We start from the raw sequence: 137,701 nt of genomic DNA, 5'->3' as shown, positions 1-137,701 counted from the left end.
GCTAAGATTTCCCTGGTAGGAAGTGGTAGAGCCGGATTCCTAGTAAGACCCCAAAGCCCACTCTTTTTTTTTTTTTTAATCAATTTTCTCTATTTTCATTGGCTGTAGGAGAGGCAGGTGACCTGAATGTGATTCAAAAGGGAAGGAGACTCTCCGCAGACCCAAGATAGCTGGGACAGCCACTGTCATAGTAAGTTTTTAGTCCTTATAGTCTAAACTACAGTTTTCTATGTAGCACTACTTCTGCTCTCAGAGTTGAGTTCTTTTTTTTATTCCTTTCCATAGCTTCTTTCTGTAGTTGCTAATTTCTTAAACTCCTATTTTAAGAAATTCCATTTCTTAAATCAGACGGTATCTGTCAAATGCTTTGTGCATTATAGACACTTAGTAAGTGTAGGCTTTGTTCTTGTTGTTAATATCATCTGTGGTCAAGCTCACCAGTACCAGAAAGACCTACTCTGCTCTGACTTCTCCACCTCTGACTCCCCAACAGTGCCACTCCACGAAAACCAGTTCTTAAAGCAAGGAAAGCTGCCAGGCTTCCACGTCTCTCTGTGGACACTGTCTCGTAAGAAATCAACTAGAACCAAACGTGCATTTCTCCTGCTAGTCTCCACGAAGTACCTTATGATCAGTCTGTGGGAAATGGAGGTGCAGGCCGGTATACCACCATCAGCATTTGAAGACTATGATTGGGCCCACAATAGCTAGGTGTTTTCCTATGTCCATTGAAAATAAGGCAGAAAATTGAGCAACGCTAACCTGGACCCAGAAAAACCTAGTTGAGAGTGTGGTGTAGTGGAAAGATGAGCCAGAGTTCACTCCTTTACAGCACATGGCATAGCCTCTCAGGGCCCCAGTACTTTACTTTGTAAAAGGAGGATAATAATATCTTCTTTATGATGTGCATTTCTAAAATAAGGTGTATGGACCAAAGCATCATCGAAACTCCTTTCCAGCTCTAGAATGTGATGAAATGTGTTCCTGTGTGAAGGTGTTGATTTAAAGATACCCCACCAACCCAGCATAAAGGGACCTAGAGACAACCGAGTCTATCCTCTTAGCTTCATCCTAGAGATGACAATGACTTGTTCAGTGTCACACCAAAAGGCTGTGGCCGAGAAGGGAATAGAAAGCAAAGTTGTGTAACTACCAGATCTGCCATTTTCTTCCCTAGAAACTAGTACAGATTTAAGTGATACACAACCTTTCATATCACTCAGACTACACAGTTCCCACATTACTAAGTTATTAGGATAAATACGTTTTTAATAAAGATTTTATTTATTTATTTGACACAGAAAGAGAGATCACAAGTAAGCAGAGAAGCAGGCAGAGAGAGAGAGGGTGAAGCAGGCTCCCCACTGAGCAGAGAGCCCAATGCGGGGCTTGATCTCAGGACCCTGAGATCATGAGCTGAGCCGAAGGCAGACGCTTAACCCACTGAGCCACCCAGGCGTCCCTATGATAAATATCTTAATATGCATTTAAAGGTTACTCAACAAACACTGATAAACTTTTGTGACGACAATTCTAACACACTGAAAAGAAGTCCCCAACTCTGAGGCATGTTCCCAAGACGGCTTGCAAAATGTCCTGGTCCTATTTTCCAAAGAGTAGCATGGAGAGACAGATAGCCTCTCCAATCCCACACCCCAGGCAGACTTCCCATTGCCTCTCTCCCCATTTTGGAGGACCCAGGATTTGCCACACTGATTCGTGAGTGGCCTAGTGTCTACATTTTCACCTAGAGTCTAATTTTGCTTCTGAGGAGATCCCAATCATATCCCTGATAACAGGAATGACAGGGGATAGATACTGTATTCTACAGTAGCCTGTAGTGGAAATCACAGAGAAGATGGTAGATTCTGGAACCGGCCAGGAAACTAGGCAGAGCCACTTGGGAAAAATAGACAAATACTGCTCAAAGAATCAACAGAAAACAGAGGACGACAGGCTGTTTCTATGCCTGAATATATAACCACCCGTTGTCCCAGGTCACTACCTGTCCACAAGGCACCTCTGTGCAAATTAGAAGAATGCCTACCTTGGGCTTCCTTTGGCCCCCACTGACCTCTTGGGCCAGGGTCTTTATGCAGGGCTCTACCGCCACGAATGGGGGTCTTGGGGGACCCTCCGTGGTGTGTTTCCTCTGCAATGTTAGCATTTTTCGTTTTTAGCAACTGTCCAGACATGGTTGGACAAAGAGAAAGTGGCAGTCGTGGCAAGAGCATGTTCACTGGGGTCAGATTAATCTTACATTGGCTACTGAGTAATTGTGACCTTGGACCTATTAATGAATCTCTCTTAGACTCAGCTTTGTCTGCACAATGGAAATGCTAATACTTCCCTCATAGAGAACACACTTTAACCAGGTCTGTACATTGTAAGCTACTAACGTATGGCAAGTATGGCAACTAACATCGCCTTAAAGATGAAACCACGTTCAGTGACTTCTTGATTCCTTGAGTTAAGAGAAGTTAGAGCCACAATACACGTGGTGACACATATATCTCTCCCATATTTTTAGCTTGAGGTCACCTCTGCTTAGAAACCAAAATTCCCTCCTTCAAATGAAACCTACCTACCTTTCTTTCTTTCTTTCTTTCTTTTTCTTTCTTTCTTTCTTTCTTCCTTTCTTTCTTTCTTCCTTTCTTTCTTTCCTCTTTTTTTTAACAAAACCAATTTAGATCAAGTTCTTTACCAAAGACCAGTGGCTGTCCAGGGCCAGTGGTGGGAGCTATCAGTGCCCAGCATAGTCAGTAAAGGGAGGCATTGACTATAGATTTTTAGGAGAACAGTGATAAAGCTGATGGGGAGTTGGTCTGAGTTTTATTATCACTGTGGAGTGCCGACTCAAAACAATTACAAATTATTAATAAAGTGAGCAGTCCTCACTAAGATGGATGGCTCCCACCACCGACCTATCCTCAGTAACCACTGCCCAAGGGAACGTTCAGCTTCACTCCCCGGTTTAGAACTCTGAACCAGGGCACCCCAATCCTAGTCCTAGTTCTGGCCCTGCTTTACTATGAAACATTAAACAAGTCATTCCACCTTTATGCTGCTTGGTTTCCTCACGGGAAAGTTAGAGTCAGCCTGTATACTGTGTACTAAGAAGCTAAAAACTGAAGCTTGCCTTTGGGAAGTAGAAAGGCCTATCGGACTATGTTGAGATGTTTTCAAGATCAACAGAAGTAACTGCTGTCACCAATGAAATCATCCTCTCCAAACCCAGCAATTTTGCCTCGATACATAATACCAAGTAAATCAGCATGGAAACTGACTCTTTCAAAGTGCTATCCCCAGACCTTTGAGAAGCATCAAAATGGAAGGTCTATTACCCCTGTGACTTCCTGGATATCTGACCATGTGAAGCAGTTTGCATGGGCCATTTGCTCAAAGCAGAGGGAGGGCTCCAGTAGGTTTCAACCTCTCATGATGCTCACAGAAAATCCTTCAATAGATCAGTGAACTACAAAACCTGATCCCAGAGTGGTGCCTGTGTGGCTCAGTTGGTTAAGTGTCCGACTCTGGATTTCAGCTCAGGTCATGATCTCAGGGGTGTGAGATGGAGCCCTGTGTGGCTAATCCTGGAGTCTAATTAAAATGAGATCTATTCTGCTAAATCCCCACCATGTACTAAGAATTAAACCTGTCTCTTTTAATTAATTCTTCTTAATTTCCATACAACTCGGTGCAATAGAAGTTATAATCCACACTTTAAAGAAGAGGGGACCTGTGTTCAGAAAGGGACCCAGAAGACATAGCAAGAGGACAGAAAGGCAGGATAGGCACTGCCTAAGTCTGCATAAATGCCATATCCAGCCTCCTTCCACAGTATATCCTGCACCCCGGAAGCCATGTCCCCCATGCAATATAATCACTGAAAACATCTGCAAGATGCTGAGCTTGGTTCAAATCTCTCCTCCCCCAAGAAGCCTTCTCTGCCTGCCTCAGCCCTCAGAATTTCTCCCTTCTCTTATGGACGGTACATAGCTTTGACCCCATTCCTTTGACACTAATATATACTGCCTGATGTTCTGGTTCTCTCCCCACATTAGTCTGACTTGCTTTCCCAATTATGTTGCAAGTTCCTTGAAGGTATGGGTGATTATTTTGCTGGGTCTTAGTGTGGTGTGCAGAGCTAAGAAGGTGACTGTCAATTCGCCTGTCGGTTTTTATTTGGTACACATCGAGTACCAAGCACTGTGCCAGGCGCTGAGAACAGAAAGTTAAATTAAGAAGCTTTTTGTCTTCACGTTGTTTGGAGTATTGAGGGTGGAGATAGAGAAGTGAAACTCCCGGTGAAGCAATGTCTATGGGTGTGATAAATGGAACCAGAGGGCGCATGAGTGGCTGTAAGGGACAGCTCTTCGAGTCCTCTGTAACGTGTTTCCACAATATTAGCACATTAGTGCTTTGGTGGCTGTCCAAACACTGGTGGATGGATAGAAAGTGATATTAGTGTCAAGAGGAGAGCCACTAGAAGCAGACTACACCTGAGGCAAATCTTAGAAATATTTACACACCGATGAGGGGCACAGAAAAGAGTCTGGAGGACTTTCTGAAAGACATGACCTCTACAACCTTGCTTACTAAGTAATCCTCCTGTGGGGTCTAAAGAGGATGCTCCTTTAAAACCAGAGCTGTTTTAACAAGGTGAGAGGTTAGGGAGCTCCTTCTAGCTATTATTCGAAGGTTCGAGATAGCATGCATTTGCAGGAAACCATGCCTGCAAGGGGTCCAGGAGAGGTTGAGGTTGGAGAGAAAAGCCCTGTCCAGAAAGATGAAGCACTTGGACTTTACATAGTAGGTGACAAGGAGCTTCTAGTCATCACAATTAGGGGAAAGCAGAGGCGGATTGGGCCAGCACAGTCCTGGAGCCCCAGGCCAGCTGCTTGTAGAGAATAAGCCTAGAAACCAAGGCTGCTCCAGATTTTATTCAATGTACTCAATTTAGAGTAACTCAAAGCAACCCTACAAAGTAGGGCATAGTAGCAACCCTGATCCAAATTAAGTAACAGAGGGGTTCAGTCACTCGCCCAAGACCCCACACGTAATGACTGGTAGCACAGGATTTGAACCTACGTAGTCTGCCTGGGATCCCAGCTTTTAACCAATGGCTAAAACAACTGACAACATTGGAGGCATCAGCATCATGGTCCCTGTAGTGCCCTTAAAGCCAGAACTCAAGCTTGAGCTACAGCTCAGTAAATATGGGAAGACTGGTGCCATTCAATCACATAGCCAATGTATACAGAGCCCCTGAGACTGGCCCAGTGTACTAGGCACTGCAGGAGCTGAAAAGATGTAGTAGGTTTAGGCTGTCTGTCTTTGTTCCTAAATCAAGCACCCCCAGAGAGGAACCCCCCCTTTCTTTGCTATACCCAGTGATGAAAACAATAATAAATGCAGTTAGTACTAAAAGCTTTGTATGATTCATTTCATTTAAATCTTACAAAAATCCTTTAAAGGAAGTACTATTTTTGTTCCAATTTACATAAGAAAAAACTGGGGCTTTGAGAAGTTGAAAAGTTGCACAAACCCACTAGATGAAAATGTGGAGGAGACATGGCCTAGACCTAGGAGGTCTGAGTTTACACCATGAGGGAGGACATGGGGGAGGGAGGGTTTCTAAAGGGGCCCTTGTCACATGTCCTGAAGATTGTAGCCATTTTACAACTTTGGGTTCACAGTTCTAGAATAGAAGACATCTGTGTCCGTCCCCCTACCACTTTCTGGTACTTTTCCTGGCCTTAGGCCATGCAATTATCTTTCTCAAACAACAAGCAACGTTGATATTTCAGCATATTTTCCTAGAATTGAAAATTCAGAGAGAATGTCTCATGATTTTGCAGTATTAATGACCATAACAGCAGTGAGGACACCTTCCTTTCTTGCCGACTCATAGCACTGAGCCTGTGCCAGGCCACAGAGGAGATCCTCGCCGCTCCGGTGAGCTAGGCATCGTCCTCAGCTTACAAGAGAGGAGGCTAAACTCAGATGCGAAGGACCTGGCCCAGGGTCAACAGAAGCCACTCCTCTCGGCAAGGCCACACCTGCTCCCGCCAACTCTGTGGCCCACGTGGGGCCTGCTTCCCTGCCTCAAGGTCTACTCAGCATGGGACCCTCAGAGGCCCTCGTTCTAAGAGCTTCCCTTAGCCTTTGGGATTCCTGCCTGCTCAGGGCTCCACACACCACCCCAAACTCTGTATCTCCCTCAGTCCCTTGGTCCAGCCACAGCTGCCCAGAGCCCCACTGGCCAGGCCAGCCCCTGGTCTTCCTAGTAGGCAAGGGATGGAGCCCGTGTTCGAAAACCCTTCAGGACTCACCTCTTCACACAATCTCTGCACCCAACGGACACGCGACAACAACAACAAAAAAACCCAGATAATTCTTGGGGGACAAGGGGATATGGTGTGTGTGTGTGTGTGTCTGTCTGTCTGTCCCTATGCATCTCTCTGTGTGTGTTTGTCTGTTTGTGTGTCTGTGTATCTGTGTGTGGTAAAAGAAAACACCTAAGTGCTACGTGATATCTTCCTATGTCCTCCAACTAGTAAAGAGAAATAAAAGTAGCAATTTCCTACGCAGTTAGGAAGAGCGCGCCTGTGTTGTCGGGCCTGTGAGAGTTTTAGCAAAGCCAGGCTGAGGTACTTTGGAGGGTTACTTTCATGTCTGCCATTATGTTCCCTACCAACCAGGGAAGAAATAAACATTTTGGGCTCTCCTGATTTGAGTTTGAGGCTCATTGTAAAGCCAGAAACTAATATTTTGGTCTTAATCCTTTAAAAAATAAATTGTAAAGCATCATGCAATGAATGAATAGATGATTTTCACTGGCTGAATATTTGACCAGGATAAAAGAGCAGGTAAAAAAAAATGGGAATAAATAATTTGGCTTATCTCATGGGAGAGCTAAGAGACAGAAAATAGACATGCTGAACTACAGCAATCCTTGAAAAAAGAAAGACAAACCCCTCATGTATTTCTTAAGCCATTCGTGAGGAGGATTCTCTGACCCCAAATTAGGTTTATCGCCACCCTGTTGCTAAGCCATATTGTGAGGAAAGACAGCATCCTCCCGCCCATGTGTTTGTAAGGCTTCCTTTCTCCCTCAGCACTTGGACAACCTGAGCTCAAGATTCTAATTCATCAACCCACTCCATAGCCAAGAGCTGTGGGAATTTTCTTTGCAAAATGAATGTAGGTAGAAACCAAGCCGGTGTGGCCTTCCCTCAGAAAGAATTCCTTCTTGAGCAGCCATGTCCCTGCAGGGTCTCTACCTCTCTTTCTCTTTTGGAAATGTAACTAAATACGTTCATCTGGGGAAAAAGAAGATCCAGCCACCCCGTCGGCACTAAATGGACATTTAGGTGGAATTCAGGAGGGTTGGAGAGAGGGGGTTGCAACATGTGGGTGAAGAATCATCCGAAGAGGGGGAAAGGGCAGTAAACAGAGGAAGTGAAGCTAATTCTCCCTTGAGAGCGGTGGGCAGAAATAAGCGCAGGGGAACATAAGCACTTCCTCTTGGTTCAAAAATCTCATGTCAATATTTAGCCCCAAAGAGCTTGGGTTTTTCTCACAGACCAGGGAGGGGAAATAGCTTTGAGTGATTCTCCATTGTTTCTTCAGCAACCGGCTAGCAAGATTCAAAAAAAAAAAAAAAAAAAAAGAACAAGAAAAAGAAAAAGAAGAAAGAAAAAAATCTCCTGTGTTACATTTACACCTACTCCCCTTTTAAGTTGGATTCTTTATTACCAGTGGTATTTGGGGTGGCGTTTTAATACCCATGTCAAAAAAAGTTGAAAGCAATTTGCACTGAGGTTGTTCTCTAAGGATTTGTCTCTGTTCTTACCAGCCTGAAGAGCAGAAACGTGTGAAATTACTTCCTTAGTCCTCTCCAATGCCAGAAATTAAGAGGCTGGAACTGCTGGTATTAAAATGAATACTAAAAATGTTTTTAGGAGGATATCTGCATAATGACCCTGCTTATTTTCAAGAACATTGGTCTTTACTTGGGGCCATTTTTAATTCAGATTTCCTTATTTGCAATTTGATTGGCACCTAAAAAGCGGACAGGAGGCAAAGGACAAAGTTGGGAAAATATTTCTCATAAATAAGAGGGTCAAAAGGGTATTGTTCTGAAGAACTCATACAGATAAGAATAACACAGGCTTGCCATTGGGGAAATGAACAAGAGAAAGGATCAACAGTTCACAGAAGAAGTACAAGGGGCTGGTAAACACAGAAGAAAAGATCACCTCCATGGTGATCAAAGACATGGAAATGGAAACCACAAGGAAGGGCTGTTTTTCATCTCCCAAGCTGGCAAAGTTGGCAAAAGGGTAAAGAAGTGGTCTTGCCCAGACACCACTCATAGAGGAATACTCTGGCTAACTTGTTTTAACATTTTAAAATATCCAGAGTGCATTTTAGATCTAAGAGTACCTTTGGCACAGGAACTTTATCCTCTAGAATTAAACAAAGCTGCAGTCAAATATTTATAAACAAGAATATTTATCACAATATTACGAGAGTGAAAAATGAGAAACAACTGTGAAATCTAACAACCAAGGAGGGATACATAAATTATGTCCTCACCACGTGATGGAATACCACATAGTTGACAAAAATCGTGTTTGCGAGAACACATACATAAGGAAATGCAATCTAACAAGAGAGTTTTTAAGCAAGACACATAAAATTAATACTTTGATCCAACTGTATTTTTTTCCATAGAAAAATGACTAAGGGTTTACGAGTGATTGTTTCTGGTAATAGGAATTGAGGGTAATTTTTCTCCATTCACCTTACTTTCTTCTCAAGGGGCAGTCTAGTGTCATGGTTTGAAGCAAAAACTGTCAGCCAGTGTTCCTAGGTTCAAATCATGACCCTTCTCCTTTTATAGCTACACAGTCATAAGCAGGTAACTGAATCTCTCTGTGCCTCAGCTTCCCTGTTTGCAATTTGGAGGTAACGAGAGTACCCACTTCACAGGATTGTTGTGAAGGTTCCTCCATGTGGAGAGATGGCATGATGCTGGCCTTGGGTAGAGTGAGCACTCAACCATTGGTAGCTGCTGTCATTCCTTAGAGTTGTCAGTATTTTCTAAATTTAAGAAGCTATTAATTTAAAAATTGGAACTTTCAAGGCAGAGACCAGGCAAGAATGCTTGAGTGGGTCCATGTGTGAAGGAAAAAGACTCGGGAACCACGTTGCCCTCAAGTTGAATCAAGGCATCTGGGTAGTATATTTATTTAAAAATTAAGAAAAGGCAAAGAAGGAAAGAAGGATGGCAGGCAGGCAGGCAAGAAGAAGGAAGGAAGGAGGACAGGAAGGAGGGAGGGAGGGGATTGAGGGGAAGCACTCTTGCAAAGCTAATAAGACACTGACAAATAGGATGCAGTGAGGGTTGCTGAGACCTTGTTGGAGCTCCATGTTCGTGTGCATGTCATATAGTTCCCATGCGCACATTCCCACACTTGCATTGCAACAAGATCACCTAGGGAAAGAGGAAGAATTATTTTCAAAAGCAAGAGTCCCGGTCCCGTCTCCTGGAGATTCTGATGGGTCAGTCTAGGCTGGGGCCAGGTAATCTCTTTTTTTAGTAAACAGGGAAGTTGGAAACCTCTGATGTGGACAGATAAAAGGCCTCCAGGCATTCAAGTGCTCCCAAGTCTGGCACCAGGAAGCCAAGAGCATGTCCAGCACAGGTCTCTTTGTCTAGGTAGTTAACTAGACATGAACCTCAGGACACAGGGAGCAGGACAGGATGATCTCTAGGCCTTCATAGCTCCTTGAATTTTTCATGCTGTTAAAATCTCCCGATAACTTCTCTGCTGGACATTTAAGGTTATCCATGTTCTGGCCCATCCTGACTCTTTGAACTTTATGTCCCCATCTCTCCCCCTACGCCCCAATCCGGTCCTTAAGCACATTCTCTACCCCACTCCAAGATGGCTCTACACTGTCCCTAGACCACAGTTTCTTTTCTTGGCCTTTGTATGGGTTGTGTCCCTCACCCAAATGTCCCTCTCCCTCCCTTAACCTCTCCAATTCTACCAGTCCCTCTATGCCTGAGCCAAGAGTCCCCTCTCCTCCAGAAGCTCCCTGTGCCAGGCCCATGCCTCAGTCTGTATGGACAGCCCTGTTCAGAGAGTTATTGTTCTGCCCTATACTGTAACTTATTTGTCAAACTCAGGAAGAAGGCCCCTGCTCATAACTGATACAGGAGTATTACCTTACAGTACATAAAAGATTTCATATCTATTATATCTTTTCACCACCACCATAGGAAGTGGGTAATGTTATCACCTCCATTAGAGGGTTGAGGAAACTGAAGTTGAGGGAGGCTTTCTTACTCATATATGGCAAAACCACCCAAAGATGGCAGAATTAAAAGACTGGACCACTGGTAAAAGGAATGGGGGATACCACCCCCCATGAAATTTTCCAATATGGAGGGTTAATGAATGACTCTCTTTGTTGTCCAGACCGGGGTAGGGAGGAAGCCAAGCACCAAGGCTTTAAAGAACAGCTGCATCTCCAGTCAGAGCCTGTGTCCACAGACTCAAACGGTGGGCTCATAACTGCAGCTGCTGCTGGCTGTAGCAGCCCTGCAGCTGTTACTGGGAGTGGACTCAATGAGAGCAGGGAAATAGAATCCTGTGAAAATAAGTGTGCTTATGCGTACATGCGTGACACTCTCCCTTCTCGGGGCTCCCAGCATTCTAAGGACGTGATGTCATGATTCCTTACAGGAAGACGGGGTTCAGTGAGTACGAGTGAGAAAGCCAGCAGAGGGGAGGTGAGGGTCTTACTAGCCTTCCCTGGACATTCTTCAAACCGGAAGGCAGAGTGTCTGAGGGCTGCACAAGCTTTTTAATTATCAGCATTTGTGATAAATCCTGCAGCAGGATGTTCTTGGCAGAGCCAGGGAGCCTGAAGAGTGTCTAAGGAACAGACAGTGGGATTGGGGATCAACGTCTTCCTTCCCTCCCCTTTCGTGCCTTCCCCCACGAAACCAGCTGTTGCCATCTTATGGATCCTAACATTTTTTCTGATGCTGCAGTGGCTGTGCTTGCAGATGAGCTCTCCTTCTGTGATCTCTTTTGGACTCTGATTACCCATCTGACTTGTCCCTAAGGTTCCCATTCCCTCCCCCCACCTTTCCCTTTCCTCCAGTCTGGACCTGCCCTTCTCACTCTTCAGGGAAGACAGACCACTCCCCCCATTGCTATTCCTTGGTTAGTGCAGGTTTTCTGCCTAGGGTCTGTGGTGTCAGCCCACTGCCTGTCCCAATCCAAAGTGTTCTTTCTGGTCCACTCTGACTTCCAGCCAACACCTTGGTGGCCTCTGTTGCACGTACACTGAGTTCTGTGCAGGCTGACACAAGGGGTGGTGAATGGATCTGTGGCCCCCAGACGTCATCCTTTTCCTTCTTTTCTTATCTAGTTCCAGCTGCCTAGTTCCCTCTCTGGCCCATAGCACTGCTTCTCTAAGTGGGAGCCCAAAACCACCTCACTCAAAATCTGTGGGGGTAGAATCCAACCATTTGATTTTATAACAGATTCTTCAGATGAGTCCTCTTAGGAAGACTGGCTTTGGGAACCTCTGGGGTAGCACTTGGCCATCCCCAGGTTACTCACCTGGCGCCTGGTCCTGTACATGGAGGCCCACGGTGTTTCCCTTGTTGATGCTTGTCATCCGTCCCACCCTCCCTCATTTCTGCTGGAGTGCAGCCCTGGGGGCTCTCTCTGAGCTGTGCAACATCACTCAACACCATTCTTACTGGGCTGGAAGAGCAATAACATCCTTCGTGGCGTCACCAAGCTAGCTTTGCTCTCACGAAGTCGCTTCCAGACGGGTTAATGCATTCGACATACAAATACAGATTTCCCAAGTACTCTGTCTACGATGTACCAGAAACCTCACTACATTCAGGAGACATCCCGGGAACCAGACAAAGTCCCTGTCCCAGGGTGCTCACCTTCTAGGACAGACATCCACAGTGTGATGGAGGTCAGGAATAGGCTTCAGGGTGTCAAATACAGCACACAACAATGACCATGTATGTGTCCATGTATATTATACTGGTAAGGAGATCTATAGGTTTCGTAAAGGGTTAAAAGTTTTGTATAACACAAAAAAGGGCTAAGAGCTACTGGATGGATGGATAACAATGATGAGTACTTTCCAAATGAGAAAATGTCATCACTAGCAAGCTAGCAAAATGATGTCAAGTTGGGATTTGGGGGAACCCTGTCAATAGCAGGTCAATTATTTGTCCCAGAATGGGTGATATCAAGATACAGAAAAGTTTCCTTAGGTGTCAAGGTCACAGGTGTCCCTCGAGGCACAACTAAATGCCACAGTCTCTCCTCCTGATAGTTATGTGTGGGTAAAATGAGGTTAGTATGGATGATGGTCAAGAAACATGTTTTGGCAGAAATAGGTTGCAGGTTATACCTTAAGAGTAGATGGGGTTGGGCGAGGACATGCTGCGTAAGATCTGAAGCTCTTGGGCCAGCGTCACCTCCTGCCCCTGCTCTTCTGAACACTGGGACCCACAGCTACCTGGACGATGGGAAATCATTCAGAAAAGAGCTTCCTTAGGAGCAGCCTGGTCCATGCTGGAATCTGGCCTGGGAGCTCAAGGGGGGAGATTTCTGCTTCTGGACAGGAACTTTGCAAAAGCCCCTGCCATGAGGTTGGGTTCTATCTGAAAAGAGCAGAAAGGATGCCTCAGACTCCCAGTATGCCCCCCAGCTCAGCACAATCCAGAGGCTTTGACAGGGAATGACGATGGGGGAAGGGAAGAGGCGTTCCTTCTCAGATCGGAGGAGGCGAACTGGCCAAAGGAGGAGAGAAAGCTGCAGCTTGAGCGGCTTGAGCTTTGAACGTGATCTCTCAACGGCAACAGGAAGACCCAGCACCAGCAACAACTTTCTTATGGCTCCCAATTTGGCACTTCTAAGGCCCCCTCTCTGGCGGCGGGGGATGGATTTTCTAAGGAGGAAGGGGACTTGCGGAATCTTCGGACCTGTCACAGACAGCCTCAGAAAGTGTGGGGAGAGCCCGCCGTCCTTGTTTTTCAGTGTGGGGGAGCGGCTACTGGTCAAAATCCTACCCAAGTGGTTGGTGAATGCCGGATGATTGTAGATTACAGAGTTGACCTCGAAATGATTGCATCCATCACTTCGTTCCGTTGACATCTTTGCTCTTTAGCACAGGAGCGGATTTCCTAGGCCGGTCACATCAATGGGGGTATTTTTCGTGCTCTTCCTCATCCCCCCACCACCCTGTCCGCTGTAAGAAAGGAAAGGTCTGCGTTACCTGCAGTGCCCGAGCTCAGATCCTAGTTCCACCAGGAATGACTTAAGAACCTTAAGTCACTTATTTCTCTAAGCCAGGACTCATCTGTAACACGAGGATAATAATTAATTATACCTCACTGGGTTGTAGGAAAAGATTAAATAGGACAAAGCAGGCAACACACAGAGGTGTTAATGCGATTTGTTTCCCTCGCCTTTTACTTTTTTTTTTTTTTTTGAGTGTAGTTGACACACAATATTGCATTAGTTGCAGAGGTACAACTCAGTGATTTGACACATTTAGACATTAGGCTCTGTTCTCCCCAAGAAGAGCTGCCATCTGTCCACTTTTAATAGAGCAAATATGTAAGATTCTCATCAATCTGGTGCCAGCTACTCTGCGTGAGTCATTCTCCGAGCCTCTGGGTCCCAGCTGGGGTGTAGGATCAGCAAACCTGAAGGGCTGACCCGGGACTTGTGGCTGCCAGACCACAGGGATCTGTGCAAACGAGGAGTCGAAGCACAGGGAAAGCTCTGAGCCCGAGAAGAGCCGCAAAGGAAAAGGCAGCTGCAGGTTTGTCCCAAGTAAATCAAATTGTGACATTTATTGGGCTATTTCCAGAATAACACCAGCAAAACTGGAATGCAGGATAATCCTTTCCGAGAAGAAATTTAGCTAAGCAGCCTGCGAGAACCAGCCTTGTCTGCTGGCATTTGCCCGGCTTAATGAAAAGTTCAGACTGGGACACACAGACCTGGGTTTTGATTCTGTCTCTACCATTTCTCAGTGACTCCAGGCAGCTTACTGAACCCCTCCCAGGCTCATGTTCCTCCTCCCTTAACAACAACAACAAAAGGCAAATCATAAACGAACCTTGCAGGGGGATGGTGCTCGTTCGAAATTAAGAAAAGTACTTGATAGATAGTTGATACTCAACATGTTCATATTCAATACTCAGTTTGTGACCATGAGCACTCCACACCAGGGCACCAGGGTCCTCTGGACCAGGGGCCATCATTTCTTAGATTTGTACCTGGTACAATGCAGAGAACTGGGTGGGGGAGGAGGCAGGCAAGGTTGGGGGTGGGTGGTAGAGGGGAAAAAGGAGATCAAAAGGCCTATAAATATCTGTCAAACTTTAAAATGCAAATCCCTTGCCTGTGGCCCTGTTGGGACCAAATCTTCCATTATCACCTTTCTGGGAAGAGCTCCAGAGGTGGGGTGGGGGGGAAGTTAAGCATAGTTGTTCCCTTCATGGAGTAGTTTGGTTTGGCTTGGTGTGATTTTGTGGCCAAGTCGGGATATGGGATAAATGTTTCCATTCAACCCAAACCTGGAAGCATGAGTAGCAAGTTAAGACACCATTGCATATGGGTTTCTTTGTGGATAGACCACGAGTTCTCAAGGAAGTTGTCTCACCCTTACTGTAGCCCCTGAAATTTATAAGATACTTGGCATAGAGTACCTACTTGTTGGATGGATGGATGGATGGATGGATGGATGGATGGATGTTTATTCTGAGCATAGTAAGTTATCTTCACTAGTTGATGACCTAGTTCTCAAGGATCCCCTTGCTCTACACTTCACTGGGAGCCATGATTGAAGGTGGGGGAACCTCCTCTGAGGGTGAGCTATGGCTCTCTGACAAATTCTTGGATGGTATCTCCAGTGGCCAGGGCAGCCCCATGCCTGGGGGTTTATGACACTTCAGAGCAGCTTTGCCCTACAACTTGCCCCAAAGAGGTGGCTTCTTCCTATGAGTCCCCACTGTTGGTAACTTATATTTGAAGAAAGCATAGAATTCCAGGTGAAATCCACAAAAAGGAACTTCGAGGGTAAGAGAGCCAATAATTATCTGACACTCACTGTGTGCCAGGTCCATCTCCCTCACCGCACCCCATCACAAGTCAGAAGCATGGAGCATCAGTTCCTTTCTTCCCTCCTCTTTCCTTGCTAGCCTTGTTTTCTTGTGAAAATGTACTTGTATATAATGGGTGAGTGTTTTTTTTCCAAAACATCTCTTACAAATGTCCCCAATCTTGGATGACCTAAAACACTTCATCAAAAACACATCTATCCTGGATAAACTCACTGATGCTAAGTCTTATCCAAGGACCTGAGAGTCTTCCTCCCCCAACTCTAAATTGCATCCACCAGGCAAGCCTCCTACCAATCACTCACCCCTAGAAAACCCCTGAGAACTGTCTGGGTCCTCACTGACCATTCTCTTCTGTATTCTGATGCCCTCAGACACCACTACCTCTACACAGCACTCAGTGGCGTTGTTATCCCAAGAACATATGAGTTTGATATTACAACTAAATTCGAAACATCTTGAAGGGAGGGACCAGATATTATCCGTGTGTACTCTGCAACATGCCTCACCCAGTACTAAATCCATCTTAAGAATTCGAAAAATGACAGCATATTGGTGGTCAAACCATAGGCTTTGGCTTCAGGTGGATTTGGGTTCAGAGGTTAACTTCATCCATTCATTCATTCAACAAGGGTGTATTAACAGTGGCACATGTTAGACACTATTGAAAGCTCTGGGAATATAACAAAGAACAAAATGAAGTTTCTCCTCTTGAGTTGCTATTCCAGTGGTAAAAGCCAAATGAACAAAAAAATCTCATGATTTGCGAAGAAAATAATGCAGAGTAAGAGGCAAGTGTGGGGGAGTGTGTGTCTAAGCAGTGGAGGTAGCTACTTAGCTAGGATTCTTTCAAAAATACCAGGTGAAGGGTGGTAAGGAGTTTACTGTCCAGAGATCTGTGAGAAGTCCAGGCAGAGGGAACAGCAAGTTCAAGAGCCAGAGTTTGACGTGCTTAAGGGAATGAAAGAAAACCAGCACCATTAGAGCAAGGCAGGCGATAAGGGGGAAGAGGTTGGAGAGAAGGTCAGGGAGATAGACAAGGGTCAGCCATGATGGACCTTATAGGCTCTGCCTGGGACTTACGAATTTATGCAGAGCATGATGGGAAGTTTGTACACAGGTGTGCATTGGGGGGCTGTTAGGACGTGATTTGCAATTTCAGTATATTTATCTGGCTGACGTGTGTTCTGGGAAGGGCTCAGTGTTTTGAAGTAAGGAGATCAACTTGAAAGTCATTTCATGGTTCACACAAGGGCTGCCGGTACCCGCCCTTTGTAGGTACAACACCGTTGGAAGGAAGTGTATGTCCTGTGTGACCACAGGCGTGTCGCTTTACTTCCCTTGGTTGCTTTCAAGATTAGTAAACCATGCATTTAGTTGATGGTGACAAGGCCTGGCCCATTGTAGGCCCTGCCCAAACGTTATTAAGGTCAGAAACGACTGCTGAAGAGGAGAGAGTCTTAACTAATGCTTCCCTGGGAACTTGTGGGTGACTTGTCTTGAAGATGTTTGGCCCTGGTGGTTAGAGCTTGGCAGGAAGGGACAAAGCTCTGGGAGATTCAGTGTCCTGCTCTCCCTTACATCCTCCTCTTTCCTCACACACCCAAATCCCCTAATCTCCACAAGGGTTGACTTTGGTGGTTATTTTTTAATTCTGAAAATTCTAGTAATTTTCATGATCATTTCTTGAATATCCACAATACTCCTTTTCTGGGAATCTGAACCACTCTGATTTAGTGGCCGGATTTCTATACATCAAATCAGTACAGGTCATTCCATCTCACTGATGGGTGAGATTGTTTCTTGAAGAGTGCCATAGCCTTAGATAAATGCAGAGTAGATAGAAGCTTAATTTTTGCCAAAAAATCTTTGGAGATAGACCAGCTCTGGGCTCCAGTCCTCCTCCTGCCGCTTACTAGTTGTTGACCTTGGCTAAGTTCCTCAGCCTCCCTTAGCTTCGTATATACATAGGGGATACAAGTGTCTGCCTTTCAGAGTTTTTGTGGGACATATATGAGGAATTTGAAGACTTAGTAAAGTGGGTGGACATAATAGTAAACACACAATCTCTGTTATTTGTCTTCTACAGAGATCCACTAATGTTTTGCATAAGAGACTTTAAAAAAAAAAGACTTTATTTATTTGAGAGACAGAGGGAGCATGAGCAGGGAGGAGGGACAGAGAGAGAGGAAGAAGCAGACTCCTCACTGAACAGGAAGCCAGACTTGGAGATCAATCCCAGGACTCCAAGTTCATGACCTGAGGTGAAGGTAGATGCTTAATCTTGTATAAGAGACTTTTGAAATTGGAAAACAAAACAAAAACAACAACAACAAAAACAACAACAACAAAAAAACACCAAAAAATCAAAAAAACTTTTGAAACTGTATGAATCTACTCAAACTCTTTATTGCCCATTATACTCTGTCTTGTCTTCCTACATAAACTAGAGATAATTACCATTTCAAAATAACCATAGACATTATAATGGAACACATTTTAAAGGCATCCCTTGTGGTTCATCAATGGATTTAGCATACCAGAATCAGTAATGCTAATAATGTATGTCTTTCAAGAGTCTGTTCATCCCCAATATGTAAATGAGTGTGAAGAAAGGAGGAAGTATCATTCTCTCGCTGTGAGGAGAAACAGGCGAGGCCAGGAAGACAGCTAGTCTCTTCGGAACTAGGACAATTACTCAGACCACTGCCTCCGAGGCTAAAGAGGGTCCTTTGGTCTGTTTCACAGGATGTAGGCCAGGTCGTACTGAGGCCTTTGACACCTCCCATAGAACTATGCCAGCTGTGAAGTCGTGGAGGCTTCACAGGGCCTGGACTGGAGACGCCAGTGTTTGGACAACCTGTAAAATAAGTCTTCTGCAGAGAGAACACTCTCAGCTTAATAGGGATCTAAATGATTTTAGCAATAATGACCACATTGAAGCAGTTACTGCAATAGGGATTACTTGAAAACAAAACAAAACAAAAAGGGAAAAGGTGTGAACCCTACCTTCCCATGGACACGGAATAAATCACTCATTCTCATTTCCAGATTCATAGTGTAGACAGCCCTTCCCAACTTTGCTCAGAGCTGCTGAGTGGTGGAGGAAGAAGAGATCAATGTCATGATGAGGCAAACACTATAGAATTCTTCCATTAGGGCTCTGATCAAAGAACTCTAACCACGCAGGCAGTTTTTCCCATTTGAGAGGGGAGGGTCAACATTTACTTTTTCAGGTCTTGGCACAGAATAATGCTGAGGAAGCCCAGATACTTAATCTCTATTAAAGAAGTTCTTCCTCAGTGCTTACAAGAAGAACTCTTCCAAACATTAGCAAAATATTCAAAGTTGGGCTGCTCACATAAGGGTCAGCCTACTTTGCTGAGGACCTTCCCCTCCGTTGCCAAACAGGCAATTTCTTGAATTTCTCTGGATAAAGAAGCCAGCCGTTCTGACCATCATCGGAAAGGATTCCACTTTTTTGGACTCTTACTGGGGCTGACTCTGCAGCGTGTCAGTTTGAAGGCAATGTGGCAAGTCCTTGTAAGAGGCTGACTCAAGCTGTTAGCTGAGCTTGATAAAAGCTTTTCCTGGCGAAGAAGGTGATAAACATGGCGGGTTAATCTGCAGATGAAAGGAGGTTGCCTTCAGTGATATTATTTATAATGTTTGACCCCAATTGCTACCAACGCAATAGAAACAGTCAGCAGCTGGTTCAGCCTCTCCACCTTCAGAAGGCAAGTCTTCTCGCCTGGCATCTTAAAAGGACTAAGGGGTGCCAGGGATCAAGCTGATGGAGGGAGGCATCCAACCAGATTTGCTCTTTCTCTATGGAGAATGGAAGAACTAAGACCCTGAATTCACCACCAGGCAATCCGCGCCCATTCACGGAAGCTTCCTGTACCAGCTCCTCTCCCAAGTGCCTCAGATCCAGATGGACAAGACGGTCGTGGCTGGTGTCAGAGGCAAAAACACTAATGAATCAACACAAAACTATATACAGGTAATAACTTAGAAGTCTGTTGGAAATAGGAGGGAACCATAAGAAGCTAGATAAACCTTCTGAGAGAAAACAATACTCATAATGAGTCTTGATGGGTAAGCAAGAGTTGGTGAAGCAGAAAATCAAACTTTGGACAGAGTTCCGAGGGATACAAAAATATATAAGATTTGATCCCTGGAAGAGTTCTCAGTCTTGTCTTAGGAAAAGATAGATACAGTTATCAAGAAGAATATTGTGCCTTCTGACTGCAAGGCACCCAACTAGTATTTGTTGAATGAATGAATGAATGAATGAATGAATGAATGAAATGTAATAAATACTCTCATGGAGGAACCCACAATTTCTCTGGGAGCACAAATAGAGCAACTGATTCTGGTTGGAATTAGAGAGAAGTTATGACATTTGAATAGGTCCTTGATGGACGAAGAGGAGTTGTCTAGCTCACAGGGAAGGAGCAAGGTTTTGGGTTAGTGAGCAACTCATGAGTAAAGACAAGCATCTGTTCAAGGAATAACAAGTGGTCTTAGGCAGCTAGAGCCAAGGTTCATGGCTGGGAATGTCCAAGCTGAAGCTAGAGAGATGGGTTGGGGCCAGACTGCCCCAGCCTCATGAGCCATGCTGGAGTTCTGAGACGCTATTTTGCAAGGACTGTGCAGCCATGCTTGGCACAGTGGGGAGATCATTCACACAGCTAGAAGTTACTGTACGGAGCGCCGTTTCAGAATCTGTGAACGAAAAGATTCAGTCCCTGCCGTCATCAAGATTGTGTGTGCCAGTTGAAGCTCTTTCCAGCTGGGGGTTTTGGGAAAACTATATTTAACTCCATAGACTTCATCCCACTGTTAAGACACAGAAAGGCATAGGAGGTCTGCACAAAGTAGGTCCTCAGTAAATATGTTAGGTGACTGATCAATATTAATTACCAATTATATCTGAAAAAGCACATTATTCTGTTTCCAGTATTGTAACCTTAGCTCAAATGCCATACCTTTTACGATCTCTTTTCTGATGATGCTAACCTAGAGACAGCTTCCTTTTTCTCTCTCCCACCCTCACACGGCTCCCTACTAGAATGTTATGATGTCCACATTTTCTTACCCAAAGGGCTGAGCTTGGCTACATTCAGCTTAAAACCAAGTCTGAAAGTTTGCTCTCCTTCCAAATGACTGTAGCTGACACAGATACCATTAACTGGGAGCCTATAATGTCTCAGTGGTGGCAGCCACTTTACAGATATTAAAACAACCTTATCGAACACCATTTACCACTGTGTCTCCAGGACCCAGCATAGTGTTTTTCACATAATAGATGTTACATAAGTATTTGAATAAATGAGTCTCAAAAAAGTCAGAAAATATCCCCAAGTTCACATAGAAAATCTGCAGAAAAGAATTTGAAAATAAGAATGTCCAAGAACATGACCCATGTTACCTCCCACTCAGGCACAAACGTAGGGTCTTCCTTATTATGAAATCTGGAAGAAAACCCCAAACCTTAAGACTGATCATACAAAGCTCAGAGGAGTTAGGACAGAACAGGGCCTTTGTCTGAAGCCAACAGGGAGAAACCAGTTCTGGGATTCTGGTAGCTTAGAGGCAGATCTTTGAAGAGCATTTTGGAGTAAAGCAAGACAGTCAATGACGTGACAAGCATGTACATAAGCAGTATTGTAGGATAGAAGTCTGTATTACTTGTAAAGTGACATCATAGACCAAATCAGCAAGGAACAGGAACAACATAGGAGGCTTTAAAAAAAAAAAAGTGTAATCTGGACAATGAAAGAAGAGAAATCCTTCATGAGGAGAAACCGAAAATTGACATCAGAGTTCATCTATTCATGCCTATATTCGATATGGAGTAAAATGAACCCAGCTCAGTCACTCCCAACTCATTTTGTTTCCGTCTCATAAAATCCCTAGTTAAGAACACCTGTAGATGCCCAGAGTGAACAGTCAAGATAAGCAGATCCCTAGAGGAATATGAGGGTTTTGTTTGTTTTGTTTTGCTTTTCAGGAATGTTTTAATACGGATTACTTTTGCTTCTGAAGATTTAACCCACTGCAATACAGCCCTTACAGAGTTGTTGAGAGGATTAAACAGCTTGTGAAGAGCCTAGTTTGCACACAGTAGGTACTCAAGGCATGTTCCTTTCCCTTCTTGCCCAGCAATTTAAAATCCAGTATCTTCCTCCTCCTCTACGAGCAGTTTGGGTGTGTGAATTGATGAGCTCACATACGAACTATTACATGTGGCTTATTCAGTCAGAATCCTTTAGCACCCTGGTCAGGTTCTCTGCTACATTTTGTCCTATGTATTTTCTCCTTTGCCCCAAGATACCTTAGCTCGCTTTCTGCTCCGGATTTGTCATCGCCTCTCCTCCATCCTTGGCAGTTTCTTTGCCTGCAGAGGCATTTGTTCCCTGGAGACTGGTTCCAAGTAAGACTCTACGGTTGAAACTGATTGTTTACTATTCCACAGGCATGCCCAACCTCGTCCTGGGTTCCATGTCCTTCCATCAAACAATTCTGTGCTAGCCAATATAATTTATTCCTGTGTGTAAATATGCCACACTTCCCTATCTTGCTCTAGACTGTCAATTCCTTGCAAGTAGAAGTTGGGTTTTACACTACTTTGTATTTCCTGGCAGTCCTTGGCATTTGATGCATGTAATACTTACTCAGTTGACCGTCAATAAATAGCTCTGACATCAATCAATGCGTACCATCCAAATGACTTTGCTTGGAACCAGGAACCAGGTACAGCAAGGCTTGGAACAACATCAAAGGTTAAACGTGTCAGGCACCTTGGAGCCTCTACCATCTTATTGCCATACTCTTATCCTCAGGGATGTCAGGAATTGGTTAAATAAGCAAATCTATAGATTGGGAGGGACGTTTTAGCTAAAGATCTGTATCTGAGTCAGAAATGCATATAGAGTTGAAGTCATGAGAGTAGAAAATATCTAGACTGTATAGAGAGTAAGAGAAGAGAGAGAACTAGGATACCAGTATTTAAGAAGCATGAATATTTAAGCCTATGAGTTTAAAAATTATAGCCAAGGGATGCCTGAGTAGCTCAGTCATTAAGCCTCTGCCTTTGGGTCAGGTCATTATCCCAGGGTCCTGGGATCGAGTCCCGAATCAGGTTCCTTGCTCAGGGGGAGCCTACTGGGTCATTTCCCCTGCTTGTGCTGTCTCCCTCTCTGAAAAAATAAATAAATAAAATCTTTTTAAAAATAAATAAAAAATAATAAAATAAAATTATAGCCAAGAAGGGGTACATAAGCCATAAAGAGCCAGTGTTGATATGGAAAACAAGAGCAGAAACTTTCAAGAAAGAGGGAAGTTCCGTAGAAACTTTTCTGCAGATAGGTAAATTTAAGGCTAGAAGTTATTAGCTTTAGTAACATGGAGGCCAAATTGGTGACTTTGACAGGAAAATATAAACAATGAACAAAGATAAACTACCTGATTTCAAGATTTACTCTAAAGCTATAGTAATATGATATTGCAATGATAGATTAGTGGAAAGAAGAGAGCTTAACAATAGACCTACATGATTGACTTTCAACAAAGGCGCCAAGGGAATTCATGAGGGAAAAGATATATTTTTGTAACAAATTGTGGTGGCACACCTGGTTATCTGTATGGGGGAAAAATGATTCCTCAATCATTACCTCATATCATATGCAAAAGTTAACTTGAAATGAATCACAGACCAAAATATAAGAGGTAAAAAAAAAAATTAAACTTGTAGAAGAAAACAGGAAAATTATTTGGGTCACTAGGTTAGACAAAGATATCTTAAATATGCCACTGGAAACAAAAATTAATAAAATAAACATCAAAATTTAAAACATTTCACTCTTTGAAACACACAGTTCAAATGAAAAGATAAGTCAGAGTCAGGCAAAGATTTGTAGAACACATCTAACAAGGAGCTTATAGCTGGAAGAAATAAAGAACACTTATAATTTAATAACATGAAGATAAACAACCCAATTAAATTTGGCCAGAAAAAATTGGAATTTCACAAAAGAGGATATATGAATGGCCCATATGCACATAAGATTCTTCACGTTTTCAGGAAAATGCAAATAAAGCCACAAGGAGATATCACTGCATGTCTACTAGAATGGCTAAAATAAAAAAGACTGACAATAATACGTTTTGGTGATGATGTAAGGTAATTGGAACCTCCACATACTGCTGGTGGGAACACAAAATGTTTCTATGCCCTTGGAAAAGAGTGTGGCAGTATGTGAAAAAATTAAACATATGCTGACATATGAACCAGCAACCTTGGATAAACATCTATCCAAGAGAAATGAAAATGTATGTCCACCTGAAGGCCTGTGTCTAAGTATTCATGGTTATATTTTCATATAACCAAAATGTAAAAACAATCTTATTTTTCATCAACTGATCAAAAAAGAATTACAGTATATTAATACTATGTCATACTATTCTGCAATGAAAAGGAACAGAGTATTAATATACACAAGATAAATAAGTCCTAAAAACATGTGCTAGGTAGAAAGTCAACACAAAGACTCCATACTGAATGGTCCCATTTATAGAAATTCTAGAAAAGGCAAAGACATCGTGAAAGGAGGTCTGTCAGCTGTTGTCTGGGATCAAGGTAATCTGAGAGGGTTAATTACAAAGGAACATAAGGAAACTTGAGGGTGAAGGGACTTTTCTATATCTTGATTATGGTAGAGTTTATACAGCTATACACAATTACTGAAATTCACCTTTTACACTTACAAGGAGTGGATTTTATTATATGTAAACTATACTTCAATAAAGGGGAAAAAAAGTCAGAAGTTAAAACGGAATTGAGTCCTTAGCTATATTTCTGAGGACATAATCAAGATATTTAGCATAGTGTGTGGGATCAAGTGAGCAGTCCAGAATAAAACCGATTACTCCAGAGTAAAATCTTACCCTCATCTAGTGTGTAGTACCAGGTTGTGCAACTGTTAACAGAACTTAGAGCTGTACACACATTTGTGCAGTAAGGTCAAAATGTAGTTCCTTCAAAAAAAATTTGAAAGTTCATTGCATGGGCATATGGGGTGCCTGGCTGGTTCAGTCAGAGGAGCGTCTGACTCTTGATTTGGGGGTCGTGAGTTCAAGCTCCTGTGGTGCATTAAATAAATAAAACTTCAAAAAATGTACATTTTATGGGCACTTAAAATTGAGATTACTGAACTATGTGAGTGCTAGCTTAAACTTGAAACTCTTTTTTCTCCCCCCAAAGAAATGCCGTTCTTGGGGCACCTGGGTGGCTCAGTGGGTTAAAGCCTCTGCCTTTGGCTTAGGTCATGATCCCAGGGTCCTGGGATCGAGCCCCACATCAGGCTCTCTGCTCAGCAGGGAGCCTGCTTCCCCTCCTCTTTCTCTGCCTGCCTCTCTGCCTACTTGTGATCTCTGTCAAATAAATAAATAAAATCTTAAAAAAAAAAAAGAAATGCCATTCTAGGTAGACATATTGTCAAGTTTTTCTAATGTAAGATCTTCGAAGCAAATGTACTATTTTCATATGTAAATTTGTGTCATATATAATCATTCTAAGCTATTTAAGGACATTTAGGGGATTCTTAAAAGGAAGCTTACACCAAAATCAAATGTGTTTAAGAGACACTCAAATAATTTAGCTCACATTCCATAGTTTAGGTGGCCTTAGGGAATCAAAAATGTCTCAACAGTCAAAATCTACCACGATGTTCATATCCATTACACACCACTAGGCGACTGTGCAAAGATATACATGAGGTGACACTGGAGTCATTAAAGATTAAAACAGACCGTATTTATTGATATGGAGTAATTTCTAAAATACATTAATATTTTGGTACAGAACACCTCTGGAAGGATCTACAGGAAATTAGACACTGTGCTTGCCTCTAGATGCAAGAATTGTGCTTGGTCATTTAGAAATAGAAAGGACATTGACTTTTTCATTCTCTATGTTTTTTGTACTAGTTTACCTTTTTTATTAACTACATGAAAATCCTACCTTAAAAAATAAGTAACTTAAGAATAACCACTGATTTAAACATATCAAATATATGTGAGATAGATGTATCACTTAATTAGGGTGGGTGGGATCCTTGAGAGGACTGATTGCATTTATTTAGGGTTCCCCTTGCCTAGAAATTTATATATAATAAGTGTTCCACAAACATGACACTTCTCTAAAAGTTCAACTTGATTCAAAGCGTTTTGTTTTTCGTGAAATGTTGAAAAACCAAAATTATAACTTCAGAAAAAGCACAAAAATTCCAAAATATTTCTAATTTAAATCTAATTATAAAATATGGCATAACGTTGGGGGCGCCTGGGTAGCTCAGTGGGTTAAAGCCTCTGCCTTCAGCTCAGGTCATGATCCCAGGGTCCTGGGATCAAGCCCCACATCTAGCTCTCTGCTCCGTGGGGAGCCTGCCCCCTCCTCTCTTTCTGCCTGCTTGTGATCTCTGTCTGCCAAATAAATAAATAAAACCTTTAAAATACGGCATAATGTAATAAATGCTAGACTAATAAACCAAAGTTTCATAGCCAATCTTAGAAAAATCTCTTCACTACTCTGGACTTGTTTTCTATAAAACAATAAAATAATAATAGCACTGCATATGTGGGAGAGGTGGGAGTATAAACATTTTAGATACTAAGGAGTTTGGACAGATAAAATTCTCTGTAATTTTTTTTTATTTTAAAAAGTTTTATTGTGATATAATTCACATACCATAGAATTTATCTATTTAAATTGCACAATTCAACAGTTTTAGGAAATTGCAGTTTTGCAACCATCAACAAAATCAACTCGAGAACATTTTCCTCATCCACCCACTCCCCCCAAAAAACCATCCCATTAGCAGTCATTTTCCCTTCTCCCTCCTCAACCTCCCCTCCTCTACCCCAAGTCCCATAGTCCTTGGCAACCCTGAGTCTACTTTCTGCTTCTATATAAATTTACTTATTTGGAACTTTTTACATAAATTGAATCATATATGTAATCTTTTCCAACTGGCCTCTCACTTAGCATGCTTTCAAGGTTCATCATATTGTAACAGGTTATCAGTACTTCCTTTTCTTTTTATTGCCAATATTCCATTGTATTGATATATCACATTTTGCTTATTCATTCACCAGTTGATGGACATTTGGATTGTTTCCACTTCGGGGCTATGAATATTTGTGTAAAGTTTTTGGATGGATATATGTCTTCATTTCTCTTGGGTGTATTTTTGGGAGTGGATCTGCTGGATCATACGGTAACTATGTTTAACTATTTGAGGAATCACTTATTTCCAAAATGGGTGCCCCATTTTACATTCCAATCAGTAGGTTATTTCTGGTAGGAATGCAAATTTCTCCAGACCCTCACCAACACTTGTCTTTATGACTCTGTCTGGCTGTCCTATTGGGTGTAAAGTAGTATCTCATTGTGATTTTGATTTGTATTTTTCTGATAAATAATGAATTTGAGTTTTTTTCATGTGTTTATTGACCCTTTGTACATCTTCTCTGGAGAAATATTTACTCAGATATTTTATTCACTTTTGTCTTATTATTGTAAGAGCTTTTTAGACATGTGTCTCTATTCAAGAGTCAATTATCACATTCACCATTTAAAAATATTTTCTACTCTTTAATGGTTGTCTCCTCATTCTGACAGTATCCTCTGAAACACAAAAGTTGTTAGTTTCGATGAAGTACAATGTATTTACTTTTGTTGTCTAAGCTTTCGGCGTCTTATCTAAGAAATTATTGCTTAATCCAAAGTCGCAAACATTTATGCCCATGTTTTCTTCTAAGAATTTATAGTTTGCAACCAGATCTTTGATCCATTTTGAGTTAATTCTGCATATTATACAAGGTAGTGTTCAAAATTCATCCTTTTGCATATAGATATCCAGTAGTGCCAATAGAATTTGATGAAAGAAATTGTTTCCCCGTTGAGTTGTGTTGGTACTCTGGTTGAAAATCAATTGTACATAAATGTTAGAGGATTTATCTTTCCCCTCAAGTCTATCCCATTGATCTATATGTGTGCCTTGATGCCGCTACAACATATTCTTCTTTACTGAAAACTTGTAGTAAGTTTTGAAATCAGAATCAGGAGAGGCAAGTCCTCCCATAATTTTTTTTTTTAATTGTTTTGCCTATTTTCTGTCCCTTAAATTTCCATAATCATTTTAGAATCAGCTTGTCCATTTGTGCAAAGAAATCAGCTAAAATTGATGTAGACGGCCTTGACTCTATAAATTAGTTTGGGAAATATCTTAATATCAAGTTGTTTGATTCAGGAACATGGGATGTCTTTTCATTTATTTAGGTTTTCTTTCTTTCAACAATATTTTGTAGTTTTCAGAGTGTACATTTTGCACTTCTTTCGTTAAACTCGTTCCAAAGTATTTTATCCTTTCTGATGCTATTTTGAACAGAATTTTCTTAATTTCATTTAGTATTATTCATTGTAGATGTAAGATATAATTGATGTTTGTATATTGATCTTGTAACCTGCAATCTTGCTGAATCATTTATTAGTTCTCATAGTTTCTAGTGGGTTTGTTAGAATTTTGTATATAAATACTTTGTCATCTGCAAATAGCAAGTTTTACTTTTTACTTTCCAGTCTGGTTACCCTAGACTTTTTGAATGTCAAATAAACTAATGCACAATTTAATATTTAGATTTATTGAAGTCCACATAGTACAAAAATCTTTTAAAAGGAAAAGAAAAAAAGTGCTATGGAAAAAAAGGAAAACAGAAAAGGCAATAAATTAGGGGGCAAGAATTCTGGTTCCCATACCATTATTAATTAGTTGTGTGATCCTGAGCAAATTTCTAAGTCTCTTATCATTCTATATTCTATATTGAAAATCTTTCATTTGGCATACCTGTGATTCCTGGGGTTATGTAAGAAATAGCTTTCCTCAAGTTTTTCAGCCATTACAACTATAATTTTTACTGATTATACTGAGAATCTTCCTCCTTTTCCATTTTTGCCCTTCACAAAGAGAATAAGGTTACCAACACTAGAAGAGCACACTAATTTTATCTTCATATTAAGAGAAAATGAAACTCTCAGGAAAGGCACAACAGAAGACACTGAGGGAGTGTAGGCAATTACAAAGAATTATCCTCATGGTAACAAGCTTAACTATAAATGAAAACTTTAGAGGTTTGTGGAAGAAATGAACAAAAGTGAGCAAATGGATGAAACATTTACTCTAGTACTGTACTAACATTTTAAAACTTTAAAGAAAAATTAATAAAGATATAAAAAATGGCAAAAGTATGTTTTAAAAATATACATTATCCTAAGTTTTAAACACAAGGATCACCTTTTAAAACCAAAGTTTCAGACAACATTTTTAATTATAAATTTAATTAAAATGGAAAAGGTGTCTCATGATACACAGAACCACATTACATTTTTATGCCAAATGTAGAGATTCTGCCTCTGCTAGTGCTGATGGTCCTAAGATACTAAGTTATACTTAAATATTTTTAATTCCAGTTCAAGAATTTTGGAACCTTAGTTTTAATCTTTGCCTTAAAGGAAGAAGACTATCCAGAGAAGTTCCAGAGTCACCTCTGTCCTTATGACACTGTAGAAAATTCAGAGAACTTTTAGCTGCATCTGGGAAACAGTCCTCTTCATTTCCAGCTGTTTTATAAGCCTGGACACACTGTTCAGTTTCTTCAATATATATTTTAGAGTTATTCAACTTGTTGGCATCATCTTTCTTGAATGGGGCTGGGTTATGCTGCTGAGAACTAGGCTTCATTTTCTGAGTTGTGTTTTTAGCTTTCTCAAACACAGAGACACTCTCTTCATCAGAGGAATATCTGTCAAGGCAAACGCTTTTCTTCATTACACTTTTCTGAGTGGTTTGCACATCACCTTTTCTACTATGATCTAAAGCAGTATTTGATGGTCCAACTCTAACATTGGAGGTCTTTACTATTGGGTTATTGACAGAGTAAGATTTAGAAGTATTAACTTTATAGTTTTCTTGAAATAGCTGATCTCCTTTTATAACTTTAGATTGTCTAGATTCATTTTGCAAATGAATTCCTAGAAGATCCTTTGAAGGATGTGATGGACAATCAGAACCACTCTTAGCAATAAAAGATTCTTTTGTGGTACCTAGGGACGGAGTTTTCAGGTCAACATTTTGTTGTGCATTATCCTGAGGATAGGATGATTTTATACGTATTCGTTCCTTTAAAGGCAAATCCTGAAGATGTAAATGAGTAATGCCAGAAAGTAGATGCTCTTCAGGATTAGTCTTTTGAAGATCCTGATCCAATACTTTATTAATGTTTGTGGTACCCCATTCTGATTTACATGATAATTCTTCTGGGAAATTTTTAAAATTTTCAGGGATGGCTGTTTCAAGTTCTGATTTTAAACCATGAGGGGAAGTGTTCCTTGGAATAGCTGGTGAATTACTGAAAGAAGTACCTTCCCAGTCAATGGTGCTTAATTGTAGATCAGCAATCGCTGATAGTTTATGGGATGAGGTACTAGGTTGACTAGCTTCTGGAATTAGAGACTTACTGACAGCTGTAACTTGCTGCAGAGCCAAAGGTCTTGGAGAAGACATTAAATGCTCTTGTGTATTCAAACAGGGAGTATCTTCAGGTAAAATCAAGCTACTCAATGATGCAGAAATAGATTTCTGGGGTAATGCACAATCAGGGGTAATTTCCAAATTTAACTTGGAATTCTGCATAGAAAAGACTTCACATGCGGGGTTTAAAGTCATCTGTGACTGGAAACTCATCACATTATCTGATTCTGGCCAACTGTTTTCTTTAGACTTAATTTTCATGCCTGAAAAGAATAAAAGACAATACTATTAAAATCTAGTTTATTTTCCTTAACTTGTGTAAACAAATAAAAAAGAGTCCAGATCAGAAATCTTCTGTATGAGTAATTTTTATTTTTGTCTTTCTTGTCTCAGTGCATTCCTGAAACTGTTATAACAACATAATTCTTAATAAAATATTATAAAATATTTTCTCTTGGAAACAATGTTATAATTGAATTTGTTTTCCTCATCAAGTTCTAGGAAATAAAGAAAATGTGTTTATAATTCAAAACATGTCATGCATACTAGTTGCTCAACAAGCAATAGTAAAGTTACTATTAACACTTAGTTAAGTTAGCAGACACAGAGCAGAACGGTTTACTTGTGGCTTGAAAAAGACAAAGGAGCAAGAGGAAATTCCTAACTCTTGGTTTTATAGAACTTTCAACAAAATTTGGGCAAGATAAAATTCCAATAGAATAGGTAACTCTTCTTTGACATTTGGGTGTGGTACAAATAGCTAGCAAATGCGACACTTACTTTTTTGTTTCTTCCCTTTCAGTGCTAAGTTTTGTTTTTGATAAACAGCAACAATCTCAGGATAAGCTGCTTCAAACAATGATTCTTCTTCTATTGTTTGTAGAACCATTTCTCCATGTTTATCCTCCATAGCATAATGTTCTAAAAGATCAAAAATACAACAAAAACAAAAAATTGCAGATTTGTAAATTTCAATTTTTCTAGGTAAAATTAAGGTTACCAAGTAAGCAAAGTCATGTGCAAATTGATAATTCATTACAGATCTTGCTTTATAACATCTCTGTTTTAATACTAGTTGATACTAGTTGATAATGCTAGATAATACTAGCTGATACTAGTTCACTGTTTTAATACTAGTTGATACTAGTATAGAATTGATTTTCTTCTGCCTGGCAAGACCTGGAAAAAGATTCCTTTCAAAATGAGAACTTTAAATTCTCTTGATCTAAAGATGGTACCTACAGGATAGAACACTTTGCTTAGATAAGGTTGGTTGCTTTTAATTTAGTATAATGAGTGTTAAAATTCCAGATAAAGATTGGGAATAAACAGTTTCTTAGAACTCCAACATTAACTTTCTTTATTGATGGTTCCTCAAAAGAACAGAATTGAGGATACATCCAGGTACGCTGGATTCATAAGCAGCTACTAAATGAAAATGAGAATGCTTGCATGTAAATTTATAATGTGATATATAAATAGACTAGATCCTTACGTTTATCCTACATATGGGAAAAATCGCATGAGAAGCTACACTATAATGAAATATTAGTGAATGAGTTTAAAGTACAAAAAATGGAAACATTAACTTACAGTGTTTCGTAGTTAAACTGGCTAGGACTACATTTTCTTCCTTAAGAAATAGCACCCACAAAGGACAATGCTCTCTTCTTTTCTTTTTCTAATAAATTTTATATTTTAATTTGACACAGAGAGAGAGAGAAGGCAGAAGTAGGGGGAGTGGCAGAGGGATAGGGGGAAGGAGGCTCCCCACTGAGGAGGGAGCCTGAAACGGGGCTTGATCTAGGACCACAGGAAATCATGACCTGACCCACAGGCAGACGCTTACCCAACTGAGCCACCCTGGCGCCCCTGGCAATGCTCAGTTCTGAACAGAGATGCACTACCAAACTGAGTTAATGCGATTTTCTTTCCTGAAAATATACGACAGTTGGTGGAACTGTTGCTAAACATCCTCAAAATTCTTCAGCTTTCTGTTTTCTTAGTATTGCTTAGAATGGTTTATCTAATTCCAATAATTTCATTCTTCAAAATTACCTATAACTTAAACTTTGACAAATCTACAGCCTCACTCATTCACTTATAATCACACAATCTAATTTCAAAGGCAAATAAAAATGAATTTGGAATTACTTTCCATTTTAAATGATCTGTGCTTTCCTTGCCTTCAGTTTGGGAGCTAATTCAGAGTTCACTGCATTTTTGCCTGCAGCAACATAAGAGTAATTTGACAACTATAAATTCTCATGAAAATGAAACAGAGTAAAGAAAGGAGAACATTTGCAGCAGCATTTTCTTCAGAAATATGGACCAAAACTACTTCCATATTACATTCTTAAACATTAATTATAATAGAAATGTCAATTTAAGATATTAAGATAAAATTAAAGTTTTTAATATTTACTATTAGTCAAAACTTATTTAAATAGCACAGGTAAACTACAAAATCAATCCTCAGTGCATGTGATATGTCTCTTTCCCTCCCTCACGAAGAGAATAAGGTTACCAACATGTTTTACATATGTATATCATATTTGCTAAACATATGTGGTTAAATGTTACAAACTTTGCTTAGAGTAAATACATACCAGGCCTTTCCCATTCTATTTCAAAGCAATGAATTCCATTTCTTTTCCGCGTTTTAACGATTCTGAAAAACAAATTCTTCCAATGAGGTCTAACTGCAGGAGTTATTTTGAAATTTTCAATTTGTAGACTGAATTATTAACTTTTCATTGACTTTTGTTCTATTTTCATAATATTCTAAAGATACTTAGAGAATTATGGCACAGTTATTCTTTTGAATAGTTTATTCAAAAGATAATTTTATTGTTAGGTGCACAGAGTTGATAATGGTGATATCCTATCAGTAGATTTCATTATTAATCAGCATTCCTTTCCTCCATAATAATAATTTTTCTTCTGAAGTCTATTTTGTTTCTGTTAATTTTGCTATATCACTTTGGTAAATATTTACATGGTAATCTTTTAAATCTTTTTATTTTCAAATTTTGTGTAGTTTTATTCTGCACATGCCTATACATAGCAGAATATTGATGAATTCTGTTTGTTTGTCCTATATAAGGCCTTTTAATAGATGAGTTTAATCCACTTATATTTATTGTTGATCACTGATCTTGCTGGATGCTTTTATACAATTTATTTTGTGTTTTCTGTCACCCAACTTTTTCTTTGCTATGTCCCCCTTCCTCCTTCCTGTACTCTTTTAGTTTGACAGTCTTACTTCCTACTTTATGTATTGGTTTCAAAGATAGAGATTGTCCTTCTGGGGTTTTAGTGGTTACCGTTCATTGTTTACATTGTTTACGTACATTGTTTACATGTTTACATACATTGTTTACATGCATACTCTGGAAGTTTTAGTTTATTATCATCATTGTATATTAATCATCAAGCATTATACAGCTATTTATATATGTGTTTTTCCAGTTAGTTTATTAAATGAGCTAAATACATTTATTCATTTCTCTTTATTGGTTGACTACTGTTTTTTGTTATCTACATCATCCCTCTGGGTTCATTTTTCTTCTGGCTTAGGTACCCCCTTTAAGAGTGCTTTTAATGAGGATCCATGATTTATTCACCAACCAGTAAATAAGGCTTAAATGATGTTTAGGCTGCCAATTATTTTTACTCAAAGCTTTGAAACGTGACTCTAGCATTTTGTCATGAAAAATGTATGCTATCAGATTGTCATTCCTTTGTAGTTTATCATTTTTCTTTGATACTTACTCCCCAACTTTTAGTTTGTAAGTTTTTAAGTCTTTAGAAAAGTTTCAAGAATGGCACAATGAACACTCATATATACCTTTTGCTGAGTTTTACAAATTCCCAGTTCCTGTGCCTCCACTTTAGATCTTTGTACCCTTTCTGGTTCATTGAAATAGTTCTATGGTTAAGCTTGGCTATATCATTTTATATTTATTTCTTTTAATAATCTGTTGTTATTACTATTTGAAGCGGAAAAGTATGTGAAGACATGAACTTACTGTTATCTTGAATGTAAACCATGAATAAACTTTGAATATTTCATACTAGACCTTTACTCCATTTTTATATAACAAAGAGCCATATATCCCACTACTAAGAGTATTAAGATTATTAAAGGTATTAATTAGATTATTATATAGATCGTAAGATACTTAAATGGAAACACAGAGACTTCTTTGTACAATTCTTCATATTACCGAATTGGCTGTAGTTGATTAGAATTCCTTCTACCAAGCTTTCTTTCTATCATGTCATAGTGGGTCAAAAGCACTAACAATTTCTCACATGCATAGTGATTGGGCCATTCCATTTTTTCAAGAGTAAATCTCTGTAAATATAAAACAAATAAAACAAGATTTTGTTATCTCTTAGAGACAAACAGCCCTCTCAGGTAATATCAGTTTTTTCTTACAGAATTAACATTAGTTAAAATAGTATCAATGAGCGTATTCCCAGGAAGAACAATAAGCCTCCTAAGGAGGCAATGTTGCATAAAGAGTAAGTGTGAGACTTGTCAGTTTGAACCCCAGTATGATTATTTCCAAGATGTTGGGTAAATTACTTAATTTCTTTTAGCCTCAGGATTTCCATCATAACATATATCCCAACTCAGAGATTATAAAGATTAAGTGAGGTTACATGTAATGTGTTAAATATGATAGCTAATTTTAATGTTCAATAAATGCTGGTTGCATTAGTATTACTGTTGTTGGTAGGGATAGGCAACAAGTACTTACAATTTATTAAACTACTCTGTTTCCCTAACCACTATATTAGGGGTTACTATAAATAATCTCATTTAATCTTCATAGTGACTTCATAAAGTAGTATTATTTCTCTTTTGAGGATAACACATATACAAGGTCACATAGTAGGTGACAGACAGTCCAAACTTAAAGTTAGTTCACTGATTAAAAATCCCAATGCTGACATAGCATAATGTATAAACTTATCAAATCACCAAGTTGTACACCTGAGACTAATGTAATCTTGTGTGTCAACTATACCAAAAAAAAAAAAAAAATTTCCATTGCCCTTGTAAACTTTTATAACAACAAATTTATTTCTCACATTCTCTGGGTATTACGCCCTGCCCCCAATATCTTCCTAAATACAATGAATCTGTACATGGTACATAAGGTGTCTTCTAAAGGGCATAATTATGGTTTGTCTTGTGGTCTGAGAAGTATGGTTCTTACGTGGCAAAGGAATGAAGATCAGAAATAAATGCTGAAAAATATATGTGCAGTCAAAGAGTCAAAGCTGTTTTAAATCTCCTCTCAGACCAAAGTGATTATCCCTTCTTATCTTCCTAGTACACAACTACATAGTATAAAGTAAGTATTTATTTTCCCATACCTGAAACAACAATAAATCAGGTCTTTGGTACCTGATTACTTTCACCAATTTATCCTTGTTCAGAAGGAATTCTTGAATAACCTAGCAAGAGAAAATAAAATAGAAATTCAGCCTTCAAACTTTTTAAAAGAACTTCTGAAATAAGACATACATTTGAATTATTAGCTATTACCTCATGGAATGGGAATCCCTCACAACTGCAAGCTTTTCTGAAAATAAATTATATACATGTTGTTAATATCATCAGGCAATTTTAGACTGTAAATTCATTTCATCCAATCTCTGCTGATTTAATGAAAAATGCCCTTGGATAATATCCCAGTCATCAAACTTCTCTTTGAATAACTACTAAATCACTGTCTTCTGAGACTGCCTAAAGTCTGACCCGAATCAAAAAAGATTTTGTGAAATGTTACCAATCTAGACATGGGGGAAGGGTATGTGGAAATAATTCAACTAGAGGTGTATAAATAGGTCAGGACAGAAAAAAAAGAGTCAAAAGAAAGAACTTACTTCTTAATGCTGTTCTCGATGGCACTCAGTTGTCTGTCATGCCCTGTACGGTGCCACTCACAAGGACAACAGTATTCATAATCATGTGGTTTACAATACTGATTAGTTTTACAGAGTTTGCATCCATTACGTACATGATCCTTAGATGAACCTTTATGGAAACACAAAGAAGTATGATTTTCACTGCTTTTTGATTTACCTTCTATATCATTTTTTTTGCCCTATCCAAATTTTTAAAAATGAACTTGGTGAAGTCCTTAGCATATAGAAAGGTTCCAATACATTTAGGTTGAATAGAATAATGATGCATACTATAATAACTCTTAAGACAACGTAGATCCTGAGCTCTTACGTGACACTTTTTTGTTGTTTCTATAGTATATTCTTCTATCTGAAACTGTTAATTTGTAACTAGAAATTATAATTTTACAATACTCAACAATAGAAAACTTTGTGGTGTATTTGGTAACTACATGCAAGAAAAATAGGATGTAATCACTAACATTAAAAAGGATTATTTATGGGATGCCTGGGTGGCTCAGTTGGTTGAGTATCTGCCTTCAGCTCAGGTCATAGCCCCAGGGTCCTGGGACTGAGCCCCACATTGGGTTTTCTGTTCAGCAGGGAGTCTGCTTCTCTCCCTAACTCTCCCTCTGTGCTTATCCTCACCTCTCTCAAATAAATAAATAAATAAATACAATCATAAAAGAAAAAGATTCTTTACTTAACAGAATAATTCATGAAATGGTTTCTTTAATGAGAATATTAAAAGAATATAACAGTTAATTACCTCTGCTAGTATCTAGCCCTCAGTAAACTTCACAGCTACTTTTAAACTGTGGTTGGAACATGAATGAATTAAGACTATGCACAGGTGTAGGGCCCTAGTTCCCTTTTGAAGGAAAGCATGACCACCTTTAACATTGTTTTGAGAATACAGAAGAGCACACATAACTGACAGGAACTAAAACTGTCATTTATAAAGTATCAAAAAACTACAGAATTGAATTCTCTAAAGTATCCTATAAAAACATTTATATCGTCCATGATTTCATCTGCAATTTAATAATGCTTACGAACATATACTGATACAAATAGAAAAAGAATTTCTTTTATTTTTAATTTTTATTGTTATTTTTTAAAGGTCTTATTTATTTGAGAGTTAGAAAGAGCACAAACTGAGGGGAGAGGAGGTAGAGGGAGAGAGAGAAGCGGACTCCCCATGGGTGGGAAGCCTGACACAGAGCTCAATTCCAGGACCCTAAGATCATGACCTGAGCCAAAGGCAGATAGATGCTTAACCATCTGAGCCACCCAGAAACCCCAAGAATTTCTTTTAAAGGATGAGCTAATAAGATCTCCTACTTTCTCCTGGGGGCGAAATGTGCTTCTGATCTAGTACACACTAATGACATTTTTTTTTTTTTTTTACCAAGACTAGTGAAGAGGAACCAAGTTATTTTCAATAATAATAAACATGTATTAGAAATTAATAGTGTTATTTTTAAAGATTTTATTTATTCATGGAGGAGAGAGATCACGAGCAGTGGGGAGGGTAGAGGGAGAAGCAGACTCCCTGCTGAGTAGAATGCCTGACGTAAGACTCATTCCGGGACCCCAGGATCATGACCTGAGCTGAAGGCAGGCGCTTAACCAACTGAGCCACCCAGACACCCTAGAAATTAGTTTTAAGTCACTTTTTTTTATGCAAATAAAAATAAATGGTTTTAGTTTGATTTCCCCCTAAGATTTAGCATTATGACATTTCTTTTTTTGTTTAAATGGATTTCTATATTGAAAACATAATTTTAACGTCTACATAATTTGGTATCATAGTTTGAAATTGCACTTGCCCTGTGCTTATTGTTTACATCATATTATTTCATTCAAATAACATCTATTGAGAGTCTATTGTGCATATGAGACACAACTCCTGATACTGAGGATTTTCAATCTACTGAGGAAGAGTATGTAACAAGTATTATAAGAACAGGATGACAATGCGGGTATCAGACAGTAATGTTCTAGAGTTTTCATTCCCTACATCTGCTTACCTGGATGGGAACACACAGAACAATGGGCCGGTGTTTTAATAGCTAGTGGTTGTGGATCAGAGGATGATTCTTCATTCCACTGAGTAAACCTGCAAAAAAAAAAAAAAAGATGTTAAAAGGAAAAATGACACAAAACAAAAACAAGGTCACCAAAATGCCATGCTCTCAAATGCCAGGCTATTCTCTTCCCTTCCTTACCTGCCCATTTGTTTTCTCTTTGATGATAAAGTCACTGGCCCAGCCTGGGAAAACCCTCAATCTATGTACCTCAATTTAAAAATGTGGCCCCAAGGATAATAGAATTGCAACAGGGGGAAGAGAGAATCAGATGGTTACAGAGGAGAAAAGAAGGAAGACGGAGGAGTGGAAGGGAAGGGAGGAGGAAAGAGAAGGAGGGAAGGAGAGGGAGGGATAAGGAGAAGAGGAGAAAAATAATATGTACTCATATATTCATGTACTCATACGTATATAACATACATTCATTCAGTTTGGGGGTGTTTTCTTTTTAGAGAATCTTAAGTTAGGCAGCAAGATATAAGGAGAATGACTTGTATATTTGTGTTTTTGATCTCTTTTCTGTGTGAGTACAAAACAAATAGAATGATGTACGTGAACATTTTCCCGTATCAGGAATAGGGGTGAAGGGTAAACTATAAAACTAAATAGAAGATTAAGTTTCTAAGTAAAAACTTTAAAAAATCTAGATCATCTGAAATTATCATTTCCTTAATCTCTTATGTAAACTGCAAAACATTGTCTGTTTAACAAATGATTTTAAGGAAAATGTGTATCTGTTAAGGTTTCTACTAAATAAAGGTTAATTTTATTTTTGGCTAAAGTTCGAGGCAACATAAAGCCACCAAGGGGATAATTAAGGGGATAATTAAGGGGATAATCACCAAGTATTCCTCATAAAAACAAGTACTCTGAATTATGTTTCTCTACTTACAGAAGTTAAAGGTCTAAAAAAAAACTAAATTATCTCTTCAGTTCATTGTGCAGTGTCTGGTACTAGGAGTTATTATTTGTCTTTTGGAATTTCTGTCCTATTTACTACAAAGATCAAGTACAAGCTTGCTAAAAATGAAGCATTAATAGATGCTGGATAAACAAATAGAACTTTAAATGTGGAAGAAAAAGAGGGGGAAAGTCAGTCTATATTAAAATTAAAATGATACATAATGATAATAAGAAAGGTAATTGTATTCTTTTCAAATGTTCAAACATTTCATAAAATGTTGCCAAAAGCACATATTTGCTGACACTACGTCAATAAGGATGATTTGTAGTCAGCCAAGTCCCATACCTTCTTTTCATTCTTCACATTATTCTTCACAATTCCCAAATGATTCCATGACAAAGTATAGCTTTTTTTCCTGCTTTGGCACAGCACTCACTAATACCAGCAACATATTCATTAAAGTCTTAGATCTATCAGTAGCTTTATATCTGAAAGAGCTCCTTCTTATTCACTTCATACTTTATTATCATTAATATTAATTCATAATTAACATCAACATAAACCATTGCTTTCATTAAGTAAATATACTTCACATGCTTTCAAAACTAAATAGCACAGTTGGTAAACTTCCACATATTCCATACCTTACCTTTTTTGAATCCTCAAATTGCACAGTCTAAATTAATTAGAATATATTACTAAATACATGGCTACAGAACAAAGGGCATTCAAGTAAAAATTGTGATCAAGTGTTATATGTATTTAAATACTTGCAATATGTAAGGCATTTCACTTACAGAGAATAAATATGGTATCAAAATAGTTTATATCAAAAATAATTTTAAATATTTTTAAATTTTAAATATAAAATTATTTTACGGTTATATTTACCTTGGTGGTAAAACAATCTAAAATAGCCTGTGGTAAAAGCACATGGTTATAAAAAACACATTTGGCATCTTACTACTTCTGGAGTAGTGACCTAATAGTGAAAAAAAATACAGTATGGTTTAGGATGTATATTCTTATCTTTTCTTTGGAAATCTCATAATTAAAAAAAAAGTTTTTATTTTATTGTTATCATTTATTTTAAAGATTTTATTTTGGGGGGGGTGCCTGGGTAGCTTAGTTGGCTAAACTTCCGACTCTTGACTTCGGCTCAGGACATGATCTCAGGGTTGTGAGACTGAGCCCCAGGTGGAACGCTACGCTCAGTGGGGAGTCTGCTTGAGATCCTCTCCCTCTCTCCCTCTGCCCCCTCCCCACTTCCACACACTCTCTCTCTAAAATATATAATAAATAAAAAATCTTTAAAAAAGCTATTTTTTAAAGATTTTAAGTAATCTCTACACCCAACATGAGGCTCAAGCCCACAACTCCAAAATCAAAGCATGCTCCACTGACTAAGCCAGTCAGCCATCCTCAAAATCAGTGATTTTAGGGGCGCCTGAATGGCTTAGTTGAGCAATAGCTCCTGGTTTTGGCTTAGGTCATGATCTCAGGGTAGTCAGATGAAGCCCCATGTCAGGCTCTGTGCTCAGAGTGGAGTCTGCTTGATACTCTGTTTCTCTCTCTCTTTCTGCCCCTCCCACCACTCATGCTGACACATGTGCTCTCTCTCAAATGAATAAATAAATAAACAAATAAATAAATAACATCTTAAAAAAAAATCAGCAACTTTAAATGAAAATATAGAGCAGTTTAAAAATATAAAACCTAGGATGTGCCTGGGTGGCTCAACTGGTTAAGCACCCGACTCTTGATGTGGGCTCAGGTCATGATCTTGGGGTTGTGAGATCAAGTCCCATGTGGGGCTCTGCGCTAGGCACGGAGCCTGCTTAGGATTCTCTCTCCCTCTTCCCCCCCCCTCAAAAAATATAAATAAAAATGAAAAATCATATAATACAACTGAGTTGAATATATATACTTTTTGTAATATAATACTTTTTGTATAATACTTTTTGTAATAGTCACTATTCAGTTCAACAAAAATAAATGTCTAATGTCACAAGAAGAGAGTCATTTTTAGTTACCTTTGAAGTAAACTTTGCCCTTTCAAAGTCTGTATAAGTTTTAATGCTCGCTCTTTGCCAACTCCAGGGACTCCCTTTCAGAAAGCGGAAAAGAAATGCAAATTTTAGTCACTGGGGAATGGAGAAGTAAAGCATGACATGTCCATTCAATGGGAGGTTGTGCAGCTGACAGAATAAGACAACTATATAGTCACAGAAAAAAGATGTGTAAGATACCTTGCCACATGTAAAATAATAATTGTAGGATAGCCCACCAAATAGATTTGTAAGTAAAATGACTATGATATTGTTAATCTGTGCAAATCCAAAAGTCACAGGATTATACACTAAATCACTGACAGTGTTTATTTTAAGGGAGGGAGGAACAGAACTTTAAAGGGCTTTCACTTTTTACATTAATTATTTTGATAGTCTTTTAATTTGACCTAACTTCAGGTTATATTTGTAATCAGAAAGAGCATGTTCATTCACTTAGATGAACACTTAATATACAGCCAGACATCACACGAGAACAAAGAAGAGTTCCAAGTTAACTCTTGAAATTAATAACTTAAGAAAAATGAAAACAAGTGTTAAGTTGCCAACACACACACACAAATGTTAATGCATGTGTATTTGCATGACAATTTCTGGTTTGAGTCTTCTAGTTTATGAATATATCCGTACAAGCAGGGCTGTTATTTAGCCAATATGTACTGGGACAGACATACTAGTGTTATAGTATTTCCAAATTGGTTAGGAAAGTCACTACACAAGCATCCTAAGGGCTTGCTGGCAAAGGGATCTTCCTCCAGGCTGAATCCCCTTCCCAAACCCCATACACTCAGGATCAGCTACCAACAGGGTAGCACCTGGTGTGACAGTGGTCCTCAGAAGTCTTGTTTCATGGCTACAGCCTATGTTTTAGGCATACACATTGCTAGACATTTTGTGTATCACCCTTCTTATATTAGCATTTAGCTACATGTTAAGTTTTTAAAGGTAAATCATGTTAGTCCATAAGTGGTAAAAATCTTTAAGTAGAACAAAATAAACAGATACCAGTTTCGTTACAAAGGATAGAAAATGTCAAAATAGCTAAGGTTAATACATAATGTAACATCACTGTAGCTAAAATTGGCTTCTGTGAGCTTAATTTTGCAAGTTTTTTCTTACATTTAACATTTGGCTGTTTCTAAACTTTAATTATGATATAATTACATATGGGAAATAAGAATCTTCTCTTTCAGAATAAGCATTATAATAAAATAATTACTTTTGCTTTATTTAAAGGTTTCCCTCCTCCTGTGCTTCCTTTTCTTATTAGCTAAAAAAAGTGATTTCTCTCTCTGGTCACTGATGACATAAGTTAGAAATGATGGCTAATAATTTTACTATCCTGCTATTTTTTCCTCTCTCCTAAACTCTGATGAAAAAACATAGAGATGTCATCCTTGTTAGACTTCTCCTGGGGATAGAATAATAGTATAATGAAGGATTTAATAAGAACATAGAGATGATCAGTAGGCACCTAATGATGGGACGACATAGTAAGAACTACAATTCAAGGCATTCCATATTTTTAAATATATTTAAGAATGGGGTTTGCCTTATATATATATATATATATATTTTTTTTTTTTTTTTACATATAATGTACTATTTGTTTCAGGGGCACAGGTCTGTGATTCATCAGTCTTACACATTTCATAGCACTCACTATAGCACATACCCTTCCCAGTGTCCATCACCCAGTCACCCCATCCCTCCCACCCACCTCTCCTTGTAATTTTTAATTTATCACTCACCTATTAGCATACCTATTTGTTACAGGGTACTTTACTTTGCATCTTAAATAAAATGTTTTCATGAACAAAACTCAATTCAATGCTAAGAGGCAAGGAAGGATGAATGGTTTACCCCAATAATCATGTTGCCTAGCAACAGTAATAATACTGAGCATGTGCACAGCTGGAAAGCTGCAAGGAAGATTGAAAACCAAAAAACAGACAAAACGGTGATAGAAATTAATACTGGCATGACACAAGAAAAGAATAATTCCTGTATTTTTTTAAAATGGTAGTAAAACTTGAATGTCAATCTCTTAGTTTAGAGTAATGGTTTACTGACATGCAAGCTGTGGGCCTAGTTATTATTCCATTCTTATTTATACATTCAGTGTCACAATGAGCCAGTTTTTTAAATGTCACTTGAAATGCTGATTATTTTCTTTAGTAAATTGTTTATTATGCCTAAAATTATACTCTAAATTATATTCTTAATCAGATAGCTATATTATTTTTATATTTACACAGCATGTAAGGTATCAAAAAAGACACATTATAACTAGTAAATAAATACAACAATCTAAGCATACCTTCGGAAGATAATCACAGCCCAGTAGTATGGCTAGTCCAACCAGAGCATCTCTATCTAAACCTAGTTTACTCTCAATAGATGACATTGTATAACAATCAACATGTGGATCCTAGAAAAAAGTACAGATTTAGTTTAATCTTCAATAAGTAAACATTTGTAGATTAAACATTACAAAAAAGAATTTGTCTCTAAATGCTTAATTATTCCTAAAAGCTAAAATAGGAAAAAAAAATTATCCTGATCACCAGAATCTTCACAGAATATAACACTTCAATGTCTGGAAATGAAGTCATAGTTTTCAAAACCTGGCTTGAAAAATAAACTATAATAGTCAAAATTTTCCTCTTCATTATTTTTTGATGTCTACAAAAGATTTTCGTCTTACAGAATTAGACACTGTACAGTGAATATTGTAAAAAGTAAACATTCTCTGTAATTGCAACACCTAAAGTTAACCATTATACTCTTATTAATACTATAGTGCATATTCATTTTTTTATTAGTTCAGAGGTAGAATTTAGTGATTCATCAGTTGCATGTAACACCCAGTGCTCATTCCATCAAGTACCCTCCATAATGCCCATCACCCAACTACCCCTCCCCTCCGGCCCACCTCCCCTCCAGCAAATCTCAGTTTGTTTCCTAGAGTTCAGTGTCTCTTATGGTTTGCCTCCCTCTCATGCATATTCTTCCAAAAAACACTTTGACATATATGTACAAATATTTATTATTATTGGCTGTATTTAGAATTATATAAAAGTACTATTTTGTAACATTTTTTGCTCACTAATACATCTTTAATATCAGTAATACATATCTGTTTATTTACTTTTTTAAAGATCAAGACCTGAGCTGGGATCAAGAGTCAGCTGTTTAACCAACTCAGTCACCCAGGTGCTCCAATACTATCTTTTTAATGACTGCTTGCTACTAATAAAATGGACTCTGAGGCAATGTCTCTCAGTGGGAATACTATTAGCATTTTCAGAGAGATAAGAGAATCATCTGGCAAGAGGTTTAGCTTTCCTGGCTCCAATCTACCAAATGTCAATATAATCTCCCTTGTCCAACTTTGAATAGTTACAACCAAAATTTCCCCTGGCGATACCTCTCTGAGAACCACGGCTGTGTTTAATCATTCCCTAGAAATGGGCATTTGAGGAGTGCCTGAGTGGCTCAGTCAGTTAAGCAACTGACCTCAGCTTAGGCCATGATCTCAGGGTCCTAGGATCAAGCCCAGTGTCAGGTTCTGGGCTCAGCTCTTCCCCCTGCTCATGCACGTGTTCTATCTCTCAAATCAGTAAATAAAATCTTAAAAAAAAAAAAAATGGGCACTCGGGTTGTTTGCCTCATTTCTGTACTTACTAACAATGCTGTGCAATTAACATCCCTGTACATCTCTCCTTGCATATTTACAGGTGTTTTTGAGGATAAATTACTAAAAAATGGAAATTCTGGGTCAAAGCAAGACATTTCATATGCATTTTTATAATACATTATTGAAACTTAGAATTAAATCATATGAAACAAATTAAGCCCTTAAAAGAGAAATCCACTTTTCAGAGAAAATGAACTATGTGTCAATATTTGTAACTACATTTCATTTCATTTTGCAACTGTTATGTGCCAGGCATTATGGTAAGTATTTTACACCATTTAATAATCGCTTTTCAAAAGGTACTCTGTGGAACAAATGCTGAAAATGAGAAAGAAAAGTACCTTGGTATTCATAGTGAAATTCCTATAAACAGTCTGGGCGCCATAGAGGAAAGCATCCCCATCATCAGTGAGGCAGCCGTCGACGTAACCACTGGCATTAAGATAAGCACACATGGCTTCCGCTTCCCCAGCAGCTTGGACCCAGGGAATTCCTAAGCAATCCAGCATATCGAGACACTGAAAAGAAAACACAGATGCAAGAAATCTAAGAATACCATTTTATTGCTATTTTTTCCGGTGTTAGTAAATGACTTCTGTGTTATAGATATTAATTGTTAACAACAGGTGTTTTACAAATTGTGATATTTAAGAAATGATTGGAAATCTGAATACTGAATACTTTATGGCATTAAAGAATGCTAAACTTTAGGTGTGATAATAAGAAATGTAGTTTGGTTATGTTTTTATTTATTTTTAAAGAGTCATTTTTTGACATAGATATTGAAATACTGAAACTGAGGCAATATTATGTGTGGGATTTGCTTCAGAATGACATGGGAGTAGGGAGTGAGTGGGGACACAGATAAAACAAGATTGGCTAAGAGCTGCTAACTGGTCAAGATTGATGATGGGTTACTTTTATATTGATTTAAAATTTTCCATAACGAAAGTTTTAAAAATGTCAATTGAAAAGCAATCCACATTCAATTAAAAATTAATTTAAAAATTACATTTTGGGGACGCCCGGGAGATTCAGTTGGTTAAATATCTGTCTTCAGCTCAGGTCAGGATCTCAGGGTCCTGGAATTGAGCCCCAAGTTGGGTTTCCTGCTTAGCAGAGAGTCTGCTTCTCCCTCCCCCTTTGCTCCCCGCACCCACCCCCACTCATTCTCTCTAATAAATAAAATCTTTTTAAAAAGCTACATTTTAGAAAAAGCATTAAATATTCAATTTTCACTGTTTTGTTCAATGTTATCTCAAGATTTAAAAGAAATCTTTAAATGATTATTAATTACATTAAGATTTACATCTGCAAAACTACAAAAATTCCTCTCACATGATGGTCAACTTAATATGAGCTCTTCCAAAGAAGCTGCTGTTATCAAATTTTATTTGAGACCTTACAGTTTTCTTCTTTTCCTCTACCATGTCCATACAATGAAACTCTCATGTTGTGGGAAAGCACATAGGGACCAGTTGTTGATTTGTTCCCTGAAGTCAAATGTCTATGCAGGGTGGTTCTAGCCATGTGTTGATTTATAAATAATCCTCAGTGAGTTTCCTTTGTGTAAGGAGTTGAACCCAGATGAATAGCTTGTAGTCTAGCCTTACAGCCTAAGGCACTCTTTCTTGTCACTCATGCACTTTACAATGAGAAATACTGGGAATGGCGAGGAAAAGAGGCTCTTAACCATAGTTTCTAGAGACTGATGCTGTAAATATCATGTTTTGCTTTAACTGAATGCTTGCATGATTATTACATAATAAAAACCTCTGCCAGATGTTGCCCAAGGCAGACAGGGTTCAAAATGACAAAGTACTATGGTGGGGGGAAAAAAAAAGGTACTTTCCAGGTTTCCGGCTGGGTGACTTTAGGGAGATAGTTTTGATACTTCTGCCTTCCTCTAGATAAGAAATATCCTTCCAGGGGCACCTGGGTGGCTCAGCTGGTTAAGCATCTGCCTTCAACTCAGGATCAAGCCTCATGTCCAGCTCCCTGCTCAGCGAGGAGTCTACTTCTCCCTCCCTCTCTGCCTCTCCCCAGTTTGAGATCCTTCTCTCTCTCATTCTTAAATAAATAAATAAAATCTTAAAGAAGAAAGAAAGCAAGGAAGTAAGAAAGATCCTTTCATAATAAACAAGAGAGTTTGGAACTTATTTCAGATTCCTGCATTATTTGTCATTCCAACTCTTTAAAAACCAGCACAGAATTTGTGATGAGGCTGGTTATAAATTTCCCTACCCTAAGTCTATCATGTGGGGCGGTATTAGAGGAAAACCAATTTGTGTTCCATCCTTATACCTAAAAGATGGCAGTGGGTTAGCAAGAAGTAGAGCTTAGTAACTAAGAGTATAGATAAATGAAAATGAATTTTTTATTCATTCAGGCAACACTGAACAATGACACAAAATGCTTAGGAACACCACAATTACTACAATTACTACAATAAAGAAATAGAAACGGAGCAATTTTCTCAAGAAGAGATGAACATCTTGTTACTTTATACTGGCTATTTCATGCCCTCAGTATGTGGACCATAGATATTTCCAGGAACAGACAATGTAAGAAATAATTAGAATCTAGTACAGATATTTTCTTCAGCTACTGATAGTCATTATGGTGGAAAGATCACTAATTGGAAACTATTTTTTAAGATCACATTACAAATAGAAAATAAAATTTCAAGAGAAAAATGATTATTATTTTATGTAATATCTTTTAAAAGAAATGAAAATTTTAACCACAATTAAAAAGAAAAATGGGACGCCTGGGTGGTTCAGTTGGTTAAGCATCTGCCTTTGGTTCAGGTCATGATCCCAGGGTCCTGGGTTCAAGCCCTGCATCAGGCTCCCTGCTCGGCTGGGAGCTTGCTTCTCTCTCTTCCTCTGCCTGCTACTCCCCCTGCTTGTGCTCTCCCCCTCTCTCCCCCTGTCAAATAAATAAAATCTTTTAAAAAAAGAAAGAAAAGAAAAATGGAGATATGAGTTAAAAGCAAATATAATGGAAGTATATATCTTTAACATAAAGAACTTGAATAACAACAACAAATTAAAACCTCAAAAGATTCGTCAGGCAAGGACAATGGCCCTTTATCAACTGAGATACTAAAAACTAAGATGTTTAACCTTAATCTAAAAGTCCAATACACATTAAGTACGTATTATATGTATTTATATGTATTACATAAACAAATATCTTTGTTTTTGTATACTAAATAATACAAAGATAAGCATCCTAGCACCCAATGCTCTTCAGGCGTACTGAAATTGCACATCTCAGATCTGTGCTGGTCAAAGTGATTGGCGAGAACTATAAAATCATTCCCAAACTTTGGTCTATCCATCCCACTTTGGGCAATTTGTCTTAACCACCCAAGTCACAAGAAAAAACTATGTACACAAAAAAATCTTCATCATAATTTCACAAATAATAGAGAATGAAAAGCAAACATATATGCAATCATGGGGGAATGATTTCATAGCTTTCTGTAGTATTTCATACATGTTACACAACCATTACAAGTTATAGATTTGGAAAGAATGTGGCAAAAGGGAAATATGGGTACTATATGTTAAGTTAAAATTCTGAGATAAAAACCACATGTGAGGACACCTGGGTGGCTCAGCCAATTAAGTGTCAGACTTTTGCTTTCAGCCCAGGTCATGATCTCAGGGTTGTGGGCTTCGTGATGGACAGGAAGCCACCTTATGATTCTCTCTCTTGGGGCACCCGGGTGACTCAGTGGGTTAAAGCCTCTGTCTTTGGCTCAGGTCATGATCCCAGGGTCCTTTGATCGAGACCTGCATAGGGCTCTCTGCTCAGTGGGGAGCCTGCTTCCCTTCCTCTCTCTCTGCCTGCCTCTCTGCCTACTTGTGATCTCTGTCAAAAAGATAAATAAAATCTTAAAAAAAAAAAAAAATTCTCTCCGTCCAGACTCTCCCTCTGGAGTCCCCCCACAATGAATGAGTGAAGTATGAGCTCATTAGATCTCTACTCTAGGAAATTCTTTAAGTGCTGAAGATGTCATAATGGGTAACCTATATCAACTCCCTACTATGTAGTAGTTGAGTTAGATATTGGATATATATATATATATATATATATATATATATATATATTTTTTTTTTTTTTTTTTTTTTTAAATTTTCACCACATTCCTGCAAAGTGTTACTATCCTCATTGCACAGGTTAGGAAGTAAAGCAGATGTAATAAAAAAAAACCTTGCTCAACATCTCAGAATTTCCATATGCCAGAGCCAGGCTTGAACTTGGGTGAGTTTCACTACAGAATATAAACTCTCTTCTATATCCCCACTGGCCTTCTAGTTATAGTAAGTTTAGTGAGTATTAAAGATTATGATATAACAACCTTTATCAGAATAAAATGCATTCTCTAACTCAAATCAGAATTATTAAATCGTATCTAAACACTCACCTCTTTTAAAACTGATTTAAAATGTGATCTCCCTGTTCTCTGAGACCATGTTTTTCCCGAAGGCCCATATCGAATCTGATTCCTCCTGCTTATGACATCAGCTTTCAGCTTTGGGGGTTCCCCTTCCATAACGAACACCAGTTTTACATCCATCAGTGTTAAACAGGAGATACGAAAAAATAAGTTCCTTAAATATAAAAATCAGTAACCCATTAATAATCAGATGCTGATGGCAAAAGTCAACACAGCAATACGACATAATGGTAAGAACATCAGATGAGTACCAAAAAGGTTACATGCAATCACATTTTATGTATTCATATTCTATTTTCAGTGAACTGAGAAACCACTGAATGTTTTTAAGCGGGAGAGATTTATGATGGTGCTACATGGAAAACAGTTTAGAGGAGGAAGAGGCCAGGAGCTGAGGAAGGAAAACTCATGAAAGACATTTCAGTACAGATGAGAGATGATGGTGTCACACACTGAGGTCCTGCCTCTGGACGTTGACAGAAGTTTCTGAACACAAGGAATATTCTGGAAGTAGAACTGACAAGACTCCCTGATAGACTGGATGCAAAGCGGGGCCAAACAGAGAATGGCTCCCAAATTGCTGGCTTCTAGTCACCAAAGCATCCTAGTGGATATGGGAAGTAGGCAGCTGGGTCTGTGACTCTGGAGCTCAAATGTGTGAGTCATCAATTTATTAGAGATGGCAGAGACCGACATGTTAGTAACATATTTTAAAATCCCAAAATGGACAGCAACAACAAAGAAACAAAGTGGAAGCAAAACCAAGGCATGACCTGCTTATGCAATCATACATCTATGTCCTAAGAACATTTACTGTACCTGAGGTGGGGCTTCATGACGGTTCCAATCATTTTTTTGACCATCTGTGCTTCACATACCCAGAGACTCAGATCAACTGCAATGGTTTTCCCACAGAGATTATCCAACTGGAGGTGCTGCTTTACAGGCTCCAAAATTGGCCACAAGTCATTCACACCCATTCTGGTGATCGCCTGCTGTTATTTGAAACACACTTCATAATATGGACTGTTAAAGACGCAGGAGCTCAGAACAGAAATTCACACAATATATTCTGTGTTTGTTTAGGATAATTCACAAATAGAGAACTCTCCTTATTTCCTTCATTAGGCAGCTTTTTGGAATGCTTCAAGAACATCTGAAACCTTAACAGTGGTGGTAATTTCCCTACTAGCTACAAAAATACTGATGCAACTAATGGATTAAGTTATTTGCAAATGGTACCCTGCTGGATTTGTCCTTAAAAATCCACTCCTCACCAAATACGTGTTTCTTTGGAGTACTGAAAAATAACGTTATTTTTAAATTTAATGGAACCCAAATGTGAATGGTCTTATCCCTTCTCATTCTCTCTTCTTGTCTATGTTCTCTTCAGCAGTGGTTGAGAATAATGTTTCTTAAATGGTTATATTAAGATTGCATGAAATTTAGAAGATAAAAGGGAAAAAAAACCCAAATGGTAGTAATTGGCTTTGTTCCAGCGGTTAACAAGCAATAACAAATGCAGAGATGGGTACCAGCGATGATGCTGTAAATCATATTTGTCTTCTTGAGAATTCACTCCTTGATTTACATACCTAAAGCAAGAATAGGACTAGTTTTCTATCATAATCAGGAAATACAAGAAAACAAAAGCAAAGAAGCATGCAAATAAGTAAACTAAGGCAAAAACACTAGGAGGTCAATGGAAAATGGGGGGGCATAAAATGGAGTTGGAGGCATAAAAGTTTTTTATGTCTTTTTAAAAAGTTGGCTTTTCAAATTGCAAAGTCATACATGTTTATCGTGGAAAATTTAAAAAGAAATCTTTGAAAGAACAAAAAATTTTTAATCACCTGTACTGCCACTTTCAAAGAAAACTGTTAAACTCCTCAGTTTTAAAAGGCATTTTAAAAACAAAATTGACTTAAACTCTGCTATTTTAACCTGCTTTCGTATTTTCTATAGTCTATTTTTTCCTTATTAAACACCCATATCTGTTTTTCTCTTACTTTGCTATTATTTGATGAGTGTATTATGTAGTATTTGCAATGATGATTCAATCTCACTCTACAAACATAATTGAGATTATCATCCTCTGAATAATGACCTTAATTCATTCCAGAAACACAGGTAGCATACAAAAAATACTACAAAAGCCTATCACTATGCAAAATACAAACCAATGCAAACCCATTCTAAATAAAAAATACTGTGTTGTCTGTTCCTTTAACAGATTTCACAGCAAAAGCAAATTTTCTCAAATTATACATAGTTGCAAAGAAAACAAACGCTGGGCTGTTGTTATTTTCTCTGCACTTTTCTGAATCTTAATTTTATATTGTGGCCAGGGCCACTTTTAGTAGTATTTTGTGTATTAATTTTTTTAATGAAGAATTGATCCAATATTTGTAAAGTGATATGTCACTTTACAAAGAAAAAATACACATTGTTAAATGCAAAGGATAAAGAATTAGGTAGTCTATTTCACATAAGCAGCCCCACTGGTTCAATGTTGCATTGTGGCATTGATTCGAAGATAAGGTTTTATCTCTGTTAATGTGAAAAGTTGTAGTTAATTCTGGACAGAGTGGAGAAACATGTATTTTCTAAGTTATTATGAAAGGAAATAAGATTTTCACAGTCTTAAATATCAGAATGTATAAAATTCAGAAGTAGAAAGTTTGGGAGGCACATTTTTGTTGAAAGTTTTGCTTTCCTTTTATTTGTGATTCAAGTTGAGTATACCAGAATGGATTGTTACTGAAGGAAATTCTGCAATTTCTCTCTCTGGAGGAATGTTATCATATTTCATTTAAATGTGACCCTGACTCTAGCTGTCAAAATTTTAAATGCAGGTTATCTTCTGATTAGCAAAAGCTCTCCCAGGAATTTAAGATATGCTCTTAGCTGTGAGATTTATATAAAAGGATATCAACTGTAGCATTGTTTATAATAGTAAAACAATAAGAAGAAACAAATGTCCCTCAAGGAGTACCTTAATAAATTATGGCATGTTCAAAAAGAACAGAAAAAATAAATGGGATAGATCTACTTGTATAGTCTCCAAGTTTTCAAATGAAAACAGGTAGAAAATAGGTTATGTATCAGGGATGACGATAGTTTAGGAATGGAAAGAAGAATTACTCTTCAAAGTACACACCTTTGTTTTTTTAATAATCATATGCATTCATTATTTTTCAAATTAAAAAAAAAAGTTCAAAAAAACGTATCTGTAAAAGGTTGGGGAAATAGGGGTACCTGCGTGGTTCAGTGGGTTAAGCCTCTGCCTTCTGCTCAGGTCATGATCTCGGGGTCCTGGGATTGAGCCCCACATGGGGCTCTCTGCTCAGTGGGGAGCCTGTTTTCCCCTCTCTCTGCCTGCCTGTCTGCCTACTTGTGATCTCTATCTGTCAAATAAATAAATAAAATCTTTAAAAAAATCTATAAAGGTTGGGGAAATAAAACTAGAAATCTTTAGGTGGTTTATTTCTTGCCTAAATATTAAGAGATCAAATATGACTATAGTTTATGGGTCAAATTAAAAAGCAAGGTTCTGCAAATTTCTAAGTACCTCGTAACAAATCTGACTTGAGTATGGTTCTTCTAGGGATTAGTGATTCACATTCTCTTGTTTTCTTCAGATTCTCTAGGAGCTAGTCATGTGGACTTAAACAAGGCTCATTTTTCCCTCTGGCCTTTCCTGCTCACAGGTTCCTTACTTCCAGTCTTATCTCTAATGCTTCATTACATGAGTTGACTACACATATCTAAGTAAGTAATAATAACTGAAGATTCCCATCTAGTACAGTGTTGTTTATGATGGCACAGATAAACACACATTTATGTAAAGGACTGCAATGCATATTATATTCCTTCTGAAGGTTGTAGGAAAAAAATTAGAGCCGTTGATAGGGTAGAGTCTTGATTTTACAAACTGTAGTCCTCTAAATATTTCAAGCATATTAGGAACATTTTTTAAAGAATTTAATGAAATATTATTCACTAGGGCAGCCAAGCATGAGAAAAAATAAGACTACAACTGATTCTATTAAAACATTAAAATTCCACAGATTGGATCCTTTAAGCAAGACCAAGAGGACTTTCAACTACGCCCATAAATAATGTTTTTTTAAAGATTTTATTTATTTATTGGGGCAGGGGGAGAGGGAACAGGAGCAGGGGGAGAGCAGTGGGAGAAGCAGTCTCCCTGCTCAGCAAGGAGTCAGATTAGAGGCTCCATTGCAAGCCCCTGGGAGAGGTGACCTGAGCCAAAGGCAGATGTTTAACCCACTAAGCCACCCAGGCAACCCAATAATATTTTTAATATAACATGATTATTACATTTAAAACTTAATTCTTCATGCCATTTTATTTTCTTTTGTCAGCATAAACCTGGTTTAAAGAACGAGCATCCAGGGCGCCTGGGTGGCTCAGTGGGTTAAGCCGCTGCCTTCGGCTCAGGTCATGATCTCGGGGTCCTGGGATCGGGTCCCGCATCGGGCTCTCTGCTCGGCAGGGGGCCTGCTTCCCTCTCTCTCTCTCTCTCTGCCTGCCTCTCTGTCTACTTGTGATCTCTCTCTGTCAAATAAATAAATAAAATCTTAAAAAAAAAAAAAAAAAAAAGAACGAGCATCCACAGTTAGGTTACAGAGCCGCCACCAGCACTGGTAGCTGAACAGTTATCAGTAATGTCTACCTAGGATACCCATTTTGGCTCTTCCTTTATTAAAATGTGAGAGAAGGCTACAAAATTGTAACCGCAGTTATTTAAACACAACTGTTATGAACCATGTAGGCAAACAGAACAACAGAATTATCTGTTGGTTCCCAGAAAGCAAAATTTGAGTTACTATCTCTGAACTAAAGTGTTTTCTTCTCCATTTTTCCTAAGTCATGTGGTATTTTCCAGAAAACTCTTTCATTGCCAATCTTTTTGGTCACCATATTTTAAAATCTATCTCAAAGCTTTTAAAAAGACTTTGATACCTTACCCTACAGTCCCCATGCAGCTATTGAAATGGATTTCAAAGAGGAGAGTCTCTTTGTGGTTCCCAAACACATACCTATAGAAGAGTAATGCTTGGCTCAGTTTCTTTCATTAGCATCATGGTAGATTTCCTGATACTGTGAAATATTTTTTTCCCTCACTTTTTTCTCTGAATGATAGGAATCAAGGGAACATTTTAATAGGAGCTAGCTTCTATGACATGCCCCCCAAAATCTTTTTTCTCTAACTTTACATTAATGAACTTGTTAGACCTTCTTGAATTACAAGATTTTATAAAGCCTTCACTGTTTTTAACTAAAAAATAACGAATTAGAACTATGCCAAGCAACATATTAAAAGGGTTGGGAGTGGGCACGGGAATTGCAAAGTGAGCAGGAAGATTTGAGGAAGAATATTTTTAGAGGCAGAGGCAGAGGCAGACTACACTGGAAAGGACATTTTTGCTGAGTTTCCTTTGAAGACTCTATAATGAGCTCTTATCCAGTCTTCCTCATATTACTTATCCCACTTACCTGACATCTCCCCTGGGCTGTTAACTAGAATACCAAATTCCCTACTTTACCTTCATGTGGATGCATAATATGCATTTAACTCTTGATTCCACCACCTCGCCTCCAAACTGTTTTACTTCCAGTCACTTAGGCCATAAACCTAGCAGTCCTCGGTTCATCTCTTTACTCAGCTCTCCAATGCCCGCTCCATCAGCAAATCCTCTACCTTTAAGATATACTTGAAATCCCCATTTCTATTGATAGAACTCTGGCGTTGCCTATAGACAAACTTTAACAGTCTTCCAAATCGCCTCTCTGCTTCCACTTTTTACTATCCTCCTCTCCTACATAATCATTCTCCTTCTAAAAGCCTAAAATCCTGTTTAAAAACCTAAAACATACTAAGATCATCATCTCCCTGTTTGTCACATGTGCATCTATTCCTTCTGTTTATTACATTAATTTACTTCTTCATTATTGGTGCTATCTTAGAGCCAGTTATAAAACAAAAACAAAAACAAAATACGTAAAATTACGTAAGCGTTCTACATGTAATACATTATTTTAAAATACTATTTTAGGATTATCTTCATTAGATCTATGATCTAAATCAGTTAAGTTTAGAATGCATGTTCCTTTTGAAAATCATTCCTAAGAACAGAATATATTAAAAATACCCATTAGTCCAGAAAGGGCAAAATTATGTAAAATGTATATTTTATGAAAAATAACATCATGTTCTAAGAATGCAGTTAATCCTAAATGTCTATTCCTGGGATCTATTGTTTTCCATTCCTTGCCATTTTCTTGGCTTCAGTGCTTCCTCTGTACATTAAGCTTCAACAGTAACATTGTAAAAGCATATAATGTTCCAAAAAGGGACAGAATGCCACAGCTTTTAAGATATTCAAGTACAACTACACTGGAAGATAGAACAGATGGTTTTTGAATGAGGTCATGATCATCAGCCTGAAGTTACCTGATGAGGTTACTTGAAAATAGCTCAGCATTAAACACAACATATATCAAAGTCTCTCACAGCTACGTAAAATTTTCTCTTATTTTTCAATAAGATACAATTTGAAAAAATCGTGGTGTAGGATGTGGTCTCTACTCCCATCTTCATAATGTGGTACTTTTACTGACATCAATCTGATCACGCCATCAGTGTATTATTACATATAAAAAGAAGTCTCCTTAACATATTAACAATTCTTTTTTTTTTATATTTTATTTATTTATTTGAGAGAGAGAGAGAGACAGTGAGAGAGAGCATGAGCGAGGAGAAGGTCAGAGGGAGAAGCAGACTCCCCGAGGAGCTGGGAGCCTGATGCGGGACTCGATCCCAAGACTCCAGGATCATGACCTGAGCTGAAGGCAGTCACTTAACCAACTGAGCCACCCAGGCGCCCAACATATTAACAATTCTTAAGAATTAATGTGACACAAGAATATTCATTTGAATCAAAAAAGTCATAACAACCCACAGTAAATAACTTTATAACCTATTAGTGACTTCAATTTATTTAGTTTACTGAAAAAGCATTAGACTTGGAATTAGAAACCTAGGATTTTGGTCTTGGATATAATACTGAAGCTGTATAACCTTGGGAAGACGTTTAACCCATCTACAAAATGGGAGGTACTAAACCAAATGAACTATACGATTCTGATATTCTTTGAACCTCCTGACCAATTTTGGTAGCTTGTACTAAAATAAAACCAGTCTATTTTAGATACTACTGCTTGACAGAAAGAACACAAATTTCTAGTTTAAAAAAGCCCTCAAGAATTCACTACAGTTAAAATAAAACAAATCCTTTGATGTAACCATATGGTGCCCATAAATCAATTTATGCTCCTAAAACTTCCTTAAAAGCTAATAAGCTTTTATTGGTTAATTATAAAACTGAATGAAGTGAGAAAAGCACAGAGCCCTGCTAATTCCACTAATGAATCAAATTTTAAAGAACATAAAAAGAGGTCAGTGGTTTGATTTATGCAAAAATACACATTTTATTAAACCAACAGTTTTCCTATTTCAGTTTTAAGCAAAAACATTAGGAAAAAACTCTTTAACAACAAAACGAGAAATACTTTAAGTTTCCCAGTTCCCACTTACAAGACTATTTTCACATAAAGATAGGTAAATGGTCTATTTCAGTTCAAGATTGGACTGTATGGGATTTCCACCTAATTTCACTAATTAATGCTGGTTTTTTATTCTTTCTTCAGTTTTATTTTCATATGGATTTAGCATAAACTTTGAAGCATGATATACGCCAGACTTATAGTTAAGTGTTTATTAAATACCTATTATGTACCGGGAACTCTAGATGCTAGATACTATAATGAGAGATGAAGCCCTGCGTTTAAGGACTTTATTAGGGCGAGACTAGAGATGGAAAGAGAATTACAACAACGTGACAAGGACAAGCGAAGTTAACGTAAGCTACAGGAGTACATAAATACCTTACCTAATATTGAGCATCAAGGAGGGGCTTCCTAAAGGAAGTGACATTGACCAGAAACCACCCAACTGTTCCCCACTGTTTACCAACAAGGATCACTTAAGACTAGATGTTGTACTGTTTTAGTCTATTTTGACCAGGTCCTACTTTTCATTGTGCCATGGCAAGGGCCACCATGGGAATAAGATACATTTGATTTTCTTTAGAAGCAAAAGGTCACTTCTATAGAAGGAATTCATTATTGGAGCCCAGACAATTGTCATCTGTTTGGGGGTGAAGCAGCGTAGCAGTAAATGCCACTTTTCCTCATCTACAAGGGAAGACTGTGGAATATAGGAAATTGAGTATTTGACCCGATCAACGTACTCCGTTCAAGAGTTGTGTAAAGACCTAAGAGGTCGGTTAATGTCTGGGTAAGAACAGCACTGAAAGCTACGCCAAGAAACTTAAAACTTCGTTAGTTCCGGTATTTATTGAGGGGGGAGGGATTTACAGTATAGGCCGGTGCGGGGAAAAGACTGTAAATAACCACAACGCCTTAAGGGAACGGCTATCGTGGAAGCATTTCCAGAGCACAACACTGAAAAAGGAACACCCGGGTTAGACTACGCCTGCTCGGGCCTGGAACGGGGCGTGGGCGTTCGCCTACAGGGTGCCCGGGAGAACATCCAGCGGCCATCTGCCTCGGCGGAGAGGAGCGAGCGCGGGGCGGCCGGGGGTCAAGCAAGCACGGCCGGATCGCGGCCAGGCGGCTCTCCCACCGTACTCCCAGCCGAGCCGCTGACCGGGGTTCGGAGGAGCGCCCCAACCCAGCCTTTCAAAGGAGCCAGAGGAAGGACGGGTCGGGGCCGCCTCTCCACGGTCCGCCGGACTTACCCGGACACCCCTTTCTCCTCGGTTTTGGAAGACGCCCCTCCGTCTTTTACCAGTTTGGCCTGAACCCTAACTACTGCTGCCTCCAAGTTTACAAATTTTCTCTTCAAAAAAAAAAAAAAAACAAAAAACTAAGCGAAAGAAAAGGGAAAGTGCTCTTTCCTTTTTCCCTAAGCAAAGACTAACGCTTGGATTGCAGCACCCGGACGCGGGAAGTCGCCGGAGCACTTCTAATTCCGCGCCCCCTCTCTCGTGGCCCCGCCTCTTCCGGGAAGTAACCGTCCCCTTCCCGCGACCGCAGTCTCTCACTAGGCTTTCCGGGCTTCCAGACGCTCGGCTCTACGCATGCTTGGAACTGTTACCGGGGTGCTCCGAGTTCTCTTCCCTTTCACTTAGGCAAATCACCCGGCCCCGCGCGTCCCGCCGACGAGAGCCCTGCGAGCCTACCAGCTTCCCCGTCGGCTGAGGGGCACTTGCGGCCCCTCCTCTTACACTCTAGAGGCGCGAAAACTCCGAACCGCGCACGCGCGGGCTGAGCCCCGGCGGGAGGGGGGGCGGGGCGCAGGCGCGGAGTGTCCAGCGGTGGGCGCCGGGGCAGCCAGCCTCCTGCGTTCTCCCACCGCCGGCGCGCGGTTCCTCGCGGGCCAACGGCGGCTAGCCGAGGCCGAGACGCCCCAGGGTGCCCTTTGCGGCCCGCTGCCCAAGACAGCAGCCCCGATCGGGTTCCTTGGGGAGACTTGGACTTGTTCGAGGTAAGGTGAGGGCGCGCGCTGTCGCTCTCCCTTGCTCCGGATCAATCCCCTCGCTGCCCCCTTAGCCGGAGCCCTCCAGCCCACCTGGTGGCGGCTCGGTCACCGGAGCTGCGGCGGTGTCCAGGGTGTACCCGCGGGCCCGAGCGGGCCAGCCCGCCGGTAGGGATCTTCGGGCTTTCTCTGCGGGCGACACAGGTCTCCTCAACCGCGGGAAACTTGCCCGTGGCAACTGGGGCCCTCTTCGGGCTCCGCCGGCGGGGCTGGCAAATCCGGCTCGGGCTGTGGGACCCGGCGCCCGGCCCCTACCGGCCCTCGGCTTAGAGGAATAGCTTGAGGGGATGCGGTCCTGGGGCGGGGGGGAGAGTGGGCTCGGACCTCTGGCGCGTCGAGCGAATCTGATACCTCACCAGCAGCAACTTAGTCTGTTTACGAATGTATGCAAATAGCACTTTAATTAGATTTGTTGTTAAACCCAGCGTCATGACAACGCCGATTGTATTATGTAGGGAAATTAAATTGTAATGTTTGTAATGTTTGGAGGTTTTGTGATGGCATTTCTGTTCCCTCTTTTCTTGTGGAAATGAACTGAGGAGGAATCCCGATTGGGAATTGCGGAACGCAAGACTAGGATAGAGAAACGGCTGTGGGACCTGTAAGACTTGTGATGATTCCTGGAAAGAGTAACGATTTTGTGTATAAACCCTGAAGGCAGAATTGACGCGAGCGCTTAGTACTCCGTGTATATTTCATGAGTAGGAGATTAAAAGCGGGTGTTTTAAGACAAGCTATTTCGGAATGTATATTCAAAGCAAAAAAAAAAAAAAAGGTCCAAACTCCGTAACTTTTAGGTAACTACTGTATATATAGTCTTTTAGAATATTCAATAACTAAAAAAGATAAAAGAAAGAAATTCAATAGCGTATGCACTGGCCTGCAGGTGTTAGGTAGTAAGTAGTTACTTGGGTGTGTGGGTGGAAGGGAACATATTAGAACTTCTACTTTGATTTACTTTGTCTCATTCTAGTACTGTGTGAAATACACAGAGTGATAATTTTATGTTGAAATATGTATTCAAAATTTCTTTTTCTGACTGGAGATCAGATTTGGAGATCACTAGAATATTGCTTGTAAAACATGTTTTTTTTGTGAGAGAACAACTGTTATGTGACCCAGAGCTCTTTGGTATTACCTCTTTAGGTTTTAGTTCTTTTTCTGTAATTGGAGGAAAATAGCTGTAATACCTAACAGCAGGATTCTTAAATATGTGTGTGTGGTGGGAGGAGAATATTTATAGCCCTATCTTTATCTATAATAAATATAAAGCATTTAGTATTGAGGTAGGCAACAAAAGTAAGTACAAATTCCCTAAAGGTTTATTTTACTGAGTGTCTAGACGTAGAATTTTATATAAAACCTACCTAAATGTTGACTTACCATCTTGACTTACCATTTTTTAGAACTAAGTTAGACAAATTAATCAAAGCTGTATTTGACTTTCAGGAATCAATAAACAAGAAACTCAAAATTTTACCATAATGGTATGCATTATATTTAAGGCATAATTAGTTACATTTCACAGTTCTGTATACACACACATTAGTAAGTCCAGGTGACTGAGGGTCAACTATAGTCACTTCTGTTAATGTTAGCATTTTGATTCACTAGTTAATGAGATACATCTTTTCTCATTTAACGTACTTTCCCTGGTGACCAAATTCAAAATAATTTCTGTAGCTTTCTCAGCACCACTCCCAAATCTACCCTTACTGCCTATTAACCTCTCCTTCTCAATATCCTAGAATCACTTCCAACTCAGTGTTTCGAGGCAAAATAAATGTATTATTTACCCCTTTTCTTTCCAAACCTGCACTGTGGACTTATTATGGCATTTAGCGTTGTGTGAAGATTGTTTCTAAAAATGAAACACAAAATGAAGTTTTTTAAAGCCCCAAGTTTTAATTGGCTCAAATACTAACATTAGAAGGACACATCACGATACAATCCTTTTTGTAGTTTTATACATTGACGAAAGATAGATAAGAAGACGAATAAATTAATAGCCAATTTCACTGCCTATAAACAAACTTAGTTGTTCATGCCTGGAGGAACCTGGGCGTTGAAGAGGTTTGACTTTGGATTTTGACAAACCTGGGTTTAGATATGAGTTCTGCTAAGTTACAGCTACTTGTGTCTGGGCAAAATGTCTTGAGTCTCAATATCCCCTTTTGTAAAATAAGGACAGTACTTACAAGGATGTTGAGGATTAAAGGAGATAAAGTGTTTATCTCAAAAGCTAAGCATGTAATAAGTAGATATTTAACAAATGTTAATTCTACTCCCATTTCACCCATACTTTTAAATCTCTTGGTTTCTTCTGTTCTTCTCATCCCTGATACTGTCACTGCTTTCCTTCAGTGCCCCCTCACCCTTAGTAGCTGGGCTCTTTTGGCCCTATTCACACTCACCCTGTTTTATCTGTCCTCTAGGTTGAGGCCACAGGAATGTTATTAAAACACAAATCCGAGTGTTCAGATTTTATTATCTGGAATGTTGTGCTTAGTGCTTCCCAGTTTTGCTGATCTAGAATTGTTTGATAGATGGACTCTTGAAATTTTTTTCACTTAACTCTATTATTTATTATGTATTGCATCTTGTGATTTTATGGTATATCCCAAGCAATGTGCTTAATTAGTTCACTACATTAAAAATGAGGTAGTTTAATATGCAGAACTGAGTGTGTCGGTGGTGGTGGGAGGGGCAGGGTTGGAGATGCCATAAACACAGTCCGCAGCAGATTCAGATGTGGCAGCACCTTGCCTTTATTTTGCACCATTATTTCCTACTGTTTATACAGCTCTGTTACATCTGTTCTACTGCTCTTAGTTCCTTCTTGGATATTCATGAGAAGTATGAATTATTAGATGGCTCACGATAAAATTTAAAATTTAGGCATTTATAATCCTGTTGAAGTGTATTTGATCTATCAAATTTCCTATTCACTTACTTGCTGTAATGAATTGGTTACCGATTTTCCTTCTTGAACTTTTTATTGATAGTTACATATATGTTACTATTCTGCTCTGATTTGCTTCCTGTGAGAGAGAGATGTATTCCTTAATTCTGACTGTTTTATTGTAAATAAACAAATGAAGAGCTTTATGGATGTATTGAAAATAATGTATTGAAAATCCCAGAGGAGATTTTTTTCCCTTTTGTATTTCAGAATATTAGAGGTATTTTTCTTTGCATCTATTAATGTGTCTCTTTAGCCTTTTGGAGACAATTTTACTGTATTAACTTGTGTCTAACTCTCAGGACATTCATATGTGTTTTTAAAAATCCATTATCATTAAATTACAGAGTGATTTGTATTTTAAAAAGTAGGATCCTTCAGTACCTGTCAGATGCATGTTACCATGGTAACCTAGTAGCAAACTGCAAATCCCAGGCCAAACACAGCAAATAAAAAACATCGTCATCACGTAGCACACCATCTTCTGTGTAGTACAGAATCTCACATTCACTGTAAGAAGCTTAACCACATTTATCTACATGCACTTTCCTCCCCCAATTTTACTTGAAAAACTACCATGTTTTCATGGTAAAATACTAAAATCAGTCAGCTGATGTCTGAGTGCCTGTTAATTGCAAGATCATTATTGGGCATTAATGAAAACTGTATCTAAAAAGGAATTTAATGTGGGGAAAACCAAATGGTTATTTGTCCTCTCTGCTTTCCTACAATAAATAAATTACTGCTCAGTAATTGAGAAGGAAATAGAGAATGGGTGGGAGAGAAAGTATTTTTGGGAAAATAATGGCATGGTGGTATTCCAGGGAATTTAAGTTAGCAACAAGCAACAACAAACTAATATACATCGACTTTTGTTTTGTTTTTTGGTTTTTTAAAAGATTTTATTTATTTATTTATTTGACAGACAGAGATCACAAGTAAGCAGGCTCCCTGCCAAGTAGAGAGCCCGATGTGGGACTTGATCCCAGGACCCCGAGATCATGACCTGAGCCGAAGGCAGAGGCCTTAACCCACTGAGCCATTCAGGCGCCCTACATTGACTCTTGTTAAATAGTTTGAGAACTAGGTTGGATTTTTCAAGTTTTGTTTGACTAGTTGAAGAGATTCAAAATTAACATTCGATTATTTGTTAAAAGAACAGATGTTGAATATTATGTAATTGTGACTGTAATGCTGATACTGTCTCAGGCATTTGTTTAGGTTAAATGTTCTTCAGATTTGATCTAATAAATACCTTTTAGATGGTATTTGTTTCATCATGATTAGGCTCTTCATTGCCTTCAGGATAGGATAAAGTCCAAGTTTTTAAATGGTGTTTACAACAGTTTTTCTTAAACTTTAATGCACTTAGGAATCTCCTGAGATCTTGCTAAAGATGAAGATTCTGATTCATTTGGTTTAGGAAGGGGCCTGAGATTCTGGATTTCTAATACAGTCCCAGGAAATGTAGATGCTACTTGCTGGTCCTTGGACCATATTTGAATATAAAGTCTATACGTCATTATATGATTAGCTTCTTCTCTGCTGCTCTAACTTAATTGCCTGCTTGCTTGCTATATGTTATAATTTATGGCACCGTGTCATGGACTTGCTTATGGTATCCACCGCATCAGTGTATCTGGTGTGTGGTCCACGACTCTTTCGTAGAGTCTACAAAGTCAAACACTGCATACTGACAGTCAGATGTTATTTGCCTTTTTCACTCATTCGTTTATGAGAGAACGGGAGTTTTTCAGGCGTTACCAGACTTGATGAGGTCACTGCTCTGAGGATTGATAGAATGTGTACATGTGTGTTCTTTGTTTTAAAAGTTCCTCAGTTTGGGGTGCCTGAGTGGCTCAGTCGTTAAGCCTCTCTGCTTTCCACTCAGGTCATGATCTCAGGGTCCTGGGATCAAGCCCAGCATCGGCTCCTGCTTCCTCCTTCCTCTCCCACTCCCCCTGCTTGTGTTCCTTCTCTCGCAGTGTCTTTCTCTGTCAAATAAATAAATAAAATCTTAAAATAAAAAAAAGTTTTCTCAGTTTTAATTGACAGTTTTGTAGATATTGATAGGTATAAACAAAAAGCTCTTTGAAGTCCTGAGTACTGTTTAAGAAGAGATCAGCCACAACCTATGAGAACTGCTGCCCTATGGTATTATGCTGTAGATGCAAAGACTCAGGTCTAGAACTTTACCAGAGCTCCTTCCTTAGCCTCAGTTGACACATGGGATGAGCGGGAATTTTGGCGTTCCATATGGCTTCTGTGTACTTTACCTCTCTGAGCAGTGGTAAAAGGTCTCCTGTAATACTACCCAAAGGAAAATGGGAGTAAGTAGCACCCTGTAACTGCCTAATCAGGATAGACACGTAGGCTTCCCAGGTGGGCCCCACCGACACCATTATCATGGCTCTCTATTTGGGCTACTTAGCCTTCTCTGACACTAGCCCAGTTGGGCTCCTTGTGGCCTTAAAAGGTGGAAGTCCAGGCTACCTGCTTGGCTTTTGCTAGTGTGTGTGTTGTTGAGAGAGTAGAAGGAGCATCACAGGTTTTTTTTTGTTGTTGTTGTTCATTTGTTTTGGTTTGGTTTTTGTTTTGTGGTATTTGGTTGGAGTAGAACAATTACTGTCTAAAAGTTTTCTGTCTTGTTAGGATGCCCTTTTTCTGGTCCTTCAGCTAGAGAGAGCAAGCTTTCGTTAGCCCTTTTTTCCCCCTGCACTTGTTGGTGTTTCCCCCAGTTGCTGTCTTCAAGTCTGGTGTATTTGAGGCAAAACAAAAACTCAGGGAACTCATCATGATGTCATTCCTTGTGTCCTAAGGTCCCTGGCCAATCCATCTCCTTCTCATTCAGAGTTGTCTTATGTTTTGTTATATACGTAATTGCCAAAGTTTTTAGTTTTACCTAGCAAGAGGAATAGGGAGAAGTATATCTATTCCATTTTCCTAGAAGTAGAAGCCTCTGATTGCTTTTTTAACTTGCGGATCGAGAGAAAGAATAAAAGATTGAACTCTAGACCCACTGCATATCCTTTATATTTGTTGTATAAAAAATATGAATAAACATTAAAATATTCCCATTAAGGAAAATCTAGATTTGATAAAGATCTAGTTTTTGAAGAAAATATTTCCAAGTTTAATTAAATAGAATTTGCATGAAGGAGTCATTACTATAGTTAAGGATTTTACAAAACATAAGGTAGTCTTGTGTAGTAACTGTGAGGTTTTGCAAAATAAAATTACAGAAAAATTGATTCAGGAAGATAAAGTGAACCTGTGAAAACTGGTGTACAAGAAAGAAATTTAAGTGATTTTATAAAGTTAACTTTTAAGCAGTCTCCACTTAGTAATAGCTTTAATTCTACTTCTTTCTGTCTTTGAAAAAACATTTAATGTGTCATGCAGTAGAAGTGATTTCAGAGCCTTAAAAGGATGGGAAAACCACTCAGTTCATTTAATGAGACATGCATTGTGAAAATAACCAAGCCTTGGGGTGCCTGGGTGGCTCAGTTGGTTAAGTGGCTGCCTTTGGCTCGGGTCATGATCCCAGGGTCCTAGGATCAAGTCCTGCAGCATCGGGCTCCTTGCTCAGTGGGGAGTCTGTTTCTCCCCTTCCTGTCACTTCCCCTGCTTGTGCTTGCTCTTTCCCTCTCTCTGTGTGTCAAATAAATTTTAAAAAAGATATCCAAGCCTGACAGAGATGGTTCCCCAAATATGCACAGATATTTCTGCAAGATTGTTTATATCGATATAAGTTTGGAAAGCCAGTGGGTTAAAAAATTAAACACTGTATGGATTTCTCTTCCTCTCTCACCTTCCTTTTCTTGCTCACTTTTCTTCTCTAGAGGCCCCATTTGGGTACCTGCCCATCTCTTGGAACACCACTCCACACATACACTCTTCGGACACACATACACTAAGACTGGCTTTGTTGCCCTGTGCGCATATCATCACATAGGGCTGTCATATCTAGTGAGGACTAACTGGAGTTCATCAGTCCAAAATCAAGAGAGAGAAAACCTCAGTTGCTCTCTTGCTGCCCAGTACCTGGTACAGACCTTGTTGCTATGGTATAGTACTTGAAGGACTTAAATGGATCAAGACTAGAGCTATTCTTCTTGTTCTTTCCTTGTATCTGGGACATTTTGATTACCTATATTGTGTATTTTTCTCTCCATTTACTCAGCAAATAGTTATTAAGTACATATCATAAGTCTAAACTGTATTTTATAGAGAAAAGTAAAAGCAGCTGTCAGTAGGCATAACATTTAATTTTAATCACAGACTGTCAGGGTTGACTTGAGGTGCAGTTTTCATGTGTTCAGAAAATCTTGTGTAATTTTAAATACATTAGTTTTCTAGGCATAAATTTCATAGTACATTGGTAAAAAAAAAGACAGCATGGACTATTTCTTTAGGGAATGATTAAGGGAAACTACTAATAGTTTTATCTGAAAAATTGAATGATTGCTGTGGGATAATTTCAGAAGGTATTATGACATCTCTGTTAGATCTAGGAAACTAGAAACCATAGTTCCACAAAATCTTTTACCATTTGTCAGTTCAGGAGTCAGAACATTCAGGTAGGCCCATATCAATAAAATCTTGGCCATGAATAACTCTGAAGTAAACTCAGCTAGTGTAGCATATGCACATGACTTAAAAAGATGCATATGATTTAATAAACATACATTTATTACCTTATACTTCTGCAGGTTAGAAGTCTGACATGACTCCTGGGGCTAAAATTGAGGTGGCGGTCAGGCTGTGTTTTCTGAAGACCTGAGGGGAAAATCTATTTTGTTGCCCTTCCAGTCTCTAGTAGCCACTGGCGTTTTTTGTCTTATGGCCTCCTCCCCCTCTACAGATGATATTTTTACTTTCTTAAAAGTAAAAACTAATGGACATAGTACTTAAAATTTAAGCTTTGTCTCCTTTATTTTGTTAAGTTTAATATGTATGGAATAATCATATGGATTTCTTGATTTACTTCATTGTTGCTCTAATACATGTTCAGACCTGATGGCCAAAAGAAAGGAAGAAAATTTCTTCTCTCCTGAAAATGCCAAAAGACCAAGACAAGAAGAGTTGGATGACTTTGACAAAGACGGTGATGAAGATGAATGTACAGTTTCTTTCACTAATGGTACCTCTACTTTGGTAAGTGCAAAATTTGGGGCCTGGCGTGGTTCTTGCATCTCGTTTATATGTCATATTCTTGATAATTCAATATCAGGGAAGGCAGTGTGATTAAAAAAAAAAACCAACTAAGACGAAATAATACGACTTCTCTTGATGTTTATGTTAACTATTAGAAACAATTGGTAAAGAAAACAAAGAGCTTGTTCTTTGGAATGATCAATAAGTTTGACAAACCTCTAATAAAGCCACCAAACGGAAGAAAAGAAGAAAGGCACAAATTACTGGTAACAGGAACAAACCTGTAACATCAACCCTTTAGAAGGTTTCAGAAGGACAATAGGGGATGTGACATGACATGATGTTCAAAATCATTTGTTATTGAGGAAGTGCAAATTAAGACCACAGTGAGATATCCCTACACACCCATCAGAATGACTGAAATTAAACATGACAGCAGTGACAAGTTCAAATGCTGGCAAAGGTGCAGACCAACTGGATCATTCGTGGATTGCTGGTGGGAATGTAAAATGATACAGCTACTCTGAAAAATAGTTTGGCCGTTTTTATTTTATTTTATTTTATTTTATTTTTTTATTTAACATGCAACAACAGCCTACCATAAAATCCAGCATTTACCCCAGAGAAATGAAGATATACCTTCACACAAAAATCTATACATGAATGTTTATAGCAGCTTTATTTATAATAGCCCAAAACTGAAACAACCCAGGTGTCATTCAGTGAGTGAACAGTTAAACACTGTGGTACATTCATACCATGAAAAACTACTTAGCCGTGAACCCCCGGTATAGGCAACAATAGACATTTCTATACCATTTGTGAAGTGACAGCGTTACAGAAATCAAGAACAGATTAGTGGACCAGGAGTTAAGATGGAGGTAGATTGGGTGGGATATGGCTTGGCTATAAAAGGGGCAACGTGAGGAATCCTTGTGGTGTTGGAAATGTTCTGTATCTTGACTGGATCAATGTCAGTATCCCTGTCGTGATACTGTACTACGGTTTGTAAGATTTACCGTGGGCGGAAACTGAGTAGAGAATTCACAGGATCCCTCTATTCTTGAAACTGCATCTACAGTTAGATCAAAATAAAAATTTACTTTAAAAAGTCTTCAACCATAATTTCCAATATTCTGCTCATACAAGGATTTAAGTGTTTCTGCTTTTTAATAAGATGGTGTCCAGAAAAGAGAAACCAGGAGTTTTTAAACACACTGTTAAAAAAGATTTAAAAATTTTACTGTACCAGTAGTTCTCATTCAAGGGGGGTTTCGCAACCCCCCGCCACTCGTGGGGACATTTAACAATGTCTGGATATGTTTTTGGTTGTCATAACGTGGGGTTAGATGTGTGCTACTAGCATCTCGTGGGTAGAAGGTAGGGATATTGCTAAAATTCTCAAAATGTACCAGGCAGCCCCCCTCCAACAAAAAAATTATCTGACTCAAAACATTAGCATAGTCCTATTAAGAAACTATGTGATAACAATTATTAGATCCTTGAAGGACTTTAGAATGAGTGATTACTCATAGAAGGTTCCCATTTAATTTCATCTTACTCATTAATCACTTACTATAACTTTTTTCATTAATTACACCGCTGAACTTTCTCCAAATGTTTAGATGGTTATAGTGAGTTTATTAGATTAATTGTTTTCTCTCTCCCCTCCCCTCCCTTTTTTTGGGTTAATAGACCGCAGCAGAAGTTGGAATAATTGAGAGTATTCAGCTAAGAAACTTTATGTGTCATTCGATGCTTGGACCCTTTAAATTTGGTTCTAATGTCAACTTTGTTGTTGGTAACAATGGAAGTAAGTGCTTTTGTCCTCCTCCTTATTTGACTTTGAGCAGTACTTTACAGTTAGAATGCATTAACTTTTGTAAAAGAGGTGACTGAATGCTGATAAATCTAAGTTTTAGATCTATAAACTTAGAGTCATTAATATTTTCACTATTTGCTGTCAGTCTACACTTTAAGAAAATTAGGAGTTAACTGTAGCTTTATTATTTATGTAGTAAGAATAAACATTTCCTGTTTTTGTTTTTTTTAATCCATTTGTTTTGAAATTCATACCCTAGAAGAGTGGACAAACTACCCTCATTATGTTTGAGGCAGCCTTGCATCTTACATCTATTAAATGTTATGATAGAGCCTACACAGAGTGCCATGAGAATCCAAACATGAAAGAAACTAATTCTCATCGTGGCCAATGAAACTTGGAGAGGAGGTGGTATTCGTGGTGGTACTTGAATGAAAGTGACAGATTGTGCAGATCTCACTGGGGAAGAAGAGGCTGAGACGTTCCAGGCAAAGATTTTGCTCATCAGCGCAGGTTCGAAGGAGTAGAAATAGACGTGCATGGACAGTGGTGAACAACCTTATATGGCTTTGTCCTATTCTACAAGATAGGGAGGGGTAGAAGCTGACACTGGAGAGTCCTGTTGTAGGTGATATTGGTGAGAATCTTCAATGCCATGATAGAGATTTTGGTGTTATATTCAAAAGTCAGTGGAGAGCCAGTTAAAGTTTATGAGTAAGGGATGACATGGTCAAGATTTATGAAACAAAGTGGCCACGTTGTGGAGAATGGATTAGAAGGGGAGAGATACAGGGGTTAAAAAGACCTGTTAGGCAGCTTTTGTGATGACCAGCCAGGCCTGAGCTGTTGACAACTTAATTGAGCCATACACGGAGAGGAGGCTTGTCAGAGCCTGCAGCTGGTGGTGTGCTAGAAGGGACCTTAGGTGAGTGCAGCTCTGAATTCTGTTGAGTGTTCAGTAGGTGTTCTTTGTTTCTCCTGTGCTATATTCGGTCAAGAGGAAAATGTTATAAGAAGGAGAGAATGGACAGAGGGATCAGTGCTACTGGGAGGTCCCACAGGATAAGAAATAAGGAAAGACTGATGGGTTCTGCAATTAGGTCGTTTCTTTGTTTTTGTTTTTAATTTTGAAGCAGTGATTTTATTAATAAAACTGAGAGAAGAAGAAATAATGTAAATAGTGGAGGCATTGAATTTGGAAATGAACAAGCAGAGATTTAGAGATTCAAAAGCATTCCAGGAACTAAATCAGATTAACCAGTGGTATATTTGGGTTAGTTTGGGTTATATTGTGAAAAATGATGGCCTCGTAAGAGTTGATTTAATTGGTTGATTGTGGAGTTCAGAAAATGATTACATATCCTGGGTAATTGTTTAGTTTTAAAATTTCAGCTTGTGATATTTTATATCTGTTGGCATAAAAAGAAGTGTACTTTTCAGAGAGCTAGGAGATGAATAATTTTCAAATTATGAATAATAATTGTCAAAATATTACAAAGAAACATTCGTCTGTATGACTGATGATTTTTTCATATTTAAGTTCATTCATTTGTTAAATACCAGAGTGCCTATTATGGGCTGCTCTTGGAGATACAGCATTGAAGAAAACAAACAACATCCCTGTCCCTATGGGGCTTGTTTGCTTTCAAGGGTTGTTAAAAATAGTTTCTGATTTCTCTGAATTTATGGAAAAAGTAAATTATGCCTAAATTAGAATGTAATAAAAATCAGGTGAATCAAGTATAATTAGAAAGATAGACTCATTTTTAATAGGTTGATGGACCAAGATGCAACAATGAGACTTGTAAGTTGGAAAAATAGCAACCACTTTTTCCATTTCCCTGTTAGGGCCAAAAATTTGATTCCTGAAATGTACTAATTTTTTTCTAATAGCGGCAGCTAAATATCTCATGATAGGTAAAACTTTTTTAAGTTCGCTGAAAGAAAATGATAATGGAAGTGTAACACTTCATTTCAGGGTTGGAACTAATTTACATTTTCATTCAGAAATCTTTGTACATCAAATGGTAGGAGTCAGCCTTTTCATTACTCTCTCTTTAATGAGTGTGATTTTTTTTCAACACCTGTCTGTTTAGGTGGGAAGAGCGCAGTACTCACAGCTCTCATCGTTGGCCTTGGAGGAAAAGCTGTTGCTACTAATAGAGGCTCTTCTTTGAAAGGTTTTGTGAAAGATGGACAAAAGTAAGTGTTTGCGTTCTACATGCATTTTTCAGTTCTTTAGTAAGAAGCAGCTTACTGTAGATTTGTAGTTCGTATAAACATGGTAGGAAATGAATTGACTTCCAGAACTAGAGCAGAGCAGTCCTCTTTTTCCATTTCTTTCTCTTGGTCTGTTGCCTGCATGGCCTCTCTTGTCTATTACTCTCTCCAGACAGAAAGCTTGTATAAGGTATTACCATGTGCCTGCCCACTTATACTGTTGTTTCTATTACCTTTTTGGAAGAAAGAACTAACAGTGATAAATCTGCATTATTTCTGTTTAAAGGAATATTTATAAATAATGGACTTTCCTGGCTCTTGACCCAAACTTCACTAAGTCCATATTGGTATGATACAGGCAAAAGAGAGTCCATGACCAGCCAAGGGTCCCTGCAAAATTTCTGCCTCCAGTCCCTAAGAATTCCAAAAAAGTATTCTGCTCTCTGTCTTTGATTTTACGTCCTTTACTCAGGAGCTTTGCCAGTGATTTCGATTTGAGGACCACATCCACACATCTATTTGTGGTCTGCCTTGACCCTTGGAGAATGGTCATGTAACTACTCTTATTGGCTCTATGCTTACATTTCTTTCTTGCTTTTCTTTATTATTTTTTTAAGATTTTATTTATTTATTTGAAAGAGAGCGCACAAGGGTGGGGGGAGCAGAGGGATAAACCCGACTCCACGTGAGCACGGAGCCCAGTGTGGGGCTCAATCCCACAGACCTGAAATTATGACCCAAGCTGAAATCAAGAGACGCTTAACCGACTGAACCACCCAGGTGACCCATTTGTAATTCTTTTTGATGTAACTTGCCTTCATGTAACTTTATCTTAATTCCCTAGTTTGCATTGTCTTAGACTTAGGTTCTTTTGCCCATTAAGAGCACTCTTCAGGCTGATCTCCTTTTCTTCTTAATACAGCTTCAAGTAACTCTGAAGGGATCCTTGTGTCTCCAAAAAACTGGAAGCCCAAAACTCTGTTATACTAGCTCTCAGAGTGAGGCTGCTTGCATCTCTCGTTTCTCTCTTGCATGCCCCATGCCTAGAACCTCTGGAACTTTGATAATTAAGTGATCTTTTTTCGTATAATAGACTTTCCTTCTGCTCATATATAGAAGAGGGATGGGATGTAAACCAGGACTGCAGTTTTCTCATGTATCCCTCAGAAAACCATGGGAATCTTAACCCTAAGCCAGAGTTCCAAGTGGACACAGGAGAAGGGGTGAAGATACACAGAAAATAATTTCCCATGCTATATGGCCTTGGAAACGAGCTACTTGGTAACAATTCTCCAGCATATTTTCTGTCTCTCCTTATCTTATTTGGGTCCCAGCCCAGCAAGGTCTTCTCTCGGTAGTCCCCAACCAAATAATATCTGAGGTCAAATATAAATTATTTCAACGTTTTTAATGGTCCCAGCTCTGTTTCAATTCATTATACTTAACTATACATTTCTTAGTTGTCCAAACAATCACATGGTCTGCCTAGCCAGATAACACATTGCTCTTTCAAATAGGAACTTTGAGGGGAAAAAAAAACCTTTTTTTCTGTACCACTGAATGTTTTATGTTTCAGTTAAATATATATTTTTTGTTTGTTTGTTTTTAGCCACTTGGGAAATATCTGGACCAAAGCAGAAAATTCTTTCTGAGACTTGTCCTCAGAATATCACTTAAATAAGGAAAAGTCCAGCTTACATGAATCACTAACTTTCAAGGATATAGCTGCCTGGAGATAGGAATATTAATGTATTTTAAACAGTTAATAACAGTTAAAAGCTTTTCCTGAGCTCAGTCTCCTATTTACTGACCTTGTCTGAAAAAGTAGCTTAAAAACAGCTTTTTCAAACCCATTACTATTCTTCTAGTCATCCCTTCTTCGTTTAAAATGTTCGATATCTTGGAGATTCACAGACCTGTACCCCTGGGGGAAAAAATATATATATATATATATATATATATATGTTTATAAAAAATAAAATTATAAAAAAAAAATGTTCGATATCTGTGAATTTCATGGTGCGCCTTGTTGGCTCAGTCAGTTGAGGGTCTGACTCTTGATTTTGGCTCAGGGTTTGTGGGATGATCTCAGGGTTGTGGGATCCATCCAGCCCCATAATGGGCACCACGCTCACTGGGGATTCTGGTTCTCCCCCCGCCCCCTTTAAACCTCACTTATGAGTGTGCATGCTCTCTCTCTCTCACAAATAGGTCATTTTAAAATAAATGATTAAAATATTCAGTATCTGTGAATTTCTTCTTATTTTATAGTCTCTGGTTCTGTCATCACTTTTTTACAGAATGAGCTCATGGAGCTTTTCAGTTCTAGTCTTAGTCGATTCTGTATCTAAAATCATGGCTGTCCCACTTTGTCTGAAGAAGGTCTGTTGGTTTGGCTCAGGTTCAAGAGAGTCCTTGGTACTCTCCTCCCCACCGCTCCCCACCCCAACCCCCGCCAACATTACACTCCCCATTGATAGCACCTGGGCTCTCAGTTGTTGGGGGTTTCAGCTCTCTGTAGCAATGCTTGTCCAGTGAGGTTCAGAGAACTGTGCCCTGAGGTACTTTACCTGGGAGTCAGCCCTCTGTCAGCCACCAACCCTTTACAGTGGTGCTGGGGCCTAATGCAGCTCCTCCGTGGAAACCTCTCTCAGTGATCCAAGGTCTCATGCCCCTTGTTTTTCAGGTTCTTCTTGAACATGTTTAGTTCACGGCTCCCTCCCCTGGCCTTCTGAATACTAGCCCTGGTGGCTTTGGGATCTTTGCAGCAGTCCCATTTCTGACATCAGTTGTGCCGTTGGGAGTGGGTTATGGAGGGACGAAAACTCCTACTCTCCTACTCTGCATTTCTGATTGATTCAGTCAAGGCTGCAGAACTTCCTGCAGATGAGCTGGCTACTCCGGGACAGAGCAGATGCGTCATAGTTTTACACGGCTTGTTCCTTGTTGCTGTTGGTCTGCTGCTGCCAGATACTTCTGTGCAGATCGATTTTTTTTCGCGAGTTGAGAAAGAAGCCACATTCTTTCTGTGGCACTACTTGTTTCTGTTGTCATTCTGAAAGAACTCCCATCTATAGTCTCTTCACTTAAGGGTCTCCCATATTTACAGACATTGGGCTCCATGGCTCTTAACCCCAATTCAGGATGAGCTACATCATGATGGTGAGGAGACAGCAGTTAGGGCCCAGTAAAGTTGTCCGTGTCTCTCCTTGTACAGGTGTTTTGAGCAGTTATTATGGAGCTTTTCTCCTCAGCCATGTTTTTTTTTTAAAAAAACTTGCCTTTCTTTATTCAAATTCTTCACAACGGGATACCAGTGCCTCCAAAGTTCTAACAATACTAAAGTTATGTAAATACAAGGAGTAGCTAGGAATGAAAAGAATAAAGTAGATGTTTGCTGTAGATCAAGAGAGGTGTTTAATGATTCAGAGAGGAAATATACATAGTCACTTTATTTTTATTTAATTTTCTATTTAAGTTTAATTTAATTAACATATAGTTTCTTAGTTTCAAAGGTAGAATTTAGTGATTCATCAGTTGCATATAATACCTAGTGCTTATTCCATTAATTGCTCTCCTTAATGTCCAACAGCCAGTTAACCCCATCCTCCCACCCACCTCCCCTCCATCAACCCTCAGTTAGTCTCTATTGTTAAGAGTCTCTTATGGTTTATCTCCCTCTCTGTTTCCATTTTATTTTTCCTTCCCTTCCCCTGTGTTTATCTGTTTTGTTTCTTAAATTCCACATATGAGTGAAATCATACAATATTTGTCTTTTTTTAACTTTTTTCACTTAGCATAACATCCTCTGGTTCTGTCCATGTCATTGCAAATGGCAAGATATCATTCTTTTTGATGGCTGAGTAATATTCCAATGCATATATACACCACTTCTTCATCTCTTCATCTGTCAGTGGGTGTCTGGGCTCTTTCCCTATTTTGGGTAGTATGGGCATTGCTGCTGTAAACATTGGAGTGCAGATGCCCCTTCAAATCACTGTGTTTGTAGCCTTTGGATAAATACCTAGTAGTGCAACTGCTGGGTCATAGGGTAGCTCTATTTTCAACTTTTTGAGGAACCTCCATACTCTTTTCCAGAGTGGCTGCACCAGCTTGCATTCCCACCAGCAGTGTGAGACGGTCCCCTCTTTCTCTGCATCTTCACCAACATCCATTTTCCTGAGTTGTTAATTTTAGCCATTCTCACTGGTCTGAGGTGGTATCCCATTGTGGTTTTGATTTGTATTTCCCTGATGTCAAGTGATATTGAGCATGTTTTCATGTGTCTGTTGGCCATTTGTATGTCTTCTTTGGAGAAACATCTGTTCATGTCTTGTGCCCATTTCTTGACTGGATTTTTTGCTTCTTGGGTGTTGAGTTTGATAAGTTCTTTGTAGATTTTGGATACTAGCCCTTTATCTGATAAGACATTTGCAAATACCTCCTCCCATTCTGTAGGTTACCTTTTAGTATTGTTGACTGTTTCCTTTGCTATTCAAAAGCTTTTTATCCTGATGTAGTCCCTATAGTTCATTTTTGCTTTTGTTTCTCTGTACTCACTTTATTTTTTAAATGTTTTCATGAGGTGCATTCACCTAATATTAGGTAATCATACTAGCTAGTGAAATAAAATATTTTTTCTCCTTATGGTAGGCCAGTTGCCCTTCCCCTACTATACTTCAGTTAATGGTTTTCAGCCTTGACTGTTCATTAAAACCAACTCAGGAGCTTTTAAAAATCCAATTAATTACAATTTTTCAGGAGCGTATCTGTCCTAATTATGTATTTCTGATTTAAACACACACACCCCAGCTTAGAGTAGTTGAGAAAAGGTGATTTATTATAAAGATTCAGAGATATGTGTCTTAGAACCTGCAGGGAAGAAGTACAATTGGGTCTCATGAGTGACTGGAACTGAGAGACCTCAGAACCAAGTATTACCTGCTCTGGGCCTTTCTGTTTTGTGTCTCTGCTTTTCTGTGTCTTTGTCTATAGGCCTCTGTCTACCACTCCCTTCTTTTAGATCCATGCTGCAACCCTTCTGCTATACCACCCAGCCTCACCCCCTCACTTAATGGGCTAAGCTGTGTTTCATTCCCTTCCCTCTTTCTCCTTTTGACAAGCGTGTGAGTTTGTAAATGTGTTTCTCTCATCTCTGGAGTATGTGTTCTCTTCCTTATAACTTATCCAGGTCTTTGTTACTCTGTCCTCGTGTGTGCACTCATTGACCTCTTACTGTCCTTGTCTGTGGGGCAGTGTGTGTAAGGAAGTGCTCTTACCTTCTCTTTGTCTCAGATTCAATGCCAATGTCTGTGGGTGTGTCTTTCTGTCTGTCTTGGTGGTTTCCCAGGAGCTTCTCCATTGTATGCTTTTGCTGCTCTCCTCTGGTCAGGGGGTAATGTCCCAAACTGGTTTCTCTGGTCCTCAGAGGCCTCAAGGAATCACCAGCTCTTGACTTGGTTGTACCTTCATTTGGGTTTGTTGATAAAACTTTTCACTATGAAGTAATCTAGATTTATGGAAGTGTTGCAAAGATTGTATAGTTTCCTGTATGACCTTCATCTAATTTTCCTTAATATTGACAGCTTAAGTAACAAAGTTACTTTTATCAAAGCTATACGGTTCACCTTGGTATTACTGAGGAACCTATAGACCTTATTTGGGTTTTACCAGTTCTTCTTATTTTGAATTCTTAAAGAAGAGAATCTGTTTCAGTTTGTGTCAGATTTCTGTACTTAGTTCAGTCCCTGGGAGTCAGGGTGGGGACTCATGGCTGCTGAGCCCCGTCTTTCTGCTTGAGCATTCCCAGAGAAGAGGGTGAGAAGATGAAACCTTTCCGTGTGCCTCCTGTAACACCAGCTTACAGTAAAGTTTATTTTGAGTATGTTTTTTGCAATTCCTACAAATGGGAGCACTTTGGGAATATGATTACAAATTCATGAAAACAAATACTATTAAAGATTTCATTTAATTACCAGTTGAAGTAGTTTCACATTAAGGGACTTTAGGATTTTGACAGATGTTCGTATGAGCCAGGAAAAAAAGAATTGTCTGCTTTTATGTTTAAGGAAGTTTTAATGTATTTAGTAATGTACCTCGTTAACATGGTCTTTTTACTAATCTTACTTTAACAAAAGTAGAAAAATAAAGATTGATATTTTTTCCCATAATGTATTAAAATATGTACTTCTTTAAAACTTTAAAAATAATTTTTCTGTAATCTGATAAAACTTCAATCATTTGTTTCTTGATACCAATACTTTTCATTTTTTTTATTGCCAAGTATTTGAAAGAACAAAGTTGCTTTCTTTGATGCCGATGCTCTTAGAAAATGTTATTATTTCACCATAATTGTTACTTAATCATTCTTAAAGGTCTGCTGTCAGTGTAATGCTTTGTTATGTAATTTAGAGTAGTCAGGCAGTACAGTAATACACATTGCTTATAAGAAAATGTATAACTTACCTACATGACTTGAAACAACCAAACTTAAATGGTTTTAGGGCACCTGGGTGGCTCAGTCGGTTAAGTGTCTGACTTCAGCTCAGGGTCCTGGAATTGAGCCCCACATGGGGCTCCCTGCTCCTTGGGTAATCTGCTTGTCCCTCTCCTTCTCTCTGCTCCGTCCCCTACTCGTGCTCTCTCTTTCTCTCTCAAATAAATAAATAAAATATTTTAAAAAGTGGTTTTTATGTGAATGTGGCATTTCTATTATAGATAAGGTAGTCAGTGTTTTTGTGCCTTATTCTCAACTTCACTTTTTTGTTCGGTGTGGTATCTTCAGCGTTGTTCTGTATCACCTGTCAGCCATCAGTGGCTTGCGTAAAGCTACTTCACAAATGAATTAGGCAAAATACTTTGGAGGTTTTGAAAATTATAGTAACCTAGTATTGAAATTGCACTGTACCTTCATGTGACTTAGCTTAATTAACCCTCTTGCTTCAGCTCAGCAGATATCTCAATAACATTACGGAACAGAGGAGACGATGCCTATCGAGCAAATGTGTACGGCAACTCTATAGTCGTGCAGCAGCACATCAGCATGGATGGAAGTCGGTCTTACAAACTAAAAAGTGAAACAGGTTTGTTATGAGTGTCTTTCCATTTCATATAAAATGCAAGTAAATATTCAGCTAGACAGAGCAAAGTGATTGCTCAGGTATTCATTGAAAGGGAATTTCCTCCCAAACTGTTGAAACCTCTCTCTCCTGTATGACATACAGGAGATGTGATCGGTCGGCTGCATGTATGACATACACAGGATGCCGTACGGACACGCACCCACAGTTGTTTGACCCCAGGATACGTACGGCAGGACCACGGTTATCAGAGCCTGGGTCCCCTTGAAACAGGCTGCGCTGCTTTGTTCTCACCTGCGGGCCTCCTTCCACCCCTGTAGTTTTTATCACACTTGGAAAGGGGGCTTAGCCAAGGGTGGAAAAGGACAGGAAGGAAGAAGAAGCGAAGACGTAGATGAGAAGGAGAAGCAAGTGTTTCGCTGCAGGGGGAAGAGGAGCACTGTCCCTGCGTCTGCTGCTTCCTCCTCCGTGTGCCTGGCTCGGGACGCCGGCAGCCTGCAGCTCTCTCCCATGCGTGCCTGTTCTTAAGGACATAACAAAATAGTTAATATTTGTATTTGCAAATGCGTGCTTATTTTTTTCTCTGTATTTTTACCCTAGAAATAGTCTGGTCATTTTATGTGTTTCTCTTAACCAGGCACTGTGGTTTCTACTAGAAAAGAAGAGCTGATTGCGATTCTTGATCATTTTAACATACAGGTAATTGCTAAATTTTTGTTTGAGGGTAACTGGTCACTTTCTCTTATGATTTCATTTGCAGTGTTGAAAGAATCAAAATGGGCTCCTGTGAGTAAACTGACTAGAGGACAAACGTGTACAACTGTTGTTAGCAAAGTTGCTTAAAATTTACTAATTCAGCAGGAATTTTCAGTGCCTAGTAGAACACCTGTGATTTGAAAGAGGAGTCAAAAACATCTAGTCTGTACTGGTACAGGCTAAAATAGATGTTAATAAAGGCTATAAAGTTTCTTTGCTTTCTGCGATCCTAGTCAGAATAGCATCATAGTTTTCTAAACGCAATGCTAAATTTTTGTAGAAAAAAAATTTATTCTAGAAACATAAAGCTTTCTTTATGTATAATTTTGGAGTTCCTGATCATACCTAAGGAGATCAGGCTCCAGTCATTTCTGCTAAGATACTTCGAATAATTAGAAGTAGAGCATGTAGTCTTATTAGTGCTGGAATTGTCTTTGGAGGTCATCTAATTCACTTTTATTTTGTAGGTGATAATAGAACTAGAAAAAGTAAATTTACCCCTACAGTGGTCTAGGCATGGTTGCTGGTAGAGCCTGGCTGGGGATCTGTGCATCCTGTTCCATTCTAATGTACCACCCTGCCTTAGTTACTCCAGGATGAAGAACACCAAGACTAGTCACCAAGGACAAAGAATAATTACAAATCTAGGTCTTTTTTCCAGTTTCGTTTAGAACAAAGCTATCCAGAAGATCTTTCTCTGAGGGTAGAAATATTCTGTATGATGCTGCTCAATGGGTCAGCCGCTACTATATTGCTCTTGAGCACCTGAAATGTAGGACTAAGAAATCAAGTGTTTGATTTGACTTAATTAAGTGTAAAAAAAAACTACATGTGGGTAGTAGCTTGTATATCAGGCAACAGGAGGTTAGAAAAATAATTATTAAAATCTAGAGAAAAGCAGATGCGTCCAATAAATTTGAGACTAGAATGCAGGACAATTTTTAAGCAGAATCAAGCAAACCAAAAGTGTATGGAATCAGGTGTTTGGGAGCATCTTGAAGGGCATCCAGTAGAGTTCTCACTGTCCAGATTTACCCCCCTGTCCCTCCAGCAAGTGCTTAAGTGGATTGTGGTGGAGAAATCACTTGTGCCTGAGACTTCTGAGTCCTTCTGAGGACAGCTCTATCAGGAAGTTTTTATTATGGAAAAGTTGAATAAAGCCTGTTTCTCTAAGCTCCCACTTCCTTGAGGAATATAAAAATATGCTTATTTCTTTTGAAATATTTGAAGATTGTTATCATACCTTCTTTAGTCCTTTTCTGGTAGGATGCAGCAAACCAAAGGTTCAGGTTCATTGATCAACATAGGGAAGGCCTAGAGCTACACTAACCTGTACGGTAACCATTCGCCACATGTGGGTATCGAGCACTTGAATGTGGGTGGTCCAAACTGACATGCACTGTCGTGTGAGATACACACTAGATTTTGAAGACTTAATGTAAAGGAATAATCTCATTTTTATATAGGTATATGTTAAAATGATAATATTTTAGATTAGAATTATTTTATCTGTTCTTTTTTTTTTTTAAAGATTTTTATTTATTTATTTATTAGAGAGAGTGCAGTCTAGAGAGAGAGAGAGAGAGAGAGCATGAGCAGGGAGGAAAGGCAGAGGGAGAGGGAGAAGCAGACTCCATGCTGAGCAGGGAGCCCTATGCAGGGCTCAATCCTAGGACCCCGAGATCATGACCCAAGCCAAAGACAGATGCTTAACCGACTGCGCCCACCAGGTACCCCAGTTTTACCCATTTCTTTTTATATTTTTAATGTAGCTACTAGAAAATTTAAAATTATCTGTGTGATTTGCATTATGTATCTATTGGACAATGATGACCTAGAATAACCCAGAGGGAGGAGGATATTTAATGTCTTTAAGTACCTGATTTTATTTGTCCACTGTCCCCTTCTTCTTCTTCTTTTTTTTTTTTTAAAGATTTTATTTATTTATTTGACACCGAGAGAGAGATCACAAGTAGGCAGAGAGAGAATGGGAGAAGCAGGCTCCCCGCTGAGCAGAAAGCTCCATCCCAGGACCCTGAGATTATGACCTGAGCTGAAGGCAGAGGCTCAACCCACTGAGCCACCCAGGCGCCCCTGTGCCTCCCCTTCTTATCCTTTCTCTGAAGTTTACCTGTTTGTGCTTGCCTTTTGCTTGCTCTAGTCTTAACAGGTAAAGCTGCAAGATTCTTACATAATCCCTAGACTATTAGGAACTAGGAACCCCATTTCAGGAACAAACAGAAAAATGTAGACAAAAGAATATAAATTTTGGTGAAGCTACTAATTCAAAGTTGGTTAAAATCTCTGTCGGTAAAGCTAGTGCATTAGGCCTTAATTTTAAGAAGTCAGACGGAATGTGAAATTAAGATACAGAGCAAAAACACGTGGCAGTCTGGTCTACCTATATAATGATAATAATAAAGTAACGTAGGGGTTTCTTTATCACCCTATAAATGTTTTTGTTATCTTAGAAGAGGACACCCAAAATTTTACTTAAAAAGTTTTTGTGCTACTGAAGCGAGCACAAAATTTTATTTAAAAGGGACGATTTTAAACCATTGTTATGCTAACAAAGTACATTTAGCATCTTACAGATGGCAAAATGAAGACCTTTAAATTTTTTTATTTAGGGGCACTGGGTGGCTCAGTAGTTAAATATCTGCCTTCAGTTTGGGTCGTGATTTCAAGGTACTGGGATCAAACCCCACACTGGGCTCCCTGCTCAGTAGGGAGTCTGCTTTTCCCACTCCCTCTGCCTCTCCCGCCCCACACCCCACTCACGCTCTCTGTCCCTCAAATATATAAAACCTGAAAAAATATATATATATATTTTTTCATTTTTACTGGTCCTACATATTCTGTAACTTGCAAATGGGATTATTTTCTAATACACAAATTACTTTCTTACTAATACTAAGTATACCAATGAGTAATGATCTTGAATCTTTCTGAAACAAGTTTCATATATATATGTTTTAAACTTTCTCCCCTGTGCTTTGGTCGGTTACTGTACTTGACCGTTATATAACTATACTTTAGCTTGTTAGTTATAGGTAGTGCAGTTCAAGCAATGGCTTATTTAAAGTGATTCCTTCCCCAAAAGGTAGAAATGACTTCAGCATTTCTGTTTATTTTATAATCATGAAGAAATAATAACAAATGGAAAATCTAAAGAACTGCTTTAAGAAAAATAAACACTATTTGGCATCATAATTCTGATGAGAAATTAGTTGGACTTTCTATATTCAGTTGGAGAAACTGACTTGCCCAGGGCTACATAGGGCCATGAAACACAAAAATCCAAGGCAGCTGAGGGCTTTACTCACTGTTGTCTGATTACTAACCAGTAGCATAGGAGTGAAATTCTATAAAACAGGTAAAAGAATATGCCCGTGCCCTCACTGAGTGGCAGAATAATTTTGTATATGGTATTTAGTTTAGTATCATGAAGTAATGAAACATTTTCTTCACATTAAGAAGTTCTAATATTTTTCTTTGTATATTTACCTAAATACTCTAACCTTAGCCTTCTTGATGACACCATTGGTGAATTGTATGCTGTATTTCAGTTCATTTATTTTTAAGGTATTAAAATGAAATATTCAAAAATAACCTCTCTTGTTTGTTTCAGGTGGATAATCCTGTTTCTGTTTTAACACAAGAGATGAGCAAGCAGTTCTTGCAGTCTAAAAATGAGGGAGACAAATACAAAGTAAGGACTGCCAAAGGAGATGGGAATTTGTCAAAAAGAATACATTAATAGATAAACCATGTATACCGAACGTAACGCTTGCTCACATAATAAATATTGAGTTGGGTTTTTTAAAGCCACCTTTTTACAGTAATACTGTAGAACTAATTTAGGGAAGGTCTAAATATGATGGAAGTATAATTTTTTTGGTAAATTCTTGTTTTCACTTTTTGGCTTTTAATTCTGAGAGAGAATGGATTATTCTTTTTTTAAAGTTATTATTATTATTTTTTATTATGTTATGTTAGTCATCACACAGTACATCGTTAGTTCTTGATGTAGTGTTCCATGATTCGTTATCTGCGTATAATACCCACGGCTCCATGCAATCTGTGCCCTCCTTAATACCCATCACTAGGCTCACCCAACTTTCCTGGAGTCCATAATCTCTCATGATTTGTCTCCCACTCCAATTTCTCCCCCTTCATTTTTCCCTTCCTTCTCCTAATGTCCTCCATGCTATTCCTTATGTTCCACAAATAAGTGAAACCGTATGATAACTGATTTTCTCTGACTTATTTCACATTACTTCAGCATTTCTCCTGTCCCATCCGTGTTGATGCAAAAGTTGGGTGTTCATCCTTTCTGATGACTGAGTAGTATTCCTTTGTGTATATGGACCACATCTTCTTTATCCATTCATCTGTTGAAGGGCATCTTGGCTCTTTCCATATTTTGGCTTTTGTGGACATTGCTGCTATGAACACTGGGGTGTACGTGGCCCTTCTTTTCACTACATCTGTATCTTTGGGGTAAATACCCAGTAGTGTAATTGCTGGGTTATAAGGTCTGTTTTTAGTTTTTTAAGGAACCTCCTCACTGTATTCCAAAGTGGCTGCAGCAACTTGCATTCCCACCAACAGTGTAAGACGCTTCCCCTTTCTCCACAATTTCTCCAACATTTCTTGTTTCTTGCCTTCTCGGTCTTTGCCAGAAAATGGGTTATTTTAAAATTAATCTTTAAGGAAATTCAAGGGAATGATTGGCCATACATAATAACCTTTAAACTGTAAATTATTTAGAAAGCTTACAAAATATTTGACTACTACTTATGCTATAACTTTTGAATGGGTTTCATTATTTCCTTTTCTAAAAATTCAAGATGTACCAAGATCAAGAATAGAGATGTTTTCTTTTTATTCATATTTGTTTAAAGAATGAAAGAATCAGTGAAAATGAGTTTTCAAGATGGTATTATCTCTTACACCGAAGTGTTTTCTTAATGTGGGTTTTTAAGAGCTATTACAAACGAATATATAGATATGAACAGAGTATATTAAGTAAATTTTGGGTGTGAAAACTTGAGTGTGTTTTTAATATCTTTTTACATAATTGTTCAAATATTTTTGGAGACCAACAGATTTTTTCAGTTCTGTGGAAATTTACAAACTCCTAATTGTGTTTTTCTCATTGATACAGTTTTTTATGAAAGCAACCCAACTTGAACAGATGAAAGAAGATTATTCATATATTATGGAAACAAAAGAAAGAACAAAGGAGCAGATAAATCAAGGAGAAGAGGTTTGTAAATACTTAATGCAAATAGTTTTGAGATCAAATTCCTGTAGTACTTATAAGTGGTACTGTATAATTGTATACCTGTCTGTAGGTGTGTATCTGTATAAAACTAATGACACTTTCATACACTCTATGAAATATAGGACATGTGGTTTTTATATTCAGGGTATTTATCAGCCTTTACATTTTTGTTTTGGCATAATGGGTATGTACACGTTTTCCTCTGTTAGGCCATAAGCTAGAGGACAGAGCAGTATTTTACATGCTTAAGCCTTGATATATGACTAGTTGGTATTACAGTAAAGTATCACTAACTCCCACTATAATATTTATATAAAATAATATATAATCTATTATAATATAAATAATATAATATAAAACTTTAATATTTCTTTTGAATGCAAAATAAGCACATGCCTCAAGCTGATAAAAAGCATAATATACATTTATCATCATCTGTGGTGGATAACTCTTTCCTCCCACTGGGGCAATGTTAACATTCACGGAGCACTGATAACTTGGTCGCACCTGTCGCATCAGTACTTACCAGCTTGGAAGCTGTGTATACTTGTGGAATCTGAAATTACTCAAGCCAGTGTGACTTTCTTAAAATTGGTTTTACATCTGCTATATTTTCTTCTTGTACTATCATCAGATTCCTGAAGATCCAACCTTCTCTATGCTAATCAAGGACCTCAGAATCATAAGGCTTACATTTGAGCTTTTTATCCTGTACATTGACTCTCACCAATTATTGTAATTCTGTATCTCGTTCTTTAGTTACCTAATCAGTTTACTAGAATCAGGGGAGCTTTCAGCTAGTTCCTAGCTTGTTCTTTTGACGCAGAATTGTGCTAATGATTGACCCAGGTCAGCTTTATTTGGTGCTACAGTGACCCTTTTACTTTAGGTTTTCAGGATTGCATATTTAAAGTTAGGTCTGTGGGTGTATGAAAACTCTTAACAGCAAGGATGGGTATATTTATTTTTATTCCTCACATTATCCCTTCAAACCCAGGATAGTGGTAGTGTGCCAGGAGGCACACTATAAACTATAAACCACAGAATTAGTACAACACAATTTCTTGGTGTATTGGTGTTATTGGGAAGAGGAAATATTTGCATATTTTAAAAAATGATAGCATATGTTTTACTTATTATTTTAAAAATAATAAATCAGGACATTGAAAAAATGTATTCGCTTCAGACAGCTGGGGGTTGAACACCCACTTTCTCTATGGTATACTTTGTTATCAACTACTAAAGGTGTTTTGATTACCAAGTTTAAGAAGCGTTTCCCTATATCATGTAGCAGAATTCCTTATATATAATATGCCCATAATAAGAGCTTTTTTTCTAATTAATTAATGTACTATATTCTCAAAATAAGCTCTGGACTTGAATATTTAAATCTGTAGGAAATATTATGTGAAGGTTAGATAGAAACTAGAAGGTGTTCAGTCAACAAAAACCAAGTTCCAGCACGTGCCTCCTGGCATTGTGTATTGTCCATGGCCATATGACGGCAAATACATATCTGGGTTCTGGGGTCAGAAACCTAACTGTTCAGCAGGAAACATATAGTAAATACCAGGATGGTGGGCCCTACTAAAGGACTTGTGATTAGATTTGTACAAAAGCATTTAAGAAGGTATCAGCAGTGGGGTAGAGACATGGGAGGGGTGTCATCGTTAAGGATGATATCCAGGGTGAGAACTGAAGGATGAACAATGCCAGGCAAGGGATGGAGAGAGTAAGGAAGGGTGTGGTTCCTGGGGGTAAGAGTGTGGCAGCATCTTGGGCAAGAGAGTATATGGTGCTTTTAGAAAGCTGAAAGAATTCCAGATTGGCCAGAGTGCACAAGGGTGAGAATGAAGAGGCCAAACTATAGAGGACCTTGTAAACCTAAGAGCTGTAGAACAAGTGAAATGGATGATTGACTAAATGAATATTTGTAATCTGCTGTGGAAGAGAGTGAATTCCTGTAAGGAAGGAACTAATGTAGAGAGATCAATAAAGAGTTATCATTGTCCACAGAGATAATGATGACGTAAGAGTAGTAGCAGGTTAGTGGAGGGGAGTTTTGAAATGATTTGAGCAGAGGCGATTGTGGGACAAGGAGGAGTGAAGTTGAGACAGAAGAGATAACAAGGGTGACTGAATGACCTCCAGGTGGATGACCTGAGCAGTAAGCTGTTGCTTAAGATAGGAATCTTGGAAAGAGGAGCCATTTTTTCTTTTCTTTCTTTTTAGAAAAATGAATTTCATTTTGAACACATTAGTTTTGAGGTGCTTACAAAACATCCAATTGGACATATGAGTGAGGAATTCAGAAGTCTGGCTTCAGTAAAAATTTGAGACTCATTAATGTATTGTTGGTGTGCAAGCTGCAGGAATGACTTAGCTTGCTGAGGAGGAGAGGAAAGTGGGTCCGGGCCTGAGCCATGAAAAACACTCATGGAAGCCACAGAGGCCAAGAGAAGAGAATTTGAGAAGACAGTGATCAGTGGCAAGCACCACAAGGTTTGACAGATGCTCCCTGTATTTAGTGACATAATCTGCAGAGAGGCCTGTGACTAGAGAAGTTTCAGTAGTGGTGAAAACAGAAGCCAGATTTGTGGGGCTGAAAATATGAGGAAATGGAATAGAGATAACTTTCAGAAAACTTTGAGGAGGAGAGGAGGAGGTGCCCAAGCATGAGTAGTGGCGGTTTTGTTTGTAAATGGGAAAGATAAGTGAGTAAAGACTAAACATGATAACAGAAGGAAGTCAGTGAAGAGGTCCAAGTGGAAACAAAGATGAAAAGATAGGCATGAAAAATGAACTAATTCAGGCCTCCTGAGAAGGCAGAAGCTGGTGGTCGGATCCAAAATATGTAGGTAGGAAATGGGGGCTGGACTTCAGTGTCAGGAAGCCACCTCCTCCTGCTTTAGATTTGTAAATGAGGTTGGTGGAAGTTGGAGAGAGTTTCCTCCCATGGCCACTAAGTTTTCTGAAGTAGGAGGCGGTGAGAATGAGTGAGGAATTAGGGTGATGGGGGAGTATGAGGCTTGAAGAGAGTGATAATGGATTGAAATAATTCTGGAGAATTGGGAATGTGACTGATAGAGACGTATTAGATCCACAGTGTGAGGCCCTAGTTGAAGATCGTAAGTATGGATGAAGTGAGGAGGCCATCTACCCAGGTGTACAGAATCTAAACCACCTCAGAAGCTGTTTTAATGTCGTTATATTTGACACGTGTTTGATGATTTATACTATTAATTTAATTTTTGGAGAGCATGTGTGTGCATCCAAGCAAGCGGGGAAGGGGCAGAGGGATAGAGACAAAGAGAGAGAATCTTAAGCAGTCTCTACCCAGCACAGAGCCCAGGGAGATGGGGTGGCAGCAGCTCAGTCTCATGACCCTGAGATCATGACCTGAGCCAAAATCAAGAGCTGGAAATTTAACCCACTGAGCCACCCAGGTGCCCCTGATGATTTTATTTATTAAGGAGAGCTTATATTTTAAAAAATTATAAATTGGGATGTCTGGCTCAATTGATTGGGTGTCCAACTCAATTTCAGCTCAGTCTTGGTCTCAAAGTTCTGAGTTTGGGCCCTATGTTGGGCTTCACACTAGATGTGGAGCCTACTTAAAAAATAAAGTAAATAAGTAAATAATTATAACTTATTTGGCTTTTAGAAATAAGTTTCTTATGTGTCTTCCATTATCTTTGGAGTGAGTACTGGGCATATTTTGCCCAGAAGAACATACCGGTCTCTCTGTTGGATAAAGAGTTGAGAGAAATGGGAAACTGAGTTTTGTGATTTGTCTATACTCGTCTTAAACCTTTTATTCCTTTGATCTTCGTTTGAAGAGTATTTGGCCATTTTTATAATGCAGAAATTAAGAAAATAATTACACCTAATAAAAGTATACCAAAGAACCAAAGGTACTTTTATTTTTACCTTGAGGAAGTCATTCCCTTGCATATCGTTTTTAATACTTGTTAAGGGGGTGCATTAAAAAAATATGTAATTATTAAAAAGTCTTGTCTTTTCAATGTTGATAAGAAACAAATCCTTTTTTTCTTTTTTAAAGCGACTTACTGAACTAAAACGCCAGTGTTTGGAGAAAGAAGAACGTTTTCAAAGTATTGCGGGTTTAAGTACAATGAAGACTAATTTAGAATACTTGAAACATGAAATGGCTTGGGCAGTGGTAATTTTTTCTCTATTATCCACTTACGCTTTTAATATGTAGAAAATATTTGGTTACAGTCACTCTTAGATGTGATTTACACTATAATTTCTTTTTAGGTCAATGAAATTGAAAAACAATTGAATGCTATCAGAGATAATATCAAAATTGGGGAAGATCGTGCTGCTAGACTTGACAGGAAGATGGAAGAACAGCAGGTAGTTGTTTTTTTAATACAGATTTAGCAGGTTAAATCATATCAGATTACTGATATTAGACCATTTTAAAAGACCTACAAAAAGAGCAGTTTCAACCTATATATTTATCTGCTTGAATTTATTACTTAAATGAAACTAACAAACTTTTGCTCAAGTACTAAAGTGGCAACTCTTTTTTACTTATTTATTTTTTTTACATTTAATTTTTTTATCTGGTGGGGGGTGGGGGTTGGGCAGCATAAGCAGGGGGAGGGCCAGAGGGAGAGGAAGCGAGAATCTCAAGTAAACTCTGACCTGAGCGTCAAGCCTAACACAGTCCATCTCACAGCCCCAAGATCATGACCTGAGCCAAATTCAAGAGTCAGATGCCCAACCAACTGAGCCACCCAGGTTCCCCAGCAACTCTTTTCTGAAAGGAGTATTGTGTTTGGACATGATTAGCCAGCTGAGCCAGGTGATAAAACACCCTAAACTCATGCATGTGGACAATGGTACTTCCTTATCAACCAGCGATGCTACAATATGAAGCTTTTACTCTTGTGTTCATTGGGCGTATCAACATATAAAAAGTCTTGAGGTGCTAGGATAATAATCAATTAGAAAGCTAAGTATCATGAAGTTAACACTTCAAAACTAAGCACAGTGCCCAGAGATTGCTACCAGAAATTCGAAGGAACTAAAGTTTTAGGGCCCAGAACCGTCAGAGGATTTCATGTAGGCGGAGCTTGTGTGGGACAAGTGGTTAGGTCTGTTAAGGTTAATTTCAACTTGAGATTTAAGATCCCAGGGAGAAGCTATGCTATTTATGTATGATTCAAGAGTCTTCCACTTGGGATAGAGGTAGAAGTTGGTTGGATGGTAAATAAAAGCAGTGATACTCTGTTAGGGCTGTCCACAGGGACCTTTTATCATATAGCCGATGCACTCTTCATATTTGCCTTTTCATTCTTTGTTTAACAGCTTTATTGAAATATAATTCATACACCGTGTAATTCATCAGGTTAAACTTTGCACTTGAGTGGTCTTTTAGTATTTCACAAGGGTATGCAGCCCGCAGTGCAGAATTCCTTGCATTTTGTCATCCTAGAAGTAGAACTCGTAGGCTTTTCATTTTTACAGAAGCTCTACTTAACTCAGTGTGGCTGACTTAACCTATTAGTATTTTGTTCTACTTAAGTGTTTTGGGTCCCCAAGCTTAGTTTATAATATGGAATGTAATGTTGCCCACATTGCTTTTTTATAGTAAGCAGATGCATTTTCTTCCCTTTAAGTGTTGTTCATCCATCAAAAGTAAGAAATAAATATGTAAAAATAACAGAAATAGGCTGAATTTCTTATTCCCTCCTCAGGTAGCAAATGGAAGTTCAGCCCCACTCACCTTTTCTCACCTCAGCTTTTCATTTCTCTGAGAATATTCTGGAATTTTTTTTCCCACCAAATTCTTCTTATCCTCATTTCTTAACTGTCATAGAGGAGGATCTTAACTTATTTTTCTCTTTAGATAATCTCCAACCTAAAAATGGAATCTGGGGCGCCTTCCTGGCTCAGTCAGTAGAGCATATGACTCTTGATTGTGGAGTTGTTAAGTTTGAGCCCCACGTCGGGTGTAAAGATTACTTCAAAATAAAATAGGTCTTTAAAAAAAGTAAAAAATTAAAAAGTAATTAAAGTGGAATCCAGTCTGAATTAAATGTAATAAATGTTCACGGTTTTTCAAATGAGAAAAGGAGGATCTTGAGGCTGGGTGATACTTCAGTTCTACAGGCCTTTGGCCCACTTAAGCATTTGGGCACTCTGTAGTAAATGGTAAATTTCTGGAGGGTAAGAGCTGTCTTGTTTTATATTTGTATCTTCCTACCATGTCTTACATAAAACCTTTCCTGTAGTCTTATGCATAGTAGTTGAGTACAGAATGACTATTAAGTAGAAGGGATATGAAGAAATAGTGTCTGCTACACTATCTGACTCTTTAAAAAGTTTGCTAATCCCTGATCCAGACAGTTCTCATATTTGTTTCTTCTAATCCATTCCTATTGTCAGGGCCCCGTTTTGGTTTCTGATTCATTTTGCTCTGGAATGTTACCTCTTTACTGATATTATTTCTTTTAATTTTCCCTCCACCCTGCATGTGCTTCCAAAATGACTTGATGTACAGATTTGGTCATGTCTTGTCTCCCTGTGGTCTGGAGGGTTAAGTTGTAAGCTGATTGTTAGGAAATTCTGGGCCCTTCCATGCTTTTGGCTCAGTTCCCACCACTACCCTCTCAGTTGAAGCTCCAAATATTGTCATTGCTGAAAGTTGTATTAGTGCCTTTTTGCATGCTTTCCCATCTGCCTTAACACCTTTTCCCAGCCTTTCTCCTGGTACATATGGATTAATCTTTCAAGTCTCAGCTCTAATGCTACTTCTGCCTTGAAGGCATTCTTGACTTTTTCTGGCAGACCTCCGGATTCTTTCCCTGGGCGTCCACAGTTATAGACATAGCCAACTTAAGCATTATTATATCCAAACTATGATCAATTTAAGCAGTCTGTTCTGCTAAATTTTGTCTGTCTCTGTTTGGTTGTGTTACCTGCAAACCATTGTTACTCTTTGTATCCCCAAAAGATAGCACATTTGTTGGATAAATAAATGTAAAATTAAAAATTATATTTTAGTATTTTATGTCATTAAGTTTGCTTACCTGATATCTTGAGATTATTTAGAGTGAAACTAAGTTTAAAATTTTTTTTCTGGGGCACCTGGGTGGCTCAGTGGGTTAAGCCGCTGCCTTCGGCTCAGGTCATGATCTCAGGGTCCTGGGATCGAGTCCCGCATCGGGCTCTCTGCTCAGCAGGGAGCCTGCTTCCCTCTCTCTCTCTCTGCCTGCCTCTCTGTCTACTTGTGATCTCTCTGTGTCAAATCAATAAATAAAATCTTTAAAAAAAAAAATTTTTTTTTCTGTTCATTGAAGAAAAGTAAAAAAACACTCCAACGATATTATTTTCTTAAAGGTTAGACTTAATGAAGCAGAAAAAAAGTACAAAGATATTCAAGATAAACTGGAAAAGATTAGTCAAGAGACAAATGCAAGAGCACCAGAATGTATGGCATTGAAAACAGATGTTACTGCTAAGAAAAGGGTCTATAATGAAGCTGAGGTGAGAGAAATTTTCCAGCCTGGAATATTAATGCTGCATATCAAACACAAATACTGTTCATTTACTTTTAAAAGTAGAGTTATTGCAATTAGATAGAAATCTGTGCTGCTTTCAGACTTTAAAAAATAATGGTTTCATATGGCCATTTATGTACTTTGTTTTAAAAATATATTTTTGCATATATTTAGCCTCCGATATGAAGATTTGGCAAAAGTGGATTTGAATGGGATTAATATATTTTTTTATCTTACCAAACTGTGTCTAATGTTTTGTCAGGTTTTATATAATCGTTCTCTAAACGAGTATAGAGCATTAATGAAAGATGATGAGCAGCTTTGCAAAAGAATTGAAGAACTAAAGAAAAGGTAAGGTGGTTACTTTGCCATGTTCATGATTGCCTCATTTTGTAATACAGCCAAGTTGCAAAGTGGAGTATTATATTTTCCATATTATTTCTAAAGGAATTCTGTCACATAGCTTTGTATTTTTTAAATGTTAAGTTTTTCACTTAACATTTTCCATTTTGGATTATTTATTGTTAGTACCGATCAATCTTTGGAACCTGAACGATTGGAAAGGCAAAAAAAAATATCTTGGTTAAAAGAGAGAGTAAAAGCCTTGCAGGATCAAGAAAGCTCAATCAATCAAGAGATCGAACAGTTTCAGCAAGCCATAGAAAAGGATAAAGAAGAACGGATCAGAATTAAGTAAGTTTCAGTATCCTTAGAATGATTTTTTTTCAGTGACTTGAAAATCAGATGGTTTGGTCTTTATATGAAGAGAAAAAGCACGTTTTATTGTGGTTGTTGTTTCTTGTATTGAATAAGTTATCTTTTAAAAATCACTTTTCCCAGACTTTTCTAACACCTGTAGAGCTGGGCCACTTCTGGGATTTCTAGTCCTCATTCCCATGGCATCATTTCTTTTTTTGTGCTAAGTTTTAAGGACTTGAGACTATTTTTCTCTAGTAACACCATCATTTTCAAATAAAGAAATCTGACTTTAGTCTTTAAGGTAGCTGGGTCATTCACTGATATGCAGGTGTTGGGGGAGAGGCTGGATATTTCTGTATAACTATATCTCATATCTCTTCTGTTTTTCACTTTTATTTTTTAGGGGAGAAGAATTAGATGTCAAGCATACACTGAGCTATAATCAGAGGCAACTGAAAGAATTAAAAGATAGTAAAACTGATCGACTGAAAAGATTTGGCCCTCATGTTCCAGCCCTTCTTGAAGCAATAGATGATGCCTATAGACGTGGGCTTTTTACGTGTAAACCCGTGGGTCCTTTAGGTATTTGTCACCATTTGGTCAGGGCATAAGAAACATTAAAAATAAGGTTTATTTTCAGAAAGGGTCTATTGAATCTAGTTTTAAAACTTATCAAAAAGGAACATAATTGTATGTGGATTTTAATTGTATATATTTTAGGATACAGGGATAAAAATCACTTTAAACTTTATAATTTCCCTTTTGCATTTTTAAAGCATAAGAACTTAGAAAAAGGGAAAAAAAGCAAGAGAACTTAGGAAAAGGAAAAAAAAAAACTATTGAGTTGAATAATCTGATCTAATTTTTTTTCCTGAATGAATGAATAAACAAATGAACTAATTTGAAAATAATTGGTTAGTCAGAAAATCCAGTGGCAGTAATATAATCAGAAGGCCCCTCACCACCTGCGTGACCTTTATTAAATGACTTATCTTCTTAGTTTCTGTTTAGGTTGGACAACATTATTTCTAAGTCCTTTTTCAAGTATAAATCCTGGGTTTATTGAATTATCCCTATCATAGATGAGATTAAGAAATATATGTATCTGTTGAATTCTCCTGAGGTGTTATCTCTAATTGTGTAATATCGTTAAGTGAAAATGATGCTGTCAACATAAAAATGCTTTGTTGTTAAAGTATTGTCTTACTGTGTTTGTACAGCATTACACGCAGTATTAAGTATTATAGTAAAGTCTGTTCATATAAATGATATGTACCTCTATACCAGGATCTGTTTCAGTGGATGAGGCACTTCCTCATCCATTCCTGAAGTACCAATTCCTGGTATTTTCCTCATCCAAAAATACCAGTGTTAATCAGTTTTACAGAAAATAATAAAGAATCTGTAAACCTTTTGGTTTACTTTCCAAAGTGCCGTTTGGAGGCTCGAGTAGTATACACTTAAACCGAAAAACCTCTGTCGGTTTACACTGGAGTTACTGAGGCAGTTCTTTTCGCAGGATTTGAAGGGTTTTCACCCCAGTGTATCCAGTGGATATGTGGGGATCTCCCATATAGTTAACATAAGATCTGTAATGTCATTTAAGCTTCTTTATGTGAAAATATTTTGAAGTCATTTATGAACTGTTATAAGAAGATAGTAACATTAATATTTCAAAATAAGTATTTATGGGCCTTTTAATAATTTTCTCTTGCCTTTAGGAGCTTGCATTCATCTTCGTGACCCCGAACTTGCTTTGGCTATCGAATCTTGCTTGAAAGGACTTCTGCAGGCCTACTGTTGCCATAACCATGCTGATGAGAGAGTTCTTCAGGCCCTGATGGAAAGGTTTTATTCACGGGGGACCTCACGACCACAGATAATAGTTTCTGAGTTTCGGAATGAGATGTATGATGTAAGACACAGGTGAGGCATTGGTAGCTAAATGCCATTTCTGGTTTGGTTAATCATGTCCAAAATCAGAAAGAATTAAGACATATTTACGTCAACCAAATCTGTAGTACTAATTGATGAAATTTCATCAAGCCACTTCTTAAACTTCAGTCTAGGCATTGGAGACACATAGATAAATAAGACATGCTCCCTGCCCTTGAACTCCTTAAACGAGGTCTATTAATGGGAGTCAGGAGAGGGGAAGAGATGTGGTGTGGCATAGAAATTATACTGAGGGAAGTGATACAGACCACAGCAAATTAAGGGGTATGTGGGGTCGGGGTACTAAGGAAGAGCTTTGGCGCTCAGCACTCATAGTTCAACTCTCAAGGTGCTTTGCAGATTCCATAAAGAGCTGTGGTGGTTTTCTTTGATAACCCCACCAAACCTTCTCAAGGACACAGTATTTAAACTGGCCTCTTTGCTAACTGCTGATTGGCTAGTCACTTTACTTTGAAGTATAATACATATTTTCCAATTTATTCTTCATCAGCTTTGATCAAATTGGATCACAAACTGCAGATGTAGTTCAAATGAAAAAGAGTTTAATTATGTTCTACATTAGTGGGCAGGTTGGCAAAGAATGTAGAGAAAAGAGGACAAATGATCAGTCTTCTAACCTGATGAATTTGTCAAGTGACAGAGAAGGGTTAACTGCCTTCTAAGCAAGAGAATTCTATATGCAAGACGCATAGTGAGAAGGCATCATAAATTATTCTGCAAAACAATAGCGTTTGCATTATAGACAGGAAGGGGCGGGTTAGAAGTGCTATTTAGAGGGCGCCTGCATGGCTCACCTGGTTGTGTTTCCAACTCATGATTTTGGCTCAGGTCATGATCTCAAGGTCATGAGATCAAGCCCCATCTGGGGCTCCACGCTCAGCAGGGACTCTGCTTGGGACCCTCTCCTCCTCTCTCTGCCCCTCACTCTGCTTGCTCTCTTTCTCTCACTCTCTCTCTCAAATAAATAAATAAATCCTTAAGAAAATAATAAAAATGAAAGCACTATTTAGGACAAAATCAATAGAACTTGTTACTTGAATGTAAGAGAATGTAAGAATTGAGGATGACTGCTAGGTCTCTGACTGGAGCGACTACTGAGCAGGTATGCGCATAACTGGTTTAGGAGAAGTATAAGGAAAAAGTGGATTTGTCAGAAGTGGATGAGTCCTGTTGTAGAATTGCCAATTTTGAACTTTTAGGCTAGAAATGAGGATTTGGGAGTTCAAGGTAAACTATTTACCCTGTCTGCCTGAAAATATGACCCCAACATTTCTGGCTCTGGTTCCTGATTTCTAAAACCTGATAAAAGTGACATTTCGGTTGTGCTGCCAGACAGCGTTGCTTATGGTAAAGTTGTCCCCTGACGGGCTAGCGGCATCTAGAGTGAGAGACCTCTGAACAGCTGGTAGAAGGCCAGTATGCTGACTGGCAGGTTTCCCTGTGGGGACCTTGGAAACTGTCCCTGGGAGATTGCTGGGAGAGACTGGCTCCTGTGAGGAGTATCCTCCTGCACCGGCACTGGGCTTCAGGCACCGGGGACAGGGGTCCTGAACAGCTGCGGGGACTGCTCCGTGACCCGCTGCACAGACTCCCATGAGTAGGCACGCCTGGCATGGCCCTCCTGGCACGCCGTGTTTCCCTGTATCTTAGCAGTGTGTCATTCCGTGAAGGGCTGCGGGGTGAGCTCCATTTGTGCAGCATGAGGTCACTGCTTAGAAATAGGGGAATCTGTGTGCTGAGGACAGGGCCTCAGCCATTGGGTAGGTTTGGGAGAGTGAGAGAGGAAGCAGAGCCAACATCCGCTCAGCATTCAAACCCATGGTGGCTCCGGGACTATTACCTTTTTAGTAAGTTTGAGGAGAGAATGTGTACTGTTGGACTAATACTCCATTTGGATTTGTTAGAGCGGGTGGTTCTTACAGATGAACAGGGAAGCAGTTGAGAAAGTAAAGTTCATTCATTCAGTGGCGGTGAGGCGTAGCTGGGGAGGGAGGACCGTGAGGCGTGGGAGCAGCTCTGGAGGTCTGCCGGCTGCGGGCAGAGAGCAGGTTGAACAGGCGCGGGAAGCCGGGAGGGCTGCGGTGGGCTCCTGGTGACAGCGGGAAGTCGGAGGTCCATGGTGCAGCTCCAGGGCATTCACCCTTCAGAGTAGTTTGCAATTACGCTGAAGTTCAAGTTGGTGGCATAGTAGAGGAAGTCGGATGTTGACAGAATATTGACAGGTCGGGTACGTTTAATATTCTCTCAACTTCATCTGCCTTTACAGACGTTTTGGAGGGGTGATTTTTGGTGAAGAACTTTATCGGTATATATTGTGATTCCAGCACTAAATTTTAAAATTGGGCATGTTATTTTAATGTGGAAAAGAGCAGGAAAACACCCTTGGAACATTTAAAATGAATCCGGTGTATCAGGCTCACATTAGAGAACCTCAGCAGAGGAACCTGGGGGAGTGTGTAGCTCCCCAGGAGATCTGGGAATAGTTTCCTTTCCTATTAAGATGCCTTTGTTCCCGGGACGCCTGGGTGGCTCAGTGGGTTAAAGCCCCTGCCTTCGGCTGAGGTCATGATCCCAGAGTCCTGGGATCGAGCCCCACATCGGGCTCTCTGCTCAGCAGGGAGCCTGCTTCCTCCTCTCTCTTGGCCTGCTTCTCTGCCTACTTGTGATCTCCGTCTGTCAAATAAATAAATAAATAATCTTAAAAAAAAAAAAAAAAGATGGCTTTGTTCCCTCTGAAGTACAGGCTGCCGAAGTGCTCGGCCTGCTAGCCACGCATAACCGTGTCTGCATCTGTACGTCCTGTCCTGCTCGGCAGAAGAGATGCTATTTCTCTCAAAAGCTCTTTATTCTACATAGGCTCTGAATTGCATGCTTTCTTACCTGGTTTGTTGGACTGCTTTTTTTAATTATTTCACTTCTGTCCTGAACCTTAAACTTTCCTACTCCATTGACTTCTCTCCATTTTAAGCATCCTAGGCCAGTGGTTTGCCTCCCCCATCTTAAGAACAAACTCCTTTAAATTAGAGAATATTATTATCAATCTCATGGTTATTATGAGGATTCAATGAGCTGATATTACTTATAATATTCTTAGAATGCCTAGCACATAATATAAATGTTCACTATTTAAATAAAATTCACCTCAGGGGCGCCTGGGTGGCTCAGTGGGTTAAAGCCTCTGCCTTCGGCTCAGGTCATGATCCCAGAGTCCTGGGATCGAGCCCCACATCGGGCTCTCTGCTCAGCAGGGAGCCTGCTTTCTCCTCTCTCTCTCTGCCTGTCTCTCTGCCTACTTGTGATCTCTGTCAAATAAACAAATAAAATCTTAAATAAAATTCACCTCTTACAGATGTTTTCAAATGTTATCAGTTATTTTCCGTTGTCTTATCTATAGTCACACATTAAAAAGACAGATGTATATAAAATTAAAGTTTGAAAGTACTTACATATTATTAATATGTAATTTTTTAGTACTTACATATTTTTGTCTCCTAGAGCTGCTTATCATCCAGAGTTTCCAACAGTCCTGACAGCTTTAGAAATTGATAATGCAGTGGTTGCAAACAGCCTGATTGACATGAGAAGCATAGAGACAGTGCTTCTGATCAAAGTAAGATAAGATGCTTGCTCAACTTTGTATTACTTTTAAATTTCCAAAACTGAAGTTGGTTCTATAAATTCTGCTCCCCGTCTAGTCTATATTATGAAGTTGTTAATATGTTTTACCACTGTACTTTTACCTCATAGGAAGCTACAGAATAATATAGAACTGGTTTTTGCGTTTTCTGCCTAAGGGAACTTTTATATTTTTGGCTATTCCTCAGTACAAGTGTATTCACAAATACATATTATTTTGGTGAATGATACTATAATTTTTTTGTGACTCATTCTTTCTTGATTGGCTGCCAAATCCATTTTTTATTTACCCTTATAGATAAGTATATTATTATCCTAATTTTTAAACAAATACTCTCCTTGTTATTTTATGAGTTCATTATCTTAAAACTTCAAATGTATTATAAAATAAATCAGTATTTACTTTTCATCTACTTATGTATTTTTATGAACTTGTTGGATTAGATCGTCATTGGCGTAAATTTGTTGAGAAGGAACAAGAAAATTCAAAATAGATCTAATCAAAACAAACATAATAGAGTTTGTTTTTCTCATTAACGGAAACTGAGAAATAATGGTATCAGTAATTTAAATGTATATACAGTGCATGTGTTGCAAGGTCATATTGTAATTATTTGTGGTCCTTGCTCAGTCATATTTTAGAAGGATCCTTGAAAGGAAATAATGAAGTCCTCTTGTCGGTCCTCAGAGGTTGGCGAGGCCTCCATAAAGCCTGATGCCTATTTTACTTCTTTTAGGGCTTATTTCCAGGCTTTCCTCCACATAATTCAGTATCTTATCTTTTCTTGCTATTTGCTGTTCACTCACATCTTTCTTTTCAGGCTGTGAAAGTCATTTAGAAAAAGTAAGATTTGCGTGAACTCTGGTCTAAAGTAAATATTTTCATGTGAAAATGTACTTAAAATTTTCACTCTAATGGGTAGCAGCATTAGAACTTAAATCTCTTTATCATAAAGCCTTGCTTACTTTGTTGTTCTAAAGGTTATCAGTTTTAATTCTTTGAATTAATGAAAGTTGTTTTTAAAGTTCTTTTTTTAACCTCTGGAACTATTTTATTTAAGTTTAAATGTTTAAGTAAAAATACTTGAATCTTAAAATAATGATAGGTAACATTTTGAAATTGTGTATCAGGAGTGCTATGGCATAACTTAAAAAATGTCTTTTCCCCCCCTCTATTTTTTTAGAATAATTCTGTAGCTCGTGCAGTAATGCAGTCTCAAAAACCGCCCAAGAACTGTAGAGAAGCTTTTACTGCTGATGGTGATCAAGTCTTTGCAGGACGTTACTATTCGTCTGAAAATACAAGACCTAAATTCCTAAGCAAAGATGTGGATTCTGAGATAAGGTTAGTGTCAGTGTAGCATTGCTTTGGTATCCTGCTGCTTCCTGTAGGGTTTGGTTCCCTTCGTATTACTCTATTGTAGTTCTTTCAGGGAAGGATTGTGAGTAATCTCTTTGGGCTTAAAAAATCATTTAGCTGGATGTAGAATTCTGGGTTGATGGTTGTTTCCCATCATCACTTCGACAACAGTATTCTGTGCTAAGAGCACCAATTGTGTTTCCTTGACCAGCTGATCTACAAGGACATAGGAGCTGAACTCAGAACGTACATCAGCTACACCACTATCCCGTCATTTAGTTTTGACTTTGCTCAGTGAGAGTACAAGTGTGCTGGTTTACATTCTGGCTCGAGTTCATATTCTGTCTCTGACTGTATTTTGAGTTGCACTGTTCTAAAAAGATCATTTGGCATAATTAGAACACATATCTAGGAAAAACAGAGCTGCCAGAGGAGACAAAGTGAGAAGTTGAACAAAAAACTAGTAAGTGTATTTAATGAGATTCACAAGCATTGCAGAAAGGATTTTTGGTACCAAAAAAAACGTGATTTTCTAACCAAATTCAGTTGACAGATTGATGAGTTGGAACTAAATTAGTGACCTGTAAGACCTTGAATAGAAGAACTCAGAACTTAAGTAAAATAAATATCTAAGAAAACTGAGTAAAAGTGAAAGTATTCTAAATGACTTAGATATGTAGGAGAAATGAGAGTTTTGTTGATATATATTTCTTGTTTTCAAATAATATTAGTCATTTTTGTATAACTTTGAGAGCAGCATGAAGAACAATAGCCATAATGGATATCAGAAAGTTTGGTAAAACTTCTTATTTAGCAACAGAAAAAAGTTGAATGACTAGCAACTTGGTGTCATGGCACAAAGCACACATTTTACATTGACGCTGAGTCTTAGAGGATAGATATATGAATATGCTGTATAAAAGTGACCTGTAAAGTGGTAGGTTTTTTCCATTGTGCCATGACATTTAAATCCAGTCTTCCTAATTCTTAACTGGGTAAGACTAACTTATATGGTATCCAAGCAGACATGAGTGCAAATGTATAAAAATATGGTCGTGTTACGCTATGTTGTTCACATGTTCCTTTGAACAAAAATTGCCTCGTGTATTTGTGTCCTGAGTCTTAAAAAAAGAAGTTATGGCATTATTGGAAAAGATTGTAAATAAACCCCAATAGTGAGTTGGGGTCTCTGATCGCAACATTTAAGAAATAAACATTTCAAGTTGATACATGGCTTCATTTTTTAGCTGATAGTATTCATATTAATATGTAGGGGACACATCTTTTGTTTCAAAAGGCTGTTGAACACTGGTTTTTTAAAAAATTGTTTCCCACATTGATAAACTTTATTAATTGTGAATATGCTGTTCTGGGTATTATGTTAATTTATGTTAATTTGTTAATTATATTGATTTAAGTCAGACAGAGAAAGACAAATACTGTATGATTTCAGTTACATGTGGAATTTAAAAAACAAAACAAATGAACAAATAAAACAGAAACCGACTCCTAGGTAAGGAGAACAATCTGATGGTTGAACAATCTCTCTCCAGAGGAGAAAGGGATGAGGGGATGGCTGAATGAGATGAAGGGGATTAAAAGGTACAGATTTCCAATTGGAAAATAAGTAAATCTTAGAAATCTAATCTACAGCATAGGGAATATAATTAATATTAATGATTATTCATATTTTAACAACTTTGGTGACTGACGGCTGCTAGATTTATTGTGATGGTCGCTTCATAATATATATAAATTTTGAATCACTGTCTTGTACACCTGAAACTAATGTAATATTATATGTAAACTGAAAGAGAGAAAGAAAAAGGCTAATAGCTAAAAAAGCCACGTCTGAAAAAATATAGGAAGGAGATGAAGGCACTGAAGGAAATAAAATTCCTGGATTTTCAGCAAAAAACAAAAACAAATTTAAAGAAGTAAAAGGAAGAATACACCAAGTTTAATGGTATTTTAAATGACTTTCGTGTCATCTGTTTTGACCTGAACCAGTGTGATAGTTGCCTGATACTTTGAAGTTTAGAAAAATTCACTAGTTTTTTTAAATGCAGAAAAGTACAAATCAGGAAACAAAAGTAGCTCATTATCCTGTTTTTCCATAGTCCTGTTGACATTTAAAAAAATAATTAAAAGGAATATATGCATATGGCGAGAAAGTTCGAACAGTGTAGGAAAGTATACGGAATGAACTGTTCTCATCACTTTGTTACAGTTGTTGTTAAAGATTTCACTTATTTGAGAGAGACAGATAGTGAGAGAGAGCATAGGCGGGGAGGAGAGGGAGAAGCAGGCTCCCCCTGAACGGGAGCCCTAGGCAGGTCTCCATCCCAAGACCGTGGGATCATGATCTGAGCCACCCAAGCAGATTATGAGCGTATCAATACGCTGCTTCTCCGGTTCCCTGTTGATGGACGTAGGAGTTGTGCACCATTTCCTCTTACAACAGTGCTGCAGCGAGAACACACATACGTGCATCTCAGCATAGTTTTGGAAGTGTGCAGATCTTACTTTCTTAATAGTGGAATTATCCCAGTGTGGTTTCCCATGATGAAAGTACACAGAAGGTGCGAGAAAAATGTCTAAGGTAGCTCTCCGAATAATTCCAGTACAGTTACTGCTTACATACAAGATCAGAAAATAAAAGTTTACCTGTGGATTTTTGAATTGTCAAACTACTGTTACATATTTAATGTAATTTTCCAAAGTGTGTTTTTCAAATTTATTCTTGCATTTGTTCTATAAAACAGATATTGAATGAGTACTTGATGTGCCAGGTCCTGATCTGGGCACAAAACGCTGCACAAAATAAAGTACAAAAAATTCCTCATCCCGGAGCTTATATTAAGAAGGTGGGCAGAGACTGTAAACGAATACTAACTCAGTCAAGGGCTGTGGAGACAGACGTAGCAGAGTAAGGGCTGGAGACTGAGGAGTGTACTACCTGGATGGGCAGCTCTGGAGCGTGTGTTCATCCCACGCAAAACGGCGTACACACACTTAGTTCAGTTGTTGTACCTATTTCATTGGTAGCAAAGGTTCTTGCTCCATGTGAAAGTTATTTAAAAACTAAGGAGGAACACTATATGAAAGTGTGTGACAGGGACACCTGGGTGACTCAGTTGGTTAACCATCAGGTCATGATCTCAGGGTCCTAGGATCGAGCCTCACATCCTCAGCGGGGAGCAGAGGGAAAAGCAGGCTTGTGCCTTCTCTCGCTATCTCTGCTGCTCTCTCTGTCTTATTCTCAAATAAATAAAATTTAAAAAAAAAAAGTGTGTGAAAGAATTCATCCTAGCCAGCAAAAAGGAAGTTGTACAATTTAGCAGTTTTCGGGAAACAGTAAAACAGAATATTGTTTGTGCTTATCTCACTGGTTTTTATTTTTGGTTTAGGCTCTCGGTTTCAAAGTTTGTTTACTTGGTAAATATTCTATTGTTTTTAGTGAAATTACCATTTGTTAGTATAGGCATAGATGTATATATGGCAATTCAGGTAATTCAAATATTTCTTATTACATCTTGAGGAGCCATCTTAAGTTCTTTTATCTGGCCCCATTTTTACCAGAAATACCACAACTCTTTTCCTCCTTTCCTCATGTTTATCATTCATTCAGCTGACATTGAGTCTTTTTCTGATTTTGAGGATTCTGGCAAGGTAACAGAGTATTTCATCAATTTTAAGCTGCCCTGTTATTAAAAAAGAAAAAAAATGCTGCTAATTGAGCCATGAACTGGAAGATGATTTCAGAGATGTTAAAATGTGGGAAAATATGCATCTTACTAAAATGTGGCCAATACTGGCAATTAGAGACAAGTTTTTAACTGCAAAGGTGGTTCTCTCCCACCAGGCACATGACTTTGGGAGACAGGTGCTTGGGTCAGTGAGGCAGGAACAGGTGACTTCTGAAGACAGTGACTGCTGTCACAGAGATGCTTTATGGCTTTGGCATCCGCTGGCTTTTTCTTCCATCTCTTTTCATTGTCTCTCTCTCCATCCCTCCCACTCCCTCATGTTTGGAGCATTTACCTAGCGACAGCCCATGTTGATCTGTCGAGTTTCTCTGTTTCACTTCTCTGTGCTTCAGTGTCTGTCTTTCTGTGTCCCTTAGTTGGTCCAATTGAGGGAACCTTTAAGAACACAATTTAGTTGTCACTTCTCCCAGGCTCATTCCTAGGTTCCTGTAGTTCTGAGGATATAAAGTGTCATGTTGACATTTTAACGTTACAGTTTATTTCCTAGGGTTTTTTTTTTCCTTTTGTTTGAATCCTTCTGTTTCCACCTCTGCCTGTCACTGCGCATGATGCCTGCCACAGAGAAATCATAAATATTTCTTAATGAAATGAGTCAACTATGACTCTGTTTAGATTCTCCTGAAATCTCTATATTTTCATGTTGTTAATTACTCGGTAGGAATATAGAACTGGTTTAACTGAACAGAGTTGCAAATAAGCTATCACAAATAAGCTCTTCCTTGTAAAGATCTAAAGTATTTGTAATTTTCAGAAATAGATTTAAGGTGTTTTTTTATCCTCTCCTCTCTGCCCAGTGACTTGGAGAATGAAGTTGAAAATAAAAAGGCCCAGATATTAAATCTTCAGCAACATTTGTCTGCCCTTGAAAAGGATATTAAGCGCAATGAGGAATTTCTTAGAAGGCGCCAAATACATTATAGAGAGTTAAAGGTAAAAAAAAAAAAAAAAAAGTCCTTTTGTTTTTCTCAACTTACTACTTTGCAGTTATTTTCAATTTCCTACCATTCATTTAGTTTTAGAGGAGCAGTTCTCAGACTTTTTGCCTCAAGCCCCTTTACAGTCTTAAAAGAGCTTTCATGTGTGTGGGTTTTACCTAATTATTAAAAATTAAGGGACGCCTGATTGGCTCAGTTGGTTAAGCAGCTGCCTTCTGCTCAGGTCATGATGTCAGGGTCCTGGGATCAAGCCCCTCTCTACTGGGTTCCAGCTCAGTGGGGAGTCGGCTCCCTCTGCTCTTCTCTTTATTCATGCTCCTGCTCTCCGTCTCCCTCTCTCAAATAAATAAAATCTTAAAAAAAAAAAAAAACTTTAAGAATATTTATTGGTGTACTTAACAAAAACTCATGTGTTAACAAAAATAACATTTCTATGGATATTTTTCTAAAACCAAATATTAGTGAGAAAATTGACATTTTTGTATTTTTATAAATGATAAAAAGGGTGCATAGTGTCTTAGTGTTTTTATGAAAATAGTTTTGACCTCATGACCCCTTGAAAGAGTCTCAGAAGCACCAGGGCGTGCTGGGTCATACTTTGTGAAGCACTGTGTTGGAGTAATCTTGCCGTAACCTCAATCTGGGTGTTTCAGAAAAAGATTTTCTTGATGAATCCAACACTGTCATCATTTTAAATGCTAAGATGGAATTCTTCCATCTTTTTTTCCATGGGAGTGGATTAGTCATAAGGGTGATAGCGGCAGACTTTATACACAACTTCCTTTTGTTCATTTAATACTAATGTGTCTCTTTCATTAGCTACAGAACCCCCTCTGTAACAAAAGCAAATAAGAACTTTGTGGATTAGGGGCGCCTGGGTGGCTCAGTGGGTTAAAGCCTCTGCCTTCGGCTCAGGTCATGATCCCAGGGTCCTGGGATCGAGCCCCGCATCAGGCTCTCTGCTCAGCAGGGAGCCTGCTTCCCCCTCTCTCTCTTTGCCTGCTGCTCTGCCCACTTGTGATCTCTGTCTGTCAAATAAATAAATAAAATATTAAAAAAAAAAAAAAAAAAGAACTTTGTGGATTAATATATCCTTTCTGGGGTTTTGTTTTGTTTGTTTTTAATTAATTATTTATGAAGATTTTATTTTTTTAACTAACTCTACACCCAGCGTGGGGCTCAAACTCACAACCCTGAGATCAAGAGTCACATGCTCTATTGACTGAGCCAGCCAGGCACCCCTTTAATTTATTTTATGTTACTAAAGTTGAAATACCTTTCTTTCAGGTAAAAATAACAGAAAGTATGTCTGAAATTCGGGAGCTTGAGAATATAGAAGAACACCAGTCTGTAGATATTGCAACGTTGGTAAGATTCTTTTCCTCAGTTTAAATGTAGTGTTAAAGGACAAAACTATCATTTATGTTAATAGCACCTTCTTTCAGCCTTTTTTAAATCCTTTCAATTGGAGCTAGTTTTTATGACTGCTGTCTTCATTTACGAATAAGGTAGAAACTACCTGGCTTCTGGCATTTAAGTTCCTTAGTGTTTTGTATATGTAACTTGCATGTATAATAATTGATTTTGTCTTCTACTACATGTAATAAAACTATCAAAGCTTAAACAGTATGTTTCTGAACAGTGGCCTTTTAAACCAAACTGCCTAGCATAGTATATTTCACAGTTAATCAGTATTAGTATTAAGGGATATCTCTTAGTCAGTTGTAGCTGTGCTCCATATTGTTGGGTTTTTTTTCTGCTAGAAACTGGTTTTCATTTTAATTTATCACACATTTTTTACTCTTTTTTTTTTTTTTCCCCCCTCCAAGGAACTGTGTATGACATTCAGCTTAGCTTCTCTGAGTTACAGTAAGCAGTGCATTAGGTAGATTGGGTCTGGTTAAAGTGAATAATTATTTATTAAGTATCCACTCTGCACCAGGCACCGTGTTAAGTGCTGAGAGATATCACAGAGAACAAGACATAAAGTGTGTGGGAGCTTTCTGGGAATGAGAATTTGTCTTCATTTGTTATCAATAATTTTGTTCTCCACTGTTTATTGTTCTGCTTTAATTCCTTAGATTTCTTAAAGGTATGGGCTATGTCTTGGTCATTTTTGTTTCCTCAGCATCTGACTTTTGCTGGGGCTAGTTCAGTACACTGCATTTTGAAAGACAGTGTAACTAGATAAAATAAAAGTTCTTTTCTTTGTTGATGACCTCAAGCAGAGTATAGTTTAACTTGTCTCCCAAATGTCCATCTTTTTGTTGAGTCATTTTCTTGTACTTCCTGATTAACAACTAAGGGTATGAAAATATACTAGTGTTCTTTGTATTTGTCTTTCATCAGATTGCCTGGAGCCTGTAGTGTGTCCTCTCTCTGAATTTCGTACTGTTTTTCTATTTCATAACTTAAGTATTTTAATTAACTCCATATGCTCTGTAAATGTAACCAGGAAGATGAAGCGCAAGAAAATAAAATCAAAATGAAAATGGTTGAGAAAAATATGGAACAACAAAAAAAAAATATGGAACATCTTAAAAGTCTGAAAATAGAAGCAGAAAACAAGTATGATGCAATTAAACAGAAAATTAATCAGCTCTCAGACCTAGCAGAACCACTTAAGGTATATGTTATTGTTATTCTGTTATATGCATATTTTATGTTTCAGTTGTGTATCTGTGCTGTACTTGCTAGATAATTCCCTAATAGAATTCATGGTCAAATGTGAATATAACCACATAAAATGGGATATAAACCAAATTTTCGTCAGTAGGTCAGTTAGAATTAAACATTTCTGTTCATCTCTTTAGGATCATAAATTGCCAAAATTGTTCCTCCAGAAGATTACAGTTTGGTTCCCTCTTTGTTTTGTGATTTTCTTCTTTTTTTTTTAGAACCAGAAGCATGGTTATCTTACCCATCTGTTCTCTTTCTGTGCTCACCTATTCCATTGTCCCTCCTTGCGTTCCTTCAGTCATTCAGGGATTAGTTATATAAAAATAGAGTTATAGGTTAGATATAAAAGCCAACTTGAAATAAAATACCACTGAATTCTTATTTATTGATATGTCTCTGTTAATGTTCCAGCCTCAATTAAACTGGTCTTTTCTTTTTTTTAAGCACAGGCTTTTTGAAACCAAATTTAGGAAAATAAAATTATTTAATAATTAAATGTGTACATTTCCCTGTGTTTTTTATTAGCAATAGCTTATTGTCATTATCATTTTTATGAATAGTTCAATTATTCTCAGAACTTTAAATTTTTTTACAAGACTCTGAGAAACTGAATAATGTATTTTAAGGGTCTGAGAGGGGTATGTTGATGATGCAATTTCAACATAAACCCCTTTTTTTGGCAGGAAAACTCCCTTTGAATCAAAATGGTTTTAGATATTTTAATAGCTTTAAAGAATTGTGCATATAACTTTTACTATACTTGTGTCCACTGAAAATTTTAGAAAGCCTGACTTACAGGAGAATATTAAAGGAAGGTGCCAGATGTGCTGCCTAGAAAAATGGTTTGCTGTGGTCTCTCTGGAACTGCTGTCCAGGGCCTGGGGTCCTGCCTGATGTATAACCCAGAGCAACTTAACTCCTTTTTATTTGTGATAAGAATAAAAAATGGGAAAACAGACTGATAAGTTAGCTGATTAAGAAGATTGAGAAACTTAATAATAAAGTTTTTTGATTTTTTTTTTTTTTTAAGATTTCATTTATGTATTTGAGAGAGAGAGAGCACAGAAGCAGGGGGAGCATTAGGTAGAGCTAGAAGGAGAAACAGACTCTCTGCTGAGCAGAGAGTCCAACATGGGACTCAATCCCAGGACCCCTATGATCATGACCTGAGGCAGATGCTTAACCAACTGAGCCCCCAGGCACCCCCAAAAATATAATGTTTCAATATTAAAATAGTGAGGAAGGAGAATGTATTGAAGGTAATATTGAGAAAAATAATTATGAAAGCATTTGTTACAGGAAATAAGAAAAAGGCAAAAAGTCTAAAATAAAAAAGACAAGACTAGTTTTAAAAGAAAACGAAGTAAGACAGAGTAAGATAAATATTAAAAACCATCAGGAATAGACAAGGTAGAATTCAGCACTCAGGAATTAGAGCAGTGAAGTCACAACAAAGGTGGGATAAAAAAATATTTCAAATGGGTAAGGGACAGAACAGGGTGACTTAAAATCAAAATGATGAGATATGTTAAAACATCGGAAAGGAAAGATCAGCACCTAAATTACTCATCCCAGACAATTTAAAATTCAAAACAAGAAATGATGAAGAGCTCTGTTCTGTTCTTTTAGGGACCTCTAGGCTAACGCAACTCCTGGAATTGGGAGTTTGAAAAAGTTTAAGAGCAGAAAATACGGGCAGAGGGCAGTGAGGGTTCTTGATCTTAGCTCTTTGCCTTGGCTGCAAATAACTGAAAGCCAAGAGGTGAGTCCTTCAGTGAACTTGCTTGCAGTCAGCCAGCAGCCCGGAGGCTTTTCCTCCCCAGTGTCGTGTCGCACTAGCCCATCAATAACAGCAGGACCAACAGGCTAACAAAATAATTTAATTCCTGAGACACTGCCGTCATGATACATTAGCAGCTTTTAGATGTGATCTGTTTGCTTTTAGGACAACTGTTCATGTTGTGGTGAGGGTTAAAGGGCTCTGTTTAGATATATAGTCATTGAAATTTTGGTATGGGGAATAGTTTCCTCACTTTGAACAGTTTGTTTAGATTTATACTGCAAACTTAATGCTGTAGTTTTAGTTGCAAGTTGAATTTGTTGGACGGGGAACATGACCCACATTGAGCCTACTAGAAGAGATGGGCTACATTATTAGAATAGGAAGCCCCCTCAGTTTCTTTTTTAAAGATTTTTATTTATTTATTTGACAGACAGAGATCACAAGTAGGCAGAGAGGCAGGCAGAGAAAGAGAAGGAAGCAGGCCCCCCCTGAGCAGAGAGCCTAATGACCCTGGGATCATGACCTGAGCTGAAGGCAGAGGCTTTAACCTACTGAGCCACCCAGGCGCCCCGCCCTCTCAGTTTCTGATAGCTTGTTTGGATGATGGGTGATCATCTGCTTTTAAAAATTCCAATGTAATGTTTTATAGTTTTTTAAAACCTCATAATTGATACAGGTTTATATGAAACAAGTGCCAGTAATAACACTGTAACAATTTATCTAATGTCATGGAGTAAAACTGGTTTTCTGGTTTTCATAGGCATCTAAGATAGTAACATTTTTTAATGATTATGTTCCTTCTACTATCCCAGCCTATTTTTTAAAGTCTGTAACTTCTTAAAGGTTAGAAATGCTACTGGTTTAGGGCTGCTACATCAGACTTTAATTTTAGACCTAATCCCTCATAATCCTCACCTAACCCAGGATGGGTGTCGTTAACTGGCTGTTCATATCGGTAGCCCTTCATTCCGTCGATAAGATGAAATGAAATAAAATACCCTCTTGCTTCACTTTTGGTTTTAAATTTGACATACATTTATGAAGTGCGCAAGGACAGATCAAACAGTCATGGAAAATGTGGAGGAAGGGGTAGCGACCAGATCAGGTTCTTTTCATCCTATTTCACAAGTGAAGTCTGTACATTTCCACGGTTGCTGGGAGGGAAGATTTACCCGCACAAATGTGGCCTGAAACACTTTACTCTTTGGCTCCCTGAAACGAACGTGGGCATATTCAGTGTGAAAGTTCCTACCACAAATGATTCAAACATCCTGTTTCATAAATTACTCAATTTTCTAACTGTAATGTCTCCTACTACATCAGTTGCACCCACTTTTAAAAATTCTGTTTGAAGTAAAGGAACAGCTTTTCTCCATCGATGTAACCATGTTTTTAGTTTTCATAGAACCCTTTTATAATCAGGTATCTACCATGGGGAATAGTTTTTCGGGTTTTATTTGTTTTTTATTAACATATACTGTATTATTTGTTTCAGGGCTACAGATCTATGATTCATCAGTCTTACACAATTCACAGCACTCACCATAGCACATACTCTCCCCAGTGTCCATCACCCAGCCTCCCCATCCCTCCCACCTCCCTCCCCTCCAGCAACCCTCAGTTTGTTTCCTGAGATTAAGGGTCTCTTGTGGCTTGTCTCCCTCTCTGCATTCATATTATTTCATTTTTCCTTCCCTTCCCCCATGATCCTCTGTCTTATTTCTCAGATTCCTCATATCAGTGAGATCATATGATAATTGTCTTTCTCTGATTGGGGGATAGTTTATTTTTAGCAGTATGAACAAGGTGCAATAAACTCTAGTCTTAAGGTAGAAGATAGCCTATATCCTGTGTTATATGAGGTAAATATTTTCAGTTTTTAGATACCTCACAAGTTCTTTTCCTTTTGGGTTACTTCCAAATATTCTGTCTTTCTTGAGTCTGTTTTGACTGTTTTGGTTGGTGTTTATTTCTTTCTCTGTTTCTTACTGTAGCTCCTGAGGCTGACCATGATCATCACAGTGTGTATGGCTAGTGCTAGGTCCAAAAAACAAACCAACACACTGAGTAAAATTTAATTTGGTGGTCCTTAAATCAGAAGACTTTTTTTTTTTTTTTAATGATTCTTAAATATTTATTTATTTGACAGAGAGGGGGAGCAAGAGAGGGAGAGGCTGATGTGGGGCTTGAGCCCAGGCCCCTGGGATCATGACCTGAGCCAAAGGCATACGCTTAACCAACTGAGCCACCCAGGCACCCCAAATCAGAACACTTTTGAATTAAAACAGTTTTATTGAGACAATTGATAGGTAGTGAATACACATGGAAGTATAGAGTTTGATAGGTAATGACATGTATAAACTGTGAAACCACAGAGAATGGAATGTGTTCTTCACGCTCAAAAGTTTCCCCATGTCCCTTGTAATCTCTCTGTCCTCACCCCACTCCGTGTCCCTAATTACCAATCTCCTTGCTATTAACTATAGTCTACACACTTTCTAGAATTATGTATAATGGAATCACAAATTATATACTCTTACTGTTTTTTGGTTTGACCTTCTTCAGGATATAACACGTTGTCTAGCACATACGTCCACACTATATTTTGAAAGTGAATAGAATAAAAGTTACTCTTTTTGATTTTGATATTCATCTATATTTTTACTTGAATCATTCATTCCTTTTTGTTGCTGAATAGTGTTCCATTATATTTGCTATGTCACAGTTTGTTTATTCATTTACCTATTGAGGGACATACAGGTTTCCAGTTTGGGGGCTATTATAAATTGAATATTTATTTTGGGGGCTTTATAAATTAAGCTGCCTTGACCGTTAGTGTACAAGTATTTGTATATCACAGTAAATGAACAAACTATCTTCCAGTCTAAACCTTCTTTTGGTGGTTCTTAAATCCATCAAAATTTTAGTGAAGACTTTTTTTTAAGTTTTTATTTGAATTCCAGTTAACCTACAGTGCAAGATTAATTTCAGATGTACAACATAGTGATTCAACACTTCATACAACATCCTGTGCACATCACAAGTGCACCTCTTAATCCCCATCACCTATTTCACCCATCTCCCCACCCCCTCCTTTCTGGTGACTGTCAGTTCTCTGTAGGTTAGAGTCTGTTTCTTGGTTTGCCTCTCCCTCTTTTTCCCCTTTGTTTTGTTTCTTAAATTACACATATGAGTGAAATTATGTAGTATTTGTCTTTCTCTGGCTTATTTCACTTAGAATAATACTCTCTAGTTCCATCCATGTTGTTGCAAACATCAGGATTTCTTTCTTTTCTGTGGCTAACATTCCATTGTGTGTGTGTGTGCATGCATGTGTGTGTGTGTGTGTGTATATATACTACATCCTCTTAAAGATTTTTGACCTGTGTTTATTCATTGGTCTTTGATTCTCTTGTGATGTGTTTGATTTTTTTTTTTTAATTATGGGTGTATTGGCCTTATAAGTTTGGAAGTGTTTCCCCTTCCCTTTTCTGAAAGTTTTTGCAGATTTGGAATTATTTCTTTTTTACATATGGAATATACCAGCAAAGCTATCTTGGCCTATAATTTTTTTTGTGGCCTATGGTTTCTCTATGAATTCATTTTCTTTAGTTGATACTGAACTATTTAAGTTTTCTTCTTAGGGATTGTGTTGTTTCATTGACATTTATCATATGTATTGAACATGTAGTTCATAATTTTTCTTTATTGTCCCTTATTAAACTGAACAACAGAGAGAAAATAGACTGAACCAAGCAAAAGAAAAAAAAAAAAAAGAGAAAAGAAAAAAGTCTGAAAAAAAATGAATAACACTTTAAGGACTTGTGAGACTATATAACCAAAGATCTGACATTTGTATCATTGGAGTCCTCAAAAGAGAGGAGAAAGAGGACAGGGCTAAAAACGTGCTCCAAGAAATAATAGCTGCATCCTTTCCAAATTTGGCAAAGAGTCTGAATTTACATATTAAGAAAGTGAGTGAACGCCAAACAGGATAAACCCAAGATAATCCACAATAAGACACATCATAGTCAAACTTCTGAAAGCTAAAGTCTTAAAAGAACTAAGTGAGAAACCTTACCTCTATGGGAAACAAACACAATATTTGAATGATAGCCAGTTTCTCATCAGAAACTATGGAGAACACATGGAAGTCGCACATTTTTCCAGTGCTGAAAGAGAAGACCAGCCAACCCATAATCTAATTGCAACATAAATATCTTTCAGCAGTAAAGGAAAAATTGAAATATTTTCAGATGAAAGAAAACTTGGAGAACTTGTTGCCAACAGACTTGTTCTAACAGAATGGCTAAAAGTTCTCTAAATGGAAAAAAATAGAAGGAATTTTGGAACATCAGGAAGGAAAAAAAAACAAGTTAAACATATATGTAAATGCAGCAGACTTTCCTTCTCAAGTTTTTAAAATTATGTTTAAAACCAAATAAAATTTTAATAATGTCTGAGTCTGAGATGCTTCTAAAATATGTAGAGGAAATATTTTAAGACAATTATGCTAAAAAATAAGGAAGCATAAAGGGCTAGAACTGGAGGTAAGACTTGTGTATTTATAATCAAGCTGGTAAAAATTATGACCAGTAGACTATATTGTTAAATATATAAAATATATATATAATACCTGGAGCAACCACAAAAAAGCTATTCAGAGAGATACACTCAAAAGTACTATATATGGACAAATCAAAGTGGAATTTTAAAAAAATGTTTAACCCACATGAAGCAGGAAAAAGAAGATAAAAAGGCAAAACAAATGACAGACTTAAGCCCTAATTATATGAATAATTATATTAAATGTAAGTAGTCTAAATAAAAAATTGAAAGACAGATAATAGGCACAGGGCTCAGTTGGTTAAACATCTGACTCTTGGTTTTGGCTCAGGTCATGAGGTCAAGCCCTGCATCAGTCTCCCATACTCAGTGCAGAGACTCTCTGTCTCTCCGTCTCCTTCTACCCCTTCCCCCCACCAGCAGGTTTTACTCTTTATCTCTCTCTAGCTCTTGAATAAATAAATAAATAGAATCTTAAAAAAAAAAAAGACAGATATAAGCAGATTAGGTTAAAAACATGACTAGTATATATGTTATCTGCAAGGTCAATTCAAATGTAACCTATGGACAGGGTGAAAATAAATGGAAGTTGATATATCTTGCAAATGATAATCAAATGAAAGCAGGGGTAACTGTGTTAAAATCTGTAAGGTACACTTCAAAATAAAATTACCAGAGGCAGAGAAGGACATTATATAATGACAAAAGGGTTAATCCACCAAGAATAGATACCAATTGTAAATGTGTGCACCAGAACAGCACAGCTGCACCAACATATAACCTGCAAAATATGACGAAACTCCCTCAATAATTGATAGGACAGAAAATCGGTAAGGATTTAGAAAATTGAACAGCACCATCAACGTACAGGATCTAGTACTTAGAGAAGATTACCAACACCAGCAGAATACACCTCATTTTCCAGTGCCTGTGGCATGTACACCAAGATAGATTATCTCCTGGACCATTAAAATAAAAGCAGTTTAAAAGAACTGAAATTAAACAGAGTGTTTCCTAATCATAATGCATTCATACTAGAAATCTTTAATTAAAAGATCATCAATTAAAAATCTTTTAATAGAAAGATAGTTTCCAAATATGTGAAACTTATCATCCTTCTAAATAACCCAGGGTCCAAAGAGGAAGTATTGAGAGAAATTTTGAAGTGATTTGGGAAATTTACATCACTGAACAATTCATTAGAAAAACAATATATAGGGACACCTGGGTGGCTCAGTCGGTTAAGCGTCTGCCTTTGGCTCAGGTCATGATCTCAGGGTCCTGGGATTGGGCCCCATATCAAGCTCTCTGTTTGGCAGGGAGCCTGCTTCACCTTTTCTGCCTGCCTCTCTGCCTGCTTGTGATCTCTCTCTCTCTCTCTCTGTCAAGTAGATAAATAAAATCTTAAAATCTATATCTATATAAAATACATATCCTTATTATATATTATTCACAGTGACCACATGGGGTTTACTTATTCTGGAGATGCAAGACTATTTCCACCGTATTAATAGGCTGAAGAAGAGAAATCATAGATCAGTGAGGAAAAAATATTTGATAGCATTCACCCATTCATGATTTTTTTAAAAAGTCCTTGGAAAAACAGAAAGATTTTGTTCTGACACATTAAAGACCAGAAACAACCTAGTTAGCATGAAGAAGGTAAAGATGTTTGTCTCGCTATATTTACTCAGTGTAGGTAGTATTGGAAGTTCTAGCAAGTGCAATATGACAAGAAAAGGAAATAATATACAGATTGTAAAGGAAGAAATAAAACTCTATTTGATATGCCATGATTGTCTACTTGGAAAAAAAACCTCACGGAGTCTACGAGAAAACTCCTAGAACTAAAAAATAAGTTCAGCAAAGTCACAGGATACAAGATAAACATAACAAAAGCCAATTGCACTTTGATACACTGGTATATGAACATGTGGATGCTAAAATTAAAACTAAACACCTCTCACAGTTCCTCAAAAGAAGTGTTTCTATGTACATCTGACAAAATATATTTGTGTACAGAATACACACTTAATCAACCACTACTTCTGTTTCTATAGATTTGCCTATTCTAGAAATTTCATGTCAGTGAAATCATACAATATGTGGTCTTTTGTGACCGAACTCTTTCACTTGGTATAATGTTTTCAACTTTCATCCCCATTGTAGCATGTATCAGCAGTTTGTAACTTTGTATGCCCTAGTAATATGCCATTTTATTATTGTGAATCACATTTTATTATCCATTCATCGGTTGATGGTACTTCAGGTCCTATTGCTGTGACCATTCATATACATGTTTTTATTTCTTTTGAATAAAGACCTAGAAGTAGAATTATTGGGCCACACACTTATGCTGTTTTGAGAAACTTTGAAATTATTTTCAAAAGTGTACCACTTTATGTTCCCTCCAGTGATGTTTGAGTGTCAGTTCCTTCACATCCTTGTTATTGTATGCCTTTTCTATTTTAACCATATTGTTCGATGTGAATTTTTTTTTTTTTTAAGATTTTATTTGAGAGAGAGATAGCAAGAGAGAACATAAGTGGGGGTGGGGAGAGACAGAAGCAGACTCCTGGGTGAGCAGGGAGTCTGATATGGGGCTCCACCTCAGGACCCTGGGCTTGTAACCTGAACCAAAGGCAGATGCTTAACGAACCACCCAGGTGCCCCTAAGAATGAAATGTTCTTTGTGGTTTTGATTTGCATTTTCCTTATGTCTAATACTGTTGAACAAATTGTGTTCATATTGCTCATGTGTGTTTCTTCTTTGGAGAAATGTCTGATCAAAGCTTTGCCTTTTTTTCACTTGTGTTATGTGTTTTTCTTTTTGAGTTTTAAGAGTTCTTTATGTATTCTGGGTATATGTGTGATGTTTTTGATGCTATAGTGAATTTTATAGATTTTAAGTAATTTTTAAATCATTCCTAACATGTAGAAATATTACTGATTTTTGTTTTGGTTTTGTATCCAGTGAGTTTTCTAAACTTACTAATTTAAAAGCTTTTCCTTTGAAATTTCTTCATACAATCATCCTTTTTTTTTTTTTTTTTTAAGATTTATATATTTATGTATTTGGGGGGGTTAGGACAGAAGGAGTGGGAAAGAGAATCCCAATCAGGCTCCACACTCAGCATGGAGCCCAACGCAGGGCTCAATTCCACAACCCTGAGGTCATGACCTGAGCTGAAACCAAGAGCTGGACACTTGACTGACTGAGCCACTCAGGCGCTCCAGTCATCTCTTTTTTTAAATGTGGTTTTACTCTTCCTTTCCGATATCTTTGCTTTTTATTTCCTTTTTACATTTTTTTTTCCTTTTTACATTTTCATTGAATTAGCATGGGCCTGCAATACAGAGTTGAGTAGAATGGGACTAGATCCTTGCCTTGTACTTGGTCTTAAAAAGAAAGCATTTAATCTTTAAAAAAAAGGTTAGCTGCTATTTGTGTTTTAATTCCTGTGTGTTTATTCCTGTTTCCTCTTTTTTCCTTTTGGGGTTAGCCTGGTAATTTTTAGTGTTCCCTTTTTTAATCTCTTCTACTCGTTTTTAAGCCATAACTCTTTTCTTTTTCCAGTGGCTGTTGTGCCTTGTAATATGCATCTTTACCTTATCATAGTCTGCTATTCTTTATTTTTAATGGCATCTTAAAACTGCTAAAATTGTGAGTTATGTTTCCAGACTGATAAATAGGTCATTGAAAAGTATCTTTGCATCCTTTTCTCTTCCACGGTGACTCACCTTTTTAAAAAGCCAGATCACCTCTTTAAATATCCAGCACTTGGATTGTCTTAAGTCTTTTCAGGCTTAAAACTTTTGACTTTCCACAAAACTATCTTATTTCCCAAAATATAGTTGAAAGCACCATAATATGTGGAGACTTCATGTTAGGATTTGAATATAATAATGTGACTTCTTAATTTGTGGAAACCCTTCACTTGCATTCATACGCCTGGATATGAGCACTCACACTTGCCTCTGGAAGCAACATTAACAACCCTGTCCACTTTGTTATCAGTTAGTTTTGTACCTATGCTGGTAATTGTTTTTTAAAACAATCTTTTCTTTAAAGATTATTTTGGCTTTCTTTAAACAGGATGAATTAAACCTTGCTGATTCTGAAGTGGATAACCAAAAACGAGGGAAGCGGCATTACGAGGAAAAACAGAAGGAACACTTGGATACTTTAAATAAAAAGAAACGAGAACTCGATATGAAAGAAAAAGAACTAGAGGTTATCTAGCATTTTTCTTTTATGTTTTGTTTACCACCTCAGTCAGGGCTGTTAAAGTGTTTTCCTTAACGTTGTCTTTCCAAATATAGACACATTGTCTGATGAGTATCTGTTCCGTATAGCGATGGCTGTTTGAATCAGCGAGACGACCCACCACAGAGAAGGCTCTGGGTCAGACAGCAAGTTTAATCTCATGCCTCTGAATGATTTGGAAAGTGACACTTGCTCTCAGCTACTTAGCTCCTTACATGCCCAGCTTGGCAAGTGGACAGCAACTTTATGTCAAAAAAAGGCACCCCTTCCTCTGAGCAGCATGGGTGTGGACTGGGCTGAAATTCAGCTCCTGCTTCCTACACACCTTTTTTAACAGCTGTCAGCAGCAGCCCTGTTTTTAGACGAGAAGTTGAAGGCAACCTTGGTCTAACTGGAAGAGATTCCAACTTTTCTTAGGAAAAGCCTTTAAACTCTGATCTCTTATCTCACTTGTTTATGACTATGTGGAATGTTGTGAATGTAATATAAGTACTATATGTAAAGGTGCTTTGAGTTTTTTAATATTTTATGAATATGAGGGTCTTTTTGTTTATGTGTTCAGTCCTATTTGGTGTTCAGAGGCCATTCTAAAACATAGAAAGCTGTCTGCCACACTTTTCATAACTGCCACTTGAAATTGGTTTCACTAGGAAGATACGGAGATCTTACAAATTACTAAAGTTGTGCATAGTAATGCAATTTTCTCTTGAAGATGTATAGTCTAAACTCTCAATGTAAGGCTTAAATAACATTGATAGTAAAAGTAATTAAAATACATGTAAAAGTCTGATCCTAAGTTCAGAATTTTACTTTGCTTTTGTTGGCACAAGTAGTACAATTTATTACTATGTCAAATAAAACTTTTAAAGATATTAAACGTCTATAACCTTAGGAGAAAACGTCACAAGCAAGACAAATCTGCCCAGAACGGATAGAAGTAAAAAAATCTGCATCAAATCTGGACAAAGAAATTAATAGATTAAGACAAAAGATACAAGCCGAACATGCTAGTCATGGAGATAGAGAGGAAATAATGAGGTAAGTGGTTGGTCACTTTTCTGCTTTATTATTCATATATATTAAGACATAAAAAATAAATGTTTATATGTAAATCTTAAGTTTGGTTTGAGTATTGCTATGGCATATAGTTATAACAAGCTCGTTTTTCATATATGTGTTATTCATAATAAACTAATGGGGGCACCTGGGTGGCCCAGTCGGTGAAGTGTCCAGCTTGACCTTATGGGTTATGGGATTGAGACCCAGAGAGCCCAACATGGGGCTCTGTGCTCAGTGCGGAGTCCACTTAGGATTCGCTGTCCCTCTCCCTCTACCCTTCCCCTAAACACACACATTCTCTCTCTAAAATAAATAAATCTTTTTTTTTTAAATAAATCTTTAAGAAAAATAATTAACATTTTTTCTTCTGAACTGTGGGAAAACTCATTAGGGAATGATATTTTAACATAAATGCCATTTTTATACCTATAAGTTTCATATAGGAAAAATGTTCAACTTCACAAGCCATTAAAAGAAATCCAAACCAGAACCATTAGAAGCCATTTTCATATATGTCAAGATGAAAAATAACGTGTCAGTCTCATGTCAGTGAGATTTCAGAGAAATGGCTATTTTTAGATTAGTGGTAAGAGTGGAAGCTCTGGGGGCGCCTGGGTGGCTCCGTGGGTTTAAGTCTCTGTCTTCGGCTCAGGTCATGATCTGAGGGTCCTGGGATCAAGCCCCATGTCGGATTCTCTGCTCAGCAGAAAGCCTCCTTCCCTTCCTCTCTCTCTGCCTGCCTCTCTGCCTACTTGTGATCTCTGTCAAAAAATAAAGAAAATATTAAAAAAAAAAAAAAAAGAATGGAAGCTATGTTAGTGTAGTGAAAGCACAGTTTCTCAAGCAAGAATACCTTGGTTTGAATTGCAGTTTTACTTCCAGTTATGGGACTTTTGCAAATTACCTAATCTCTCTGAACCTGAATTTTCTTATCTGTAAGACAGGGAAACTATAGCTGTAGGGTGCTTATAGGGATTAAATGAGTTGGTCCCTAATAAACAATATCGGGATACATAAAAAGTTAGCTGTGATTATTATTGAAGTTTTTCTGAAAAGCATTAAGGCAGCTTATGTCAAACACCTTCAAAAATTTCAATTTGGCCAAATAATTTTTGTTATTATAATCCAAAACGAGAAAAGCTATTTGTGCCTGGGTATGTTTGTTGTAGCAGTATTTATTTAAAGCTGGAAAATTAGAAATTATGTGCAACTATAGGACGCTGGTTGAATTATAGTAGAAAAGTACATCTGTTTAACTTTATGGAGAGCTTTTTATAATAAAGTTCAAGAACAGGAATGCTCTCAGTTTTGTTTACAGAAACAGTGGAAAACAATCGGAGGAAACGCAAACATAGTAAGAGTAGTTTTTCTTTACAATAGATTAATACCTCATGTGTTTTGTTTTGCTCTTAAAGTATAATCTCCACAAACCATAGGAGACTCTTAATCATAGGAAACAAACTGAGAGTTGCTGGGGAGGGGCGGGGTACAGGGGTGGGGTCACTGGGTGAGGGGCATTGAGGGCACGTTGTATAGTGAGCTCTGGGTGTTATAGAAGACCGATGCATCACTGAGCCCTGCCTCTGCAACTAGCAATACACTATATGTTAATTGGATTTAAATTAAAAAAAATTTTTTTTTAAATAAACATACATACACACAAATAAAGTATAATCTCCAAGTTTGTTTTTTTCCAGAGTTTTTCTTCAGTCCTTAGGAACTTGGCTCCTTCCACCACACTTGCTGGAGGTCGAGGGGCAGCGCCCATGGGCCCACATCGGGGACCCGGGTATTGGGTCCTGTGAGCGGTGCCCGGCTGCTCTGCTGGGAAGAGCATGGCTCGCTCAGCCCTGTAGGCTCCGAGGCACCCAGCCGCGGAAGACACTCACTTTGGCAGTATCCCTGACGCAGCAAACTAATGTCCTGAATGAATCAGCAACTTAATAGCCTCATCCTGGGTTGCGCCACAGGCGAGGCTGGGGCAATGGAAGGGCCCTCTGTGGCACGTCCAGTATCATTCCTTCTTTTCTTGGTCATCTTGGAAGTGAGGACCCGTGACGGCTGTCTACTTCCCTCTCCAGTCTCATCTCTACCACTTTTCTCTCTTTTTACCTAATTAAATTTATTAAATACGTTTTCATCGTTTATGTAGATGCAAGGTAATGTGAGCATATTTGTTATTCTTTGTTGTTGCCAGATACAAGAGGTAGCGCAGTAAATAAACTTGGACAGATTGCTTTCTTTGATTTAATGATACATTGTAGAGATCTTTTTATATCAGTACACAGGTATTTTCTCATTGCTTTTTTTTTTTCTCATTGCTTTTTATAATTACATGGTATTGAATCATCTCCTACTGATGAATAGTCGCATTCTAATCTAATCCCTGTCTGTTATAAATGGTGGTCACAGTAAATAATTTTGTACATGTGTCTGATTGTGTATTCGGGTATTTTTACAGAATTCACTCCATTTTGGAAGAATCCCTTCCAGGGACTGTGCTTGTTGGCACTTCCAAGGGCAGAATGTCCGAGGGCTTGTTTCCCTTCAGCCTAAACTGTGATAACCGTAGATTTTTTTTTTTTTTTTGCCAATGGGTAGATTTCCTTTAAAAAAAAAAAAAAGAAGAAGAAGAATATAGCTCAATGTAATTTTAATTTCCGTTTCACTTATACTGAGTCTGAACATCTTTTCCTGCCTTAAGGACCATTTATTTGTATCTTTTTCTGTGAACTTTTTATGTACTTCATTTTTCTTTCAGTATTTTTGATGTGAAGAATGTATTTTATCTTTTTCCAAAGGGCTGCATAGCTATTTGAAATTTTGGTTGTCTTATAATTAATTGCATCCTTAAGAACGGCCATGTGAAGTAATGCATTTTGTTTTGGCATGTTCAGAACTGTGTGTCTGTAGCTTTTAAATTTGAAGGGATATTTCAGTCTGATAGAACATTCTTTTTCTCCTGACCATCTGTTTATGATGAGAGCTGTAACTTGTCCAGAATGTCAGATTCTGTCATCCTTTCCTTGGTGTACACTGTGTTTTTTTAATCTGTAGATTTACCTTATTTCTTAAAATTTCTTGTTTGTATTTTACTGGTACGTGTTCGCTGTGCTGTCGTTCAGTTGGTTTTGCATAGGCCTTTGTTGCACACATGTTGTATGTCCTTTGTCTTCTAATTATTCTGTCTCATCATGTTCTCCTTTTCCCCATGTTTTTGCTTTTCTCATTTCTGATCTCTGTGTCTGTGAGTGTTTTCTTTGTTGTCGCTTTTCCCCGTGCATCATCTCCTCACTCTGTCTTCATATCCTTGTTCTTTTTTGTCCAAACCCTTCCCCTCTCCCAGCTTGGGTTCTACAGGTCCTCACCAACTGCCTCCTCTTACTTGGTTATCACTTGCTGTTGTTTACCTGTTCTCTGAGTACTTTGATTTCTCTATTCTTTCAGGTTTTTTATGTCTTGAGGTGTCTCTTCCTGCTAGAACTTACGTCATGTTCTGTTCTAATTCGTGGTTTTCAATTACAGTTTTCATCGGCTTTGTGACAGCTTTGTTCCGTTGAGTTTTCTTTGTCTGTAGGGACCGTGGTACTGCTCTTTCCCAAGCCTATTTCCATTAATATATGTGTGTGGAGACTGTACCTGTGCCTTTTGTGTTACTCATTTTTTACGTGGACTTTCCTGGACTGGGCATCTGAATGAGCTTGTGGTGGGGAGCTGTGGAGCCTTGGCCAAGGTTGCCTTTCAGACTCGGTCAACAACCTTCTCTCCTCTCCTCTTCCAGTGAGCTGCTGCCGTCTGCAATAGCACTTCCGAGGGACCCTGCCTTCTCTGCCTCTTTGACCTTGTCTTATTCCGGCTGGTGTTGGCAGAGCTTAATGCCCAGCTGTGTTCCTCTGTTCTTGCACTGGCATCTGTCACTCAGGGAAACATTTCTTGCCTTCTGGTATGATCCCTTCGCTTTTAGAAGGTGTATACTGGCTGGCATTTTCTACGATCTGCCACTCTGCCCCGTGCTACTCCCCCCACCCCGGCACTTTCCTCACTTACTTCCTCTGCCTTCTCCAGGACCTGGACTTTTCTCCTGCCCAGGCCTCTTCAGCTTTGGGGCAGCACATGCTCATTCTGGGAGTACAGTTTGCCTGGAGACAGGACACCTGCAGTTGATGGGCCCCTTGGCACTCCGTGTACTCTTCCTTCTTCCCCATTAAATATATGAGATTTTACTTTTCTTTATGTTTCTTTGAATGACACTTACTGACTTAATATTTTTCTCATAAAACAGGCAGTATCAAGAAGCAAAAGAAACCTACCTAGATCTGGATAATAAAGTAAAGACTTTAAAAAGGTTCATTAAATTGCTGGAAGAAATAATGACTCATAGATACAAAACGTATCAACAATTTAGAAGGTAAGTGCATTTAAAAATATTACCACATATTTTACATGTTCATATTTTCTTTGTTTTCACTTACCCCTTATAAATAATAAAATTAAATTGAAAGAACTTTACATGATTCAGTTAAAGAAGAAATTGCCAGGTCTTCCTTTATTGGCCAGTACTTAGGGTCCTGTATTTAATCAGCAAATTCTGGACTGGAGGGACTTTTTTATTTTTTAAAATATTTTATTTATTTATTTGACAGAGAGAGATCACAAGTAGGCAGAGAGGCAGGCAAAGGGGAAGAGAGGAGGAAGCAGGCTCGCTGCGAAGCAGAGAGCCCAATGCGGGGCTCGATCGCAGGACCCTGAGACCATCACCTGAGCCAAAGGCAGAGGCTTAACCCTCTGAGCCACCCAGGCACCCCGTGGAGGGGACTTTTAAAGGGAGCTTATCCAGATTTTCTACGCCATTAGATACCCTTTACTAAGTAACTCATAGACAGCTGTTCCATCTCTGCTCACATTGGTCCTTTGAATGGGAGCTCGCTGGCTTTGCAACTGCACTCTTGGACGCTGCATGTTGTTAAGGGATACAAGTTGGTTTTTTTTTTTTTTTTTTAAGGGATACAAGTTTTTGATGAGACCTGTTGAGGTGGTACTCAGTTTAGGATCTAATGGAATGGATCCATGGATGTAGACTCTGATTTGTTAACTGCTGTGTCTCCAGTACCTGCTCCTGAGCCTGAAGTACAGTAGAAAGTTGATAGATATTGGTGGAAAGAATGAACAAAAGATCAGAGAAACTAGATATTGTATGTACCCAGAAATCTTCATATTCACAGGGATAGATTGACCCTAATGAAAATCACAAACAACAGAAATAAACTAGACGTCAGTTTATAGGTAGGGATGGTCCTTGACCCACTTAGAGTCAAGGCAGTCCTAATCTTTGCACTTAACCTTTGTTTTCCCCAGTGGCATTCCCTCAGTGACCTGCTTTTTACCCATCTTCTATACCCAAAACTACAATCCTGAGACTATAGAATTTAAAAAAAATGTATCTAATATGTATGAGGAAATTCAGTTAATTCAATAAAGAGAAGTAGGCTTTGCATGTGTCGTCATATTCCTTAACTAAACTGTTGGTTGGTTTTTGAAATGTGTGCTTCAGTTTTGTAAGCATGTTTTCAGGGCTTCACTGATATAGGATTTATTTTTATCCTTTTGAGGCTGCTTGTTAAGTCTCATTAGGTGGGACCTATGCAGCTGGTTCAGGACCAGCTCTTTCCTACCCGTGAAGCAATGCCCTTCAGAGTACTCCACGGACCCTTGTGAGTTAGAAGGCTTCTGCCTGAGGGAACTGGGACTATTCCTGGCTCCAGGTGACCTGTGGGGATTGCTTCTGCTGCACTGGGATGTTTGTTGCCCCAGCTTCCCACATGCAGAGAGAGTTCTCAGCTGGAGACTCTGTCTGTGCGCTGGGGTTGTCCCTGTGCTGCACTCTAGGCTTTGAGACCTAGAGCAGCTTGGCCTCCCCAGACGCCCAGCTCTGTCTTCTCTAATAGGGAGACCTCCAGGCTCCGCCTGGGTTTCCACTCCCCTTTACTCCTTTTGTAAGTAGTGATGTGGGACATCTATAAGGCTCAATTTGTTTGTTTCCTGGATTTTAGAGACCATTCTGACTGCAATTGCCTGTACTGTCTGATGTTCAGTCTGAAACTTGTTTAATTGATTCTGTCCAGTGTTTTTGGACGTGTCAGGCTAGGACTATATCTGATGCCTATTTCTCCATCTTTTTCAGAAGCAGTAGGGTTTGCTTTTATATTGTTATCCAGAAAATTTATATTTAAAATATTTTCTGTGAAAGTACTCATCTTGGGGCGCCTGGGTGGCTCAGTGGGTTAAGCCTCTGCCTTCGGCTCAGGTCATGATCTCAGGGTCCTGGGATCGAGCCCCACATCGGGCTCTCTGCTCAGCAGGGAGCCTGCTTCCTCCTCTCTCTCTGCCTGCCTCTCTGCCTGCTTGTGATCTCTGTCTGTCAAATAAATAAATAAAATCTTAAAAAAAAAAAAGTACTCATCTTATAGTTTATTATCTTGATATGTTTCTTCACCAGTGACATGTTTTATCTTCTTTACCCAGGCTTAAGAGTAGAATAAGAATGATCAAATTTTTAAAAATTGTTTATCTCTTTACACAGGAGAACCTTGCCATTTTATGAATCTCTCTTAGACATCTCATGTATGGAAGCAATTAAAGAATCCTTATCAGTAGTGAAAGAAAGAAACGTTTACAGAAAATTTCTGAAAACCAGCTAGCTGTGGTTGCTGTGTCACAAAAGAAAACTCAAGCTATCAATATTTTCTGGGTGTGGAAATGCAACGTAGTTTAGCAAGGAAATTAGGAGGATAATAATAAAATGATAGTTACTCTGAAGAAATGAACCTTGGGCTCATTAAGGAGCAGAGATGTTAAGAAAGATACCAAGTCTCCTTCTATCTAGATCTTATTTTCTATACCATTTCCCCCTTGGAGAAATGGCTGCTTCCAGAGCTGGGCAGAGAAAGTTACAGATGAGCCTCTTGCTATGCCAGAAAGTCAGTGCTCCGAAGAAACAGGGAGTCATGATGCAAGGACCTAAGAGGCAGTCTCAGGAGGCTCCCACTGGTCAAACCTGGGCCCGTTTGAGGCAGGAATGCTTGGTAACCCTGTGAATAAAATAAGAATCTGTGACTCCATCCTGATACATAGAAAAGTGAATAAATAAATAATTGAGGAAGAAGGGAAAGGTGCTCGTTACAGTGGAATGCCATGTGATAAATGGAGTTTGCATTGTTCTAGGCTGTGGATAAGGCATCATAGGTACAGAACGATGAAGAACTTGCCCTCACCCTTAATATCTCCATAAATCGAGAGGAGATATGCAAATGATTAGGCCATTTATTTATTATCTTAACCCTACTAGAGTTTACTCTCTCAAGGACAAGATTTATGTCTTCTGTATTAGGGCAATGCCTCATATAAATTGCTTGAATTGATTGATATATTCTCATGGATTGGCTGTAATGTAATTGAGTTTATTAAATATGAGAGAGCATCTTTATTCATTCTATGATGTTTGTTTATTATAAAAGGAAATGAAGTGGTAAAAATGTGGGGACACAAAATGTAAAGATGAGGGAAAAAAAATCTTAAAATCCTACCTATTACCTGGGTAACGAGAGTTAACATTTTGGCATATTTCTCTCTGGTCGTACATGCTGGTTTAAAGATCATGCTGAATATACAGTTTTTATATATTTATATTCTTTTTAATGTGTCCCATTTCTTTACTCCAAGATGTTTGACTTTACGATGCAAATTGTACTTTGACAACCTACTGTCTCAGCGGGCTTATTGTGGAAAGATGAATTTTGACCACAAGAATGAAACTCTGAGCATATCAGTAAGTGTCTTAACTCTTTGTATGCTAATTATTAAGAGAATTAATTGCTGCATTTCTTTTGATAATACATTGATAAGCTTTAATCTGTTGTGTTTGGAAAACAAAAGAACTTACTTTTAAGTTAAGGCTAATGTTTGCCAGAGTGTTGAAAATTAAATCCATCTCACTAGCTAACGCTGCCCTGGTACCCCTCCCCACCTCAGACAACCACCAAGAAAATGACTAGGAATTTTATTTTCAGTGACAAATGTTAATTAACCCTCTTTCTACTCCACAGGTTTCTTTTTAAAATTCATGTAGCATTTTAAATTATGTGGGCTGTTATAGAAAGTCCATGGACTCTGGAAGTCACTATAGGAAACCAAGAAAGGATTTCTCAGAAGAACATTCTATCCCTTGTCATTGTCTTTGCACTTATTTCCAAAGGTGTCTGTAGATCCAGCCTCTTTTGGAAAAACAAAGCCACCATATGCAACATTGCAGGGACTGTGTTTGTGGATTCTTTCATGGGCGCATGTGTTGGAAGAGGGGAGTGTGGGAGACAACATTAAAAATTATGTATTCAGGTGGTCAGAAGCAACCACCGCTCTAAGTAATTGGGGCAAAATTTTGAAGTAATTGCTTATTGCTCTTAGTTGCCGTAAATTTTATACTTCATTTTAATAGTTAGAATAAATGATAACTTATAGTACATATATGCAAGACTCATAATTTTTTAAGAAATAATAATTAAAGAATGATAATGTATTTAAAAATGGACCAGACGCTTAAAAAGGAACTTCATAAAGTATCCAAGTGGTGAATAAATGCCTGAAAAAGCATTCATTATCATTATTCATCCGAAAAATGTGAATTTGGGCCACCTGGGGGGCTCAGTTAAACATCTGACTCTGGATTTCGGCTGAGGTTGTGATCTCAGGGTGGTGAGATCCAGCCCCACCTCAAGCTCCACGCTCGGCAGGGAGTCTGCTTAGGATTCTCTCTCTCCCTTTCCCTCAGCCTCTCCCCTCTCTCCCTCTGTAAAAAGAAATAAAAAAGAAAAGTACGAACTTATACCATAATAACTGTCTATCATACTGCTACCAGTGTGACCTAAAAGAGCCACGCTGCAAACATCTTGTGTTGGTGAGGGTGCGGACTTGGAACTCTCATACCTTGTCAGCAGGCGTAGAATTTGATAGAACTAATTTGGAGACCTGTCTGGCAGTGTTTATGAAAGCAATTCCACTCTTCAGAACTCTTCAAAAACTGATAAAAATTCACCTGATTAAATGGTGATGAGTAAAGTCAGAATAGTTCGGGTGTCTGGGTGGCTCAGTCATTGAGTTGTCTGCCTTTGGCTCAGGTCATGATCCCAGGGTCCTGGGATGGAGCCCTGCGTCGGGCTCGGTGCTCGGCCAGAAGCCTGCTTCTCCTCTCCCTCTCCCCCTGCTTGTGTTCCCTGTCTCACTGTGTCTCTCTCTCTGTCAAATAAATAAATGACACATTTAAAAAATAATACATTATATGTTAATAAAATAAAAAATAAAAATAAAAATAAATTTTTAAATAAATAAAAAATAAAGTCAGAATAGTTGTTACCTTTTGGATTTGTAATGACTGGGAGAGAACACAGGGAATCTGCTGGGATGCTAGAAGTTTCTGTGTCTTGATCTGAGTAATTACCCAGGTAACTGAGCTGAAAACTTAAACTTTATCTTCCTTACTGTATATAAATTATACTCTAATAAAAATGAAAAAAAGGAGAAAATATTAGGAGTGTTTGGATAATTTATTCCCAGAGCTAACTGTACAGGACAACTGAAGCTAGCCCCTCTGACATTATCACCCCGTTATTCAAAAAGAATATTACTGTTCTTAGGATCCTTTCATTCTCTGGTCTTCATTTTACAAATAAGAAAACTGAGACCAAAGTCCCATGATAAGTTAATACTAGATCGGGGTAAAATTTAGATCTCCACAATTAGTCTAGGGTTTCATTTATTAGATTGATACAAATTGCATTTTTGGAGCAAAGGACCACATCCTTTTAACTTAGTTCTTGCTTTTATGTGGGTAGTTTGGTTGGTTGGTTGGTTGGCTTGATTTGGCTTTTTACTACGGAGTTGCTTTTTCATTTGGATTCTCACAGATTCAGGTTTACGAATGATAAATTAAAATTTCTGTGTATGTTTAAATTCAGATATTTTTATAACCCTTTTATAAATGAATGCTAATTGAGAGGCATATGATTTTCAAATAGTGGATGAGATAAGTATGCGAAGCTGTGTGTTTGCTAAAACTCATATGGTGAAACTTCATGATGGACAAGCTGATGGTGCCCCATTTTTCCACCTTCTGGGTATATATGTATGTCTGGAATTCTGTCCAAATAGAATTCCTTCTAATGTTATTTTATACCATCTCCCCAAGATATTGTGTGAAACAGTTTATTAATTTTATTAATTACTTTATCATTATCCCTCTGAGCCCTTACTTAGAGGAATTTTTAAAAGAGATTTTACATATTTCAGTTAGTTGCTGCTGATGTTCCTGGCCAGTGTGAGCCTCTTTAGGTTGGTCCTGTTGTCTTCTTGAAGTTCAGTAATTACCTTTAAAGCAGCTTAGCCACTAGATGTCACTGTAATTCAAGTAACAAAAGATTATCTTAGCCCGTAGCAAATGCTTAAAGAAAGAAAGCGATCTCATGCACAGTAGCACTGAAAATAATAAAATACTTAGGAATAAATTTAACCAAGGAGGTGAAAGATCTGTACACTGAAAACACAAGACATTGATGAAGGAAACTGAAGAAGACACAAATAAGTAGGAAGATAGCCCACATTCATGGGTCAGAATTAATTAATATTGTTAAATACATGTCATTCCCAAATCACTAAATGATTTTGGGGTTTTTTGTTTCGTTTGGTTTTGGTTTTGGTTTTGACCATAAACCCATTCTTTTCTAATGCTAGCCAACCTTTCTGTAAAGAATTTAGTCTGACTTTTGCTCCACTTTGTTTTTTAACTCATTCAAGGTTCAGCCTGGAGAGGGAAACAAAGCTGCTTTCAACGACATGAGAGCCTTGTCCGGAGGAGAACGTTCTTTTTCCACAGTTTGCTTCATTCTTTCTCTGTGGTCCATTGCTGAGTCTCCTTTCAGATGCCTGGATGAGTTTGATGTCTACATGGTAGTGTTACATTTTGAATTCTCCAAGTTTTGTTGTTGTTGGAAATGTGTATTTTGAAAGGAAGCAATTCTCTCTTTAGTATTATCCACAAGAGAAGGGATCCTGCCCTGACACTTTAGTCCATGAGAGGTGGTAGGGAAGAACTAAGAGTTTTCGTCTGTCCTCAAAAGCCCGTCCTGGGCTTCCAGCTCTTCCCTAGCCTGTCTCCACCTTCCATTTCACAGGGGTAAGCATTTCCTTGCACTTGCTTGGGCCAGAAGAGCAGCAGATACCACGCAAGGGGCAGAAACATTTGAACTGGAAATTACAAACCTAGGTTTGAGACCTAACTTCTGCAGAGGACTTTGGGCCTCAGTTTCTTCATGCATAAAATAACATCATTAATCTTTCCCATCTCACAGCGTTACGGTGAGACGCTCCAATCTGACGTGTAAATGCACTTCCGATGGCGGAGGGAGCGTGAGGCCTCACCAGCCAGCTCTTAACCATGTTGTGTACTTCATGACTTACTCTTTCCTAAACCCACTGTAATCTGGGTTTAGACTATGATACTCTAGCAAAACTTGCTTAGCTAGGATCATCAATGAACTTTTAGTATTATTTTAATTCTTTGAGGTATTTGGTACCTGAGACATATCCTCCATTTCCTATAATGTGTCTTCTTGCCAGTTTCTGCTCTCCTCTTTTCTGGTCTTTTGTGTTCCAAGCTGCCTCCCCTAATGCCATTCCCCTTAAATGTGTGAGGTCCTCTCGGTTTTTTATACTGTTGTTCATTTTCCGGGATACCATACCCTACCTACGCCTACACACTAAACACACACACACACACACACACACACACAGAGTCTCCAACACTACCACCTACATCTAGATACCAGCAAATCTGAGTGTCTCCTCCTGACACCTCTCTTGCGCTCCAGACCTATATGCCCAGCCACTGCTAGACGTCGTCAGGCACAACCGTGCCTCAGAATTCTGCAGGTCTTCCACTCAGAGCCTCTTCCTTTTCCTGAATCCCCTACTTTGATTGCTGGCAAATTGCTGTTTCCTACGTGGTTACCTCTCACTGCCAGAACTTTGATGTATCTGTGATCCTTCCTTCCTTTTTACTTGCCCATCGTGTCTGACCTTCCAAGTCTCTGCTCCTTCCTGTTAGCTTGGCTCTGTCTCCTCACCCTGTCTGTCATTACCGCCTCCTATCCAGACTCCCAGACTTTAATCTTCCTTCTTCTGTGGTCCCTCCCTCACTCTTTTGCCAGGTTTATATTTCTAAAATGAATCTGATCATGGTTACTTGCTTGTTTAGAACTCTGTGGTGGTGAATTATCTTATCTGGGATGAATAATGTTTACTTCTTTGGGTAACCGAGATGCTACATGCCCCTACTTCTGGGGCCATCCTAAGCTACTTGTGATTTTCCAAACACTGTGTCCCTGCCTTTTGTGCCCTTCTTTGTGTTTGTCAGAATCCCACTCCTCTTTCCAGACTTGGTTCGGATGTGACCTTTATACAGCCTCTGCGACCACGAGGCAGGATTTAAGAACCTCTCAGAGCTCCCTTGGCACCACTCCACATCAATTCATACTATTATTTTTATATTTTATAATATAAAATGTATTATTATGTAATTTTATATTATATACATTTTACTATTACGTATCTTACACATTTTCATCCTGACGTTACCAACTATGTCTTGATGATATTTCTACCTGCCTGATGCCTAGTCCATAATAAATACTCACAAAGTGCTCATTCATGGACTTTATACCTGTGCCTTTTGTATAATCCATCCTTTAGAGTCATTTTTCCCCTGCGATAACGTTGCTGCAGTTGGTTAGAAATCCTCTGAGAACTGGTTTCAGAACTAATCCACAAACCACAGAAGAGGACTTGTTCTTACCAGGCGCTCATTTTGTTTGAAATGCCATTTTGCAGTCTTATCACCCATCTTATTTGTCAGATTTAATTCTGATAACTTCTTTCTCTTTCAGAAACTTAGAGGTTCTTAATCAGAATGGCACTTTGCCTCACTGGAATTAACTGAGAAAAATGTACCCAAGTTCTGAAAACCAATCAGAAACAAATGCGTATATTTTGGTGGTTTGGCAGCTTTGTTATTAAATGATAGGCCTCCCCAGGGCCGTGTTGTGAAAGGACAGCATCTGCTTGTGCCAGCTCTCGTTATTTTTGTTAACTTTAAGTGAGATTGCTTTACAGATATGCCGGAGGGGAGGAATTATGTAATCCAAGCCACTGAGCAGTGTAACCAGGATGCTGGTCTGCCTCCAAAACCGTGCGTCCTGAAGCCCATGGCGTCCTCCACAGACAGTTTCAAACAGACCTTTAAAAATATATGCCTGTAAACACATTTGGTTATGTTTTCAACTTTTTGTTTTCAAGATACTTTGATTTGTTTTCTTTCACTATTATTTAAACTCAGAAGACTTAAGCCCACAGTTTTAGTTTTCAAAACCTGTTACAATGAAGCATTGTTTTTATATACACTGATAAAAAATGCTATTTAACTTACTTTAAAGATTGAGCCGAGGAACTGGTTTATAAATTTAAATTGGTTCAGGGCGCCTGGGTGGCTCAGTCCGTTAAGTGTCTGCCTTCGGCTCAAGTCATGATCCCAGGGGCCTGGGATCAAGCCCTGAGTCGGGCTCCCTGCACAGCTGGGAGCCTGTTTCTCACTCTCGCTCTGCCTGCCGCTCCTGCTGCTTGTGCTTGTGCGCTCTCGCTCTCTCTCTCTCTCTCTCTCTCTGTCAAATAAATGAACTCGTTACATAAATAAATAAATAAATAAATAGGTTCACACTGTACGCATTGTAGAAAGTGATGGGGTAGGGACAGAGGTTTTAAAACATCCTAATCATTGAGGGGAATTTTGAGAGAATTTAGTAACTTTATAGCTGTCACTTGACATTGTTCTCCTGAGGGATTAATTACTATTACTGTACAAATTAGATTCATTCTCTAACATTTCATTTTTTCTTTGGAATATTTGCAGGTTATTTTAATTGCTAAGTGTATTTGAGGGAGGGAGCTGTATCTACAAATAAACTTGACTGTAGAAATTACCTGGGAGACACGTACATTCAGTTATTTTCCCCTAATAGCTCTGGATATTATCTTTCCCTGGATGGATAGTTTGGCATCACACGTAAGGTAGTAGCCGCTCCTGGACAAACGTGTGGGGGCTTTGTCGAGCGGCGAGCAGAAGGCTGCTTTTGCAGGAACGTGACTGATGCAGCAGCGATCCTAACTTTGTTCTACAGGACATGGTCAACCGGAGGATTGCGATGGACATGATACTCAAGATGGCAGATTCCCAGCGTTTCCGACAGTTCATCTTGCTCACCCCTCAGAGCATGAGGTAACTTCAGAAAATTCTTCTGTGGATATACAAATCAAGTATATAAGAGGAAGAAATAAATCTCTTGTAATCTCAAGTTTTTAAAGGCAAATACGTAAAACAATAGAAAGAAAAGTCAGTTCCAATGTCAGGAGATTTAAGATAATTTTATCTTTTAAATATTTAAAATTGTGTTTGTGTTATCTCCCTTCCGTAACAGAAGCAAGTTGATGTGAATATGATTATTGAATTGTTGCTATTTCTAATTTGACTCTGTTCCTTTGTGGTTATGACCAACTATTAAAGTAATTTTGGTAATTCTGTTTAGACTAAAGACACAGTTCATAATTTCCCTAGTCTTGGCTCTTCTCCTGGTGACTAGTCTTTCTAACTAAAGAACTCTGTTCTGTAGCCAGTCAGCAGGGGTTGTGGATGTGATGTACAAGGTGTCAGGCATTGTGTCACTGCCTCTAATGTGGCCACTTGACCCCATGGGGATTGAAATTTATGAAGTTAATGATGGAGAATAGTCAGGTAACTGCTTCCTGGCTAGACAAGAATAAGAATTAGAAATAGCTGGGATATAAATCTCTTCTTCTTTTTCTTCTAAACTGAAAGCCCACAGCATTTAGCAGGAAGTTAATTTTTCAAAATGAAAACAAATTATTTCTTTATTGCAAATTATATTTCTCCTAGAACTCCAGATAGTCACCAGTAGAATTTTTTTAATGTGAAAAAATTTTCCTAGTAATCTGAGTAATTAATTTTGCTTTCCTAGTAATCTGAGTAATTAATTTTGCTTCCTCTAGTTCACTTCCGTCAAGTAAACTGATTAGAATCCTTCGAATGTCTGACCCTGAAAGAGGACAAACTACATTGCCCTTCCGACCTGTGGGTCAAGAGGAAGAAGAAGACCGAAGTTGATCTGTCACCTCCTGTGCCCTGCACCATGTCCTCATGTTGAAGGATTTGTAAAAGGAAACAGATTCAGGAGTATTTGATGAAATAAAATGAAACTGGAGATAATCTGCAATAAAAGAAACTCCTTTATATATCTGGCCCCAATAAAATGTGTAAATAATTCTAGAAAGGCTACTCTAACAAGCAATTTAGAATTTCTGTTACTTTACTTTGAGGAAATTAATTTCATAGTACTGGTTTTAAATCTTTTTAAGTTTGTTTTTTTTTTAACCATCTACTTTTATAGATTGCTTTTCAGAAGTAAAATTTTGTACATATGTACATGTACATATTTGTTGAGTTTGGGTTCATTTCTATGGTATTTTGTAAGAATTACAATAAAAGTTTGAGCACCTGATTATATTTAGTTTTGTTTTCCAGAATATCACATTCTCATTGCAGGTGGGGCGTGCACAGGTAGTCATGGACAGGGACCAGTCTGCAGTGGATTTGTTGTCTGTTTTGCTTATTAATTATGAGGGACCCACACAGGACTATAAAACAGCTCAGAATTCCTGCACAGGTCATTCGTATCATTAGAGATGCAACTATGGATTTGGGTTCTGCTTTTAATGATGATATTTCATTCAAATTTTGGATGCTGTCTCTACGGCACTCAGAAGGAGCGCCAGAGCACCAGCTCTCTGACCCAGAGCCTTTCTCAGTCCTTTAACTCACGTCCACCCAACTACGGCGTCTAACCCTTGTCACAGTGGGATTGTGACACAGCACCACACCCTGACCTGCTTGCCCGGTTTCAAAACCCTCTGTTCATGGGCCAGCACTCTTGGCTCAGCTCGGGCTCAGCTGAGAGGACCCAGGCTGTGGAGAAGGGCTGGGAAAACTGGGGCTCCCCCTGGAGCGGGAAAGCAGCGCAGAGCCAGAGGCCAACGTGCTGATGGTGAGCTGACATCCGTATCATTAAAGACACATCCTGATTGTAGAGTTGAGTGTGCTTCTTAGAATGATAAAATATAGCATATTGTAGGAAATGGTATTTATTGACTTTTTTTTTTTTAAAGAAGGCATGAATGAGACTCCCACCCGCCTATGTTCTCTTTGATACTAGGGTAAGTGCTAATTTTTTAAAAGGCAGACTTGGCTATCCAAGAAGCATTCCCTGTATTGCTAGCAATAAATATTTATGTAATTGAAAAGGAAACATTTTAAGAAAAAAAAAGCAGTATTGTAAAAGCAGCAGCACTTCTATTGTTACTAAGAAAAACCGGATTTTGTTTTTTTTTTTTTTAGTAGGCGGGGGGAATCTGATTAACCTTAAAGTGAGATCAGTTGGCAAATGAGAAGCCCCAAAATCTGTGCTTTTCCTAATTAAAAATTTACAGAAAGAGGTAATATATGCTGAAAGTTAATAAACACCTCCCATACCAATGTGAAGTCTGACCTTGTAAAGGTATGTTTATAACTAGTTTGTATCAAAACTATTATTTAGCATACATGTGCTTTTTCAAATAAAGAATGAAATAGAATATACCAAATGCATATTAGCTAAGTAATTTTAGTGTCTGAATCTTTGTGATAGTTTTTGAACATTACAATTCTGAATACAGAATGGAAAATAACAATCCTCAGGTTTCTGAACACCTTTTGTGAAGAGTCGAAGATGATTCATTGCTTTAGCCTCACAAAGTTTTGGTTTCAACTATCATAAGTGAAAATATCTTCAACTGATGTTCTAATTAATAATAACACTAATTAGAGTAAAAGAAGAAAAGGGTTTTTTGTTTTTTTTTTTTAATATGTGCAACTTCTAGAAATAAAGCTTGAAATGTGTATGTACCGAGTGACTTCACAACATCATGCAGAGGTTCGCTGGCCCCTGGTTTAGTCAGGACTGAGCTGAGTGATGGGATCCCAGGAAACAAGGGACACCTGTTCCCTCGGCCTCTTCAGTCCTACCTTCCCAAATCCGTGGGGTGGCCATGATTAAGATCGTTCTCAAAGTGACAAATGTGATGAGTTGTAGTAAACCGAGATAGAAATAGAGTTACTCAAACCGATAATCAACACTAAAGATTCAGGCACTGCCTTCTTGTTTTAAGTATTTTCACTTCATCCCATCCTCAAGTGCTGCTTCCCGCCCGCCCCCGCCGCTGCCTTCCCCACTTCACGAACTCACACGTCTTCAAGATGTCCAGAGACCAAAATGCTTCAATGCTGGGTAACTGTTGTCTGGGACTCGGGCTGGATCAGAAGTGTCGCCAGCCATGCTGGAGACCAAGTGATCCAGATTTCCCGTGAATTAGTCCGGGTTATCATGACCCGAGTCTGTGACGAGCTGGTTAGATTTAGGACTGTTTCATATACATCAACCAAGATGCCTATACTTTGACCAACTCAGATTTTCCAGAGAACTGGTTTGAAATTTAGACTTCTAAAAGTTTAAACAGTAACTGATACCTCATGACTTGAACTAAGTGACTGTGTACGGAAAGATACATCAAAATATTATTTAATAGGAACAGCTTTTGTTCTTTAGAGAGTGGTAAAGTTGTGTGGATATAAATTAGCTATTTCTTTGAGTCAGTCATTATTTATAATGTTGACACCTAACCTATTGCATTTTGGCTAAGGCATCTGGATAGATTCCACAGAAACTAACGGGGCCTGAGAATATTCATAAATCAGCGCACTTAAGAAAGCTGTTGCTGCCTGACTTTCTCAAGGATAGGAATGTAGATAATTAATTCATTCAAAAATGACGAAGTTTCTGCCATGTGAGTGCTTGCAATCGTTTAAAGCACGGGGAATACTACTGTGAGTAACACCAAATCTGCCCTCGGGGAGCTCCAAAGTCTAGTTCAGGGAAGCATCTACTGTCTATAATTCTCGAGAACAGTAATTGCTGTGTGTGATAAAGCAGGGCGCGGAGTTGAGCGGAGGGGGTGGTGTCTCAGTAGTGTCGAGGGAAGACTTTGCAGAAGTGAATATCTAAGCAGAGCTGAAATGAGCAAGAGAACGAGCTGTGGGAAGACCTGGGCAAGGGTTCCAAGCAGAGGACACGAGGACGGAGGCCGTAAGTGAGAATGGACTTCATGCCCAGGGGTCGTGAGGCCCATGTTGGCAGAGCTCAGCGAGCAGAGGGGATGAGGTGCAGAGTCAGGCAGAAGGAAGGAGAATCATTCGACATCTAGTAAGTTTTCCAGACCTGGTCTAGTCAACATACTCGAATAATCTCTGGGGGCTGTGAGACTACGTTAGGATTGGAGTCTGGCCAACGAGAGCAAGCTTTGGCGGTGGTCCAGGTAAGAGGTCATGGTGACTTGGGCCGAAGTAAAGGAGGTAGAAGCGTTCAAGTGGAAAATGAGGCAGTGGGATTTGCTGGCAATACTATGGAGAGAGGAGGGAGGAGAAATCAAGGGTAATTGTTCTGGGGCCCAAAAAGTGTAAGAATGAGTGTGCCGTTCGCAGGGAAGATGCGGAGGTGGGGGCAAGGGCACTGGTACTTGGTGCGTAACGTCACACTGGTGAGTGTAAGAATGGAAAACAATAACATGACTTGAAGAGTCTGGAAACTACATTTCGCCAGCAAGATGCTGGGGAAAACCCGAATTCTGTGCCCAAAATATTGGAGAAGCTTAATTGCTTACAAGAAAGGACAGGAAAAAACAAAAAAAAAAAAGTGGGGCACCTGGGTGGCTCAGTGGGTTAAGCCTCTGCCTTCGGCTCAGGTCATGATCCCAGGGTCCTGGGATCAAGCCCCACATTAGGCTCTGCTCCGTGGGGAACCTGCTTCCTCCTCTCTCTTCTGCCTGCCTCTCTGCCTACTTGTGATGTCTGTCTGTCAAATAAATAAATAAAATATTTTTTAAAAAGGACCTCAGGGAACCCATGTTATTTTATTTAGAGCTCTTTAACTATCAGTTTCTTGCTATTCCCCTACCCATCCTTTGCCTTTAGGCTCTCTGAAGACATCTGTTTAAGCATGTGTTTTACCTGTTGACATGCGTTCCAGCCAAGTGGAGAAAATAAGCATCTGGCCTCTTTAAGAAAGAAGTCCGCATTGTACATCCAGAGACTCCTGAATGAGTGAGTTACAGGAAATACGAAGTCTTCCAACAATAGGATTCCCTTGTAAAAAGCAAGATTGGAATCTAACTCCCTTGAATGTGGATGGGTCTGTGACTGTCTTGTCATCAGTAAAATGGTGTGGAAGTGATACTTCCCGACTTCTGAGGTCAGGTCAGAAAAATCTATGAGAACTCCAACCTCTCTGCCGGAGTACTTGTGCCGGAGTCTGAATCACC

General features: G+C 38.5%; 2 protein-coding genes across 5 annotated transcripts; one reads left to right on the top strand and one right to left on the bottom strand.

Moving 5' to 3' along the window:
• Nucleotides 1-26,757: 26,757 nt before the first annotated feature.
• Nucleotides 26,758-57,906, bottom strand: GEN1 (GEN1 Holliday junction 5' flap endonuclease). Of its 2 annotated transcripts, none has more exons than XM_032866883.1 (14): nucleotides 57,793-57,906; nucleotides 49,766-49,958; nucleotides 48,914-49,100; nucleotides 44,817-44,993; nucleotides 43,096-43,206; nucleotides 40,740-40,813; nucleotides 37,746-37,834; nucleotides 35,692-35,842; nucleotides 35,351-35,387; nucleotides 35,179-35,259; nucleotides 34,017-34,147; nucleotides 32,397-32,458; nucleotides 30,568-30,708; nucleotides 26,758-30,050 (listed from the first exon to the last, which is right to left on the bottom strand). In XM_032866883.1, exons 2-14 carry the CDS (start codon nucleotides 49,924-49,926, stop codon nucleotides 28,729-28,731), a joined length of 2,724 nt encoding a protein of 907 aa, XP_032722774.1. In that variant the 5' UTR covers nucleotides 49,927-49,958; nucleotides 57,793-57,906; the 3' UTR covers nucleotides 26,758-28,728. The 2 variants fall into 2 exon arrangements, with proteins under 2 accessions (XP_032722774.1, XP_032722775.1); XM_032866884.1 differs by having other exon boundaries at nucleotides 49,766-49,941.
• A 444-nt stretch (nucleotides 57,907-58,350) lies between these two features.
• On the top strand, nucleotides 58,351-133,794 carry SMC6 (structural maintenance of chromosomes 6). Of its 3 annotated transcripts, none has more exons than XM_032866880.1 (27): nucleotides 58,352-58,541; nucleotides 66,569-66,711; nucleotides 68,407-68,524; nucleotides 70,630-70,735; nucleotides 77,699-77,835; nucleotides 78,470-78,531; nucleotides 82,220-82,300; nucleotides 83,759-83,860; nucleotides 87,942-88,061; nucleotides 88,160-88,258; nucleotides 91,253-91,399; nucleotides 91,676-91,764; nucleotides 91,942-92,106; nucleotides 92,516-92,694; nucleotides 93,834-94,038; nucleotides 97,564-97,678; nucleotides 98,889-99,049; nucleotides 103,629-103,764; nucleotides 105,057-105,137; nucleotides 106,225-106,395; nucleotides 116,894-117,031; nucleotides 117,957-118,102; nucleotides 122,406-122,531; nucleotides 125,843-125,948; nucleotides 128,966-129,118; nucleotides 132,400-132,497; nucleotides 133,286-133,794. In XM_032866880.1, exons 2-27 carry the CDS (start codon nucleotides 66,574-66,576, stop codon nucleotides 133,398-133,400), a joined length of 3,294 nt encoding a protein of 1,097 aa, XP_032722771.1. In that variant the 5' UTR covers nucleotides 58,352-58,541; nucleotides 66,569-66,573; the 3' UTR covers nucleotides 133,401-133,794. The 3 variants fall into 3 exon arrangements, with proteins under 3 accessions (XP_032722773.1, XP_032722771.1, XP_032722772.1); XM_032866881.1 differs by lacking the exon at nucleotides 58,352-58,541 and adding an exon at nucleotides 65,476-65,601; XM_032866882.1 differs by lacking the exon at nucleotides 128,966-129,118 and having other exon boundaries at nucleotides 58,351-58,541.
• Nucleotides 133,795-137,701: the final 3,907 nt, after the last annotated feature.

Source organism: Lontra canadensis, unplaced genomic scaffold (assembly GCF_010015895.1).
Source record: "Lontra canadensis isolate GAN:19392208 unplaced genomic scaffold, GSC_riverotter_1.0 scaffold32, whole genome shotgun sequence".
Classification (NCBI taxonomy): domain Eukaryota; kingdom Metazoa; phylum Chordata; class Mammalia; order Carnivora; family Mustelidae; genus Lontra; species Lontra canadensis.
Note: the sequence above shows the minus strand (reverse complement) of the source record. Positions and strands in the feature narration are given on the sequence as shown.

What these genes read in the sequence shown, in the direction of transcription:
- GEN1 (XM_032866883.1), bottom strand. Translation starts at nt 49,926, where the DNA reads ATGGGTGTGAATGACTTGTGGCCAATTTTGGAGCCTGTAAAGCAGCAC. An exon ending in ATTTCACTATGAATACCAAG is followed by an intron (nt 43,207 to 44,816) that starts GTACTTTTCTTT and finishes ACTTTTTTCTAG; the next exon opens with GATCCACATGTTGATTGTTA. An exon ending in ATCGAGAACAGCATTAAGAA is followed by an intron (nt 35,388 to 35,691) that starts GTAAGTTCTTTC and finishes ATTTATTTTCAG; the next exon opens with AAAAGCTTGCAGTTGTGAGG.
- SMC6 (XM_032866880.1), top strand. Translation starts at nt 66,574, where the DNA reads ATGGCCAAAAGAAAGGAAGAAAATTTCTTCTCTCCTGAAAATGCCAAA. An exon ending in ATGAGGGAGACAAATACAAA is followed by an intron (nt 82,301 to 83,758) that starts GTAAGGACTGCC and finishes TCATTGATACAG; the next exon opens with TTTTTTATGAAAGCAACCCA. An exon ending in ATGAAACTCTGAGCATATCA is followed by an intron (nt 125,949 to 128,965) that starts GTAAGTGTCTTA and finishes AACTCATTCAAG; the next exon opens with GTTCAGCCTGGAGAGGGAAA.